Genomic DNA, 138,644 nt, shown 5'->3' with positions numbered 1-138,644 from the left:
GGGTTATTTAACGAACAGAGGGAAGTCAGTCATCTTCTGATCACAAAAGAAGTCAGTCTTCTTCTGGAGATAAATACTGGTGGAATAATCATCTCCAATGAACTACGTAGAACTTCAGAACGGGTTAATTAATTAACAAGATTTCCGGCTGATTTGACGAGCAAGTCAAGTGGTGGTGCTGCTCGCATGATGCTGACGGAATGGTTTGGCGTCGTCGTATTGCCCGGGCGCCCAACCTCCCGACAAACGCAGGCTGGCGGCCGACCTGGGCAAATCTCAATGAACATCTGGCCGGAAACCGGCGGTGACTTCCGCGCTCGATTCAAGAACCAAATTTGGCTTCGTTTTGTCTGGTTTTGCCTTTGACTTCCCACGAGTTACTACTACTGCTACTACCACCCCGTATCCACTTGCGAAATTTCAGCTCTGATCACAGAAATACAGAGAGAAAGAGAGAGGGACATGTTAGGCCAGGGCACACCATCGGTGCGAAATTCCAGCTCTGATTGATTGGGAGATGAGATTGGTGTGTTCTCTGCTTCTTTCCCTCTCTCATGCTCAAAGATTTTTTTGGTATCAAGCGCTTAAAGTTTGATCGTACGGTCCAATAACTCCGACGAAGCTTGGTGCGGATCGGCAAAGATACAGATAAACAAGGCTTCTCCACGTACATCGTCCTGCGGATAGAACGGGCAGGAAATAAATGCCGTTATAGCAGGGACGAACCTGCGGCAAGATTAATTCCTTCTTGGCTTTCTTTTACGGTTCCGGCCCATGCATTCTTCGGCGTCCAACACGAAGCACATGGCGCCCAGACGCCCAGCCACTACCCCCCGTGCAGCGCTCGTGAGGTCCCGAAAAATAACGAACTAGTTAATGGTTTCAGAAGGTTCAGACAGAACCTACAGTAACCTGTGGAGTAGTAATTCTCCTCCTTTTTATCAGGGGTCTGCGAGTGATGTCGCTCTATGTTTTCATTGACATACCACTCGCCGACTGACAGGGATGTCCCACTGACCGGCTGAGTTTAGGTGGGACCCCGTTGTCGGTGATAACTGCCACGTGTAGAATCCCGCCCTCGAGCGCTTCAGTCAGAAACAAGGAGGACCTGGGGATCGAACTCCGAGACGTGTAATCAACGCCAAATCCAGGGGGGACGTTTACGTTAATCTTCTCGTTAAGCTACGGTGTTCTTCGTGAAACACGCGCGTTGGCGAGGTGGCCCTCTTTTGACCCACGGCCATGGGAGACGGGACGCAGCAGGAAAATGTGCGCGCTTCCCCACGAGCCGTGCGGGCGAGAAGCCGAGAGAGAACCCACGTGAGGCCCCCGCTCCCTGCGCCGAGAGCGCGTAGATCCCGACTGTCGAGCGAACGGAGTTCCTTCCCGCCATTTTGTACCGGCCCTTATTTGGCTACCAACTAAACGGGATTAGACGCTTAGTAGTCCAATCAAAGGCATTGGCCTGGTTTACTATTCTTTGTACCGGAACACGTCCTGTCGATCTTACTACCAAGCCTTGGTACATGTACTGGACTACTGGCACGTCACGCATTACTTGTAAGTCCTACAGAGCTTGTCCCAATGCATTTATATTCTCTGCAGGCTAGTCCTCAAGGGGTGTCACCCCTGCTTGCAAGTAACTGTGCGCCGTAGGTTTGGAGTATAGCCAACTTGTTCCGTATGATCAATTACGAGTCTTCGAGATAAAGAAGAAGCTCGATCTAATCTTCTAGCTTAACCCTGGCCTGACAAAAATAAGCAGCGTGTTGGAGAATACAATGCAAGCTTCTAGAATGTTCTCAATATTATAAGAAAGAAGACATTACTATGGAATACTCTAGAATATAAAATAAATAAAAGAGGAAACCTTCTAGTGTTTAGATATGCATGAAGAATTATGTAGAAGCTTTGGAATACTCTAAAATAGGAGTTTAAAATAAATAAATAGGAAACCTTCTAATGCCTAGATATTTATGTAGAAGTGTGCGGAAGACTTTAGATATTTTGTATCAATGGCTAAGATTTTGACACATGTCAAAGATCCAATGCCCATGTAGTCCTATAAATAGAGGCCCTTACCTCACACCTTGTGTAGTAGAGAATAAGGAAGTGAAGAAGGTGGAGAACAAGGTGTGAGCAAGTGTAAGGTGTGTATGCTCTCTCTTGTACTAATATTCCTAAAGCAATATAGTACTACTTTGTTCATATAAGTCTCCCGGTTAGGCCTTGTTATTTCTAAGTACTTAGTGCATATAAGTTGTGATTTAACGTGAGCGGATTCGCCCGGAATCACAACGGTCTTGTTTCAACGTGAGTGGCATAGCCGCCCGGATTCAAGACTTGCTTTAACGTGAGTGGCTCTGCCGCCCGAAAGCTTGCACTAAGTAAGTAGAAATAAAAAGGGACTAATCAACTACACCAAAGTAGTTGGTATAGGTGAATAGGCCCTCTCGTAGTGTGTTAGGTCCACCTCGAATTCTCTACAGTTGGTATCAGAGCAGGCGGTCCGGGATCGTCATTTGGAGGAAGAGTTGTAAGCACGGGGTGCTTGCTTTGTTCGGTGCAACAAGAAGGCGCTGAGGGGAGACTCTGCTGGTGCACAGTCTGGGACTGTGAAGCTGGTCCGGGACCAAAGCTTACTTGACGCTGGGCGCAAGTCACCATGGCGGATCTTGCTAGCTCAAGCAGCGGGATCAGGAAGCTTAATAGCCAAAACTATGGCTATTGGCAGACCTGCATGGAGTCCTACCTACAAGGTCAGGACCTATGGGAGGTCGTTGCGGGCACCGAAGCATTTCCTCCAGAGAATGCTGATGCCTTGCGGAAATGGAAGATCAAGTCAGGGAAGGCCATGTTTGTATTGAAGACGACCATCGAAGAGGACCTATTGGAGCACATCCGTGATGAGAAGACACCTAAGGAGGCATGGGAGACTTTGGCGAAGCTATTTTCAAGGAAAAATGAAGCACGGCTCCAGCTCTTGGAAAATGAGCTCGCAGGTATCTCACAAGGCAATCTATCCATCAGTCAATATTTTTCGAAGGTGAAGTTTATTTGCCGTGAGATATCCCAACTTACCCCGGATGAGAAGGTGAGCGAGGCTCGGATGAAGAGAATCATCATCCACGGTCTTAGACCCGAATACAATGGGTTTATGGCTGCGGTGATGGGATGGCCTACTCCACCTTCAGTAGTGGAGTTGGAGAATTTATTGGTAAATCAAGAGGAGTTAGCTAAGAAGATGGGGAGCATAACCATAAAGGAAGAAGAGGAGGCACTTTTCACTAAGAAGAAGAGCCCACACCAAAAACAATGGAAGCCCAAGCCTAAGTGGACAGAAGGTGGGAAAGAACATCCAAAGGAGAGAAGCAACTCTTCAGGGGGAGACCAACGAGAAAGACAAGGACCAAAATGGTACGAGAAGAATGCAAGGAGACCAAGTGATGGATGCTTCAATTGTGGCAAGGCAGGTCACTTTGCTCGAGAATGCCGATTTCCAAGGAGGTCAAATGATGGATGCTCCAATTGTGGTAAGAAAGGTCACCTTACTCGAGAATGTCGATATCCAAGAAGGCGTTATGAAGGGAATGTGGCCACCACAAAGGAGAAAGAGGAGATCACTCTAGAAGCATCCATGAGCGAAGAAGAATGGGACGCCGAAGCTGGATACTCTCAAGAGGTTGACATAGAAGACTTGGAGGAAGACATGGAGGTGCCAACCCTTGCAATGGATGAAGAAGAGTTGGAGGAAGACATGGAGCCACCAGTCTTTGCAACGGATGAAGAAGAGTTGGAGGAGGACATGGAGGCGCCAGCCCTTGCAGCAATCAAGGATCCAAAAATCAACTATAAAGATGATTGGATCGTTGATTCTGGGTGCTCCAACCATATGACTAATGATGACAACAAGCTGCAAGATATGACCGAGTACAAGGGAGGAAAAATGGTGCTGACAGCCAACAACTCCAAGCTATCGATTTCCCATGTTGGAAAGACAGCCGTTCCAAGGTATGGTCCTCAACAACTCCAACTTGAGAGAGTCTATCACGTTCCAGGCTTGAAGAAGAATCTGTTGTCAGTACCTCAACTGACAGCAGAAGGGAAGTATGTTCTGTTTGATCCACAAGAAGTAGCAATCTTCAGAAGGCTCAAGGTGATCGGCACACCCATCATGGAAGGAAAAAAGAGAGATTCACTCTTTGTGCTCTCTGCTGAGTCAGCATACGTAGACAAGACTCGAAAGAATGAGACGGCTGATCTTTGGCATGCGCGGCTTGGACACGTCAGCTACCACAAGTTGAAGGAGATGATGGAGAAGCACGTAGTGAAGGGGCTTCCTGATCTTGATATCCGTACAGACATGGTCTGTGCTGGATGTCAGTATGGCAAGGCCCACCAATTGCCATACAAGGAGTCGCAGCATCAGTCAAAGGTACCTCTAGAGCTCATACACTCAGATGTCTTTGGCCCAGTCAAGCAAAATATCACTTGGAGGCATGAGATACATGGTGACCTTCATCGACGACTTCTCAAGGTACGTTTGGGTATACTTTATGAAGGAGAAGTCTGAGACCTTTATGAAATTTAAGGAATTTAAGGATATGATAGAAGGTGAACTCGAGTATAAGATACGGTGCCTACGCACTGACAATGAGAGAGAATATTTATCCAATGAGTTCACCATCTATCTCAAGAAAAATAAGATAAAAAGGCAGTTAACTTGCCCTAATACTCCACAACAAAATGGAGTAGCGGAGCGCAAGAATCGTCACCTTGCGGAAACTTGTCGGAGTATGTTGCACGCCAAAAATGTTCCTGGAAGATTCTGGGCCGAGTGTATGAGGACTGCAGCTCATGTGATTAATAAGCTACCACAAGTGAGGTTGGGGTTCAAATCACCACATGAGAAGTTTTGGAGGATGAAACCAGCCATCAGCCACCTCAAGGTATTTGGTTGCGTATGCTATATCTTTGTGCCAGATCACCTAAGAACCAAGTTTGAAAAGAAGGCGAAGAGGTGCATCTTCGTTGGTTACGATGATGCTCGAAAAGGATGGAGGTGTTGTGATCCAACCACAGGTAAATGTCACACCTCAAGGAACATTGTGTTCGATGAAGCTTCTTCATGGTGATCCCCTAAGAAAGAAGAGATTCCTGAATCACCTGACGTGGAGGAGGTTATAGAAGAAGAAAGAGATCAGAAGCTAGAAACCCCAAGTGAAGGAGAAAAGAGCTCACCAAGTAAGACCAAGAGTCCGTGGAAGACTGGCATACACCAACCTGAAGAGCCACAAACCGAGGAGCATGATCAAGAACTTCGAAGATCAACAAGACCCAGGAAGCCCAATCCAAGGTACGCTAATGCTGCTCTTGCCGATGAGTCTTTACCTATTGAGCCATCTTCCTATGAAGAAGCAGCACGAGGCCCTGAGTGGCAGAAGGCGATGGAAGAAGAGATTAAGGCACTAAAGGAAAACCAAACATGGGACTTAGTGCCAAAGCCAAAGGACGTGAAGCCAATATCCTGCAAATGGGTCTACAAAGTGAAAACCCGAACAGATGGCTCAATTGAAAGGTATAAAGCTCGACTTGTGGCACGAGGTTTCTCGCAGGAGTATGGACTGGATTACGAAGAAACATTCAGTCCGATGGCAAAAATCACAACAGTTCGAGTCTTGCTTGCATTGGCTGCCAGCAAGTCTTGGGAGTTGTGGCAGATGGATGTCAAGAATGCCTTTCTGCATGGAGAACTTGACAAGGAGATTTACATGGAGCAGCCAAAGGGGTTTGAGAGCAAGAAATACCCCGAGCATGTCTGCAAACTAAAGAAGGCACTCTACGGGCTAAAGCAAGCACCAAGAGCATGGTACGGAAAGATCGGTGAGTTCCTAGTACACAATGGCTTTAAAGTTGCTCCATCAGACTCTAGTTTATTTGTGATGGCCAAGGAAGGAAGACTAGCAATAGTTCTAGTCTATGTTGATGACTTGATCATCACGGGAGATTACTCCGAGGAGATAGAAAGGACAAGGGAAAATCTCTCCGTGAGATTTCAAATGAAGGAACTTGGTGAGTTAAGACACTTCCTTGGACTTGAGGTGGAGCACACTAAGAATGGGATATTCTTAGGCCAACAAAAGTATGCGAAGGACCTTCTTAAGAGGTATGGGATGCTTGACTGCAAACCTATTTCCACTCCTATGGATCCTAACGCAAGACTTCAAGAAGACAAAGGAAAGAACTTGGAGGATGCAACCATGTATCGGCAACTGGTCGGGAGTCTTATCTATCTGACACTTAGTCGGCCAGATATTTCCTATGCCGTTGGAGTGGCAAGCCGATACATGAGCACACCAAAGAAGTCTCACCTTGATGCAATAAGGCGAATACTCAGGTATGTCAAAAGCACCTTAAATTATGGCATCCTATATAAGAAAACAAAAGAATGCCAGGTTATTGGTTACTGCGACGCCGACTATGCCGGAGATTGTGATACACGGAGATCAACCACTGGATATTTCTTCAGTCTTGGATCGAGAGCCATAACATGGTGCAGCAAAAGGCAACCTACAGTGGCATTGTCAAGTACTGAAGCAGAATATCGATCAGCGGCAGCGGCAGCACAAGAAAGCACCTGGCTTAAACAATTGATGGAAGACCTTCATCAAACTCCAAAAGATCAGGTATGAATTTTCTGTGATAACTTATCCACCATAAGGCTAGTAGAAAATCTTGTCTTCCATGCAAGGACAAAGCACATAGAGGTGCACTACCACTACATCAGAGAAAAGGTCCTTAAGGGGGAAATTGAGATGGTGCCAACAAAGACAGAAGACCAGATTGCAGATATCCTCACCAAGAGTCTCAACAAATCAAAGTTCGGGAAGTTTCGAGAAGCTCTTGGCATGGTCACCAAAGAAGCTTTGCATTGAGGGGGAGTGTTGGAGAATACAATGCAAGCTTCTAGAATGTTCTCAATATTACAAGAAAGAAGACATTACTATGGAATACTCTAGAATATAAAATAAATAAAAGAGGGAACCTTCTAGTGTTTAGATATGCATGAAGAATTATGTAGAAGCTTTGGAATACTCTAGAATAGGAGTTTAAAATAAATAAATAGGAAACTTTCTAGTGCCTAGATATTTATGTAGAAGTGTGCGGAAGACTTTAGATATTTTGTATCAATGGCTAAGATTTTGACACATGTCAAAGATCCAATACCCATGTAGTCCTATAAATAGAGGTCCTTACCTCACACCTTGTGTAGTAGAGAATAAGGAAGTGAAGAAGGTGGAGAACAAGGTGTGAGCAAGTGTAAGGTGTGTATGCTCTCTCTTGTACTAATATTCCTAAAGCAATATAGTACTACTTTGTTCATATAAGTCTCCCGGTTAGGCCTTATTATTTCTAAGTACTTAGTGCATATAAGTTGTGATTTAACGTGAGCGGATTCGCCCGGAATCACAACGGTCTTGTTTCAACGTGAGTGGCATAGCCGCCCGGATTCAAGACTTGCTTTAACGTGAGTGGCTCTGCCGCCCGAAAGCTTGCACTAAGTAAGTAGAAATAAAAAGAGACTAATCAACTACACCAAAGTAGTTGGTATAGGTGAATAGGCCCTCTCGTAGTGTGTTAGGTCCACCTCGAATTCTCTACACAGCGCTGCCGAAGTCTGGAAGTCGCTAATAGTAGAAGTGTCAACGAGAGCAGCGTGCATCCGTCCAGTAGTTAATCTGACGCCCAAAACGCAGGTCTCCAGCTTAATTTCGTGCTCAAGAACTTCACCGGACAGGTCTTGCGGTCCCTGTAGTAAAACTGCAAGGAACTGCTCTACATATTCATGACGCCGGGACTCGAGAGAACCTTAATTGCGACCTCAAGACCATAGATAAACGAGATTGAATACACTATCATTACGACTCGAGGAACTGGTTTACCGCGACAAGTTAAAAAAAAACACGGAATGCTACTGTACATACGGTGCGTGCGAGCAATCCTAGATGCTCCTATAAACGGCAGCTCATTCCGTGTCACTGCAAGCACTCCGTTCCAACAGCAAAATTAATCCTACCACATTGGGTAATTAATCATCCACTACTTCAACGAGCACACAGTAACCACACGTTACCTCTGCTCCTGTAGTCCTAGTATATACTCCTGGACTGGATTACTGCAGTATTATATATACTGTCAATACTGACAATCTCTAAATGTCAAGCTGAGAAAGTGCAGGCAACAGGCTGTGACAGCCGTGGTTTTGGGGCGTCGAGCGTCGATGCCGTAATTAGCTGTATGTAATTAAGCAATGGTACTACTCCGTACGTAGTTTAACGTAACCGATGAAGCATTTAACCATCGTCCAACAGCCAAAGAAGAGCGTGCGTGCGCGCTTAGTTTTACATAACCAACGAGGGAAGCATTTAATCATCTTGACCAACTTAACAAAGAAAATCAAGTGAAGAGTGACTGCTGTTCTGCAAGCAACCATGTCAACACGCCAGAATGGCTTGAAATTTCAGTTTGGTGGTCCATGCAGTTAAGAAGAGTCTGAACGCTCAAGTTGGCCGCTTGAAAAGCCACCGTTGCGTTTTGCAGCAAACTCGTAGTAGTACGTGGTACCATCGGTATGGTGCAGCTTAGGGTCCTCCGGACCTTCCAAAGTTGCAGCGATGGGTTTGTGGCTTTTACGTGTCTGCTCTGCTCAGCTGTTCTTGTATGCTTCGGTCAACAGCAAGATGGCCCCAAGGCCCCCAACGCAATACAACAGACGGCAGAGCCAGACCCCGGGTCGTCCGTATTGGGCAGATTTTATCAGAGGCATCATAGTATTAGTACAGTGGAACCAAACCTTTTGATGAAAGATTTCGGGCACGTCGCAGGAGAACGGGTTGATGAAGCAGATTTAAACAGAGGCACAAGCAGCAAGTCCCAAAAAACGAAAGTTAAGGAAATGCACTAGGAGCAGGAATACAGGGCTGAAAAACAGTGCCAGAATGCAGAGCATGAACAGGTAGCCTGGTAGAAAGTAGTCCAAATCTTCAGTTGGAGTTGCAGCTAATTCAGGAATCAGGAGAGCTTACTGTCAACGATGTTCAGGTCCTTTAAATGATTTCACTGCTACAATGGCAGACAGCGAAGCAACACTTGCTTGAAAAAAGCTGCCTTATGATCTCTGATCCGCGGAGGAGTAGAACTACGCCAATACCTTTTCCGAAAGTCCCAGTCATGTGATTTCTGCTATACGGTCCATTGAGGCCAGCCAGTTTCTGGAATTCTGGCCAAGCCTTTTTGACTTCTGGGCTGAAAATTATAAGTCCACTTTCAGCACAAAAGCTTGTTGGCCAGGAGCTTTATTGACTCTTTCACCGTAATTTCATACTCTGGTTCGGCTTCTCGAGCAGAGACACACGTTGAAGCCATTACCGAGCGTACAGTGTCACTGTCAGTGAAGAATCATAAACATGTACACGGTGAACTGGCGGGGGAACGTGAAACGGTGAAAAGGTTTTCTTACTGCTGACCACACTGTTACCTGTAACCATGGAGCATCCGAGCATCCTCCTCCCAATCTTTATCGCATGCCTCCTCGTGGGTCTAGTGTCGTGTTGGTGTCACGGTAGACTTGGGGCCAATGGACGAAGGAGGAACCGAAGGAGGGAGGACGTGAAGAAGAACACGCACGATTTACACAAGAATACACAGATTTATCCAGGTTCGGAGCCCTCTTGTCGAGGTAAGATTCCTACTCCTGTTTTGCTGTATTAGCCGAGAGAAGCAAGTTCTACAATGGCGCTCCTTGAGCTGTATTCTTGAGGAGGAAGAAGAAGAAGAAGGAGGAGAAATCCTAAAATGTCTAAGTGCTCGATCTCCTCTCCAGGGAGGTGTAGTGCTCTATTTATGGGCCAGACATGTCACATTGACATGCGGGCCGAGTCTAACGTCACCTTTTTTGGGCCCCGCCAGGCTCGCGGCTCGGTTCCCTCCAGGCAGTACCGCAGGGGACAAAACAACTTACTTTTCCCTGCCAGCCTGCAACGGGTACAGCTATCATTTGCCGGCTTCCGTCATAGATTTCCTTTCGGTGCTTCTCTAGCGTGGTCATCTGACACCGGTACACAGGCGTTGACTGCTTTTCTGAGATGACGATGGTGCTGCTTTACTTTGCACCGCGTGGTCAGGATAAGACCGTTGAAGGATCTCGGCACCGCCGAGGTCAAGGGGCCCGTCCTTATCCTGCAAACTTACAAGATAAAAAAACTATGCCGGCATACGTTCGGAATGCCGGTTTATCGTTAGTTTAACTTTATGATGCCGGCATACGTTGCAATGCCGACTTTGCCTCCGTTATCTCGGTTAGAGTTGTGTCGCCATGATCCTACCCGGGGTCATCCCCCGACACCCAGTCCACTCTTCAATTTTACTACATCATGCATGAGTTTTCATGTTTCACTTATCCAGGTCCATGCCGGACAATGGCCTCCGAGTCGTTCGTATTATAGTTTTTTCGGAACACCCAGGTCGGCAGGCGAGCCTCCGTGGCTGGCTGCTTGGCTCGAGATCTACAAAGAGTCAAAGAGACGGCCCGTTATGCAAAGGCCTGCCATGGTCTGGAATGGAATGCCTTCACTGTTTATGGGCTTCTTTTCCGAGGCATATTTTTCTTCCCTTTTCTTCCTCAATTTGTTAGAAAGTCCACAATGGTTGTTTATCTTTTCTATACTTTTCACAGCCCAGCCGTCAAAGTCGAACAATTGTGGTCTCTCCTCTGCAATGTAAATGTAACAATGTCGATGTGGCACGGTTTTTGCCCAAGACTTTCCACGTCATCTAGGCAGTGGGGAGGAACATGTTCAGCGAGGAAGTATCCTGCGTGCACATTGTGTCGCGCACAAATGTACTCAGCCTCACCGAAACCACGATGTCTTATTTACAAGTGCATAATCAACTAAACGAAAATTCAATTAGGTCTCCAAGTTATTGCAGAAGTTTTTGTTTTGCTTCTCAACTGATTTCTACTGATAATTCTTGACTACACAAGTGTCCAAATTTTCTAGCTTAGGTCTTATACTCTTATGCCTTTAGTAAAAGTAAAAGTGGTTGCAACACTCTTTGACATGTCTGGTGCTTGGATCTCTCCCCTAGACCTCCAAGCAAGCAAGTGAAATCGGTGCATCCTGAGGTTACTGGGTAGCGTGATGCCCTTCAACGGTGCTAGAGGTACCCGTCCCTTGCTTTGCGAGAGATTGTTTCTTTGCTGATACTTCTCTGGTTCGTACGACCAACATGATAGTTTCTCTTTGTCTACACTAGTTATTTCTCACCGATCTCGTATGTTCTGGTTTTTCAGTTTGCATAATAAAATATGGTGCCCACCGATTTGTGGTGTGGCTACCTCTTTGGACCATTAGATTGAAACACGTTGGGAAAAAGATAGCCACCAGTTCATGGCAGAATTATCATTTTATTTGTAAAATGACTATTTGCAAAAACTGGTTACGACTATAAAGTGATGACATAGCCGCACACGTGGCAGCGCAACCGATTAAGGAAGCAACTTTAAAAGAAGTTTAGAAATACCTCACCGTCAAGTCATTTTTGAAAGACCGTCTAGTCATTGTTATTCTTGGTTTCGTTGTGAAGTGGCGAAACCGTCCAGATTTCCCGGAGATTCCAAACAAGAGGCAAAGCTCCTCCATTTTCCGATACGAAAAAAGAGAGCTCTTCGAGAAGATACCCTGAAATCGATATGGGCCGTCCATTTTCCATAATCCTAGGGTGCAGATCGATGTATACTTTCCTTGACAAAATGAGCAGTATATGGACTTTTTTCCCGCACGGGCCGGCCCAAACCCCGTCGTCTCACCCCTTCGTGCCCGCTCCCTCCCTCGATCCAGTGCCGCCGCGCTCCTCTCCCCCATCCAACGCCGTCGCGCCCTCCCGTCCTGCGCCCTCCTCTCCCCGATCAAAGGCTGTCGCCGCGCCCTCTCGTCCCCAGCTCCGATGACACGCCGGGAAGCAGCCCACCACCTGTACCCATCGCCCCGGCGCCGATCGAGGCGCCCGTCGCCGCGCCTCCCGCCCCCGCTGGAAAGGCTCGAAGGACCAGCGGCTGCGCCGTCCAAGGCAACGGCGACTTGCGTTTGCACATGTTCCTTTGCTGAAGAAAGTTCCTGAAGCGACATGCTACTGAACCTGCTTTTTTCTGAAGAAAACAGAGTTGTTGCTTTGGTGTACAGGATTTTTCTTATGATGTTCTATAGCTTTGCTGTAAAGACCTGAATCAAGGCATAGATCCTTGCTGTTTTGATTTACCTGAATCAATTTGTTGTTTGCGTTGGTCTTCAAATTGATATACTTGAATAAATGTGAATTTACAAGGAAATCTTTGCTGTTCCATGCCATGATATAGCTTGGCATCTTGAAATTGCAGTTTGCTTGCAAATCTCCATGGATTTTAACCTGTTAAAAGTGAAGCATGGTGCATATATGCCATGAACTAGACAACAATCTTTCAAAACATTCATTGGATGTAGGCACAAAGGCCATTCTAAAAATTATGCAAAACATGAGCTTCACAGGTTGACATTTCTGAAGATGAACATTTTCTTTAGAGACATGCACTGAATGTAGGTACAAAAGGCACAAAGGCCATGCATTGAATGTAGGCACAAAAGGCACAAAGACCATGCACTGGATGTAGGCACAAAGGCCATCTAGAAATCATGCAACAATGAGCTTGAGCACCAGGCTGCCTTTTGAGGAATGCATCATAAGATTTCTGAACTCACAAGTATGATCAAGCATCAACAAAACCTGCAGTTCAAATTGACTTTATGGTTTGGATGATGCTTCTACTTTCTTGGTTGCCTACCATATATTGACTTCAGATTGCTGTTATGGAATTAATCTAACTGTTGGTATCATCTGACAGTAAGAATAGTTTTTCATCTTCATTGTTTACATGGGACTGCCCCCAGTCAATGGTTGCTGAATTACACGGAACAGAGTATTTTTAGAATGGTTTTGTGCCAGTATTTTGCTACAAGAGACAATATGTATACTCCGTACAACAATACCGAAACAGCAAAAGAGAAATATTTCCTCAACATTCACAATTATTCAAGAATTTTCTGTACATTTACAATGATTACATAGCTTGAGAATCGACAGATGACGGCCAGATTACATAGCTAGAGAATCGACAGATAACGGCCAGCACGATCTTAACTTCCAAATTCTAACAACAAAACCTTTCAATGTTTGTGTCCGGGCTTGCGCTCAAGATCTTCCTTCCTAACACCAAACCCTTTCAACAAAGCATATGCATTGTAGTACTTGTATCCTTCTTCCTCGCTTCTGAACGTTTGGTTGACCACCATGTAATATTCTTCAAGTTCCTCCAAAGAGACACCACCAGATTCCGTCGTGTACAACTGCAACTAATATATCTGAATGGTACCTTCATTTGCTCAGCAGCACTTGAACCAAATCCGAAACTTTGGGATTGCCAGTAGCATCGATCAACAAAATCTCTAACTGTAAATACAGGTCAAATATTATGTCACTTTTCTGCACTTGTGTGCTTATACGTAGTTGATGATTATAGAAGAACACATGACTGAGTGGATAAGGTTTTACCTTCAAATCCCTGAGATACACGACCCTACTGTGACAATAGTCAATTGCACTGATCAGTTGCTGAAAGTATTTATGTGCCCTCTTCTTTCAACCTTCCGTTAGTATACTGTATAACGTCAAACAGCAAATTGTATAAATCAAAATATGATCACGTAACATGAATCAATAGTAACATATGACAATATAACTTCAATACTTCTAGATAGATTGATGATATATTGGAACTTACAACGGTTTAAAGGGCTCTCCCCCAGTAATGTATATTCCACAACAATGAAAATCCTTGTTTTACTTCCCATCACCTGAGGTAGAAAGCAAATATGAGCTAAGAGGTGATGGGAAGTAAAGCAAGGACCGATGGCATTGAATTTTGTAGTCAATTCACACAGAGTTTAGACATCAACTGGAAACAGCACAAGATACCAGGAAAACATACTGAGTTGGCAGTATGACTTCAACTGGAAGATCACCATGCGGGTATATCACGATGTGATGCAAATATGCAGGCACAAAATCATTCTTAACTGAAGTTACACCTACCTATACTCCCATGCTGACACAGCAACATCCAAAGAAGCTAGAAATTGTAGACCCATTGATGAATTGCCTTCCAAAAGGCTATGCCACCAAGTGTAAATGAAGCTTGAGCATTTATGTTCTAAAGCTTGCAATTGGCAGAAGCACACACATGTTATACGTCTCAATTTCAGCGAAAGGAAAATTTCTGTATCAGTAAGTTACTATAACAGCTACCTGATTATTAACAACACAACTTCTCCTCACTGAATGGAAAAGATTAATGTGCTTGGAAGAGACAACCATGACTAAGCAGAGAAGCAGAAATACAATGAAAAATACTCCATTCTCAATATCTCCGAGAGGAAGATTACAGGAACGATGCGGCGTTGCTCTTGGGACATCGGGAGACGCGCGATTTGGCTCGTCCAATTCTCAGGCAGACGCGACACGCTTTTACATCTCTCCATCTGATTCTCTTGAGCCTGGCGGGCGTCGGCGCGGGGTTAAGGTTAGGGGAGCGCCGGCCGCCGGAGCAAGGAGCCTGGGACGGACGAGGGCTACGAGCGGCAGTGCCGGCGAGGTCGACGACCGGGGGCGCGTGGGGCGGTCGGGACTGGGCGACGAAATTGCCGAGCGCAAGGGCGAGATAGACGATCGGCGGCGTGTAGGGCGGTCGGGCGCGTGGCTTGCTGGCGAGGTCAAAATCACCCAGCACTAGATGGAATAGAGAGAAATGGGCTTCGGCCGCGCTTCGGCCCGTTAGTCAAAATAATCCTTAACGAATAGACGGTGAAGATTTGTGTACTGCATCTTTGCCCTTAGCAGTATAGGGTTACCGTAAAACAGGTCAAAAAACAGGCTTTGACGTCTGATTGTCTGAGCACGGGTACACGCTAAACTGATTCATATGTTGCATCTCTATGCTAGCGATGGTACCCGTGTAGATCATGATCTGCATCACATTTTCGCAGACTTGTAGATTTATAAACACATTTGTACACTAATACACCATATTGATTGCATCCACTTGGCAACTCTTTTAGCACAAGATCTAAAATCTTAAGCACTGCAGGGTTCAGTAAGTTTGCTGCGACTTAGGCTAAGCTACAATTTTCAGCAACAGCTAAATACTAGTCAGCTATACCAGAACAGAAAGGCAAATTAGAACCAGAAGAATCACGGCAGTCGTGCATCCAACAGTCAACCTCACAGTTCAGATCTAGTTCGTCGCCGACGGCGACAATGGCGGTGGCGGCTGATCAAGAGAGTCGAACATGTCCGGCGGGAGGTCGTCGAAGAAGTCATCCCGAGTCTCAATCTTGACAGCATCGCGCCCACACTCCATCCCGAAGAACGGCAGCATCATCGGAGTCGGAGCCGGCTGCACAATTGGGAGCAGCTCCTGGTACGCGAGATCATCCATAGCGCTTGCTCCGACGAACCCAGGGCCGATGTTGCATCTCTCCGACAAGCCTGGGAAGTCGAGCAGATGGTACGGGGGCTGATCAAACGGCAGCTCTGGCGCAAACAGGGCTGCATTCGATGAGCTCGCCTCGCCGTCAGAAAGAGGTAGCTGTGGTACCGCCTGAAGCGGCAATGGACCCTCGAAGCTGAAGAATGCAGAGCTTTCCTGGTCATGTGGGATCCCTGCGGCGACTTGGTATTCCATGAGCGGTGCAGACGCCCAGCAATGGCCACTGGAAGAGGTGCCCAGGAATGAGACATGATCATGGCAAGAGCCCTGATGACACTGCAGATTTTCCGTCTAAGAAATTCAGAGTTTCAGTCTTTCAGACATAAAAAACGACCCCACAAAGAACGACTGTATACTGAAGCTCAGTGAATGTATTACTGTATATGATGGACATTTGGGTGGAGAGTGGATCGCAAGTGCTTACCACGGAGGGATCCAAAGAGGACGCGGGCGCTTTGGCGTTGCTGCTCCTGCTGGATCGACCGCGGAGGGGCGCGCGCAGGAGCCTGGCGAGCCGCTTCTGTCTAGTGCTCCAGAAGTTCTTGACGTCGTTGTCCGTCCTGCCCGGCAGGTAGGTGGCGATCCTCGCCCACTTATTCCCGAACTGCGCCTGCAGCTCGATCACCACTCGCTCTTCCTCCGCAGAAAACTTGCATCCACTTCAGCAACAGGAAAAATGTTCGGTCACATTGCCACTGTGACTTTTGAGCCAAGATAACATAAATTGCAGAGGATTTTTTTTTGAGGCCAATTGCAGAGGATATCAATCCAGTAACTCGCACAATCATTTTCTCATCTAGCCTTTTAAGGTATTACAAATTTTTAGCAAGTACTACTACTAGCATTTTTACACAATCACTGGTCAAAGAGGAATACGAAATGGATGAAACCCATGATCGAATATCCAGAGTAAAATATATTATTTGAGTGAATAAACTTCTATGGATTCTTCGCAGTAGATACAAACACAAAAGAGTTCAACCCCCACGTACGGAGTAAAATACCTATTCAGTACGTAGAATAAAAGAACAGACAAGTTTGTGTGGCTAAGTAGGAAGAGGCGAGCACTTAATCACGAAATACAATTTCTTACTATTTTGTCACTGTGTTTTCCTGTGGCCAGAGAGTGCAACTTTTGTTTGAACTTGAATCCAGTGTAGCTAACACAATCGGTGTCATCTAACCTTTTCACAGTTGTTAATAAGTGGCATTTTCTATAACCACTCGTGTTAAAAGGGGAAATATGAAATGGATGAAAGCCCAAATCGAATGTGGAGAGTAAAATACTCCCTCCAGCCGGAATTACTTGTCGAAATATTACATGTATCTAAACGACTTTTACACATAGATACATCCGTATTTGGGCAATTTTGAGACAAGTAATACCAGTCGGAGGGAGTAGCTTAATTCGGGAGAAGAACAAACAAGTTTATTTGGCTTAGTTGGAACAGGCGAGCACTTGAATAATTTCTTACTACTTGCTCTGTCTATTCCTCTAGTCAAACAAGTACCACGCTGAACTCCTCCTGGTCACTGTTAATCAGCGATGATACCTAGTGTAGCTTCGATTATACTACTGCCAAATGCAGCATCCGAGCGAAAGGGAGTGGACGATTGAACTGCGGCGGAAGACCGGAAGAAAACACGAAGACTACAGATGAAGATAGATGGATAGAGAGAGGATTTGCGCTTACGACTTGAGGTTCGGCCGGAGCTTGTTGACCCAGCGGAGGCGGCAGGACTTGCCGGTGCGCGGCAGGATGCCTTTGGATCGAATGGAGCTCCAGTCGCACGGCCCGTGCGTGCGCACGTGCTCCAGCAGCGCCTCGTCCTCCTCCGCCATCCACGGCCCCTTCCGCACCGCCTCGCCGCCGCCCGCCGCGTCCCTCCTCCCGCTCCTCCGGCGACCGCCGCCGCCGCCGGGTGCTCGCGCCATCGCCTCGGCTAAGCCTCGATCGAGAGACGCCAAACTCCAAAGGCAGACGCAATGCATGCAATTGCGAGTTTGCGAGAGTAGTGTCTGCGGAAGAGACGCGGCCTCTTTCTTTAACTGCCGGGTTTTTGGTTTGGACACGGGGAACCGGAGTGGGGCGCGTGGCGCCATGGGGAGCCGTTGGGTCGGGATCGGACGAACCGGGCTGTGTTCGACAAGGGGGACGTAGCGGGCGCACGAACTCGCTGCCAACCGCCCCTCGCAACCCCCCACGAACGCCGATTTCTACGGGCCGGGCCTGCATGTTCTGTAGTACAGTACTTCCGTGTCTTCGCGCACAAGGATTTTTTTTTCTTTCTTTTTTTTCGAAATGTGCAGAAGGATCTTTCGTTGCGAGCATAAAAGGAAATAGCCTCGCTGCCGTCAGAACATGAATTGCGCCGATGACTTCGCAATTTGCATGAATTTAAACAAAAAATTCAAACAAGCTGTTTGCTGAGTTCCCAATTGGGGGATAAGTGGAGTGGTTCCCAGGGTGGTTCCACGAAAGACAGGATCGAATTTGATTAAACAAGCTTTCGCTACAAAGTTACAGAGTACAGATGTGCCTTATTACCTTGCACTGCATCTCGCAAATGTGATCGTGGGAAGCAATCTACTCTAGTTTCCTAGACCAGATCAATGGAACTACTCGCTTCCCTCCACACGGCGAGGAGGAACTCTGCTCCACCTCCGGATTCTCGCGCCCAAGTCCTTCATCTCCTCCACCTGCAGAGACAGAGAACAACGACACGCACCACATCGGTGAAAAATCAGCCAGATTGCAGAGGATTCGTCGCACCTCGCACGGGCGCAAGTGTTTTTGCATCCAGGGCTTACCGATCCCACGCCAGCCGCGGACACTCCCGCGGTGACGGCGGTTGCGCCGGCGCCGACGAAGAGGGTGGCGATGGCGAACGCCTTGAACGGCATCGCCATGTCCCCGCCGCTCTTGCCTCGCCGGAACCAGACCAGCCCGGTGGTCAGCTGTGCCGCAGTCGCTCCCGCCCACCAAGGCCACGCCTGGGTCTTCTTCCCGGCGCCGCCCCGCTCATCCATGGCCGCCGCCGCCGCCACTAGGCTAGGGTATTTGGGGGACACCAGAGCTCTGTGGGAGTCGCAAACTATGCGAACGCAGATAGCTCACCGACAGATGGGGTCCACTTTGGCAGTGACATTTCGCCCACTGACATGTGGGACGGCTCTCCAGTTCAGCACTACACAACCTATGTAGGCTCGCCCTGATCACCGGTACCGTTCCACAATCGACCTCGACCCCAGCTTCCATGGGTCGGGGCAGCGCGCTGCTTCTCCTAGGGTTCCTGCTGCTACGGTTGAATTGGGGCTTGGTGAGTGTCGATTCGATTCGGTTCAATTCTTCACAGCTCTGATTTGTCTGCGTTATCGTTGATGGATCGCGGCGGTTGGGGATTTTAATCAGGCTGTGGGTGGCGGAGGGGCGGAGGAAGAGGGCGGCGTGTTTCCTGTGGTGGTGAGCACCTGGCCGTTCCTGGACGCGGTTAGGGCGGCGTGGGAGGTGGTCGCGGCCGGTGGCGCAGGGGGATCGGCTGTGGATGCTGTCGTCGCTGGTTGCTCCGCCTGCGAGGTGCTCCGCTGTGATGGCACAGGTCAGTAGTTACTTGCTGATGGCGTTCTCTATATAAATCATTCACGCGAGAGGGCTTGCCTGTGATGTGCTCGTTGGTGGATGCCGATCAGCTGTGGCTATTGGCATGGCCATGATTTTAGGCTTTTAGCGAGTCACTGAGCTCAAGTGGGAACACTGGTGAACTATTGATGAACTGATGATTGAACTATACTGCTATGCTAGTGAAATTAGCTCGAAAACGCTGCTTAAATTGATCCCGTAACGAAATTACAAAATCATTTCATCCTCAAGAGTTTGGTTGACAAGACATTTTGGTTGGAATTCATTAGTGGGTTACAAAATATTTTAGTTGGAATCCAGGTTTCAGTTAGAGAAATCAATGTTTACTGACGTAGATCTCTGATGAACAAGTAGCAGGTACCAGACAGGAATACCACATCGATATGACATCACGAACTATATAGAAAAAAACTCTGTAACTAACAGAATAGTCTCCTGATATATTTGGTGCAGAATATCTCTGATAAGTTGATGATCTTATTTTAGTTCCCCAAGCTGACTGTTGCAAAATGTGCACGCAAACAGAACATTGTTCACTCTTTTGATAATTGATAGACACAGGTCACACAATAGCTGCTGAGCTAAAGAAGGATCTTGTTCAGTTCTTAAGGCCCTTTCTATGTGTGAAACGTAAGCCTTCCCACTGCATTCTGCAAGCCTCCTTTCTGAGCTCAAATAGCAGAAGCTTGATACCTTAAAAATTGTCCATACTATCTATATTCAAAAGTGCTATTTTGCACCATTTGTAAAACGAGTCTACTCTTCATTGATGCAGCACTCTGAAGAGCAGTACTTCTTGGAGATTAATTTAACTTTGAGAAAGTATCTAAAGCCAAGTAATGATGGATAACAGAAGTTTTGATAATCAAAAAGATTGAAAACATGGTCATGTTAGCTCCACTGCATTTTGATAATCAAATGATTGATAACATTGACTCATGTTTTTTCCCTGGGTAACATCATGAAGGCAACATGAGCGCAGTTGCCATTATGTTGCAGATAAATATTAGGAACAAAATGCTACTGTGTTCAGAAAGTACTCCAGTTGTGCCTACTGTCTAGATCCATTAATATATTATACGTAGTAAAGATCTAGCAGAACCCTATGATTATTTTTTTAGAACCGCAAGATTGTGTGCATGCAACCCTTTTTAATTTTGCAACTTGCCTATTTTTTGTTGGTATCCTGAATAAATGATAGTACTGATCGTAGCTGTTCGCTTTACGCAGTTGGTCCAGGTGGAAGTCCTGATGAGAATGGCGAAACTACATTAGATGCTCTTATCATGAATGGGGTAAAAGCTGCTTTATATACTCAAACTACACCGCATGCCGCTGTTTATGCTCCAGCATTCACGTGATGTAATAGTGCACTCGTTTTGATTAAGGAAACTGGCAGACAACAATGGAAATTGGAGCTGTGGCTGCCATGAGATATGTGAAGGATGGAATAAAGGCAGCAAAGTTGGTCATGGAGTACACTGATCATACTCTTCTTGTTGGAGAGAAGGCAACAGCCTTCGCAATTTCAATGGGTCTTGCAGGACCAACTAACCTGAGCTCACCAGAGTCCATTGAGAAATGGACAAATTGGAGGCTGAACCATTGCCAGCCTAACTTTTGGAAAAATGTTGTTCCTGCTGGCATCTGTGGTCCATATCATCCTGTGAATATACCACCATTTGGGTTCAAGGACCCTGTTAAAGGTACTGTAGAGGAGACTCAAGGTGCAACCTGCCAGGGATGGCTCCAAAGTGATAATGTACTGGAACCGACAAACTCCCATTTCAAGTCTGTTAATCGCCACAACCATGACACAATTTCTATGGCTGTGATTGACAAGGTACCTAGCACATTTAGAAGTAAACTACTCTTTCTATTACTGTGAAACTAAGTAGTCTGTTTTTGTTAAGATGGGTCATATAGCAGTCGGCACTTCTACCAACGGTGCTACATTCAAAATTCCCGGAAGGTAAGCATTCTGCCTGCTGTTGGGGGATTTCACATTACAATTTACCACGACACCTGTTTTAGGCTAAACCACTAGTATTTATTGGCATAATATGCTCAGTAAACAAAATTGCTGTCATTTGATCTTCTAATTCGAGTTCAGAATGTTCTGTTTATTTTTTCCCTTTTCGCTGTTGTGGAACAGCTATTTACCTCTTGATAGGTAATACTGAGTTACTGACTGATGATTTCATTTCAGGGTTGGTGATGGACCGATACCAGGATCTTCTGCATATGGTGATGATGAAGTTGGGGCATGTGGAGCTACTGGTGATGGTGATATCATGATGCGCTTTCTTCCATGGTACTCCCTCTGTTTCACAATTCTTGTCGAAATATTACATGTATCTAGACACTTTTTAGGAATAGATATATCCATTTTTTTCACAAATTTGAGACAAGAATTATGGAACGGAGGGAGTAATTAGGAAATGAGTTTGTTCAGAATTTGTTTTGCTTTTTCCATAGAACAATAAATATTTGTGTTCTGATCCCTGGTTTCTCATTTTGAACCTCAATGACCACTAATGGAGTAGCAATCTGCAATTTTTTCTTCAAAAAGTTGACGTGATAGTCTGTAATCTTCTGATACTCATGTACCTTTCCCCTGTCTGGTGTTAAATTGGAAGTTGCTATCCTAGGACATGATAATATTCAACTGCCCATATTTTCAATCCAGATTTCAGATTGGCCCTTGCAATACGTATTTAAGCTGGTTTCATGAACTGCAATATTGTTGCAGTTATCAAGTAGTAGAGAGTATGCGACAAGGAATGGAACCTCGAGATGCTGCCATGGATGCTATATCAAGAATTGCTCGTAAGTATCCAGATTTTATTGGTGCTGTATTTGCAATGAACAAGAAAGGAGTGCATGCTGGGGCGTGCCATGGATGGACATTTCAGTATTCTGTCAGGAATTTTAGTATGCAGGATGTGGAGGTCATCACAGTAACACCTTACATGGCTAGACCACAGAAATAAAAAGGTGCTTTATGAATAATCTCGGTGTTAAACTATCTTCATTCATTCTTGGGCGTGGTAATGCAACAATATCATGTGGGACTGCAATTTCTATTGAAACTGCTATTTATATATGAAGACAGCAGATTCATTGAATGTGCTATAATCAATTTTAAACTGCCAGTTTTTTGAAGTCTTCTCTATAAAAAAGTTTGATTTGCACGCAGTCAACTTTTCTCTTGGAACTGCCAGTTTAATGTACTAGCTTGGTGTACTTTTAAGTCATCTTAAGAGTTTGAAAGTCTTCTTTAGAGAACTTGCTCCTTTGTTATTGTTTGTGCACTGCATTTTGCACATTCGATTCTTCATCAGTTGAGATTTGTTTGAGTATAAAGTTGACGTCCACTTGTTGAAGTATGAATATATGTTGTTTATTAATCAATCATTGTATTCTCTTACATATCTAATGGGATAATGCATGCTTGGCGCTAGTGTTGGGAGAGCGAGAAAGCCAATTGGGTATCTTGGTGATGGTCGTATTAGGACGCAAAAAATATTCGTTTGGCAAATTTTGGTTGTCAACGACGGCATGCCCTTGGTTTCCGCTTGAAGACACGTTATAGTCATGCTTGCACGAAATGAATATGTACGACACACCGGACAGAAAAGTACTGCACACAATATTTAAACTCATAAATTTCTCTCAAAATACAATAGTTAAACTCATAAATAAAAGAGCACAGGTTTTGTTTTTGACATAAAACTAACCTGGTTATTTGCGCAAGAAACCTATTTATATCTTTATTTTTTGGAACATATTGTTAGGATATTTGCGAGAACACCGGTTTATTTGTTTGACTGGGGCCACTACCTGCAATCAAAATGTGGTCCTCCAAGTAGATTGATTGATCGCTTGACATGTGTTTGAACATGATATTACAGCGGAAACATAATTAATAAAATCCACTGCACCTACTAGTTCAAAAGTACTCTCTCCGTTTCATAATTCTTGTCTCAAATTTGATCAAAAATGGATGTATCTATTTCTAAAAAGTGTTTAGATACATGTAATATTTTGACAAGAATTATGACTAACATAATGTTATTTAGATATAATTTTAATTTGGTATGTGAAATTAATTTGTGTAACCTAAGTTAATCGGACAGTCGATATCTGTACCTAAAAGGGTTGGTTACTTTAGATGTATTAGACCCGTTTAAATTACTACCAGATGTATTTGTAAATGATAGTAGATCCTTGCACCAATTAGACCTTTTGTTGGAAGCAAAATAATTGATTTTGGTATTAATTTTATGTTTTGTACTCAAGACTCAAGCAGCAATGGTATGTATAAATTATTAGATTGTACACTTCGTAGTTTAGCACGTCGCTTTTCCCTATACGTCCTAGTGTAGACATTTGGCATACGCATCTTGACACGCAAGTCTGTTTAGAAACAAATTATATCAAGTAATTTTGAGATTTACTTTTCACGTCAGTTCATGTTCAACACAAACTCAATCAACAGATCTAAGATAGCACATGACACCTGGCTCGTTACCCTGCCCCTTGAATTCTCGAAGGGCCATCGTCAACTCGCGCCCTGCAGATTATTTCAATTTTCCATTATTCTCCGAAGAGAGGGACCTAAAAAAATACTGGAATTACTTGTCGAAATATTGCATGTATCTAGATACTTTTTACACATAAATACATTCGTATTTGATCAAATTTGAGACAAGTAATACCGGTCGGAGGGAGTACTTTTTTAAAAATAAATAAAAAAATGGTAGCACTACTTGATATACTCGATAGCTTATCCGAATAGGGGGTCCCCATCGATGTGCATGATTGTACACATGGGTCAAACAGGGCAGACACATACACAAAAAGAATATCATATGCCATCCGACCAAAAGAAGGAGGTGACTGTAGTCGTTCATTTTTTTTTAAAGCGTTGCCATCAAAGGCATCATGCAAGTGGACTTTGAAAATAACTCTGATATTGTCTATTGATAATTTGTGTGATTTTTTTCAAATCACAATCATTTCTAACCTTTTGATTACTGTAACATATAATCATGTCCGTATCTAAGTCACTCCATGTAATCTACAAAGCAAAAATTGCCTTGAGAGGAGCATAATTTTAGGCTTAAGTGTGCAATTTCAAGTTATTGAGATTTTAAAAAATTATGACAATTAAGAATTAACAAAAGTGAAAGAAGTCAAGAACTCTTCGAAACAATAGTGTCCCCACGCCCTTCTTCTCCAGTTTTTAAAAAAATCTGCACGTAGCCCCATTGTCTTTTTGTGTGTGTGTGTGTGACAGGACCTACCCCGTTGTCTAAGATGGACTCACACCAATAAGTTCAACAAAAAAAATGAATACAAGGACTGACAACAATCATTAGAGGGGATAGTAAACTAAGAGGCGCCATATGCCAATTAGCATCTTAGGTCCAGATAAGTGAGTGCTTGTTTTTTCAAGAGGAAGGTTATATATGCAAGCAACCCCTCAACCACGACTCTACAAGGCAAAGCAAACACTTACCAAAGGGAGCAAGAAAGCTGCCCTGTGGAGGAGGAAAGCCACAGCAAGTCAGCAACTCAGTTGCCCAGTGGAGCAGGAGAGAGCCAAAGCCACATCAGCTGAGAAATCTGATATAGAGGGATCAACCAAAGCAACAAAGCGTCAAGGCAGCCATGTTGATACTGGAGCTCGGGGCCTGCATCATCCCGATGACGCTCGTCTTCGTTCCGGTCCGGCGACTGGTCCTCCTGGTCGCCAAGCTGCAGGAGCTGGAGCAATGCATCATGCGGCCGAGGGCGCCGCTGTCCCCGGGGATGTCTTCTTCACACTCGCACATGTCCCCGGAGATGTGGAGCCGCATGTCGAGCCTACACACGATTGGGGCTGGCGTCATGGTGTGAAGATTCAGGCCTGGGCCGGGCGCGCGCCCTCTGGCCTGCTGCTGGATCGAGGCGATTCCTGCGCTGGAGGTGCGCGAAGGGGGCAGCAGACAACTTCTGCTTCGTAAGGTTGGGGCTTTCTTGAGGAGGATTACTGATTCCCGTATTTCTGCAAGGATCAGCGAAACCCAGCTACAGATAGTTGTACCTAGGTGCTAGACCGTCTGTGGCTCTGTCTGTTAATACCTCTGCCCATTCTCATATTTGCCTTTGTCGATTGTCGTTGTTTCTTCAGACATCTTGTTTTAAAAACAAGCAAATATGCAAAGTGATTTAATCAGGCTTTTAACAGTCTTTCTCGCATGTGCTTCGAAGCGCAATAGCTTCTTTTCCCCCTGCAGCGACAAAGTTCACATATCCGGGAAAAAAATCAATATTCTGTGCCAAACAATATGTGGTGAACTAAATTTTTGTCGCTGTTTTAGTGCAAATTTAAACTAAAACAACAACAAAAATTTAGGAACGGAGGAAACACACATGTAGATGACTAGATGATCGAGTTATCGTCAACTCGAACCGTGGACGTCCATAGAACTTGAGTTGTGTGTTGGCTGTTTCGCAAGGGGTTTCGGAAAGGCTCAAATTTGATATCTGGCTTAGAAATTAAGTCCGACTTAATACTATTAGTATTTGTGCTTGGTACAGCTATGGCTTCTTGTGACCATAAACCAGTCCAGGCGGCACAGCATGGCAGTAGCAATCCACCTCAGACTCACGGGGAAGCCATCGATTCCTCAAGGTTAGTTTTCTTTCTTTTTTTGAGAAATCCTCAAGATTAGTGTGGCTACACGGTTTCCGTCAAAAAAAGAAGTGTGGCTACATGGGCCGTGGCATCAGGTCTCCGTTTCTTTTCCCAATGGGCTTTCACCTCCAGGAAGGACAGAGATTTCTGGATGCGTGCGTGTTGGGCTTTTTAAAGCTCTATATGTACAAGCCTGGCCAAGACAAGGGTGATTCTCAACAAAAAAAAAAAAAAAGACAAGAGTCCGCCATGAAGTCCGATCTACTCACCACGGTCTATCGAGAGAAGTGTCCATCTGGCATCGGATTCCCCGGCCTCATACTACCACCAGGTCCACCACCACCGCAGAAGTCCGCAACACGCTCATGGGCTCACGTAATGCTAGCCAGCTCGCCAGGCGTTTCTTCCATCCCCCATGGGCCAGCTTGTGTAACGTAGCCCAAACTTCCGTTGAATTCAACACGAACATGATGGCTCCGTCGGCACTCGGCAGGCAGGCTAGAGCAGCATCATGGCAATGAAACCTCTGCGCCTTTGAAACGATCGACTCAGGAGGTGACTGAACCCCAGTCCAGTCCAGTGCACTAGTGTAGGTGCAGGGCAGTCCGTGAGAACTGAGAACCCGGCTGTAGTACAGTATGCAACACGGGGGTGGTCAACGGATTTCCTCGCCATTGGCTCGGCAATGATTCGAGCCACGCGATGATGAGGAAGCACACATGATGGCAGGCGCGGGCGGGCAGCAGCGCCAGTGGCTGGCTGATCGATATAGGCACACATGTCAGGTCAGGCCGATATGGCGAAGGCCAACCAACCTCTTTGCATGCATATCCTCCCGTTCAAGATCATTGTCGTTGATTATCTCACTTATGGCAAACACAAGTGCTGGCGACTTCGTCCTGTCCCTTGCAAAGCAAGCTACCCTGCTCACTTTTCGATGTAATGGGTCTTGGCGAAAGCTGAAGGCTTCTTCAGGCTTGGAAGTGATCATATATAGACCACACCTCTTTGCTGTCTACTTCTTCAGTTCAGACTTGAGGGCATTCTTTGAGTACAGAATTTATTGCGCTAGCCACTAAGGGAAGTGTCTAGTCCGTTGTCTCAGGCAGTCGAGCTCATGTACACATATAAGTAACCCATCCGGTTTTAATTATCTGGATTCGAATGAACGGCTAGTAGTAGATCATGCATGATTCTGACAGTTAAAGGGGAATATGATCCCCGCAGACTTTTTAACACGGTTTGGTGCTAGCCAGTAAGGACTCTCGGCCGGTAGAACACTCTCCTGGTTTCGTCACCTGGCCTCTGTACATACTTGCAGTTGCAGAGCAGCAGTACATCATCCGCGAAATCCTTGTACTGATCGTGCTATCCTTCTTCTTCGCTTCTACGGCACTGAATATAATGTGCGACCGGCCGGCAGTCCGCAGTTACTACTATCCGCAGACACGGCGCATTTACCTTTGTCTCGTCACGCGGTGAAAGTGAATGCCTCTGGTGTGGTAACTTTTTTCAATTTTTCAGGCCTGCAACATTCCCTGCCCAGGTTTGGTCGGCCGGGTGCGTCGTAACTGTAGTCAACCTGCCCCATCAGACTCACTCAGATCGACGATGCCATTCCCTTGTTTTTCAACGGGAGAACTGCTCTGAAAAGAAAAGAAAATATACGTCCCACTCAGGAATAAACTTTGCTTCTCCTTTTCTGCCCTGTGAAACCACGTCTTTTTCTGAACTTCCTCCAAAGCTACAACAAACCAATCGAGAGAAGATGTGACCGAAAGATGTGATAAATGGACAAAGTCCAACCTTTTAGATCCGCGCGCATATTTATCCACAATCACGAACCTCCGTCCACTCTTAGTTCGGAACAAGTTAAAGCCTTGGGGAGTGCTAAATAAGACACGTGCCATGATGAGCCATCGACAAGCTTGAAGCTCCTATATATGTATGCAGGGCCTTGCAGGCACATGACGCAGTGGCTGGAATAATCGCTAGCTGGGTTACATTACATGGATATGGTGATATCTCTCTCCAGGCCGCGCGAAGGCAGGGTCGACTGGCGACAATGATTGGCGGCGGTGGATGTCGAAGACGACAGGAGTCCAAGAGGACGGCACGCGCGCCTGAGAGCGAGAGGCGGGGCGCCAGTGGTGGGCGCGGGCCTGGGGGTTTCTTCGGCTTTTCCGCTTTGGCACGCACAAGCCACAAGGTCCTACGGAGCCCAGAGGAACAACGTAGGACGGGCATGGGGGTGTTTAGATAGAGAGGAGGACCCCTCTTCGCCCACGTGCCGGCCCGCGCCGCATGTCGGTCCGGGCCAGGCCACCGGCCACGTGATGGGATCCCGGCGTTCGTTGGTTATTCTCGCCGAGCGTCGGCGTCTGGCTCTCCTACGAGGTTCGCTTGGTTCCCCCACCACCGGGCGCGTACTAACGCGCGTCGTCGTCGCGGGTCTCGCTGGCTCCCGCGCGCGCCATGCCATGCCGATGCCATGCTGCGCGCGTCGTCGATGGAGCCTTTTCTTTGCCCTGTGCGCGCGGCCTAGCTGTGCCGGCCCGGCAGCCATGCCCGTGGCCATGATTGGGACAGTGGTCGAGGCAGGGCTGCGTGCGGGAGGATCTCGATCGCTCGTCGGGAGACGGATTGTCGGGTGGAACCGTACCTTCTCTTGCAGAAGCCTTAGTTAATTCATGTTTTTCTTTTGAATAAAAGAAAGAAAGGTCAATATTATTGGGTCTTAATTATTTTTTCCTGTTTTGCTAATCCTCGTCCCAACTTACAGTATGGTACGTTACATGTTTCTTTACTCATATAAAAGACTCAATTGGTGACGACGATCCGTCACCATTGGACCGCGTCACTTGATTTTTTTTTTCATTACTTTTAATTTGGCACAGACTAGCTCCACCGCCAGGGACACGACCAAAAGTCTGCTTGTGCCTCCAGGACAGGGCCAGGGCCGGCCGCCGCCGCCTCCAAGGGTGTGCCGCGACCCGTGGTCAGACCGCCTTGCCAACGGCCACCGAGCGAACCAAGGAACAGGGCCTCGCCGCCGCCTTGCCCGACGGTGCGCTCCGGTGGCGGCAATCTAGGTTATAGAGGGAGTTTCGGGAGAGAGAGGAGGACCATGTAAAAATATAGATATAACAATATTTAACAAGTCTGACCGCACAAATACGTGCGGGTCACTTTGCCAGTTCAAATGTAAGAAGGAGGACACCGAATACCGGTTTCAACGCACAAGTTTGTGACACGATATACTGCAATCTCAAGGGGGCACCCAAGGTATATGCTTGCCACATGAAGTCACTACGATATACTATCCGAGAAAAAGGGGCACCAATGAACCGATAGATGAACATCTTGCCGATTCCCTACCTCTAATTCCGCCGACGAGCACCGATGTATACCCATCGAGGAAACCTCCGTCAGCATACACAAACCACGGAAAGCTAAACCAACAAAACACACACACGCAGCGGCATGCCCCTGGAATTGGAATTCACGAACCACGTATACTAGTCTAGTACAAGCCGCTTCAAAAATCAAAACCCATGTGTACACTAAGAGTAGCCTAGCTAGGCAGCTTAGCCCTGCCTTGTCGAAAGGTCGGATGGGCGGGCGGCAGGCAATGATGGGATGATGATGGGTGGGAGATGAGCCGAGCGGAGGAGAACAAGTGCGTGCCGGCACAAAGCGGGACACGATGATTTGGGCCTGGGGGGAAAGGCCATGCGCTCGCATGAATGGATACTTGAACTGGCCTTTTTTTCTTCCCCTACCAATGCGGGGTTGCGAGCACGCCCTCTGCAATCATGCCGTCCATCCTCCTCGATCGAGCATTATGGTTGGTACCAACTCGAAAAGCCAATCATTTCTCCATGCACTGCTCCTACGTGCCGCGATCATTGCCCGTTTAGACCCAAAGCTCGCATGCATGCCAAACCTCGATCTAGTACTCTGTCGTCTGCTTAGTTTTTTGTTTTGTTTTGTTTTTGTTTCTTGAAAACTGGCTAACGATCAACTCTAAGACAGAAGAAGTTCTTTTTACTGTCCAACGAAGGGCCGGTGAAACAGTCGATTCGGGCTAGTGAAAATGGTGGTCAGCTTGGCTTAATTTCTTCTTCTTTTTGTCAAGTGCAGGACGATTTCCATTTTCTTTCGTTTGCCATTGAGGTCTGCGCACACATCATGTAGCATTTCCATATGGAGCGCATTTGCACACATACCACTATCCTTTTCGGCTTATTGGCATAGCGCTGAATAGATCTTGATCCTTTCGAAAGAAGGACTACTTGATAATTGTCCAGCCTAGTACTCCGGCACTTGACCTTTTTCCCACTTTTGATCTTAAGGCCTCTTCGATTCGCAAGGTTACTAAAAACACATGAATAAGAAAAACGCACGATTGGAATGTCACGCACTCTTAAATCCTAAAGGATTTTAATACTAAATGAATTTGCATTATTGACTAGTTGACACGCTACCGTAAGAACAAATAATTTTAAAATGATGAAAATGCAGCAGCGCTGCTTTTCATTAATTAAGACGAAGCGAAAAAAGTTATTTACAGAGCCAAGAAGAAGAACAAGGAGCGAATAAACACAAGCGGACAAACTGAAGGAGGCGAATTTCGGGAGGACGAACCCTATGAAACCAACAAATCTCAATCATCTAGAAGGAAACGACTGCCTTGCATCTTGCATGCTTCCAGGACATGAGCTCATTGAAGGCAAGATCACAAAACTTGGCCACGGAGAGGTGCTTGGAGTGAAAGACCCTCTGATTGCGCTCTGACCAGAGGTGCCACCACCCCAGCATGACAACGGCCGCAAGCCTCTCTTTAAGCACGACGAAGGAGCATCGCCGAGCCTCATCGAACCACCACTCAGAGAGAGACTTATCAGAGAGGTGAGACATGGAAAGAACCTGAACATTGACCTAGCACAGGAGACAAACCCAGAAACGAGAAGTGAAGGAACATGTGGCAAACAGATGGGTGGCAGTTCCGACAAAGTCCAGCATAGCTGGTAGATAGGATTAGCAGGAATACCCTTTAAAGTCAGCCAATCCGCAGTGAGGCATCTTTGAAGAGCGACAGTGCAAGAGAAGAACTTCACTTTGGCGGGAATTTGAATTTTCCAAATAAGCGCAGCCTTCATAGAATAGGCTCTTCCAATGAATTGAAGATGGTAAGAAGAAGCAGCCGTGTACCTGCCCGATGTCTCTAGCTTCCATGAGATTGAGTCCAGCACGTCGGAGAGGGAGACACTTTAAATAATATTCCACAAATTGATGAATTGGAGCAGCACCTCATGAGTAGGCTGACACTTGATGTTGCGGATCCAGCAATGCTCATTGAGCGCCGCCTTGACACATTTGCCGCGAGCCCGAGAGTGATTGTAAAGGGCAAGAAAGCGCTCTACAAGCAGTTGGCCAAGGATCCAAGGATCAGAGGTTTTGTAGCAAGAGGTTTGAGTTTTTTCGAAAAGGAGGAACACACAACAGTTTAGTCGGATTATTTTTTGTGATGATTAACCCCAATAGAGATACCATGCAAAGATCTTGATTTTAGAGGTATAAGCATTTTTTTGAAAATGGAAGTTAGTAATTGACCAATGTCACGTACATGCATGGATGTCATCGAAATTTGCCCAGAGTTGTGCAAGGTCAAGCAAAAGTTAAAGCGTCCGACTAGTGATTGAGAGTGACCAAGGTTAGCATGAGGATAAATTCATGCTAGGCTACCAAACAAGAGGTTTGAGTGGATGGAAAATTTTCTTCCAAAGTGGAGTGCAAAAGGAATCCTTACAAAAAAATTGCTCAGGATTCAATCATGCATGCAAATCAACCGGCCAATATAGGATAAATTCCTAAGAACTCAAATCCTTCAAGAATCCTAATCCAAAATGGGCCCTTAGTCTTTTCAAATGAGTTCATTTCTCGTTTCTAGGAGGAACACATAACCGCCCTCCTCCTTAGCCGCAGTCAAGTCACCACTGTTTTTTGGAAAGACTCCATGATACTATTGTATCCCACTTTCTTCTCAACGAAGTCGCACCCCCTCAAGATAGAGTGGAGGAAGGGGAGGGGGAAGTGTAGATCTCATTTATATAGATATTGCTCAACATGTAGTAAATTGATAGTCTATTTTGGATACTTCTTTTCTTCTTATTTTCTAGCATGCTGAACATAAATAAATATATATCACTTAAGCTCCACAGTTGTTGGTTCGCACTAACAATATATGCCCATTTCAAAATTGAAAACATGTATACATGTGAGTTTTTTTATCAACGGTGCACCGAGGTGCACAAAGGAAACTATATATGAGAGAAAATTCCTTTTTTTCTCTTCTATGGTGTATGTAGGACACTGATCTAGCTAGTGAGGTAGTTGAAAGAAATTATGTGCAATTACTCTCTATGTTTTAGAATATTATAGACGATGTTTTTTTTTTACTTTGCATTGTCTTGATCGATCCACTATGCAACTTTGACGGTTACCTTCTGTATATGTAAATGATTAAAGATAATATTGTGAAGCTATTTTTATGATGAACTATAGAGTAAAATTTCTATATTACCAATTCGAGTTATTCTTATTAATTAGTCAAATATAGAAAAGTTTGAGTACGTGCACACTTCCTAGAAAATCATATATTTAATTTTCAAACTATTTTGCACCATGTATACACATATGCTGTTGCCCACAGACCATAAGTCAAAAGGTGTTTGTTTGCTAGATTTATACTCCACTTCATTTGGTGGAATATATTATAAAACATATGTGAAAGCCAAAATGCCCAGCCTTTTTTTCTAAAAGAAATCCTAGTTTGAGTGGAGAATAGCTGAAGTTAGCTAACCTAGCAATTTTAAGCCTTTAAGGTGAAGGAGGTGGGGAAGTTATGATTGCACCAATTAAGGAGCTCGCCCCACAAGTTAATCATTGCTGTCCCAGAAACTAAGTGAGAGATCCAACATTCCTCTCCGTCTCTTTAAAACCCTCACTCTCCCCCACTTCTTTATCACTTCCAAGTCCCAACTCCAACTGCAAACTCCTCACGCATACACACGCTCACACAGAGGTTGGTATAGAGAGAGGGGGGGTCCGGCGAACAAGGGCGAGGAGAGGCCACGGAGATGATGGAGAGGGCCGAGGACTTGGGGCTCAGTCTCAGTCTCAGCTCATCACTTGCTCCTCGCACTCACCATGTCTCCAAGCTGTTCCATGCGCCAGGTAAATGTTACTACTGCTTGCTGATTAACCATATAGCAGTACTACGCAGTCTACGGCTCCTAGCCGGTATTAAGTTAGATTTCTAGCTAGAGTAGATAGTAATACTATGCTTATTATGCTATGTGTGCAAATCTTGATCAGAGAGGAGATTCATGGAGATGCCGTTGCTCCCCGCAAAGAGGAGTAGCGAGGCTGCTGGCGACGATTCAAGCCTACTTGGCGGCAGCGACGAGGAGGACGGTGGCTGCGGTGTAGACGGCTCCCGCAAGAAGCTCCGGTTGTCCAAAGACCAGTCCGCCGTGCTGGAGGACAGCTTCCGGGAGCACCCGACTCTAAACCCGGTAAATTAGCCAGCCCCTTCTTAGTTGCCAAGTATATATGCATGTTCTTAATTTGGTTGTTAGTAGTTAGTCCAGTATGTGATGTCCCTGATCTAGCCTGCCGATCTCTAAAGTCTAATCCCTGCGTACTATACGTGCAGAGGCAGAAGGCAGCGTTGGCGCAGCAGCTCGGGCTGCGGTCGCGGCAGGTTGAGGTGTGGTTCCAGAATAGACGCGCCAGGTACGTAGCCAGCCACATGCAATAGTATCCTGTAGTATTCAATCATGGAATTTCATTTAAGCTCGATGATCATCAGAATATATCAGATCGAGTTCTGACTTGTGAATCTGTGGGGTTTTCTGTGCTATAATCCAGGACGAAGCTGAAGCAGACGGAGGTGGACTGCGAGTTCCTGAAGCGCTGCTGCGAGACGCTGACCGAGGAGAACCGGCGGCTGCAGAAGGAGGTGCAGGAGCTCCGGGCGCTCAAGCTCGTCTCCCCGCGCCACTACATGCACATGTCCCCGCCCACCACGCTCACCATGTGCCCCTCCTGCGAGCGCGTCTCCAACAAGAACAACAACAACAATAACAACAACAGCTCCGCTGCCGCCGACCGCCGCGGCGACGTCGCAATCTGCCACCGCCCGATCGCCGTCCGGCCGCAGCAGTCATGATCAACCTCGACAACCCATAGCTTGATCTAGTTCTAGTCTACTAGACAGTAGGCATGTCAAAGCCACAACAGTTTGCGCATTTATTCATTCGCGCAAACCTGTTGCAGTGTACTAGTCGATCGTCGTTCTTAATTTTTCTTTCTGGGGAGGACGAGTATCAATAAATGTTTGTAGAACAGCAGCGGCAGCTAGCTAGCTTGCGGCTGAGGTGTTCCCGGGCGCGCGGGAGCTCAGCTGGGCGTAGGGAATATTTAGAGGAAGCTGGATATGGTGGGATACGGGTGTAGGGGAGGTGGGGTGCAAGGGGATGGCACGGCGGTTTGTTCTGTCTCGGCTGATGATGACGGCGATGATGAGAGGTCCATCAGTCAGCTTCGTCTGGTGGACAGCCGTGTCTCTCAAGCTTAATTCCAGCGATTAATCAACACGGATAGGCATGTGTGCATCCACCTGGTCTACTCACCTTAATTTAGGTGATTACTGATTAGTGTCTTCAGAAAGCATGCACATATACTATGCAGAGCTTTCTTAAGTTAGTTCTTTTTGCCGATCGATCCGTCATGTATACCTAATTAAAAGAGGTTCGGTTATCCACTCATCATTTGGATTTGGATGATAAACAATTAAACACGGACGGTTGTTCGCTTCTGTGAACGGCCACCGACTCGTTTTGTTTGTGGACTGGACAATCAAACTGCCCTGCCACACACGGACGTAGCAGCTGATTGGGGACCAAATACGCTACTGTACTACTATTCATAGACGCCTGGATGGCATGTCAGTTCAGATCCATACTGACGGAACGATACTTTTACTTATTCCAGGTGTTTGTTTCCCGTTGCTCTCAGGAGGATGAATCCTAGGCCATAAATCTTCAGAAAGAACTGCTAGGAAGATACAGAAAGCCGAAATTGCTGCTTTGCATTGGTAGGAAGATACAGAAAGCATATATGTTCTATAGCATTTGCATGACACCTCGATCGCATGATGTGATTTCGTTGGGATCATACTGACTCCACCATCTTCTAGTCAGGGACCTGTGTTCTCTTCCTTGGGGTAATTTTCGCCGCTTTATTCCCCATCTGTCCAGGTCGATCGCAAGTGCCGACAGAACCACTCGAACAGAGCAGACTTGTCCCCCCCAAAACGAATGAATATTCTGCACATGCGTAAAACAATGTAGTTTCTCCTTTTCATGATCGGCATCGTCAGCGTCCACTTGAGCTGCTGCCTTGATATAGATAGAGCCTGAGGCTTCCAGGTTCCATCCAGGTTAATTTGCACCTGCGGGATTCATGAACCGAGTCCTGCAGCCTTTGGAGCTCACGCGGCCGCCCACCGGAACTTGTGGAGCAAAAGCTGGGGCCGGCCTCTCCGTGTCGTTGCACGTATATGAATTCATGCCGTGTGTTGCTGCCACTCATTGGGCTCCCGCCCGCCTTTTACGAGATTGGCTAGCACAATGATTCGCGTGTGAGAATGTCCTTGCATGGTTTGGTCGTCCTGTATCTGCTGGAACGACCCCCGGAAAATAATCACCCAGTAATCAAACACCAGTGCTGCTGCTGTATGCACCACAAGAGATGGTTTATGGTACTAAACGGGGGAAGCTATATGAACTCTTATGTCGTCGTTTTGGCAAAACAAAACAATGTGTGTTACGCCTGAGAGTAGGTCTTTTTTTTTCTGGGACTATAAAAAAACGCACAAGTGCACATACACAACACTAGGAGAAAATATCATGTCCTACCCCACTTTGGATGATACCGTGCTACCAACGTACGATACGGTAGCTCCGTTAAAAAGTTTTTCATTTAGAAAACATTGACCGACTTCGTAAGTCGTGTGTCAACGGTCTACAATTTCAAATCAAAATTCATTATGCATAGAGAAACAAAAAAGGCAAATCCAAACACATATATTATGAACTAATTTTTTTTGAAAACCTTTTAGGCGTACTACTGTGCACTCGTAGCACGGTAGCACCCAAACCTTTGGTTATTTCTCTCACAACACCACATGAACGCACCGACGAGAATGTCTCCTCCAATCACATGCTAGAACGGCAGAAACAGGTGATAAATCCGTAAATATCATCGGCGGAACATAAATGATCATGTATCCTCACATTTTACCATTCTTGAGTTGGTAATATTAGGAGGAGAATGCACCTTTAGTCTATCAACTCAGCATGTATGTGCATATTGGTCATCATACATAAAAACTGCTAAATACAATGTTATAGTTTGGCACGTTTGAGCACCCGTGGTAAAAATACGAATCCGTATGTTCTGGTGTCCACATGGCGTGCCAAAGTGAATAAGCGGGTTACCAATATGTGAGTGTTAAGGTGCTCATGTTCTAATTTGATATTTGTTTAAGGAAATGGCCGCTTGACCATCTTTCCTTTCGATGAAATGGATGCAGCGATTTATTTATTGCTAAAAAGAGGGTCAAAGTGGCCAAGAGACAACACGTACAAATAAGAAAACACTAGAAAGCTACTACTCCCTCCGTTTCATAAAGATTGGCATGATTTTGAACTAGAGCTAGTTCAAAGCCATGCCAATCTTTATGAAACAGAGGGAGTATATCCCAACTGTCCCTGGAGAAGTGTAGGGAGTGTCTGAGTTTTTTTTTTAAGGAGACCTGGCTGAGTTTTAGTCTCACAATATAGTTGCAACATGTATCACTATGCTAATTCACCTTTTTTTTTCAATGTGTATTATTAATTTATTAGTTAGATCTCTTCCAATCCACTACTCCAGCTTACTAACTACTAATGTGACCACCTTCCAAAAGAAAAATGTCAGACGCTAACATTAGGCTTGAAAACATGTTTGAATTATTCACGTTCTTCGTATGGTTGTGGTCTTGTGGATCCAAATACTCAGGGGCCTTTAAAAAACCCAAAAGGCACTATGATCCTTTTGGAATGCAGGAAACGTGGGCCTTGATGTTCTTATAGAGAAGAAAGCGTTGAAAAGCCCAAAACTGTTGTAGTAAGTTAGTTCTTGGGCCATAACCAGGTGCTTTTACTTGCAAGCATTGTGTAAATTCTTCGTAACCGTCAAATAGCATCTCCCAAGACCTCGATTCTCTTTTGTGCCCGCGCACCATCTCGTCCTACGCAGTGCGCATGCGCGTGCGTCGTCGGATGGGATCGGGCGGCTGGCCTCTTCCCCGACCATGCCCTCCTTCGTAAACCTTATCCACAGTCTCTTCCTCCACCTATTCCCCTCTGGCCCTCTCTCCCTTGCCCTCTTCCTCTCCTCCCCTGACGCACGCACCCACCCTCGGCCCTCCTTCCTCCTCTCTCCTCCTCAGCCCCCCCACAGGAATCTGGAGCATCGCCGGGCCGCCGCGTCTTGATGGAGATGGACGGCATCTTCCTCCTGCTACTCGATGCCTGCGTCGTTCTCCACTTCCAAATCCATGGCGGCCTGTCCCTGAAACATACCTGCGATGCTGCAGACTTCGAGGTGCTGCGGTGGGCGGCGCCGTCGTGGAAGGAGATGGGCGCCAGGTCACCACCGGTCTGATCTCGTCCGACCCGCCGACTGTCCTCGTCCCCACCTCCATCCCTCGCGCCGAACTCTGCTGGCCTCCGCCTCTCTCCTTCTCCTGTGCCCCGATGTCCTCCCCTGCCAACAGCAGCCACCCCTTCCCTCCACGCATCGACGCCGGCCGGAACGGGCGGGATCTGTCTCTCTCAGGAGATTTGCCGTTCCCGCGTCCTCCTCGCACTTTGTCCCCATCTCTCTCCCCACCCCTGTCGCTCTCTCCTTCCGCTCGCTTTCCGCCGTCGCTCGTCCATGCCCATGGCCACTGCGGCGACGGCGGCATTTCGTCCCGCTTTGAGTCGCTCCGCTCCAAGTGTCGCGTCGTTGACGGCCGTGCCCTCCGCTTTCGTCCACGCCGGCCTCTGCCCAGCTTCCGCCTGGGCTGCTCCAAACCCTCGACACCGGGTTCATCGAGCTCGTCGAATGCCTCGAGCCGATAGACATCGGAGGCGAGCGCGTTCCCATGGCCATGTGTGTTTGCTTGGTCCAACCTAAGTTGATTATGTACGGTTCTTGTGTGGTCATATGCAGGATGTTGTACAAAGGGCTCCAGGCACCTAATGGAAGAAGGCCAGTGCTATCCTCAGATCACCTTGTTATTTATGTGATAATGAGATTACATTCCCTTCTACCTGAGATGGAGAGGGGCCATGAAGGTACATATGATTTTTCATGTTCTTGGTGACAGATTTTGGTACAAGGATAGGTTTTTATACGAAGGAATCATTTTATTTTACAGATGTAAATTCTGAGTTCAAAATTACTTTACGTTTCTGTTGAATGTAATTTAAATTTATGGCAGTTACTTTTAGGATTTAAGTAGATGTAGTTTTAATCTTAAAGTTACTTTCTGTTTTCTTTAGATGGGATTATAATCTTAAGATTTACGTTCTACTTTGATTAGATGTAATTGTAATGATCATAGTTACTTTCCAGTCTTATGCTTCTGGTTTCCTTACATAGCTAACACTAACTTATGTAGTAAATAATTGAGGGCTCATATATAGCTTGAGGGGGTTCTGGAGCACTTAGATAGTTTTAAATGTTGACCATTTATTTAGTTAGATGTCACATTTTCTTCAAGCAGATGTAATTTTGCAACTTAGACGGTTTGATCATGTAACTATCCATTTATGGTCATAAGGGAAGTTCAGGTCAAAACTAGGAGTGGTTCTGATCTTGTCCATGATTTGCAAAGTCAAGGAAATTTAGATTAAAATTGCATCACACTCTGCCAGCATGTAGAGAACCCTGAAAGTGATATACATTCTTTTATCTACATTTGGAAGTACAAGTAATTATCAATTACAAGTAATTTTTCTTCCATGCTACCATCCATCCTAATCCTTTTTTTTCTACTTCCTGCAGGAGTTGTTGCTTTTAACAGAAGATTTTGTTGCTGCAGGGAGGTGTTTTCTATCTGAAACTGTTTGTCATGTACATACGGTAGATGTCATCAAGTTTGAATTGATGTTGGGTGAGGTCTGTCTGAAAGTGATTCATGATGCAGGTTTAAAATCAAGTTGGAAAGTACTACATGAACATTCTTTTCTCTGTCTGCTGTGATTCCAACTTGGTGCATGTAAATAACAACTTGATTTCAGCTTGGTTGGAATTATCCTGTGATCTTAGCAAGCTTTTGGTCCAAAGTTATAGCATTAAGAGCACCATAGAATTATTTTCCTCACGGTTTTAAGCAGAGAGAGCTGCAGGTACCTGAAGATGATCTTAATTTTGCAGCGCAGATCCTAGTTTTGATTGCAGGCTTCGGATCTTGCTGTTTGCCTTTGATCACATTATTTTTGTGTTGGATGTAATTTCTGGCTTTATTCCTGACGAAGATCTGTGCTACATGGCCGTTGGAGATATCACATGGTGGCTCTAGGAAGAAAAAGATCCTAGGAAAGGAGGGTTAGGATGTAAAAAGGCTAGAAAAAGTATCGCACAGTGGAGCCGTGGGGGTTTAATTGCCGCTTTGGCGCTTTGCGTCCGACGCATTTAATACGGAAATTCATTTAAATGCGGGACCTATTGGATGTCTACTTTCTTGCATGCAACGGCTACGGAGGACTCGGAGCTGGTCGGGACGCACTCCCTATGTCCGATGGTGCGCGCGCACCCCCTAGCGTTCCCCCTCCCAAGAATGTCCTCTTCTCAGCTAAGAAAAAAAAATTCCTCTAAAAAAGAGTTAAGAAAAAAAGAATGCCATCTTGTTTAGGCCAGATCCCGATCATGAAAGCTTAAAAGCGTAGTTTTATCAACCTGAGTATCTTGGATTTTCTCTTCCCTTCCAGAAAGAAGTAAACTGGAAGAACGAAACGCAATGGGAAACGCGCGCCGCGGTGGTGGCAAAGGATAACTGCTTAAAGGACAGGCCCATCGCGGGAAAGCCTGAAGCTATCTTCCCCTGACGTCTACGCCCGACTTCAGAAAGTAAGCGTAGTCCTCATAAAAGAAGAATCACGGCGACAAATGAAATCAGCAAACTCATCGTCTTACCTGTTTGCCTTTTGGCAGTCTTGGTTAACACGGTTCATTGCTTCAATTCGATCCACCTAGCTTGAGCCTTGTTTTTTCTTTTTCTTTTAGCGTAGCTTTGAGCCTTGCTTTGACATATATAACACAAGGAACTAAAGTGCTAGACACGTAAAAACACATCTCACTGCAAGAGTGTAACGTTCGACTTGCTGTTCCATTACCCTCCCTATCTTTCTCTCGAGCTTCCTTGGAACTTGTTGCTACTGTTTGAAGCGGACTTCTCTGTCGTTCTAGCACCGTATGGACTCTCGTAAAGCCCAAATCCGAGCTCATCAGCAAACAGGCCCAGAACTCGAGCCTAGAACCGTCTACATGACGAGACCTGGAAATTTCTTCCGAACAAAACAAAGAACGAGGTAGGAGGGCCATGGGCGGCAACGCAATGGCGTTAGTATGCAAAGTGCCAAGCGCTTGTGCCGCACAGCAATCGGCTCCTCCGTCGGCGGTTCCAGAGCCTTAGATGCACACAAGTCGTTTTCGCCGAATAAATTTATAATCCAGCACATTCCTGCCGTTTCCATCAGCACTTAATTGCTCTCACGGGGATTAAAAATCGTTTACATTAACGTCTCCCTTCCACAAATTATGCGTTGCGTTGCTCCCACTCCGATCAAATTCTTCTTCTTTGCCTCCGCTCCCTCTTGCTTCCCGACCAAGTCTCGAGCTTCAATTCCTTCCTTTCCTAGCCCAAAAGCAAAGGATTCTAACTCCAACGCAGCGCGAGCCGATCGAGTCACCCAACAAACCCAGCCGCAGCCTCTCTCTCTCCGTAATCCTCGAAACGAACAAAGGCCCGAGCTCGCAATGGCGGACACGGCGGCTCCAGCGCAAGCCCGATTCTGCGGCATCGACGTTCCCGCGAGATTGCAGCAGGCTCTCGCGCTCCTGTTCCCTTCCAACCTCGCCGCGAAGGCGGTGCTCTTCGCCGTCGTGTTGGCGCTGCTGCCGACGGGCGAGGCGGCCCCCAGGATATGGGAGCTGCCCCACATCCTCCTGCTCGGCCTCGTCATCTCCTACGGCGTCTTCGGCCAGAGGAACGCCGACGACGCCGATGCCGACATCCCCGCGGCCAAGATCGTGGAAGACGAAGACGACCACGAGGACGAGTCGCTCGAGTCCTACGTCTCCCAGCTGATGCAGGGCCCGCTGGTCTTCGAGCCGAACGGCGGCGACGGAGAAAGCAGCAGCAATGGCGCCGCCGCCAAGGACGGCGTTGACCAAGCGTGGAGCTCGCAGTACTACCCCGACGACCCCCTGGTCGTCGTGGCCGACAAGCGCGACGGGACCGACAAGCCGCTTCTGCTGCCGGTGAGGAAGCTGAAGCCGGCGGCGGCCGAAGAACCATCCGCAACGGGAGGTAATCTAAGCGACGACGGCATTGATGATGAAACAGAGTTCCTTGTCCCCAAGGAAGAAGGATATTTGCGCGCGCGTGAGCGTGCCATGCCTTCGCCGTCCTCCGTCCTTGACGCGGGCATGACACTCTCGCCAAGCTCGCCTCCGCCGCCGCCGCCTCCGGCAAAGTTTATTGCCGGTGGACGAGGAGGACTTGGGAAGGCCAAAGCGAGAAGCTTCAACGAGTATGGAGCCGGAGACCTGAGCATGAGTTGGAGAGCGGGCTCACGAAGCGGCAACGGCGGCGGCGGCGGCGACAAGTACAGGTTCCGGTCAAACTCTGCGAGCCAAGCAACGAGGAGGAGCGCTTTCGCCGCTTACGATTACGATCCTGTGGCTCCATTCGAAGATCAAGTTCCCGCGGATGATGATGAGTTGGATGAGGTGGCCGCGGCGTCAGACAGCTCGTTCGGCAGCGACGGCATGGCCACCGACGGCGACGATGGACTCGACAAAGAGGAAGACAATTACGAAGAAGAGGAAGTGGAGGCCAGCTCTTGCGACGAAGAGCTGTTCGATTTGGCGACGAGGCCGGGGCCGGAGGAGGAGGAGGACGAGGTGGACAGGAAGGCTGACGAGTTCATAGCCAAGTTCAGGGAGCAGATTAGGATGCAGCGTGCTGAGCAGGGCAGGAGCTGAGATCGAGTTCCTGTGTCCGATCGACGGACGTGTTAGGATTTCCTCGTGTGTATTTTTCATGTTTGTTCTCCTTTTGATTGTTCTGATGTAAATGACCAAATGGTGCGAACGAGGGTAAAACCGAGGATGTGCACGGCACATTTGGGAGTTGCCACGGCGCATTAAACCTTAAAGCTCACCTTTTTTTTTAAAAAAAAAAGAACAACCATCTGGCGGCTTTATTTATTTCAACGAAAAGAGTAGAACTGATCAAAAAAACTGAAATGACAACAAAGATTTTGGATAAACCAAAAGTTACATAAAAAAAGAAATTTTGAAGCGAACTCTTCTAGCTGCGCCATTCGCATTTTGATATTTCTTAAAATCTTTGGTGACGAAACAGTAGAAGACCAAACCTGCACAAGCTGTACTAACCTTGTATGTTTTTACTGAGCCGCGTGAGCCGCACACCTCAGCGGCTGATAACTTGAGAGCGTTGAACGCGTGGTAGTTGTGGACACACCCCTTGCAAGACATTTTGTCAAACCGTTGAATCATCGTTGAACTGATGAGAAAGATGAGCAAAATCACAAAATTACGAGCCGTGAGATTCAGAAACTCCATGGAGTAGATCACGAGCAATTCCAAAGCGGGGATGGAGTCGGAAATAGGGCTGCAAAACTTCAAATTCATTTGAGATTTGCTAGTTCAGAAAGTTGACTCAAAATTTGAACTAAAATCGAAAGACAATGGACGGAAATGCCCAATAGACCATGGGAAGCCAGGTGAACGGACGAAGATGGAAGCAGTGATTTTTCCTCCGGCGGCTAGGGTTTCATGCTTTGTACAGTACATGAAGTGTTCCTTAAAGCTCACCCGAACACGACGAACCAGAGGCCGACGAAAGGCGGCCCAAAAGGGCAAGATTGCATTCACCGATCCACCGGGCAAACCCAACTGCCAAACAACAGCAGGCCCCGTGGGCACGTCCCGTCGGTCGGCACGGACCCATGCGCGGCCACGCACGCCGCGCCGCGCACGGCACCAGTGAACCCGCACCCGCTGCGCCGGCGTGTCACCACTTCACCACGCGCACAGGCACAGCGCCCTGCATCTCACGCCGGGAAGCGTGAACCCCCACGTACACGGCCACACACGGGCTGTCGGGCTGCACGTACTTCTGCTGCCGGCCTGCCTGCCCTTGTAACCGAGTATGCGTCGCCGTCGGTTCAGCTCCGCCCGCTGCTCCAGACAGTTCGACGTACTGCTCGTACAACGCCCTTGCGGACCGTGTAACCGACGTCGGTCGGCGGAGGGCACCGGTCGCCGTCGGTGTCAAGAGCCCGGCCCCAAAAGACCGTGGTACTAGTGCTACGGGGGAGTACAGTATTTGGCGATGGGAGGAGCAGCGAATGCCACCGACTACGTGCTGCCGCCCGCCCGAGTCAAATCAAAACGACCGTATGTTTGTCGCGCCTGCCTGCGTGCGTACATACTTGCTGGCCGTTGCACCGTACGCATCGGAGCTGCTCGAACGCTCACATATATCGGCAAGAATAATACGGAGTATTCGTTAGTTGTACACACGCGCTGACGCGCACGCTTTCGCTTCGCGTCGATACATTTGCGCGCAACTGCCTCTGATCAGCACACCAACAGCAAAATCAAAATCTTCTCAACTGAACGCAACAGAAAAATCAAATAGGTCGTCCCTCTCACCGTCTCACAACAACAGCAGATTTCTCTTCCCGAGTGCCATCACACGAAGCCGAATGCCATTGTTTGCATTTCCAATAATCACGCTTTTCTGCACTTGTTTCTGTCGTCCCAATCTTTTGATGGTCGGGGTCTGCGCGGGCAGCGGGACTGGTTGGGTCACCGGGTGGCAGATGCAAGGCCCACATCATCTGATGCTTTCACAAGCTCTAATCGTCCACAATGCACAAGTAAGCCTCCTCTTCTTTTACAATTTGCAAAAGAAAATATGCCGAAGAAGTGGTCATCTTACTTCACTTAAAGAGAATACGAGTGTTTGGACAAGACGTCAACGCGAGAAACTATAGAAGGTTGGTAACAAGTACTTGTATGAGTACTAACACCATTGGAGTATATATATACATCACGGCCCATGACGTGGACGAGCAAATCCCACACGAGTTCCAAATATCCGGATAACTACGGGCAATGTTCACGTCCCAACTAACCTTGCACGCCTAAAATCAAAGCAAACACCAATCCACCATTGTATAAGGGTGCACGGTGCAGCCTAAACTTTTTACACTAACATGTCCCGGGACGTTTACATCAGTTCAATCTAAATTACACTTTGATCTTGTGATCAGCCACTGGAAATGACGGTACAACATATATAGAAGGTTACAGTGACAAGTTCTGGGCAACCGGTCGATTTCACCGGTTCGTTCAAAATTTACAAATATCGGTATCCGCATATGGACCAGTGGTAAAAAAAGGGGTCATCCAGTAACTTCTCATCCCCTTCCAAAAAAAAAAGTAACTTCTCATCCCGTACCGAAAATCGTGATAACGCACGCAGTTATGAAGTTAGGGGACCAAACGCCCTAGCAAATTTATAGACCTGCTGCCCACATTATTAATGGGGAAAGTACATTGCCGTATAGAGCGCACTTCTTGTGTTAAACCAAAGTCCAAGCAAGAAGACGAGACCCATCCCTCTCACGCATACTTTCCTCTCAAAATGAGAAGAATCTCAAGCTAACCTCCGCTCCAGTGTACCATTAGCTCGGCCTCAGACTGTTTACTCAGACTGTCACGCGGACAGAACAAGAGGAGTCAGCCAGGCCGGAGATCTCACCCAAGGGAAAGAATACCAAAAGGGCAGGGGAAGGAAAGGAAGAGCGCCCAAGCACAAACCTTTCGCCACAGGCCACCAAAGTGACCGAACCCTACCAATCTACCATATATTCCCAAGGAATTCCTCCCGGTTGTTCCCCGGAAGCAAGCGCGCCGCTGCCTCTCTTCCTCACAGGCCAGCCAACCCAAGAACGCGGCAATGCGCGGGACAATCGTCAATGCCATCCTCTTCCCGGTCCTCGCCGTCATAGTGTTGCTGTCCCTCTGCTACTGCATCCGATGCTACCGCCGCCGGCGCCGCCGTCACGGCGTGCTGCCCTCGCACGGGGCGCGGGCCGACCGTTTCCAGGCGGCTGGGTCCAGCGCTTACGGCACCGGTGCGGGGGAGGAGCTGCTGGTGAGGTTCCCCGGCGGCGAGGGGCTCACGGTGGCCGCGATCCTGGAGGCGCCCGGGGAGGTGGTCGCCAAGTCGGCGCACAGCACGCTGTACCGCGCCGGGCTGAGCGCCGGCGAGGCGGTGGCGCTGCTCCGGTTCCTCCGGCCGGTCTGCTCCGCGGCCGCCGAGGAGGCGGCGGCGGCTGCGCGGATCCTCGGCGCAGTGCAGCACCCGAATCTCGTGCCGATCCGCGCGCTCTACGTCGGCCCGCGAGGGGAGAAGCTGCTCGTGCACCCCTTCTACGCCGCCGGCTCGCTCCGGCGGTTCTTGCAAGGTTCGCCCGTGTGTGCTCGCGTAGTTTCTTTACTTGCTTTTGCTCGAACGCGTGAGGCGCGTGGTTCCTTTCCTTGCTTTGCTTTTAAGTGAAGTTAGCTTTGAGCATGACTAATCATGTCTAATTATTATTAGACTTCACCGAGATTTGCTAATTTATGTGTCATGTCACCCCATTTACCATGAAAAGAACTGAAATTTAGCTCTAGTTGTTTGATCAAATACTTTACCCATTTGATTTAGTGTCAAAAGCGTTGAAGCCAATAATGCCGCAAAGATTGATAAATAGTTGGGGTGGGTGCTATGTAACAGCCTTGCAGAGTACATTTTGTTACTTTTAGCCATGTGTCTTCACTGCTACACTTTGTGCTCTTGTCGTCAAGTTAACCAGACCAAGGGACAGCTTGATAGTTCATAAAGTTCTTTGTGAACTTTTACTGGTTGGGTTGTTAGCTTGGACACTTTGCAGAGCATGATCTTCAGCTAACCAAATCTTCCATTATAATGACATAAATATAGGATCATCTGTAGCAACCTCACTCATTTTTCTGTGTTTATCTGTGTATGTCAGTTATATCGGATCAATGCTTCCGGGGAAGACTTCTTTCCAAACATAGTTAGTAATATTTCTTACTTCCTTCGATCCATAATACAACTTTGTGTTAAGTTAGCACAAAATCCGAGACACTTATTATGGATCGGAGGAAGTAAAGAGAAATACATGTTCTGTGAAGTGTTTTTAAGACTATTTTCTGGCATTTATGTGGCCTGAACTGTTTGTGTTCCCTGCATCTTTCAGCTCTCATTTTCAGGGGGTTGAGTCGTATGCTCTTATTGAGCATGATTTATATCTTGATCCATCAATTGCTCACATTGAGAAAGGCTTGGGAAGATGATAGTTTACACAAATCAGTTTGTGCAGTTTAACATTTTTGTTGCCAACAACTTTTGGGCTGTCTGTACTTTATCGGAGTCTGAAAAAGACGGTTCCGAAATGGCCCTCTTGGTTACCGTTTCTTGTATGATTGCAAGCTAGCTTCCTACCCACAATTTTTTTTTTGGGTCTGAATCTAGTTACAACTAACTTGCTAATTACTGTCAGATTCACCATAGCATCTAATAATGAACTGTATGCATTTTTTGCTGACTGTTACCTTTATTTTAACCTGCAGAGGGCATCAATGATTCACAGAGATGGGAGATAATCTGCAAGCTATCTATGGGCATTGTCAAGGGACTGGACCACCTTCACACAAGATCGCAGAGACCGATCATTCATGGCAACCTCAAGGCAAACAATATTATGCTTGATGCCGATTTCCAGCCCAGGATATCAGACTTTGGCCTCTACCTTCTGCTGAATCCTTCTGCTTCACAAGATATGCTTGAGACCTCGGCAGTGCAAGGATACAAGGCTCCTGAGCTGATCAAGATGAAGGAAGTCACAAGGGAGAGCGATATCTACAGTCTGGGCGTGATTCTGCTCGAGATGCTTGCTCAAAAGGAGGCAGCAAATGACAGCCAGCCAAACCCCCGTGACATCCATCTGCCCGCCTCTTTCAAAGATTTGGTTCTCGAGAGGAAGATATCAGATGCATTCAGTTCCGAGCTGATCAAACAAAGTAAGAACTCGGGGAAGGAAAGGAATCTCAATGCGTTCTTTGAACTTGCAACGGCTTGCTGTAACCCTTCGCCATCCTTGAGACCAGATACCAACCGTATCCTCAAAAGGCTTGAAGAGATCGCAAGATGACTGCAGTGAGTTGAGTCACCCGCTTGCTAATTAGAAGGTGTCGTGTTATACCAGCAGGATAGTAATTATTATTTATAAGTGTACTTTTACCAGTTTGTCGTTTCTTTTGCTGAAGCGTAGAGAGTTTGAAAATGGGGAATCGGAGAATGATGTACACTTTAGGTGGTAAAAAAATATGTATAGTTTCCGTGCACTCGAAGACTCGACAGATGGTGCGTTCAATGAATGAGGCTTCCGTATTGCTAGCTGTATCTTGTAGGTCTTGCTTAAAATGACAGTGTTGGCTAATGGAATTAGGCACAATGTTATGATCTCTGAAAGTACTGGATAGAAGGTGTATGGTGAGGATTGTCATGCCACCGGTTGAGTGTGTTTGCTCCTTTTCGGTGCACTGGGCAGTGACATCTTGTCAAGGTCTATGCTGGCCTGGCCTCAAATGTTCTTTTTGCGCACCAAGTCCTTCCAAAGTTCAAACGCTGCATACCCGGTGTTGAGCCCGATAAAACCAAACTTGTGAGCATTGATATTCCCCGGAAGTTTGACCCAGTACTTGGGACCAAATCTGGGTTCAGAGCTCAGTATGTGAAAGAGACATGTCACGAAGAGCTAGATCAGGCGGGTCCTGACACCACCATGTGGCCCTTGGGTCATGTTAGCATCATCCGATAGACTTCTTTGGCCGTGAGACTGTCAGAACTCGATTCGGCGTGATCGATATAGTGGTGTAAACAATTCCGCGATCTTCGCAGTCGGAACAAAAAGTACATAATGGCAACTGGATTTACTGGGAACATAAACAAAACACCTACGGAGCTTCAGATTCTCCATGTGCTTCTGTTCCTGTGGCACGTGCTTTTGGTTCACATATCCCTGAAGTCACTGCAGTACAGCCAGCCAATTTGACATCATGACAGCACACAGGTTTGAACATACACCGTAGACGCCCAACAAGGCACGTGATGTTTACATGTCGGTGTTTTAAATATAGTAACATTTCGATAAGGTATGCACATCAAAATTTCTGTTAATCCAAAGCATTCATCCTGTGTTCTCCAGCTTACATTACATATTCGAAGTAGCTAACACCAGGAGCTGTGTAGGATTTCGATTCGTAGCAATGATTCTAGGGGCGTCACAGGTACTGCCTGAGGCTCTCACCACTGAGGGTTTCGATCTCTTTCAATATCTCCTGGGACAGAGTCTTAACAGGGAGCTCGACATCCTCTAGTAATTCGCCTAGGAAAGGGATGGTCTCCGGGACTAGAACAACGTACTCCTCCTTCAGATGTTGGACCATGTACCTCACAACCTTCAGGCCAAGCATTTTAGGCCGAACTTTCTCACTCCTTGTCTGCATCAGCACCTGCAGTTTAATGAGAAAATTGAGGCAGTTAGAACAAACTACAGCCCTGAACTCTGGTTCAAATATATGAGATATATTATTACAAATCTCCGAATCAGCAACAATAATTCGTGAACTACTGGTATATTGCTTAGTTCGTACCTCATGATTAAGAGGCTTCCACAGCACATCTGACCGTGCAGTCACTGCCATTTGCCCCAAGCACAAAACAAGATTTTCATCCACTTCATCAACTGATGGAGCATCTGGAACTAATTCTAGAGATTCAGGCGGTTCCACAACAAACTGAGAAACGATGGGTTTGAGAAGAGTCTGCAAACAACCAACAAGCACAGAAAACATGTTAAAACGAAAAGATTTACCAGAAGCAGGCAAAAAACATAAGAAACTTTTCCTGGTTATCGCATTGAAACAAGACATATTGCCATGCACATTTCTTTTTGTGGCAGGAAAAAGTATGCTCAATATGAAAGCAAATAGGCAAGAGCATGTAAACCTTATATAATATGATGAAACTAACCTGGAAATTAGAGGCATCTAGGATCTTTTGATCATTGTCATAAAGAAAGCACTTGTGTAAGGATTTCAATATCAGAGCTCTTGAAATCCACAGTTTTTGTCTGGATAAACTATCCCTCTGTTTGACTTTATCATCTCCAAGTTTAGCCTTCTTCTTTTGCTTGGAACTGCTCAAAGCGCCATCTTCTGATAGATATTGTACAGATCCCTCAAGTATGTACTTGAAGTATGGTGTAAACAACGACCTTTGCAAGCAAATGATATGAATAAGAAAAAAGCACAGAATACACAACGATGCAGTTGATAAAAGCATGCTTTAGTGGCAAGTACTACATCCATTCCTAAATATAAGATGTTTTAGTTTTGTCCTATGTCAAACTTTAAGAAATTTGACTTAGGACAAAGTTGGAACATCTTATATTTAGGAACGGAGGGAGTAGCCTTTAGGAATACAGAAAATTAACAGAGGACAAAGTTGAATGCACAAATAGCCAGCAAGCATAACCATGAAAAGGGCTTCAAAATTTCCATGTTAATAAACAAGGTTATAAAGCCCATTTATGGACACTGCCTACCCATCCCCCGATCAAGTTTTATCCTGGGAAGGAACAAGCCACAGACTAGATTTTTACTTGTTGATGTCGAAGAACAACAGGTCCCCGAATTGGCTTTTTCAGAAACGATGGCCAGAACCAATCTATACTTTCTGTATATTGCTTCTCATCAGCCTGTGTTTCCTTACAAATATATATTCATTAGAGTTGGGATTCACAGTTAAGGGATCACTGAGTAGGTATGGTGATTAGCAGGGCATACATTGTGCACAGGCACATGCTGTACCAATTTTTAAACAAGCCTAGTTATGACAATGAGAAATGGAGGTGGGGGAAGCAAACCTAGGAAGAAGTTCTATGAGCAGTTGATGAGTTTTATTTACAATACACGATCAACTACAGATACCTGTGTTGTTCCGCAAGCTTGTTGATCAATTTGTAGAAAACAATTGCACGGTCCATACTTTTCGCAGATGTGGACTGGTCAACTACAGACTCTGCCCATTCAAGAGTACGGAGGAAAAGAGGCCTAAAAGTGGACTCAGTAAGCTTCATGGTGAGAGTGATAATGGTATGGATAATACTTTGCTCCACTAAATTTATATCCTTCAAAGAGTCCAGATGTTGATGACGGAGATCAAGAGCTACCAAACAGTGTTCATAAATTTTTGTATGGTAAGTTCCTACAGCCAGTCGATCCATTGTACTGACTAGACTTGCAAGCATTTGGAATGCCAATGACAGGCTTGCTTCTCCACATTTGGTAGCACTGGAGTGCAAATCCAGTAAAGGTGAAAGAATAAGCCGAACCTGCAATACCAATAATTTCATTAGATACAATGTGCAAAGCACAATAGCTGTCTGTCATATCACCGAGAAAACAATACTCCCTCTGTTCCATAAATTAAGGCATATATTGTTTCCTTTGAAAGACGGTTTGACCAAGAATTACTCCATCAATCTGTGACTTATGTGATATAAATCATAATCACAAACAAGTACTTTCGAATACCAATCCAATGATATCAATTTTATTTCACAAAAAATATATATATTATAGACTAAATCTTGGTCAAAGGCTCGGTAAAAAAAAAATATACGCCCTAATTTAAGGTACGGAGGGAGTGCAAGATAACATACCGGAACTCTCTCAGTCAGTAGCCTCCGAACATCTGCTGCTTTTGCATCCAATTTTCCATCTATTTGAGCAGCACATTCAGGATGCAATATCACTAGATCCAGTATTTCTCCCAAATATGGGCTAACAAATTCCCCCAGTTTTTGGACAATTACCTCAATAGTTGTAAGTACAGACAGCAAAATATTTGTAGATTGGTTAGAAAATCCGGCAACAGTCCTAGTGAAACTGTCAGCATATTTTCCACTAGGGCAACAGGACACCTGATGTGACCTTTGCAGCATATTTTTCATGATAAGTGGGAGTTGAGGTAATGCTTTTGATCCTAGCACATTAATCAGAGAGCCTGCAGCATTTATCAACCCAGAAGAAGTGACCGCATCACCAGAGCTGATATGATTAATGATTGTTGCAAGGCACTTGGTATATGCAGGATTTTCAGAGGGATATTCTTTCGCCAGTGTTTCAAGTGAAGAAATAGCAGCAATTTTCACAGATGTGTCTGACTCAGTCCCTCTGTCAATCAACTCTAGAATCTTATAGCACAACTCACTAAAAAAAGGGCCAGAGCTCTCATCCACTGGGAGGACAGTAGACCTAGAGTTGTGCTTCAATTTTCTTGCTTTCCTTTGCTTGTTCTGGACCAAGCTATTCGCCCTTGCAGTTTCGCACAATATTCCAAGTGTCTGTTTTGAAGAAGTACAAATCAATTGCAATCCTATGGGGCAAAAACTGGCTTCGAGGAAACATAGTAATCATAAAATTAAAAAACATGACAAATAGAATAAGGAAGCTTAACCAAATATTACCTTTCTTTTCACAAGACTTTCTGGGTATTCTAATAACTGAGTAATTCCTTTGAAATATGTTGAAGCTTGCATCAATCCCGTTATTATTTTCAGAACAGTAGTTGCACAGTTTCTGACTTCCTTTAGAATATCACCAGAAATGTCCCCTTTCTTGTCTTTGACAGAGACAGTGCACAAGACAACTTCCTCCATAAGTTGTCCAAGAGAACTCTACAACAACCAAATGAATAAAGAAGATATGTAAATCAAGCATACAATATTTTGAAGAGCAACACAAAACTATCTTATGACGGAGAGCACCCCCAGAACTAAAAGGGAGAACAATAAGAACATCAGACACAATTTTGAGCAAACGAAATACCTGGATAAAATTAGAAGCTTCCTCGGCTTCAACCTCATAACTCAACTCTGTATCTTGCAGCTTAGATAGAATAAACTGCATTGCCAAATGTAGCATAGGAAGAAAATTTTGTTTCTGATGTCCTCTGATTTCTTCTAGTAGCTTACACAGACAAGGAAACCATAATTTGTAGGAATATTGGCCTGTCATATTGACTGCCAAACCATATTCCCACTCCTGTGACATGGCACTCAAAGACAGGGCAGAATGACTCTTCTGGTGTTTCGGAAGAGAATGTGAACCCCGCACAACCAATGTGTACAACAGATACATGATCACGGTACTCAAATTATTTTCTTCACCTAAGGTCCTCAGAAGATACGTCATGAGGGTCAGGCGCCTATGTTCGGCAACATCAGTCAAAGCTTTAATGAATATCTACAGCAACATTAATACGCATAGTCCATTAGCAATTGTTATGTTGAATGGAAAACAGAAAGCAACAAGAACGAAGAAAAATCAGAACCTCGAGAAGCTTTTCTATACTTGCAGTCCTTGTTAACCAGCATGGGACCACAACAGATAATAAATCCTCCATAACACGTTGTGAATGGTTATCCTCCTTCAAAATTGAAAGACAGAAAAGAGGTTAAAATTGAGAATAAACTAAATGAGAGCCAAACAGAACTTGCAATTTTTTTAAAAGTATTCAGAACAATGAACCTAGGCCCAAAAAAATAGTATGGAGTATTGTATTATGATTTGGTTAGAGAAATACGAAATAGAAATGCATATGCACATGCACCTGTACACGCATGAGTTATCGCTGCCACCCATTACTATAGTTGCACTGAGATTCGGGAAATTTGTGTCCCAGGAAAATCAGCTTGGCTCATTTTCAGCCGTTTCCTGAGAAACGTTGTCGATGTGACCGGGGACATGCACATGTTTGACTAACCACGCACGTCCAGCCTACCGTTCTCGTTAATTAATACTACGTGGACCCTACCAACAAGTAGCAACTTATCTCACCGACTCTCATCCTTGAGCCTTATCATTTCTCGTTCCTCTTCCTTGGCCTTGAAAGAGATTGACTGAGGCAGAGAGAGAGCAGTGCTCAGTGGAGGAGCCTCCGTTGCTAGAGCCTCCATCGAGTGCAACCCAGCCGCAGTACTCTCGAACGCTACCACATCCCTCCACGAGATCCAGCAAGCGGGAGGTGCACTGGGAGTCCGTGCTGCCAGGAACCCGCAAACCACCACTTGTTTGCCGGGAGGCCGCCATTGCGGGAGGCCACCATCGTCCTCCTTGTCTCCTCACTACCATGTCCACATGCAGATTGAGGACAGCCATGCAGATCTCGCCGATCGATGCCCATCAAGCCCCTCGCTAGGCAACTTCTTCCATGGCATGTTGAGGGGGAGAAACTCCTGACGTAATCCCTATTACAAGACTCCTACACAGCCCATGGCATGGGAAGCTGCACTCTGCAGTCTATGACTAGCGAGATATGATGCTATGACTAGCTTAAACATTGACAAGGCTCATGTGTGTACTTGTGCATATATAAAAATCGACTCATATTAAATATAGGTAAAAGAAGTAAAAAGGTACAAAAATTCTTTGAAAAGGATATAAATATTCTGAATGAAGATCCATGGATAGCAAACTAAACAAACCTGTTTCACCGCATCCCCAATAGCAACAAACAAATCAACAATACTTTCTGATATCAATTGCGGGAAAGCCTTTGCTAAAGATGCAATCAACGAAAATCCATGATTACGAGTTCCTACATCCTCCGTGGACCTTATGCAGCTGATAAGAAGATTTACATTTCCACTGTTGAGCAGTTTATCCTGCAGAAACATGTAAGTGATGAAAAAGGAAAAAAAAGAAAAGAACAAAGCAGTACATGTTTTATAGAAGATAACTGGAGTAAGGGGTTAAAAGTAGTGTAGTGGATTACTTGGTGACCCAACAGCTTTGCATCAATAATATCTTTCAGTACCAGCAGTACCAACTGCTGGGCTTCTTTCACAAAACTGGGTATGTCAAGAATTTCAGAAGAGGCATCATGCCCTTTGTTATACTGACAAACTATTCCTGAAACCCATTGATCAGAAAGAAGTTTTGATAGAATCTGGCAAAGAGGTTGAAGTAAACATAGCCTACATGGAAAGTGACAACATATCAGACATTTACAACATATTTTAATTAAAAAGGCTTTTTGGTTTTGTATCAGACCTTTGTTCCACATCCTTCTTCAGAAAAAGAATATCCAGAAGAGAAACAAGAATTGAAACCACAGCTTTTTCGCCAAAATAATCTTCAAAATGGATATCAATATCATGATTAAGACCCTCCGTTCTCTTTATTCTTTTTGTATTTCCTTTGCTATCACCTTGTGCTACAATCAATTTAATAAATTTCACAACAGTGAAGGCATGAACCTGTCATGAGTAGAAACAGAAATCAGCTAAGCATGGAGTACATTAGTACACGTGCACATACTTGGCTATTTGGGAGAGTGGTGTTTCTTGGTAAAATTTGGTTATTTAGTTCAAATTACTCTCACTACTGGGCAATATCCCTATCGCAAACAGGCCCTTGGGGAAATTATTCTCAACTAAGAGTAACCCTGAAAAGAATTGATTCAGCTCTAGTTCATAATCAAGAACTTAATGATTGTATTAAAAAATGACTAGGAAGTTCGGTACTGGAAGAATGACAACTGTGGTTGGAGTCACCAGATTTAAATAAATGCCAAATAAATCAATACAAGAACATAAATCTAGAAAATGGTACGAGGGGGGAAATAATCAGAAGAAAATGTCAGCCATAGAATCTATAAATGGTTCAAATAAATGAGATTCGCAAAAAAGGGGGTCCAATGCATAGAACGTAAATTGTTGGTACATAAGTTGGAGAAAAGAGTATATGATCCATTGATCCTTGAACTACAAACCCCAACTTTGGGAATGTTTTTGACTCTTGAGGTGTTTTTGACTCTTCCTAGTTCTTTTCATACATTTAAAGTTGTGCTATGAACATTAGCAAGCGCTCATTTTACTTAGTGTAAAATTGAAATAAGTATAATATAGAATAAGAGATAGGATACAAACATTAATTCGCAGTAGAGCATCTCGTGTGGCATTTCGAACTTCGAAGTTCTCAGCTCGGTACATAGAAATAAGGAGCCCGAATACTTTTTCCTGCAGAAGCATGAGACCAATCCAAATTATAATGTCTTCAAATTCAGTAAGCGATGAATATGGCAGAGAAAATGTCTGAGCACATAGGAATTTAGACCAATCACAAGCCAGAGAAATGCCAAAAAGAAAAAAAAGAGTAGCCGCAGCTAGTTAGATAAGAATGCTACAGTACATGGTAGCAGGCAAAACAAAAACTTGTTTAGTGAGGACAAGAGGACATGGGATAACTGATTGTAGAGAGTTTGCATCCAACATTGATAATCTATTCGCTGTTGCATTCTGCACAAATTCAGTAAAAGATATGATTGGATATCAAAGCATCAGTACACTGATATTCTATAAGCTAATCATAACATCTCTGCAATCTAGCCCTGATTAGGCAGAGTGGAAGATCACGAATTGCTGCTAGCAATACCACCTTTTTGTGGAACTCTAATGTATATTACATGCTGCCTATGTGTGAGTACTAAAGTTTAAAGGACAGAAGTTCCATACATACTCCCCATAAAAATTACTACTCCCTCCGACCCATATTAGTTGTCTCAAATTTGCACAAATATTGATGCATCTATGTTTAAAAAGCGTCTAGATACAAGTAATATTTCGAAAAGTAATATGGGTCAGAGGGAGTACTAGAACTACATCACTCAATATTATCACGTATATCAACTTGATTGAACAAATATAACTGAAAATATCACCAAACCAACAGTTCTTGAATGAAGCAGCCAATATTGCGTAAGGATTATAATGCAAATATGAACCTTAGTATCAGTCTTCAAATTTTCAAAGAATACAGGCTGAAGATTTTGTAGCGCGGATAGACATGGCATCATAACAACAGGATCTTCTGGAGACAAACCATCAATCTGAAAAGACAAAATTTGTATAATGTCAGAGTTAAATCTCAGTAGATAAATCTGGAGTCTGTAAAGAATTAAAGCATTGCTCGCCTTTAAAGCTTTCGATAGAGCATCAGACATATCAAAAACAAAACTTGTTTGATCTGCCACTGAGAAGAAAACCTGCAGAACAACAGTAATTAAAACACCACCCACAAATAAATATATATGGGCAGATATATAAGACCATTCAACAGATATACACATGATGATGTATTTACCTTCAGGAGCAAGCACAAGATTTGCATTTCATGGATAGATAAGATCTGCTTAGAATCGTGTGCACTCTGATGCGGACTATGGCGGTCCAGAAGATACACGAACAAAGACCTAACCTCTTCTGCCTCAAATAAGATGCTTCCTACTCCTTTCAGGGCTGACAGAACCATCAGCTGCAACAATTTTAAAATATCAACTGCCATCCAAACCAAACACCAAGGATTGTGCATATTTATTAATTTTCATTTTTTTGTGTGTAGTGGCTGACACGTGAGTGGATTTTGTGGGGTGGGGGTCTGCAGCTTACTGATAGGTGGGTCATATCAAGCTGGACAGATTTGAGTCAACCGTGCAGAATAACTGACCTTTCCATAAGGAGAGAGCTTCATAGCAGAGCGCAGGATGAAACTAAGGATAGTATCTTTTGTTGGCTGATCAAATCTGAAAAATAGGCGCTAATAAGCTTATACGTTCCCATTAACATAACAAGCGAAAGACATGATATGATGCGAACTGGGAATTCGTTCATTAAATAGCATGTGGAGTAGGAATGTAATGTGAAACGAAACATTCAATATCATGTGAAGTATTTCCAGAACAAAGGGACCAGACAACCTTTCGTGAAGACTTTCAGGAACCATAAGATCTTGACTTGGGCTAAGCATTGATGAAATATATGCAGGTAGAAATCTTGCATCTGAGGATATCATGGCCTTTTGGTTAGCCAATGACTCGAGGAAAACACCAAAGGTTGGAGAAGACATGCATCTAGGCAATTTGCCATTGTTTCCTGTAGATTGTAATTACAGATAAATTAGATCAAAATAAAATTCCTCAAGTTAAGAATGAATACGAGAAGAAGGCTAGCAGACCGTTTCTTGATGTAGAAGTGCACAGGCGCTGCCACACCAATGATAGCCCCTCAATACATTTCATAGCGGAGGACCTTATATCCTAAAATATATTAAAAAAACGAATTTGCTCAATACACTAAGCAAGAGACAGCAGTCAGCACATGGAGGAACTAGTTCACAGATTGCCACTGCAATAAAATTTGTGACAGAGCAGTTACCTTATTTTCGTGGGAAAGTGGTATAATAAGAGATGGGAACCCAAGTAAAAGCTGCATACATAAGCTCTCATCCAAAGTACTACTTTCAGATAAAGCACAAGTAGAACAAACAGTCGCAAGCACGAGAAGACTTTCGGATTGAATTGCAGCAGATAAACCTACATCCGAATTAAGGTAAAAAAACATCATAAACAATGTCCAGAAAGAGACTGCAGTTTGTAGAACAAAGAAAAATGAGGTGTACATATAAACCAGCAGAACAATTTAGCCAATAACTAGCAACTAATGAAATATAAATAAGAAAAACAGGATTGTGAATAAAATACAGCAAGGATGACTATGAAAATGGCACAGGCATTTGGGCTAGGCACATAAATACAAGGGAGGCAAAAGGAAATATGTATATAATATCAGAAGAGAATCTCTTAAGTTTCTCATCTATGGCTATCATATGTTGGCTCATGTATAGTTACAGGTGAATCCGGCTAAAGTTAAAAAGGTAATTATAGAGACCTTCATCCAGAAAGTACTTCGAGATAAATTGGAAAGGTGTTCCTGTGCAGTTAACCATGAGATGCTGCACGTGCTTCTGGAAGATATTTTTGCCAGATGATGTGACGAAAAATAAAAACAGATCACCAAGCGTTGAACTTCCACCAGTACCAATCTGTACATACCAGAAACTGAGCATGAGATACTCTCAGAAGTCAAATGTCAGAAAAAAGATAGATGAAGATTTTAGTGGATGGCAGTAACACACCATAGAATTCTGCTTAATATAGGAAGCCTGCACCTTTAGAAGACCCCAAAATATGCAGACAAGAATTCTAGCATTCAATGCCTCTGTGTCACTATTGAAAATATGTTTCACCAATTCAGTGCTGCACTTATCAAGGTTGTCAATGCTGATCTGCATAACATAAAACAGAAGGAATGTCACCTAAACATCAGGGAAACCATCCCAACTGTGCAACATAAATTAGTAGGGTAAATGGGAAATACCTCGTCACCAATAAAATCACCTTTTGGCTGTATGTGATACCATTCATCCTTCAGAACTGGCAAGCAAACTTGGCACAGATTCACTTGCTTGTCCAAAGCTGGAAACAGAGCAAAAAGAAGATCTCATGTCAAGAGAAGAGCAAAGAGGAGAATATAAATTATATTCTGTGTGGTTATCTTAGCACACATCTCCAGATAGAAGAAATTCAATAGAAGGCATCAAATTTAATTTCATAAAAAAGTTAAAATGCTTCTAATTCGTCCTACAGAAGAATGCTAATAAGTATCTGAATAAGCAAGACATCATATCAGAGTAAGACATTTTCCAAATGTCACAATAATACTCCAATATTTTGTTAAAGAGTAAGAGATTTCCTACCAGAAATGATAGAGCAAGAGGTAAGTATACCTTCAGTAGGATTAAGCAGAGCTTGCAATACTATGAGTAGAAATGGAGTTCTTGCAAATCTGCTTCTGTTTCCAGAGTCAGCCAACCACTCCACATGTTTACTTGGGTTTGCTAGTAAAGTTTTGGCAAAAGCTTGGATGTTCTTCATGTTAATGGAAGCTATGAATTCTGAACTCATGTTCTGCAATGACATAATAAAGTATCCAGCTATATAAAATAAATAAATAGCAAAAACAGAAACAGTATGTCCTGATATCAATACATATCAAAACAAGAGACATTTGATGTTTCATTCATAGAAAGTCCACCTTTCACGTATCTAACCATATGTAAAGGGCCTCAAGATGTGGATATGGATACAAAGAAAAAGAAGCACTGATCTGCCAATTGAACTACTTATGTATGTTTGATAAGCCTACATTAGAAAGATCCCAGTAAAAAAATCACCTTTACTTTATCTGCAGACACCTCGTACACAAGAGAACTACTTTCGTAGAATTCCCATTGTATTTTCTTAGCTAGCTCCAAGGCCTTCAAGTTTACCCTGAAGGTCTGCATCCATTTTAACATTCAAAGTGAGAATGCGGCAAAATAAAAGATGAAAGCAGATGGTAGTAGAATATGACTAGTTAACCTTCGGGTGAACAATAAGGAGACTGAGTACTGATGTAGCAATGTCCTTGGCATATTCGACATGACGCAACTGATATTCCATAACCATCTTTTCCAAGCATGAAACAGCAACATCACAAGCCTTTGATGATTTTGGACCGCCTACAGTAGCATAGAACAAAACAGTCTTGTCACTTAGTGACTAGTAAAGCCGGTTCCGCTATATGTTCTGGTTTTATTCTCCGCTATTTTTTAATCTTACTGACAACCTCGTGTGCACATAACAATGCTAGCAGCTAAGCCATTTGAGAAAAATTCTGTAGATTACGTTCACCATTGAATAATAACAAGAACTCACCAAGAGGCTAACAAATGAACAACTGGACATACAATTGAACAAAACACACCTTTGCATATGATGTCAGTGCATTTGGCAAGCACATCATTGTACGCTTTTAGAAGGCCACCAGGGCTAGCAACAGCAGCTAGCCCTTCTATTGATAACGCAGCTTGAACAACACTTAGATCATCATCATGCAGATTGCGTATGATTGCATCTTGCATATTGATAAATTTCTGCAGTAACCCAGAAATAACACAAGCCAAGAGATCACCACTTGAGGGAGGAAAATACTTCAAATACAACAAGGATCATACACCGCACCAAACACATGTGCAAAGCAAGGATGCAAAAGTTACCTGTGGATTTTGAATATTATTCTTAAAAATGCCGGAAGTTGCAATGCTTAAAAGAGCAGATTGACGGACCACTGCCTGCATCATGAATAAATTTTTTGCAGGGTAAAGTGGACAACAAAATGTAACGAGACAAACTAATTGCGAAAAAAATGGGTACTAATTCGGCATCCATCAAATATGACAGAAACAAGGACAAAATTTACATCAAATTAACTCCATATTAGACCATACCTTTGGGTGGTCCAGACTGAACCAAACATTAGAATCAGATATTTCAGCTGGTATACTCTTGCCTTCGTCAAACACTAAGCCGAGCAACTTGGAAGTGGAATCCCCTCCAGTTGAGTTAATTTCAGAGTCCTAAGTTTTGAATCGATCAATATTGAAAGAAAGAAAAAATGTAATGGGTAGAACAAGACATAAAAATAAAATCTAGAGTGCTAAACAAGTAACAGATTTGCCATCTTGTACCTCAAGAAATTTACGGATAGCATCACGTAGCTCGAGTGCATGTTTTTTTCCAATTGCACTCAAGATCTTCTTTGCCCATATGCCTGAGGATTATAAAAACAGTGGTTAATGCGAAGATGATCGTTCATTTCAAAATACTACTGATAGTAAAATACTAAAATACACCTAATACATGTTAAGCACCAACCATCACCGTATGAATAATTTATCAGTTTACGAGTGAATTGATGCGAGTATAGTAACTACCTGTGTGGTTTATGTCTGGGTTTTTTGTCACCCTTGATGCCTTGATACAGTTGCCAAGAACCTTACACACAATCCTTTCGACAAACTTCTTTATATGTAGAGTCTCAACAGTTTCAATCAGGTGTGCGTGGCAGGAATCATCAGAAATACTGTTCACATGTTTTCACAGTCACACAATGCCAGGATGGAAGCAATATACTAAAAAGAACTACTATTGTTCCGTAAGCAAATTACCTGTGGTCAACCAATGATTCAACATAAAGCCTAATAAAATTATCAATGTTGAACTCGCTGGATAATGCAGAAAGAACGCCAGAAAAATCCCTGGAAAAGAAATCGCCATCAAGTAAAAAACACTAACAAAAGGGGGCAAAAAATGTATAGTGCATCTGGTGAAACAAAACCATAAGTAAACCTTGCCTGATGTCCTTCAAGATCATCAATGGCTTCTTACGGAAGTCATGGACAGACTGTGACTGCAATATTAACAGACGAATTCAAACTTTATAGCATTTCTAACTTGGTTCAGTGCTTATATAGCAGAACATTTTACAGGTAAATCTGAGAAGCAAGGTACGATGACCTAACCTGAACTAGACTTATAATGGCCATCACTGTAACACGAAGCCACGGTAAATCCATTGACTTCAATGCATCATATTGCGCCGCCCTGGCAACAAAGACGATCAAGTCTTGAACGAGTTTTGGAGCTAGTGTTGCTCGTGTTGCCAGTACTCCTACAATCATCAGCGCGCCAGCCTGATCATAAAAGAATGTGTCACAATTGTTTAGCTTAGAGAGAATAAGAGTGATTAAATGGATTTCAGACAAGATAAAAGTTTAATATGCAATATATAGTGAGGTGTGAGCAACAGACACCCATTTACTGTTCTAAGTGTAATGAACAAATAAAAGCATATTAAGATTATTTTTTTTTGCCAAAATGGATGCCATAAGACCTTTCAAGCAAACCTTATAATCTTGGTCTGCCGTAATTTTAGGATTAAGCGAGTCAAACACAAATCCCAAAACCCTCTGCACTATATCCGTGTCAAGCTTTGGAATAGCTCCTAAGCACTCCACAATCACTGCAGTGCAAAAGCAGACGACTGTCCTTGAGTGAAGGAAATCTGCAGTCGGTGTAGCCTGGAAATGAACAAAAACATCAAGCGTGAAGCTTCACAAGCAAGGATAATCCTACAATAAAAGATAGCACCCCAGCTTACGTAGTTGGAAAGGGTCTCCAGCAAAGAATTATCACGGATGCACTGCTGTACTAGAACACTCCTGGGAGGTGGTGCACCCGAGGATTTCACGCCATCAAGGAATGTCCACTTACTATTCCTAAGCACACCTCAGAGCAAGCATCGAGTGAAAAAAACAGATGAAGGGGCAAATAAGTATAAACCAGGAGGTCTGAGCCAATTGACACTCACCCTAAGTTGACCAATTGCACAATCCGAACAAACGCATGTGTATCGTGGTATGGCAGTGCACACAGCAGCAAGTCATCCAAGTTGTATGCATGCACCCTGCATGAACATTTACACCAGACAGAAGAATAAGCTAGAGCTCGCAATGAGATACTAACAAGCAGCTAAGATTGATCCATACAGGTAGCGGCGGATAAGGTATTCAAGCGTCTTGAGGGCAGCTGGAAGCTGCAGGTAGCCAGCTAAGAGGCGAAGGTAGGAGGAGATGGACTTGTTTAGCTTGTCGTTCTCCTTGGGAGTTTGCTGCTCACGGTTGACCTCAAGGCTAGTCTGGCTGAACAGCGTGTTGCCATACCTCGCAAATCTCTCATCCACACCAGTAAGATGCTCCAACCCTATAAATTCGAATCAATTAATGCAAGGGAAGACAGGCATTCGATGCAAGTGTCTCATTGCAAAACTAGCGTAGCTTGATGTGAGAAGTTAGATAAGTTCCAGAGGAATAACTTAGTATTTTCTATAAAGAGGAATAGCTTAGCTGCATACACAATGGAGTATACTAGAATCAACTGACAACTTGCAGCCAAAGTCATGGGGAAACTGGGAGTGAAATGGTTGGAATAATCTAGGAGCTACAAAAAAAAGAGAGAGCCTACCGACCAGATGAAAAACAAAAACGAAAGATATTGATGTGGTTGAACTAGCGAAAATGCTACTCGGAGGGAGTATCAAGTACAGCTGCTCAAGTGAATGAATGGATAGGGGACTAAGCAAATAAAATAAAACACAAAACAGAGTATGAAAACAAAGGAACAGTATGCTTGGATCGATGAGGCCGGTCGTTAGGTCAGGGGTCGGCACCAGAAAGGGCGATGGGGAGGATAGCGCGGAGGTCGATGTCGGCGGCCTCCTTGGCGTCGAAGAGCACGGACGGCCGGGTGATGGGACGGCGAGCGGGCTCCTGCGCGGAGCCAAGAGCCGACTTGATGGCCTGCAGCTGCGACGCGATCGAAGCCATCGCCTGGTGCTGTGGGGATGGTGTCGCCGCCGCTAAACCCTAAAACCCTGCGCGGCGGTAGGGAGGCGGCGCCGAGTAGCTCGGGGAGAAGGATACGCTGGAGGCAGGAAGGAAGTGTTCGGTTTTGTGGTTGTCGAAAACATAAGAAAAGTTATGGGCTGGATCGTGGATGAAGCCCATTGCAGAGGCGTTCACGAGGCCCATAGCCGTTCCTCGACGAAAAGTCCATCCTGTGAGGTGCCGAACGGTTGACTTTTTGACCAGGGGAGCGCCATCAACCGAGGACACGCCACACAGCTCGCCTGCCTAGTAAGATACAACTACCATAGCCGCATGATAATTCGGCTTCTCAGCGATCCACGTCAGCGTTTTGTACTGACGCGGATGTTTTTCTGGTTTTGCCAGGGTGGCGGGTGCTGTGTTAGTTTTCTCGCTGACGGTGGGGCCCCTAGGGTCGTGTTTGTTGAGTATCTCTTGCATCTCTTTAAAAAAAATTATTTGGTTTTGCTTCGTGGTATTTTTTATTTCGGCGTACCAAGATACATCTCTTATCTCCCTTGTTTTTTAGTTTATTTTGTATTGTGTTTTGCTAGGTGTTACTTTTTTTGGGTTGCCGTGCGTTGATGGACGTGTTCGCTACCGGCTGTCCTGGCCGACGTGAGGCCAGACGTGGTGGTTTGGACCTGCATGCAGATGTCCCTTCCAGTAGTCGTGGGCGTCGTGTGAGGGGGAGATCTGTTGGTGGTGCTTCCTTGGATGAGCCGTCTGGACGGCGCTGTCGCCTTGGAGGTGGCCGGGTGTCCTCGGTTGCTGGTGGGCGTTGTGATGGTGCGTCCGCGGATGGGCTGCGTGGTGGCTTGGATCTGCATGCGGATGTGCCATCCGGTAGTCGTGGGCATCGTGTGAGAGGGAGATCTGCTGGTGATGATTTCGCGGATGAGCCGTCTGGGCGGCGGCGGCGTCATGGAGGTGGTCGTGTGTCCTCGATTGTTGGGGAGCATTGTGAGGGTGTGTCTGCGGATGGGTTGCCTCGGGGATGCGGTCGTAGTGGAAGGCGACGAGGATCGTCCGTTGTTGGGGGCCGTGGTGTTGATGCTGCTGTGGATGGGTCGTCCGGAACGCGTGGTCGTCGCGGGAGGGGGCGTGGTTTGTTGGCTACTCGAGCTGTTCATTCTCTAAGTGCGTGTGTTCTTCCTTTAGTTATTTGTATTTTTTGGGGCGTGTGTCTCTGTCTTATGATCTGGTGTTTTATATTAGGTGCTGCTGTGTCTCGTGTTGTCGATTCGGTAGCCGCTTCTTCTTCTGCGGGGCCCGTCGTTGACTTGCCTCCCGTGGTGCCAGTTGTTCGTGGTTATTTCAGTGGTATTGTCTTGCTTTTGGTTCTCCTTTTGTTTCTTTTTCAATTGTTTCGTGTGTTCGCTCCTTCTCACGTGCTATTTGATTGGGGCGTAGGCAACCTTATATTGCCGCATCTTAGTGCGTCGGAGGCTAGACCCAAAAGAAAGAGAAGGTGTGTGCAACAGCGGTCTGGATTGTTTGGTAAAAGACGAGTTTATTTTTGTTTTTTTTTCTTCTGTATTTTGTATGCTATTTATACGTTGTATGATGTGTGTTTTGTTTGGTGGGTAGAAACGTTGGCGTGCTGGGTGTCTGCTGGCGAAGGGTATACTCTGTCCAAAGAGTTTGTGGCTTTTTTGAAAGGTTTGATTTGGTGTTTGGAGTGACTCTCGACTTAAAATTTCTTCCTCTTTACTTTTACTTTCTGTATAAATGTGGTTTGTAACTTCTTCTTTTTTTCTTTTTTCTTTTTTGCTTTTTTTCCTTCTCCTTTTTTCAGTTGATTATTATGGAAGGTCGTACCATGGTGGGATGGATTATGTGTGCCTATTTTGTGGTGCATTGTTTTGGTTTTCTGAGAGGGTGGTGTCGAGCAGTATTGAAGGGAATGCGGTTTATAATTTGTGTTGCCGGGGTGGCCGTATATGTCTGCCTAAGTATAGAGAGTGGCCTTCGCCTTTGCGGGAGCTGGCTTCTTTTTGTGGTGGGAGGCGGTCTAGGAATTTCATGCATTTGATTCGCTCTTATAATTCTCTCTTTGTGTTTACTTCACTTGGGGTTAACATGGATAAGAGCATTAACACAGGAAGTGGTCCATACGTGTTTCGTGTACACGGCAAGGTGCATCATCGGATTGGTTCTTTGGTGCCTGTGGATGGTAACGCCCCTCAGTTTGCACAGCTTTATGTGTACGAATGAGCTCGCCAATCGGTTAGGCATGTTTGGATGCGATGGTGATACTCGTGGTGCTTCCGATCCGGAAATAGTGGCATCGTTGATTGCCATGTTGAATGAGCATAATGTGTTGGTGCGGAGTTTTTGGATTGCTTCCGAACGGCTTCATTCTCCTACGTGTCCGAATTTGGCGATTAGGATCGTGGGTTCTGATTCTTCTGACCCCAATGTCTATAGTCCACCTATGGCCCCTGAACTTGCTGCCCTTGTGGTGGGAGATTTCAGCGCGGACAGGTGCAAGTTTGACATTGTTGTTGATTGTCGGGAGGCCCTCTCGAACGTATTTCTGAGCTTCACCCTGCTGTCATGGCTTTACAGTATCCCTTGTTGTTTCCCTATGGTGAGTATCCCTTGTTGTTTCCCTATGGTGAGAAGGGGTTCTACGTGGGGATGAAATATGTTCGGGTGGGCGATGAAGTTGGTAGCGGTGGTAGGGATGAGGTCACCATGCTTGAATACTACTGTTATCGTTGTCATTATAGACAGAATCAGCCCGATCCCTATCTTTGCTATGGTCGTTTGTCGGATCAGACAAAGGTTGACACGTTTTCTTGCATAGAATGTGATCGTCTTTCTTTTATTGTGGATAATCAAAAGAAGTTGAGGGCCGAGTCCTTGCAAGGATTGACCGATGCAATTGGTCAAGGTGCATCGACTGGTGGTAATGTCGGTGTGAAGGTGTTGTTGCCTGCGAGTTTCATTGGGTCTCGAAGGTATATGGCTCAGAATTATCAAGATGCTATGGCTATTTGTAGAACCTTTGGTGCTCCAGATCTATTTGTTACATTTACTTTAATTCAAAATGGGAGGAGATATATGATGCACTTCGATTGGAGCCCGGTCAGTCTTCCTCTGATAGGGCCGATATTGTTTCAGGGTTTTTAAGATGAAGCTTAACGAGTTATATCGGGATGTTAGACATGGAAAGGCATTTGGTCCAACTCATGCTGGTGAGTTCATTGTTTTTCTTATTTTTTTTCTCACATTTCGGTTTGTCTATTCTTGTTTGTTTTGTTTTTTGATTAGAGATGAAATGTTATGCAGTTCTATATACAATTGAGTTTCAAAAAAGGGGCCTTCCGCATGCGCATATGCTGATTTGGTTGGATACGAGGGAGCGCACGGTGACAGACGTTGGTACCGATCTGAATGTATCTTTTGTTGATAGGCTAATTTCGGCAGAGTTGCCCGACGTGTCTGTTGACGCGTTAGGGTACGCGTTGGTGGACGAGTTCATGGTTCATGGGCCTTGTGGGCGGATGAACGAGGGCTGTGTCTATACGAAGAAAGGAGCTTGTTCCAAGAGATATCCTAAGAAATTCAGTGAGCATACTTGGATCGACAAGGATGGTTTTGTATCGTACAGGCGGCGTCATACGGGAAGGTTTGTTCGCAAGGGTGTGCACCGTTTAGACAATCGTAGGGTGGTTCCTTACAATCTTGCTCTTCTGAAGAAGTACCAAGCACATATAAATGTGGAGTGGTGTAATAAAACTCATCTCGTCAAATATCTCTTCAAGTACGTGCTTAAAGGGAATGATCGTGCGAGGATAAGGGTGCATGATGCCTCGGCCCGGCAGGAAGATTCTATGGTTGGTCCTTCTGCAAATAATTTTGGTTCGGGTGTTGACGCAAGCGTTTCGTTAGACCATGGTATCGATGAAGTTGAACAGTATGCTAGCTGCCGATATTTGTCTTCATGTGAAGCTATGTGGAGGATGTTTTCATTTGATGTACATGTTAGGAATCCTTCCGTAGAGCGGCTTGAGATACATCTTCCTGGTATGAACAGAGTTACATATTCGAAGCAGGACACTATTGTGAGTGTGGTTAATCGGGAGAAGTCTCGAAAGAGCTCACTGACAGAGTGGGTTTCTATGAATCAGAGGCATGTGCACTGTCGTGACCTCACGTATTGTGAATTTACCTCTAGATTCACCTGGTATAGTGAGGATAGGGAATGGTCGCCGCGTGGTGGTGGCACTAAGATTGGTAGAATCCGTTATGTTCAACCTACTACAGGGTGAGTTACTTTTGTACTTTTTGCGCTGATTGTATTGTTTTTATCACGATTTGTCTACATGGGATGCATCTGCTTTTATCGTTCTGTTTCTGAACTCTGTTCATTGTATCTATGCTCTGTACTTCTTGCATGTGGCAGCCTGTGCTTTGTCCCTTATTCATATCAGATGAGCTTATATAATAGTATATCCTATAGATCCCGTACTATGATTGATTACCTTCGTACTCGCCGGCTCGGATTTCACGACTATTATTAGTATAATTTATTGCTGATGCTATCCCTTTGATGCTAGAAGATGTATAAAAGGAACATGCTTTATTTAATCGATGGCATGGTTTAGTAGTAGTATTCTTGTTTAGTTAGATTTAACAGATTTGAATAAGAACAGTTGTTTGGTATTATATTCTTCGGCTGCATAATCAGAACTAGGTAATCGTTTTTTACTACAGAATGTTTTATTGTCGTTTTTTATTTATTCCTGAATCAGAACAGACGATTGCCAATACTAATTGTTTTACTCAGATCAACTCGATGTCAGTTACGCCTTAGTTTTGGTTTATTTACTGTAGCCTATGCGATTATGGTTGCTGGAGCCTCAATTTCATTAAATGAACTCAAAGAAGTAGTACTAACGTATTTTACTTTTGTCAGCCTTTTAGTTATCAAATTCCTTTTGTAGGCAATGAATTCTTTCTTTTCTTGTTCTTCTGTTCAGAAGTAAAAGACAATGTATCAATACGTTCCCTCCTATTCATCCAGCCACACGCCTTCATTTTTACTTTTGTCTCTTGGTGTCTTAATGTGTTTTGCTGTCTTTGTATTCTATATGTTGTTTAGAAATTCTGTAAACTATGTGCATAGCAGTTCAATATACTGAGTTTTCTTGCTTTACATTGTTTTTACTTCAAACGTATTGTAAAGGTAGAATATCAGCCTAAAATAAATCTTGTTCCGTTACTGTTTTAGATGTATTGCATTATGTGTCTATGCCAATATATAGCACCTTAGATAAGATTTCTATTTAACAAGAATAAGCGTTTAAAGTATAAACTATATGCACAGCATCTCAGTCTTATTCATGTCATTACATTGGTACATTTATGCAGGTTCTGTAATACTAGGTACTGCGGTACCTCAGTAATATCTCTGTCCTCATTACAAATGCCTGTGCTAATATATAGTTGTAATTGCAGACGACAAGCGAGATCTATATGCCAAGACAGATTATGCTGAAACAAGTATGTCTAATGACGCGACTGATAATCAAATCTGTGAAAACAGTGGAAGAAGACTCTGGTAGCTTCAGAGGTCGTATAGAAATGACTGTACCATCGCAGGCTTGGAACGGATGGCCAGAAACAAAGGTCTTTTTGGGCGAGCTTTCGCCTAGCAGATACACTGCTACGGACAGCGCTGCCGGAGAAGCCCTTAAATACATGGAAGCCAACAAGTCCATCAAGATTAATGATTTCAACTATGCAGGGAGAATCGACGCTGAGAAGAAGTTGGCAGCATCAGAATCATACAACGAGACTTACCAAGGTATGATCAACGGGCTGATACAAGACATTCAGCATCAGAAGAGAACGACGAGGACACTCGTATGACGTATCGACCTGCTGTGGACAAGGTATGATCAAGTGATGGACAAAATCTCCTACATATGCAGCAAGTCAGCTGGTTTTCTTCCGATACGCACGAGGACTGTCATACGCCCTGTGTATTGGGGGCCACACCCGCCATCGACCAGGCCGCAGAAGTTGGCCTCTGCTCTCACTAGGCTGCTTCGCCTCCAGGGAGAAACAGAGGAGATGTACGCCAGCTTGGTACGATATTAGTATACATTTATCTCATTATATATTATAGACAATCTGTATTTGCTGTCTCCAACTCACTTTTCTTTTTATCTCAAGGTTGAGCACTACCGTACTCCAACGGGTACAGAAGCATGTCAGCGGCGTAACATGCAGCATGCGAGCATGTCAGCGGCGTAACATGCAGCATGCGAGCATGTCAGCGGCGTAACATGCAGCGTGCGGGAAGCCACTAGATAGTCTACCAGAATCTTTTGGAACAAGCATACGTGTTGGGCAGTCCATTTTGGTGCGAGCCTGTACAACACATGGATGGGGACCCCATAGATGTATGTGTGGAAAATGGTCCTAGCCGAGTAGAACATAGGAAAGACAGTGGAGCTTTTGTATTTTGGTAGTACGTAGCAACTACGCGAACACAAACCGTCGCCTGTTAGTTGGCCAACGCATAACCGTGTTAACAACGGTCTGTTGGCAAACCAACTGGTATGTAAGGCTACGACAATGTAACAAGAAGAACCACGACTAGAACATAGTTCGTTTCCGAAATCGACGTCTATACTTGTGTTAATCACGTAGATATGGAACAACGATAGTGAAAATGTATATATGATTGCCTTATTATAGGTTACCGAACCGTATCCCACACTGACAAAACAATATAAAATGGAATATTTACATCAAAGACATAAGCGAAAAATATGCGACCTTAATACGGATGGCACTCCCAGGAGTCTCAGTGATCAATACCTGTTGTTGGTTATTGTGTATAAAAAGATGTCTCAAAAGCACGACAATACTAAAACCATTAGACTCAATTTAATTATAAAAATCTAAAACGATTTAAAAGATAAGTAACTTTTCTGCGACTATCTATAGTTGCAAGTACTATTTTGTTGAGTTTAGGTGAAAAAGAAATGGAAATCTAATACTCTTAAGCCTCACTTCGCATTTGTCATCTGAGTTTATAATCCTGGAACTCACTGATTTTCATAAACGAAATTCTTTGGTACATGGAATAGTTCCCAATGATTTGACCTTAAATTACATGAATTCCATTATAGCTAACTCGAATTTCTTTCAAAAATCCATTATTTAACTAGAATTGTCTGTCACTACATAAGTAAATGTACCAAAAAAAATGACATTTAGATGAGGAATTCAGATTCAATAAAGTTGCATCCTATTAAAATATGTATTTCTTTTCTTTTCTACTTAAAAAAATACTGTTGGAGAAAGAATTCAAATAAATGGAAATCCAATACTTTTACATCTTAATTCGCATACATCATCTAGGTTTATAATCCTGGAATTTACTGATTTTAAAAAACTAAATTCTTTAGTACATGGAATAGCTCCCAACGATTTGGCCTTACATTACAACAATTCCATTATAACTAACTCAGAATTTCTTTTCCAGAATCCATTTTTTAACAAGAATTGTCTCTCACTGCACAAATTAATGTACCCCAAAAAATAAAACATTTAAATGAGGAATTCAAATTTAATAAAATTACATCCTACTGAAATATGTATTTTTTTCATTTCTACTGCAAAAAAAAAACACCATTGGAGAAAGAACTCAAATCTAACCAGGCAAAGAATCACTCAGAATATGTATTTCCTTTAATTTCTACGAAGTAAAATAAAATAATATTTGCTAAGCAAGTTGTAATCTCTTCTTTCGGTGATCTTTTTTTTTTACAGAATAGATAAAATTCATGTGCGTGCTTTCCATACATGCCACAAATAAAGACACGCATATATCAAAATGTTTGAAAACCCACGTTATTATAACACAAGCGTGGTTTGGGGTATAAACATTTAATAACCAAAAGATGAGTCATGTAAAGATTTGTTTAAATTAAGGGAGATTATACCTTTTACATAAAACCATAAAATACAACAAAGGAAAGTACGATAAGACTATGCATGACATCTTTTACCTGGCGTTTGTCTGTCTTACTTTAGACAAGGTAATTTTCGGCTCTGCGAAAGGAAAACAAAACCTTGCGAAAAGAGAACCAAACTCTGTCCCAATTTCATACTACATATTTTGGACGGCTTCTCTCAATATGCTGTAGCTTCAACGATGTGCTTCCCTTTTCAGAAAGTTCGCCAGTCTTTAATGGTATCACCATTCCGCAAGGATTGCTCACTTATGAAGGGAAAACACCACCCACTACAAGTCCTGAAGAGTTGGCTGAAGAGATGCTGCGTCTTCTTTTCGACTATGGAGAAACTGAACAAGATCACTAGGTAAGCAAATCCGTGTTTTGATCTCCAACAGTTTCCCATACTCCTTCAGGAAAAATAAATCTGATCATATGGCAAAATGTAAGTCACACGAGATATAGGAAGTGCATGATGGTTCTACAGGCATCACCAGCATACAAATATATCCCACGGTAAAATGCGCTTTTCGCCGCCTATTTGGAAGAACATCCAGAAGCACTCGCAGCAAATACCCAACTCTGGGGCTTTTCACTACGTGACGCAACCGAAAGCACAGACGATACGTATGTAGAAGTACACCACGGAAAAGACAAAGGACACAGCAGCGTGTTCTCTCATTTTGGTAGACCAAGATGAAAAGAGAACAGCAGGGCTTTCTATTTTGGTAAATAGTAGACAAGTAGTTGTTGTCACACGACAACAAACCGCATACGAAACTGTCCAAATACGTATAGATGTAGAGAACATAGCTAACGCGATCCGCGATCCACACGAATGGGCCAACGAATTACTATCTAAAACCACAAAAAAAAAGCAAAACATATCTACATCTATGCGTACGAGTTCCAAATGATTGAACCCTTGCTCTTGTATTACCTGGTACTCTCATCCGTATCCAAGCTATAAACAAGGCTTAAATATCAGATAAAATGCAATTAATAATGCACATTTCGTCTTAAAAATAAGAGAAAGTAAGAAAGAAATTAGTTTTTTTTCATACGCCCTTTTAAACAGGAAAAAAAAACTCTTTTCCCTTTAATTTTGTCCTCTCATGATTTGTCGAATCAAATAGCTATAAACAATCGACTATATCAACTGAAAGATATAACAACGATGATATCACTCGACCTTTTCACCGACCACTCATAGTTTAAAAAAAATGATATGCAAGATTTAACTCCCAGAAATACGCTGATTTATAAATAACCAGTAATCCACGTCATTCTATCTATCAGGACCCCAATCATAAGACCATTCGGACAGCCATGAGAACTATAATTGATAAGCACATCGATAGAACAGAAAAGACCAAGTTAACGGAGAAAAAGCACCCCTTCGTGACGCTATCCCCGCAAGACGAAAAAAACTTGTGATTCTCGACAAGTTTCAATGCGCTCAGCAGAACAAAATTTGAGGTCATTAAAAGAAACAATCAGATATTCACGGACCTCCATCAATACTCGGATACTCTATCAGTATACATCTACATTGTCATACTATTAACAAAACTCTGTTCATGGTTACACAGTTATTATAAAACAAACCAGCAATCGTTACACACTCAAATCGATTAAATCACTCTGTCAGTATACATTTTCAAATCGTTAACAAAACTCCGTTCATAATTACGCAGTTATTATAAGACAAACCAGCAATCATCACATGATCAAACCGAATAGATCACGGTGATATGAGATTGCGTGTCAAACAAAGTACGAGATCCAAACCACGTTTTTTTTTGTTATTACCGGTAAGATTTGTAGATTAGAAAGATACCATCAGTGAATAGACGTCTTCTGCGATACCTCACTTTGTGATTATAAAAGAATTGAAAACACGTAGCTACGGTTCTCCATATCGGACGAGGTACAATTAATTTTACATGTCTCTTCACAAAAGGAAAAATAACAGGAAAGAAATACGCCCAATTATAAAAACTGTACAACACATTTGCTTTCCCACGGATTCTCAAAAATAGGAAAACAAAACTGTCTACTCCTTAATCTTGTCCTTTTACAATTCACCGAACTAAATAACAGCTATAAAGAACCGACTAATCTACGTACAACCTACCTAAATCTTTTAAATAGAATCCATATAAATTAATAAATCGTGCAATCAACAGCATAAAACAAAGTCTTAATCGAGAAACCACAATAAACAAAACATAACAACGACGAGGAAACGACGAGGAACCGACACGATCGAAGCTCCATCTGTACGCATAACAACGATCGATCAAAATATATCCAAAAGAACAGCAAGAAATAAAAAGGAGTGTAGAATCGAACTAACTGCGATTAAACGGAACCATCTTCCGTGCCAACCAAAAATTCAGTCGGAACAAAACAAAGAAAACAGAAAGTCTTTTCTTCCCAAATTAACCGAGCTACTACGATGCTGGCAGTGCCTTATAAAGCAATCAAACCGACTTACTGTGAGGCGACGTGTCCATCTCACCACAGCAACCACACATGCAGCAAGACACGTTACCCTTCTTCTAGAAGAAAACGCCACGTCTCAGGCGCAGCACCGACCACACGCCACGCAATCACAGCGACTCGATTGCAGAATAACCACTCCCAAATACACAACCGCGCGGCGAAGCGCGCGTCCGCAGCTAGTAGTATCACACAGCTCGCCGCTAGATCTTACTCCGGACCTTCCTAGCGACGCGGCGAAGCCATGGCGGAAATGATCGCGATATCCCTCTCGGCGAAGGTTGCCGCAGCGCTGTCCCGCAAAGCGGCCATCGACCTCTCCTCTCTCGTCGCCATCCGCTCGGGCATCGCCGCCGCGGCGCGGGACCTCGAGCTCCTCCGCGCGTTCCTCCGGTTCGCCGACTCCCGCCGCGTCACCGACGCGCTCGCCTCTGCCTGGGTGGACCAGGTCCGAGACGTCGGCTTCGAGCTGGAGGACGTCGCCGACGAGTACGTCTTCCTCTCCGGGAGTGGCTTCATCCGCGCCTGCGCTAACATCGGCGCATGGTTTGCTCTGGCTCGACGACTAAGGAAGGCGCGGGAGAGGCTCCGCGACCTATCGGGCGCGAAGGAGCGGTACGGCATCCGTCCGGCCCAGGCTTCTGCGTCAAGCTCCGCTCCCGACGGCGGCACCGTGCCTGCCATCGGCCGTAAGTTAGCGGAAGCGGCGCACTTCGTGGAGGACGAGGAAATCGTCGGCTTTGTGGCGCACAGAAGGTCACTGATGGAATGGCTTACAGAGGACACCCACTCCCGGCGGACGCTGGTCTCTGTCTGTGGGATGGGCGGCGTTGGCAAGACTACTCTAGTCACAAATGTGTACAATGAGATCGCCGCAAGCCGCCACTTCGACTGTGCTGCGTGGGTGGCCGTCTCCAAAAAATTTACGCCAGAAGATCTACTGAGGAAAATTGCCAAAGAACTGCACCGGGGCGTCAGTGCCGGCATGCCGTGGGACATTAACGAAATGGACTACCTGTCGCTGGTGGAAGCTTTGCGTGGGCATCTCGCCAGAAAGAGGTACTTGTTGTTGCTGGATGATGTCTGGGATGCTCATGCATGGTATGAAATCCGCAGTGCATTTGTCGATGATGGAACCGGGAGCCGGATAATTATCACGACACGCAGTCAAGATGTCGCATCTTTGGCAGCATCCAATAGGATCATCATGTTGGAACCACTCCCTGAAAAGGAAGCGTGGTCGTTGTTTTGTAACACTACATTCAGGGAAGATGCCAACCGGGAGTGCCCATATCATCTGCAGAATTGGGCTTTCAAGATACTGGACAGATGTTGTGGTCTACCGTTGGCAATTGTATCAGTTGGTAACCTCCTTGCATTGAAGCAGAAAACCGAATTTGCTTGGAAGAATGTCCACGACAGCCTTGAATGGAATGAAAGTAGTGATCGTGGGATTGAGCAAGTGTCGAGCATACTGAACCTGAGTATCGATGATCTGCCATATCACCTGAAGAGATGTTTCCTGCATTGCAGTATATACCCTGAGGATTTCTCGATCAAAAGGAAAATTCTGACCAGGTTATGGATTGCAGAAGGCTATATTGAGGAAAAGGGGCAGAGAACTATGGAGGAGATTGCGGATGATTACCTGAGCCAGCTAGTGCACCGTAGCCTGTTGCGGGTCACCTTAAAGAATGAGTTTGGACGAGCGAAGCGGTGCTGCATTCATGACCTGATCAGAGAGTTGATCGTGCAGAGGTCAACAAAGGAAGGATTCTTTGTATTCTCGGGGTGCACGGCGACAATGGTGTCAAACAAAAAAATTCGTCATCTTATACTTGATCGGTGCAGAAGTGACCATTTACCAGCTTCAAAGATGACCTTGCTTCGCACCTTCACTGCATTTATGGCAGATGTGGATGTTGCACTCTTGTCTGGTTTTAGGTTATTAACCGTCTTGAACTTATGGTTTGTTCCGATAGCTGAACTGCCTACTTCAGTGACAAATCTTCGTAATCTGCGGTATCTCGGCATCCGTTCAACTTTCATTGAAGAGCTTCCACAGGATTTGGGACAGTTACATAACTTGCAAACTTTAGACACCAAGTGGTCCATGGTCCAGAGATTACCACCTAGCATAAGAAATCTCAAGAGCCTGCGCCACCTGATAGTGTTTAGACGCCGGTCTGCAGATTTTAGGTATGCAGGCCCTGGTACAGCAATTGAATTTCCAGACGGACTACAATATCTTACCTGCCTGCAGACTCTTAAACACATTGAAGCTGATGAGAAGATGGTCAAGTCCTTAGGAAGCTTAAAACATATGAAAAGCTTAGAGCTATGTGGTGTGCATGAGAGTAATCTTGTTCACTTGCCCTCGTCCATCTCCACAATGAGCGGCCTTCTGAGTTTGGGGATTGTCAGTCGGGATGCTAATGTAACCCTGGACCTGGAGCCATTTTATCCACCACCCCTAAAGCTACAGAAACTTTCGTTGACAGGGATGCTAGCAAGAGGTAAGTTGCCTTCATGGTTTGGCAACCTTGATAACCTCATGCAGTTGCGGCTGTGTTCATCTGCGCTCAAGGGAGATTCAATTGAGTTGCTTTCGTTGCTTCCAAGGTTGCTACACCTTAACTTGAACAACGCATACAATGACAAGAGCTTGACCTTTGCAGAAGGTTGTTTTCCAGTTCTTAAGAAACTGAGCTTACATGGCTTGCCTAACCTTTCTCACATAGAGTTTCAGAAGGGTAGTCTTGTACATCTAAATGTGTTAATCCTTGGCTGTTGCGCTGAGCTAACTGAGATACCCCAAGGCATGGAAAACCTCATACAGCTTGACAACCTGGAGCTTTTTGAAATGCCAAGTGAGATAGTACAAAAGATGCAAGATGGGGAAGTTTTAGGGGAGAATCATGAAGATGCTCGGCGTACTACAACTGTTAAGAATACCCGCTGGCATAACGGGCAATTGTTGGAAAAAACAATTTATACCAACCTATTTGATGTTCAGAAGTAGGGCACTAAAAAAGGATGCAGCCATATGAAGTCTCCTCAATGTGAGGTTTTTCATGATCGATTATGAACCATGCCCAGCAACTGGAATTCTCAGAGGTGAAATATCTGTGCTAGTTGATGAACTGTATAAATGTATTGCCTATCACATTCCATTAGATCGGTCTTTTGGGCGTTGGCTAGCGTAGCGAGTTCGAGTCCTGGTTTTCGCAATTTATCCTGAAAATTGATGTTGCTCGCTCCGTCCACGTATTGGTCTCTTGAGTCGTACCTCTGAGTTGACTTGTGATTATCTAGTGATTTTCATCAGATAGGTCTTTTGGTTGTGTTGGCTAGCATATAAAAGCTCGACAATGATCACCTTTATTCGATTACAATTTTTATACTCCCTTCGTCCCATATTAAGTGACGAAATATTACATGTATCTAGACACTTTTTGGGTATAGATACATCCATGTTTGGGCTGGAGGAGGGCGGATTCGTCGCGCTGGGTGGAGGGCCACTGCGGCGTGCTGAGGAGGGCTTAATCGCACCAAGCAAACAGCTCTTTCCACCGCAAATCGCAGCAAGCGAATCGTTCGTTTAGGAGGAGCAGAGGAGGAGATGGTGAAGGGAGAGGGGCCTGCGACCAGGATCGACCTGGGGACGACCTACTCCTGCGTCGGGATGTGGCAGCATGACCGGGTCGAGATCATCGCCAACGACCAGGGCAACCGGACCACGCCGTCCTACGTCGCCTTCACCGACACTGAGCGCCTCATCGGCGATGCCAAGGACCAGGTCGCCATGAACCTCACCAACAGTCTTTGATACGTGCCTAGTCCTCCATCCGCTTCACTCTTCATGCATGATTACGATTTGCAACAATAGCTAGTTGATCGTTAGGTCTTAGAGGAAAATCGTTCGTATTCGCGTTTTGCCTTAGGTACGCGACATGAATTTCCGTGGGTTCTATGCCAGTGTGCTGCAGCTTCGATGGCGTGTTGTGGTGTGCGCAGTTGTTCTCCTTTAGTTTACAGGACATGAATCTTGTATTGGATGGATCTATTGAGAAACTTGCTTTGTAAGAGCTGTGGTGCTATCTGTCCTATAGGATTTATTATTAGTTAAGATCAGCATTGCTAGTTTTGTTCGTCCAATTGAGAAAATGTTTAGAATATACTAGTCTGTCTGTTCTAATCTTGAGATTGGTTGGTTCTGATGTTAGTTGTGGCATGTTCGATTAGATTGGTTCTGTGGTATTCTGAAATTAGGTGGTTCTCTATTCTGCCGTATGATTCTAAAATTAGACAGCATTGCTAGAAATTATGTCCCTAGTATTCTGAAACTAGGTGGTGATTTTATTCTGAAACTAGGTGAAGATTTGTTCTGCCGTATATGATTCTCAAATTAGACAGCATGTCTCGAATTATGCTTATGACTGAAATTTAGTTTTTTTTTTGTGTCGAGACTGGACTCAAATTCAATATGTCTGGAATTCTGAAACTAGCTGGTAATTAGTTCTGCCGTACTATTGTTAAACTAGCAACACAACTTTGATCTCATACGTTTTGTAATCTTTTTTTAACTAATCTATCATTGTCCATCGCCTTCCTAAATTCCTCTTAATACAATTCAGTTAAAAGTCACATGTTCTTACATGTTCATATTTTTCCAATTCTGCATGTTGGTGTATTGAATAATTTGCTTTGGGTACATGTTTTCTACTCCAGCCTGTGTGTTTCTCAATTCTGCTCCATTTTCCTTTTCTCATCTGATGCCTGTGCAATATCGTCTGCTTTCTATACTTGTAATTTTCTTGTATATTTAGAGCTAATGCAGAAAACCATGTTAATTAGCATTTTACTAGCTGTGTCAAAGTTACGGCCAAGTCTTATGGATCAAATTAGCTCATAGTAATCCTGACCTGGATGTCCTTTTGTCAGGTACAATGCAATGCAGAGATGGCATGCCATGCTTGAGTGGTGTCAACAAAGAGATGGCTACCCATGGAGGGAAGATAGCTAGAATGGAAAAGAAGCTTTGAAAAGACTTGAAAGAAGAAACAGAGGCCACTTGAAAAGACTTGAAAGAAGAAACAGAGGCCAATTGGGTCATGCCTGACATAGAGGTATACTTGGGCCATATGGGAATACATGGGTAGCATTCATGTGAAATTGATGGAAAACGTGGATAATGGTATTATGTCATTAGACTGATATTTTTTAAAGGAAATGTACTTGCATTTGTTTCCAGTTATCCTCTTTTGATCTATGGATATATACTACTCTCTCCGTTTCATAATTCTTGTCGAAATATTACATGTATCTAGACGTGTTTTAGAAATATTACATGGATCTAGACGCCTTTTAGGAATAGATACATCCATTTTTGGGCAAATTTTTGACAAGAATTATGGAACAGATGGAGTAATCACTTGTGTCTCAGTTCACCCTGTTTTTGCAGGAGCTAAAGGACTTCAGTTTCTGTGCCTCGAAATACTAAAAGGAATCCGATTTTCTTGGGTTGAAAATATGGAATATGTAAATGATCTTCACATTTGGATTTTTGCATCTTCAGATACTTCCCAACACCACATATTGTACCCCTGAACCTGAACAAATATGTCCACCTTGCCAGCAGTATCCTTCCAAATCTCATCGTCCTCATCTTCATTGCCAATACTACTACTCTTTCTAGACGAACCCTTGTAACTGGGTTCAGAGCATATCGGACATCTCTGGAGACCCTGGGTGTTTGTTCAGATGCATATTGCTCAGTGCTCACTAGGTTGGCTTAGACAGGTTCCACGAGCATAATATGTAAACTATGGTTCAAATGCGGAGAGCCAGCATAATTGATATAAAGCCAAAACTAGGTGTTTGTACAGAATCAGACACTTTCTATTGGTTTGGCGGTTCACTGCTAACTCGAGAGATCCCATGCGAGCAATTTTTTTGCAGAGAATGGATGTTATCTCAATGGCACCGGCACACACACAATTCATAATAAAGGCTATATGAGGCTACATGACCATCCAAAGCCCGAACACTTTCCATCCAGTACATGACCATCGAATAATAAATCTTCAGTTTCTGATCATTCGCTTTCATTAACACACTTCCCACTAATACCCAAGCAACTTTAGCATTTGACATACAGTTTCACCCGTTACTCCTAGACAGCACTAGGCAAGCATCATTTGCGATGCAGGTTCCATCAGCATTAATTAACATATTACAGATTAGAAAACGAACATGAAAATTGGAACATTAATTAACATATTTCAGGCAGCAAATTGGCAGGTTATAGATTGCAAAACGAGAATAAATGAGAGGAACATATTCTCACAAATGCATATATCTCGAGCACAGGAACGTATACGTTTCTCAAATATATCTGTAACCTGATAATCTGGAACATATACACCGATACATTTCTATCAGTTTCATGTGGTGTAAACTAAGGCACCATATGCACTAGCATTTCTCAGTCACTGATGATTACATATTACAAAAATAGCATAATCAGATTACGAAATGAGCATCTGCACTAGCTGCATGATTTTACAGACCAAATAAAGGCTTCTACTTGCACTATAATGTCTCATGAAAATTGAGAAGAATAAGGAACTGCATGAGTTTGCAGACCCAAAATCACTTCCTATTGCAAGATAATATTTCTTCTAGCCATTGTTGACAAAGATGAGAATCTGCCAATGATGTTGGCCGTCGGATCTGGTATAATGTATAAGACAACATACAAGTATAGTCATTTAATGTATAAGCAGGATCCACCTAGTAGATTGGTTGCGGATGAAAGATTCACATGAAAAATTATGACTCTACACAAGTATTTATTTTCAGAATTTGTACAGCTAAAAATTATACCTGAATTGAGAAGATGATGACCATGCACAATTGTATTGCTCTGAGAAGAGCAAGCAGACAACCAGAAAAGAAAAGGAAAGAAAACTAACTAGGACATGAAAGCATAATTATTGTGTGAAGACACAAAACACACCCAAAGTGCGACAAATCAATCATTTTCATGTAACAAAACCACAAGTGACGCGGATTACCATAAAACCACAATTGAGGGTCGTCATGTACTGGAACACAGACTATCCCAGTATGATCAAATACCATGCTCCTTTGAAACATTACATTTATTAACTTTTAAATTGCACAAGTTGACACACCATCTATTTGTAAATACTCCCTCCGTTCCATAATTCTTGTCTCTGATTTGCCAAAAAAATGGATGTATCTATTCCTAAAGTGCGTCTAGATACATGTAATATTTCGACAAGAATTATGAAACGGAGAGAGTAATAAGTACTACTCGGTAATTGTTGCACAAAACCACCATAAATCAAAATGAAACAATCTGCTCCTACACAAGCAGTTGAAGAACATATGAACACATACAAGAAAATACCAGAAAGCACCAAAGCGGAAATGGAATGCTGGTTTCTGAATTCCAAATGGCAGCTAGGATATAGCCGATTTGATCATACTGGGACGTGAAGAGCAGAAAGGGGATATGACTGGGTGGAGGGCGGCGGCACGCTATGAGGAGGTAAGAATGCGGCGGCAGGCTGTGAGGTCGGCGACGCGGGCCTGGGTGCAGCGCGGCAGCGACACGCTGGAGGAGAGCGAGGACGACGCTGTCACGGAGGGAGGCGGTTGCGCGCTGGAGGAGGGCTGCGGCGGCGCGGCCTGGGTGGAGGGCGGCGGTGGCGTGCTGGAGGAGGTCGAGGACGGCCTGGCGCGGAGTGCGACGCTGGCGCGCTGGATGAGGGCGCCGGAGGTGATGAGGGAGGAAAGCAGGAAAGGGTTCGGGTGGGATGGGACCGAGGGAGACAAACCGATCTTAAGTTGTCCAAATATTACATGCATCTACATGCCTTTTAAGAATGATAAATTCATATTTGACCAAATTTGAGACAAGAATTTAAGATCGGAGGGAGTACTTTTTCATAATAGTGTAAAAATGTGAAAAGTAATGCATGCCCTTCCCTAATACTCCGTTGAGGCTGGGTGGAGCTTTTATATTTAAGAACGAAGGGAGTATGTGGTAGTACTTTGTTACAAGCATATATGTGTTTTTTAAGCGGTAGACGAGTTTGGTTCGGGTTTTAAGCACTATCAGGCACTGAGATTCGCTTAAACTGAGCCTACCTCAGGTGGTCTGGTTTCACAATGGCAACAGGACGGGTCGACCAAATCCATATCCATATCCATATCCATCATCAGACCAACTATCCATCCACGAGAATATCCGTGGATGCAACACAATATCAACATCCATATCCACCGGGTATGCGTGGATTATCCATATCCATGCAATATACTCCCTCCGTCCAATATTAAGTGACTCAAATTTTTGGTGGACCTAGGATAAATTTTAAGGTGTTGCGGAGTTTACACGGCAAAATCATATGCATAACTATACGAAAGCTCATTGGATTAATATATATATATATATATATATATATAACTTTGTGTTCAACAAAAATAATAATAATCCAAAAATAAGATTTTGCTGCTCAAAATATCTCAATAGATGAAACTTACGTCGATGACCGAACACCGATTTATAGTCTATATTAACCAAAAGACCATATAAACTTACGAAGTACTCCCTCCGCCCCGAAATAAGTAACGAGAATTTGTATAAGAATATATCGAATAGTGGATCCACATGTTAGTAATTTATTTATATTAATAACTACCGGGTATCCATGGACATCCATGGATCAAATATGATATTCGTGCCCGCTCCACGAGTTGGCGGGTATCCATGCGTGGATATCCATGGATCGAAAACCCGATCCATGAGCTGGATATCCATGTATATCCACATTTTGACTATCCATTGCCATCTTGAGTCGGGTTCCTCTGGATTCTGGTAGAACCAGCCCACCCAGGATTTTTCTAGATTATTCCAGGATTTAACCGGTGCTATTCTTCAGTGGTAGGTGGCGTACCCCTCAACAGCGAGGTGTCTGCGGTGACTTCGTCAATCTCTCAAGATCTGCCGGCCCAGTCTTTCGGAGGTGCTCATAGTGGTAGGGTGTGCGTGTGTGCGCGTGTTGTGAGCGTCTGCGTTTGTACCGTGTTTATAAAAAAACATGATGACATAGCAACATAACTCAAACACATAATGCAACAACTTAGTAGAGAACAAAGAGTTACGAAGTGTCCTCTTCGTCGGACGATTCTTACATGTGTATGCAGCAAAACTCAGCAAAAAAGAATCAATATAATCAGCGCTCATCTATACTTCCGTATGACAGAAATGCTACATGTCGATAAAATTGATACGACGGTTTTGTACGACAAGACCTGTGTTAGCACTCAGTCCGTAGGTGGGGCCATGGACTCACATCATTGGGAAATGTGCCTGAGTCTGATCGTACACATATCATCGTACGCAAGGCATTTCCGCTGGAGAAATACAACTGTCACATGCAGCTGGGAAACCAAATGCTGGGATAATTCAGAGAAGATCTTTCGCGAGCTTTGGTGGCCCATTTACAGGATGAAGGTCAACGCTTGCTGCTGGCAGCAGGTGTTGGTCTAGCTCGTCCTCATCACTGTCCCCAATAACTGATGAAGATGTTGAATCAATATCGTCGTCTACGGGTATAGTTCGAGACAGATAAAGAGAGAAAATGAAAAACAACTTAATGTTAGTAGCATTCCTCACAACGATAAATAGAGAATGTCAATATCGTCGTCTACGGGTATAGTTCAAGACAGACAAAGAGAGAAAATGAAAAACAACTTAATGTTAGTAGCATTCCTCACAACGATAAATAGAAAATGTTTGCCACTTGTTCTATTTGCTAGGTACTGACATTCTCTATTTATCGTTGAGGAATGCTACTAACATTTAACTCAAACAATGCAACTTCATGACATGGACCAAACTATGTAATACTACCATTTTTCATGGGAAAAAATGGTTAGCAAGGTCAATATGTATACACTTATGAGTTATGATCAGTATTCCATACAGAATAATCTGTCACCTAAGCGCCAAGGATTTTTTTTTTAGAGGAAACATGAGGGAAGGCCCCTATGTTAACTAACTCACTAGTCACTAACCGTCAGGGATGCCAAAGCCAAAAGGAGAAAACAAGCTGTGTTGGTGTATAATACACAGCCAATCAGTTTTACCTTGACTATGAAAATATTGCACACAACAAAATGTCCTCCTATTATTTTGAGTAAAATATTTTGGAGGCATAGATCATTCAAAACATAAACCAAACAATAACATTTAAACGGTTGTTTATCATTTTGAAGTATACAGGTCATCTAGAATGTGAATACTACACAACAAGCTGTAGCTAAGAACTGCATACAGTTTAGAGTAAATTCCAGTTTTTACCCATTTTGAAAATTTTGACAGCAATTACTCCATTTAGCGGAAATTTTAATAACCAGCTAGCTAAACATCATAAGTAAATGTAGTTGCTGGACACAAACTCACCTGATAATGCAGGATGGGTCGGAACGTGACCAACAGCAGAGACTTGAATGCTTTTTGGTAGGAGACGGTTGAAAAAGAAACCTAAGAATTTAACCAAACTTGTTACCTTTGGTTTCGAACAAGTCCAGAAAAGAATACATAAAACTGGTGATACTTACCTACTCTTGCTAGTCGGTTTACCCATCCAGGGGTTGGCTTTCTGGTTATGTCCCTACAGACATCATCTGTAAAATGGTTGCAGTTCTTTGAAATCAAATGATATGTATTGCCATTGTACTTTCCTGCGAGAGTTTCAATGAACAAGCGGAATTCTGCCCTAGACATCTCAGTTGTGCCCATCCATACAGACCTTCTATAAATATAGCCAGGGCAGCGTTTTGGTTCAACTTCAAAAACCCCACTTGTCGGGAGATCATGTGCTCCAAAACCATATTCAATGCCATGCACTGTTCATTTTGGTTAACAACAAAATAATGGGGTCAAGTTCATAGCTCTAGCATAGTACTGCAAGCCACAAAATACAGTTCCAGAAAAGAAAAGAAAAGAAAAACTGATTTCATTTACAGTAAATATTTTGGCATTGCGAACAACCTCGATCAATAAAATGTAGATCACATAGGACTAGGACTCTACTGTTTTCATTAGCCGCAAACAATTAGTTATGCTAGTTCAATGTCAACCTGTTACTTTTAGTTTGCTCTATATCACAAGACAAATGTGCCAATATCACGCCAATCAACACTTCTTCTGAGTTCTGACAAGAGCAGCACTGCAGCCTCGCACACATGAATTCTATTAAAGGATTTGACAAAAAACACTTCCCAATAGATACATCCATCCATCATCATCATAATTCACTATTGTTCTGCTCTTAGTATTTCCCGACATCAAATTCCGAAGACAACTGAAAACAACTTTGCTCTGGCAGCTTCATCATCTACATATATAACCATCTATGGAAAACTAAAACGGAAAGAAGAAGAAAACTGAACTCGGAGTAGCACATTCCGTGGTTCTCTTTTCTTGTTTACCGATCATCACAAATTCATACCATGACCAGTCGATCACCCCTCAAATCTGTAACCAACAACCACCCAAAATTTCTCCTTCCTTTCAATCCCTAAAAAAACATGTACAGTACTCCAGTACTTATCTCAACAGAACCCTTGCAAGCTCGTCTAACCAACCACCTGTTGTACATGATTACCCAACTGCTGTACAACATGAACATCCCTATACGAATTTTAAGAACCAAATCATTCCAGCAAGGCAGCAAGTACGAAGAGAGAGCGCGAAGGATCAAAACCTTCGATTCCGGAGTGGAAGATGCCAAGGCCGAACCAGTAGAGGTAGTTGTTTATGGGCGTCAAGTCGTACACGTTGAGCACCACCGGCGCGCCGCCGCCTCCTCCGCTGCCGTTTGGGGCCTCCATGCCCGCCGCCGGTAAAGCCCACGGGCCGGGCGCTACAGATCTCGACAGCGGCAAAGCATTAGCGCCCAGAGTAGTGCTTGGGGAAATCCACACGAAGCCGAGAGGAGAGGGATTTTGTCCTTGTTTGGTTTGGGTTCGGAGAGAGAGGAAAGGAAAGCTTAGCGTCGTTTTAGTTCAGAATCATCTGCACGCATCTCTCGAGTCTTGACGCCTTTTGCTACGCGCTAGAGGTGCTACCACTGATTGCTAAAATCATTGGCACGTGGGACAAATAAGCCCCCGTTTGTCATTGATATTTGAGGGCTATACAATTGGTGGAGAAAACTTTGTTTCTGTTTGGTGATGGAGAAAGTAGTCCGATTTTAGTGGGCAGTCACAACTCACAGCTCATACAGGCGCGCTCAGGTGTGTGTACGGGGACTTGGTGGGCCCGGGTCAGCAGAAACGTTGACTTTGACTTTTCTAGTGTTGGAAAGCTAGCCGACACCGTTACCGGCAGGCAAGCCGATTCCTCCTCAGAATTTCCGGTATCTTCTCGTGATCCGCGCAGATTTAAATTTATTTCTAATTCTTTCGTTCATTTCACAAAAAATGACACGCAAGTATTTCAAAATTTTATTTTGACCAACAATTAGACTAATGATTTGAGATTTATGTGTTACAAAAATTATATCATTAGATTCGTATTTTAAAAACTTTTCCAACGATATAAAATTTATAACATATAATCTACGTACAATTGATCTAATCATTGGTCAAAATTCGACCTCGGAAAACGTGGGCGCTATTTTTTGTGAAATGGAGGAAGTACGGTATATTCCATCGAAACCAACTTAGTTCCAAGTGTTGAATCAGGACGGAGTGAATAATCAGATATGTGCAAACCTCAATCCGATCCCCTAGGCTTTCGTCGGGAGGTCAACTTGTTAGTCAGCCTCGATGGCTTTCTTGTTGAAGCGAAGTTTACATTGTTGTTTTCTTCGAAAGTGTTGGGCTAACTTTCAGTTTTTCCGATTGTTGGCAACTTTGCCACGCATCCTTTCCGTGTGCTACTGCAACCGTCCGTCAAATTGCTTCATTGATGAATATTACACGACATGACAGAGCTAACCCGCCTTGCCTTTATCTAAAGAAGATTGTCAGCTTCTACGCATATATACACAGAGGCCAATTCAGTTGCTCTAATGCATTTCTTGTCCCCTCGGTTCCATTGCCTGCCGCTGCTGCACGCTGAAACTTCGCGCTGCACAGCAAAAGTGAAAGAGGCAGGCGACCCGTCGTCAAGCGGCGCTGCAGTTCACATCCTCGGGTTCGTCTACGTTGTAGTACAAGGTGGACGCCCTGCCGTCGAACTTGGAGACGACGTCGTGCGCCGTGAGGCCGCAGTAGCACTTCCTCAGCCGCTGGATGCAGATGTCCATGATCTTCTGGAACATGTGGTCCTCTTGGATGAACGGCTGCTTCACGAACTCCTCCAGCGGCATCCACTGCAAATTACAAGGCCAAACGCAGAACAACAGATGCTTCAGTAAGCAGGGTACGCTGAATATATTACTCCACTAGTACTGTAGTTGTTATCGTGTGATCCAGGTGTAGATCGTTTAATAAAGGATGGTGTACCTTCGCAGCCTGAATCTCTGTCTCGTCGATGATCTTGATCTGGCTTGATACGGGTCTCAGCATGCAGATGAAGAACAGGTCGGACTTCTGAAATGCCACGTTGTGCGCATGCCTGTCATGGTAAATCACAAGGTTGGTGAGACAAAATTCAGACTGATTGACCTAATTTGATCCGCTTATAAAATTACTGTGTTGAGGCGAGTTATTAATTAATTTACCTGAAAGCAACCACGTCCACAAATTCAGTGTCAACCTGCACAGAGCATCATGACAAGCACAGTGTGTTCAGAACTAATCCTCACAATAATGGTTGCATAGAATGAGCACCAAAAAGACTGATTTCTTACCCCCGTCTCCTCCTTGACTTCTCTGATAGCTCCTGTAAATATTTCCTCTGACTGCAAGAAAAAAAATGTTGCTTTAGTAACAGCGACACTCGTCATCTGCGGGTATGTACTTCCTCCGTTCCAGAAAGATTGGCACGGATCTAACTAGCTCTAGTTTATCCGTGCCAATCTTTGTCGAACGGAAGGAATATATCTTTGGACTTTGATGATCTTCAGTACGTTATTACCGCGAGAATGAAACCCGTGGGTAGTTTCCAAACACCGTCCATGGGCGAACCGCGATACTTCTCTTGCACCACTAGGACCTGCCCAATGAATTGTTCGCGGACAAACGCCATCAGACACACGACACTTGCACGGTAAACCGTTCCCTGTCAAAACAATTAGCACGGTGCACGTGAGGCTTACCTCCATTTGATCGTTGATCACGAAGCCCCCAACGCCAACCTGGTGAGAAGCATTTGCTGGGAGTAGAGACGGCTCGTCGGGGATCCAGTATGTCAGCATCAAGTACGACTCCTCCGCGTGGTGGTACTTGAATCCTTCCTGCAGAGAGTTTCAAGAAAATATCTCATCAGTGAAGTGAACTACTGCAGTACTGCTGAATTTCGCGTACAGTACTAGTTTCGGGAGCTGGTGCAGAAGTGAAGAACAATCGTACCTTCACTGCTATGGGGACAAATTCAGAGCGATCCACCGGTAGCTTCAGCCACACCCCTTTCTTACCCTGCAACATAAGACACCCAACGCGCGTGAACTACTGAAGCTAGCTAATTGATGAGGTATCCGGTGCTGCAGTGGTACACTTCCCACGATCCGGATAACATTTTTCTCGATGTGTGAGTACGAATACGTACCACGGATTTCCAGTAGGAGAGCGAAGCGGCGAGTGAACCGGCGAAGGCGGCCTGGTCGGACGGCAGCCTGTCGGCGTCAACGACGACCCCGCCGTACTCGTCCTCTGAAGCCTCCAGCACGAAGTTGTTCTCCAGAGTCGTCCACCAATGGTGGCCGGCGGCGCCGCTGGTGTCCGACCAGTCCAAGCCCAGCCAGTCGGGTTCGCTCCTGAACAGCTTCCTCCGCGCCGCCGACTTCGCCCCGCTCAGCATCCGGCCGATGGAGCAGGACGCGCTCACTCCGTGCTCTGGAAGAAAGAACACACAGCGAGCAAAACGCACGGCGATCTCACGTGTCAGACTCTCAGACAGGACAAAAGGCACGGTGAGTGGTGTCGAAGTGATATGAGTCAAGTTCGAACCTTTGGAGGAGCTCGAGCAGTTCAAGAACCTGGTGCCGCTCCGGGCACGGCGGCGCCCGCCTGCCGTCGAGCAGAGAGTGGCCGTGGCCGTGTCGACCAAGCTGCAGCTCTCCATCGTTGATGCAAAGTGCTATCTATCTTAACTGATGAGATTAAGGAAGAAGCGCTATCCAACTGCCCAAGTGCGGGAACAGAAACAGCAGTTTGCCGTTGTTTGCGCTGGCTGCGTCGGAAGTGAACTCGGCTGCTAGGAACTGATACGGTGGGGGTGCCTTGCGATGTCCGAGGGCGAATGGCTGAGCTCCACAGGGCGCTGGAAGGAGCTTATAAAAATATCGGCCGGGGCCAGGGGCCGTGTCCACGTCACTGTCACGAGGATAAGGGGCCACGCCGAACGCATGGGGATATTCGCGCGCCGGAGTGGACAAAGATCCCGGACAACGGCTCAGAATTCCCGCCGTGGATACGACACGACACGCCGGAGCGCGCGGCTACTAATCCGGTACACTGGTAGCTACTCGGAAGTGAGCACTGAGAAGAAACACGAGCACTGTGGAGTTATCGACAGCCGCGCGCAGGAGATAAAAAATGAACGCTTGGCAGCGTGCAAGACAGCAAGCAGAGCGTCATCACTGGTTTAGGACTTTGGAGCACTAAACGAGGGGCTGGATTTATCCTAGACGCCATGCAGGACTGATCCAGACGCATGTGGGTACCAACAATGCTGTCTCGCCGATGGTTGTGGTCGACAACGACAAGGAGGACCCCGGCAGTGCGGGACGCATCAACTAACATAAGCAGGGCGCGTGACCACTGATTAGTTGATTACACACTAGCTCGTCAGGCAGGGCCGGGGCCACCTGCCTGCATCTGCGTGTCAGCTTTATCGAGTGGTTTTTTTTTAGATGATTATCGAGTGGGTTTTTGGTGGGTCGCAATTAGGTCACGGTGGCACGTCTGTCCCTGCTTTTTGTGTTTGCCGTGTGACTGTGATCCGCGTCGGAGAGGCTTTGGAGCATCAGATCATAGCTTTCGTTTATTCAAGCCTCGATATATGGAACTAATATTTCCTCGTCTGTCCACACCTTGGCTCGCAGCACAAACGTATCGGTCGCGTCAGTGTCGTTTTGCTTTTTCTTGCGGCGGTAGCGCCTTGCTTTACGACGTTTTTTTATCACGATTCGAGTTTTAATCTGCTCTGCTTCACAGAATCAAACGACCCAACTCGTGATAATTACGTGCGGCGTTGCTTGGTAACTCTGGGATCGGAAGATCGGTGGTACTGGACTAGAAGATTTTTCACACGCGATCGAGAAAAGGAACTATAGAAGAAGATTTTTCATGCCGTGTCGCACGTGACGGACAGCGCCGTGCTCCGCGCGTACGGCGGGGAATTCGTGCCCGATTGGGTTGTGTGGCCCGGCCGGATTACGTGGAAACGGATGGTGCCGCGGAGGAGAGCACGCGAAAGGTACGGCCTGGACGTGTGTCTAGAAGGAGAACGTCGATGTGCTGAGATGTGACGCGAGCGTGCCGACGCGGCAACACGTGGGGACGTCCTGAGCTGCTCCGGGAACGGAGGAACGGCGAACCGCTGGACGCGTAGCTCACAGGGCACGGGCGTGTTCCCGGCCGTGCGCCCCATGCATGTGAGACGTGCCGAGGGATAGCCGGTCGGGTTCAGCTCGGTTTCTGTCTGCCGACTCTGCAGCAGATGATGTTCTGTTAATTTCGAGTTCCGACCTCCGTGTCTGTCTCTGCCACCGTGTGCGTGCGTGCGTGCTCCACATGGATCACGAGCGTTCGCGAGAGTTTCCAGGACGGCTTCCCTTTCCTCAGGTTCTAGTACTCCGTACTAGTTGTTCAACGGGGCAACACGGTAACGCCTCCTTTGATTCAAAAGATTTCCATAACACTGCGTTATTCGGAATTGGAATTGTCATCCCTCCAGTTCCGACGTTTGGATGGTCGTAGAATTCGTCCCTGGAAACAGCAGCGAATTCCAAGCGGTATCCACAAGACCTGCGCACACCATCAACCAATTCGGAGCCCTCGGCCTCTGTATTGCGCGGAATTCAGTCCGCTCCTCTCCCCCGCTAGTCACTTACCGGTTCAGGCACACCCGAACAAGAAAAAGAACATCTTGACCACGAACTCCTCCTCTGGCCCTTGTCTCTGCACACGAACCACGAACTCCACCTCCGCCTGAGCCTCTTGGCCAGATCCCGCCGCCGAGCAGAGACCCACAGCGGGCCGTGCCCCTCGCCTGAGCAGCTCCCGCCGGATCCCACCGCCAGCCGAGCTCCCGTGCGCCTCGCCCACACCTCGGCCGGCCGCCGCCGCCTGCGAAATCTCTGATGCAGCGCCCTGGCATGCAGCTCCGCTGGTTCCGGCCGACCGCAGCCACTTGAGATCCCATAGCCCACAAGTTCATCCTCTTCCAGCCCCTTTTATGGATGATTTTGTGATTGTCGTATAGTTGTATGTTTGCTATAACCATTCCAATACATACAAAATGTTGTGCACATTTCATTTTGAAACATATACAGCAAGTCAAAGCTTCATATTCCTATAAATGTTCAATTCCTAGGTTTGTCCATCCAAACGGGATTCGGAATTGGTGTTTTTATTGAATTCCATTAGCCAAAACAATGAACAACCAAACAGCAGAATTGGAATTTAGACTGGATTCAGTTTCCTTGTGAATTGGAATTCAAGCCCAATTCAATTCCTTGCCCCCCAATACCAACATCCAAACGAAACATAAGATTTTTTTTTTGTTTTTTTAGAGGAACAACTCACAGACATGTGATTCTGGGCTAGACATGTCCTGATAATAGTCAGGGCCTAACAAGCTGGACGAGAATGTTTTCTCGTGATAATAGTTAGGGCCCAAAATGCTTAGATGGGCCTTTTAAAGGTTTGTTTCTGTTGTACAAAAGCAAAATTCAGGGAAGACGGTACAATATTTTTGTGAGTGGACATTGCTGATCATTTGTGGGCTTTATTCCCCTAAAAAAACTTGTGGGCTTTCTTTTTTTTTTTCTCTTAATAGGCGCGCCTTCTTAAAATTCGCCAAAATATGGTTGCATGCTCCCTACTGACAACGAGTCGGCTTGCCGTAGTGACGAGAGCTAACGCTGATTTCCTGTTATTTCTACAACTTAGGCCTGGCTCAAAATTTTAAAAATCTATTAATTCGAGATAAAATAGTTAGGGTTGGAGGCTTTTCATTTTGAGAAAAGTATTTCTTTCGTCCCTCAACTTGTCAGAAAGTTCGTTTTTCGTTCCTCAAAAAAATTTCGTACGTTTTTGGTCCCTCAATTTTCAAAACCGGACACTTTTAGTCCCTCGGTCCATCCAAAGTGATTTTCCTAGCGATGTGTCTAGTTTTCGCATAGTTTTTTCACTTATTTTTTTTTTCAATCAAGATATAGATGATGCAGATGGAGGAGAAGTACAACCAGTGCCTGGACGAGATCCAGAGCACGACGACGGCCAATTTCAACAGCCTCGGCAGTCACGGGATTAAGTGCAAACCGGACACGTGGCTAGACAAACCACTTCGGATAGCCTTAAGGACTAAAATTGTTCGATTTTGAAAGTTGAGCGATGGAAAAAATACGAATTGTTTTTGAGAGACGAGAAATGAACTTTCGGAACAAAAAAAATTACTTTTCTCTTTCATTTTTCATTGGACCCGTCGCATGCATGCCTGTAGAGCTAGCCGTCCGGTCCAGGACGACGATCGAACACCATGTCAAGCGTCAACCCGATTAGCATCGCGGTGCACGTTTTTCAGAAACAAGCAAGCAGATCACGCGCACACCGTTTTCTTCGAATTTAAAAGCTCAAGCTTCAGGTTGCTGAATTTGGCAAAAGTCAGGCCCATGCCATGCCAGCCGCAGAAAGCCAGTCATGTCGGACGTAGGCCGGGCTCATACCGCCACACACGCCGTCGCCGGTTTTGTTTTGCGGCGTGACATACCAAATCATGGTCGACGGCGGGGAGCATGCATGGATGGATGGAGTTGGGTACCTGGGTTTGCACTTTGCAGGAAGCGCGCGTGCGCAGCTAGCTGCCAAAGGCGTCGCGGTTTGCCGCTCTGAACGTTTGAAGGCGTCCGAGAGAAACGATCCGGACGCGACGAGCCGACGATCAGCTAGCTCCGCGTAAGAAGAAAAATGTCAACTGTTGGACTGCTCGTGATGCTGCCGCTGAATCGCACACCACCATGGATTATATGCGGTTTAGTAGTTTTATTAATGGTCTCGATGGCAGTGTTCTTTGGCTCGTGCCAATCGTAGACAGAGTCTGCATCAGTAACGACTTCCGAAGTAACAGAGCTTGGCCTTGACTTTCAAGATCTTTTGACTTGCGGATGCAATCGGCCAATGAATGCATGCCTATGAGGCTAGGCATAGCCCACAAATAAATCTCTAAACAAATAAGTTCAGATTATAGGCTAGACTGTTTTGGGTTAGTCTAACTCTTACTACTATGATCGGTTGCGAAGTTAGTTCTAATTTTTGGATACCAAGTGGACCTTTAGAGTTGATGCTTTTACTGTAGTAAGACGTAGCTGCTGTCGCCTCGCTCTGCACGATTGCTAGTTAATTTTTAGCCATATGATTTTATTTTTGAAGAAACACAATACAAACGTAGACGCTCATGAACACTCACGCACACATCCTGTGAAGGTATTATATGTAACTATTTTGCCTCAGCAGCCGGTCTTTCTCTTGAAATGAAAGGCTTCTTGCATGTATTAATTTCCTGATGAAGCGTAGCTTCGTAGACTACACAAATACATCACGGCCTACGAGGACCTGGCAATACTGGTCAATCCGCCGATCCAAATTGCGCTAAGCTGGGAATAGATCAGAGTATCAGACCCAACGTCTCTCTACCGCGCGCAAGTCTGGCCGGTATTACTTCTCGTTCTCAGAACCCTTGGCTCGACCATTCAAGATGCCAACAATGGAAGTAATTTAAATTGTCAAACTCGGGCAGTACTCAGCCGTACAACGTAGGAGTAGTCACTGATCCCAGGCCGTTTGAGCACAGTAAAACCGGCCGTGCAGGTCTGACTCGATAACCTCGTCACTGAACCGACACCGCACACAGCTTAACGTTCTTGGCTCTCAGTTGATGGTTTACTCTTGTTATTTTTTCTGCACAGGAAGGTACTACTCCCTCCATCCGGAGGGAGTATATATGAAATTTGGTTGGCCCCGTCTCTAAGTGATTCAAATTTGTCTAAAGAACTAGTTAGTGGACCGTGCGTTGCTACGGAACAATATAAATGTTTAAATGCATTGGCCAACGGTAGTTACATTTCATAAGCAATCATGATGAGAGACCATAATCTAGGTTTTATGTTTACGTGTAGACAGAACATCAAATATTATAACTGAAAGGATCAACTATATAACTAATGGGTGATACAATTTGTCATGTATTGCTTAGCATACAAATTATAACAAAAAGAAAAAATATTTTATGAGCAACTTTTAGAACTGATCCTTAGAGCACCATCAAAAGATCTCCTTAATAAATGATGCATCACTATTTGTCTCAAAATGCACACTTTGTTTCCACCAAATCTATAGCTCACCTAGGTTCATCAAAGAACACTTCTCCATTCCTGAGATGGTCTAACAGAAATGATACAACAATGTAAACATTAGTTATTTTAATCTATAGCCATGTGTTTTCCTGTGCTCAACAATGGAAGAAATAAGATTAGGATTATAGATGTCACTCGGCACAAAAAAACTGGAACTGCGTGACGCCATTCGGCACACAACTAACATAACTGGATACATAAATATTTCAGAGCATAACGAGTAACAAAGTGATCGTGACAGAGAGAAAAAATTATATCCAAGGGGAGTTTGAAGCTCCAGTTATATCTTGTTCGCAGCTAATCCAAAATGCGTAAAAGAGGACCACATACATGATCTTTAAAAGTGTGTTCATGAATAAACTAACCATTAGGAACAATTGTTCCTAACCGGTAATTAACTATCAAAGGCACATTATAATAGCAAACTATCTCCCCTTTTTGCACGCCCGTCACCCTTTTTTTATAAAAGTAGCTCATGCAATTCTAGGAAAAAGCCCAAGATCCCGCCAAAGTATTTCGTTTGCTTTAACCTGTCGTACCAAAAGAAAACGGAGCATTAAAAGATTCAGAGAACGTTATGAACCAATTGAAACTAAATCAAGATCCTTCCCTATTTTGCTCATAAACCTTTTCAGCGATAAAACAATAGCTGCTTTATAAATAACAATAAAAGAGGCATATTTTCAAGGGGAAAAAACCGGCTGGATGTTCTTGGTCTATAGCACAGTATATACAAGGAGACTTGAGCAGTTCACAATGTGCAGTCCCAATATCTCCGTGTTTTCGCATGCTGCAACTCCAACTCTAATTTCAAACAATGAATGGAAAAATACCTCTTTACATATATATCAAGGATCCAAATCAATTGTTAGTGGAAGACTTCCGTGTGTACTTGTTATAACCATGTGTTTTCCTGTGGTCAACAATGGAAGAAATTAGATTTTTATTTCCAATACATTGAGTTCTCCACACCATTATTGGCAGAATCATCATCCTGCCTCATCGAGGATGATATCCAACTACAACAATAATAGAATGTTCACAAACTGAACCAGAAGCTCGTACGTCATGGTATTAGACCATTAGTATTGGCAACAAATTAATAGCAAGGAATCTAGTAACATGGATCGATACACCAATTCACTAATGATATGGTTACATGTTAAACGTTGTTGTCTATTAATCCAACAGATCAAGTAGCTGTACCAGGTTAGGAAAAAAACAATAAATCCTTCAGAAAGAGCAGGTAGCTTTGGATACTTTTGAGCCATGTAGAAGGCACTGCAAATGAGGTTGTAAAAAGAAAATTATGATTGGCCCAGCAGAATGAGCATATATTAGAGATCACCCTAACGATCGAAGCAACCAGTGCAGATGTATAAGGTCCATTTTGCATAAGCAAATAAGGATAAAACACTGTAAGAGACAAGCACAATTGATTTTCAAAAGAATAAACAAAAAAGAGGGAAAGTGAATAGCCGACATCACCAACCTGAAAAATAACAGTACAAATCCTCAGTGTATATCAACTTTATATGAAAAATGATGAGCTCGTTACCAGTTTAAAATGGGATCCTCGTCTCAGGCTACGATGCAACAACACTGCAATAATTTTAAATTAAGAAAAAACAACTTAGACATCAACAACATGAATGATTTAACATGGGTATGGATTCTCTTCTTGGAATTGTAAATATCACCTATTTGAGGCTGACCAAGACAAATGTCACCTTTATTGCCATGAGAAATTAAAGGCAAAGTGTAAACTGCCATTTTGCTCGCCTAAACTCTCAAGAAATCAACCATAAGATATCATGTTTGTAGACCAAATTCTGCAATAGACATGTTCTGGCATGATGCATATACATGATCATTTTTTTTTCTATTCCAGGGTGCGAAAATACATTTCAAATATAGGGTGCAAAAACAACAGGGCGGACCAAATCTACATTGGAGGCTATAAAAGAAATATCAAAGCATATATTGATAGTTTCATGATGTTGAGAAAAGAATCGAAAATTAATACCACTGTTATTTTATTTGATCAACTGCCCGATCCATTAATACCTCAATGAGTTGCTTGTTCAAGTGCCGCTGAAATCATCAGCTTGTGGCACAAAAATTAACCAAATGGCAGGAACAACCATTTACCTGCAAATAATCCAGAATTAGGTGTCAGACAGCAACACACCTCCCCAATAATAAAATGACATCCTGAAAGTAAGATCCATGGTAAAATTCACAGTTTAGTCTTGTTGGATTTGATTCAGAAAATAATAATCAGATCACATAATGTTGACAAATTAAGAAATTAGCTCACACGGCTAATAATAAGTAATAACAAGAGACAATAGTTAGATATCTGTGCTATTTTATCTGACAACCTGCACTCTGTCAATGTTCAAAAGTAGATTTGCACTGTTTGCTTGTTGTGTTTTACCAGCTTCCAAAATTTTATCGTATCATTTCTATGGAACCAAAAGGAATATGAATAAACATTTCGACAGATGATCCAGTACCTTAGTTGTTGGGTGGAGCAAATGGGATGGAGCGGCGCCGGATCTGGGGGGCTGTGGGCTCTAGAGTAGGAGGTGGGGCGGCGCCAGAGCAACGGAGATGGCGATGGCTAGTGGAGAGGGGATTGGGATGGGGAGGGGAATACCTGCTGCTCCTTCCTGTTGCTCCTCCCTGACCACTTCCTTTCCCTTTGTTTTCTTAATGTTTTTGTGTCGTTCGGAGTGATCGGTGCTGCAGGCCTAGAGGCTTGGGGGGAAGATGGATTCGCTGGAAAAAGATAACGGTGAAGCTGGGTGGCGATGGGAGCGGAACGGTCTACGGCGGCACCGTCTTGGCGGCCCCGCGTGCAGCAAGGCGGAGGGGGAGGGCTGCAGGCTGCAGGCTGCCAGGGAGTTGGCGTTGCCGGAGGTGTGCCCGGCGACAGCGAGGGCGCAGGACCGAGGGGGGCGGCGGGCGACGGCAGACCCAGTGCGGCACGCCCGCATCGCGGCGGCGGCGGTTTAGAAGTTTTTTTTCTGGGTGCGTGCGAGACGTGGGCCGTGGGTCGGGTCTTCCGGAGATGTGAAGGACATACGATGGACTAACGCAACTGAAAATTAAGTAATAATAAAGATACGGAGGGAGTATATATGAGCAGAATGCAGATCGATCGATTGATCTTGATAACAAGGACCCGTCGATCTTAATACTACAAAGGTACTACTCTTACAGTACTACTGCATTTCATACGGTCTCTCTAGATTCTACCAGCAGCGAAGAAACGCAACACATGGTCCAGCAAAACGAAACAGACAGGAAGGAACAATACTGTATTTCAAAAGCATATCATGGTCGGGAGGCCCAAGAATATTCAATTCTCTCGCTAGCTAGCTGTGGATTTCCAGATTACTTAGTACTCCTGCCGAGACATAAAGGATAGCTTGATGGTGCAGTGACCTGCCGCGAGCTAGCGTTGAGTGTTGACCTGGATGCTCGCATCGACGGTGCATAACTGCAAGCTGAAGCACCACGTTAACGTTCTGTTACATTCTTCCCTGCAGAAAGGGGAGAAAAGTAGAATCTGACGTGTTCTAACGTACGTGTTATACATATAGTCATGTTTTTCAACCCTACAAAGTGAGTTGTACATTTCTGTAGGATGTCTTATCGTCAGACAAACAATGCACGCAATTCTATAATCGATCTGCCATCATTTTTGTTCTGGAAAAAAAAAAGTCCTACCATCCTTTCAACTTTTTTGGGTGAGAAATACCATACTTTCAACTACAATGGTGACTCAAAACATCTATTAAGTACTAGTAGAAGATATAAAAACTGATAGTTTTTGTTGAATCTTTTTTTAGGTAGCTAACCACAAATGCCAGGAGATGTTTCTGTTTTTTCTTCTTCGAAAAATAAGACAAAACAACCATATATTTTTGTTAAGAAGATGCCACACGTCAAGACTGAACACATCTGATTACAAAAAATTAAAAATTTCGAAGGCCATCCTTTTTAGTTTGGTCTCATGACACCCATCTTTTGTGTCACCTACCAGAGCCCAATTGACGGGGACTAAAATCCACCAGTAAAAACAACATGAGATCAACACATAGCACCATATTCCGAGAGACCGAGACAACGTCTTTAAGAAGGGACTGGAAAGCGTTGCATCCTCAGTCCTATGGTGTGGGCCTGCGGTCTGTCACGGCTAGGGTGTTGATCTTCGTGCTGTTTGGGTGCAGCAAGATGAACGGCCCGGTCATTGCGATCCCAAGGGGGGTCGGTTGTCTTGGATGTCGGGGTGGCGGCCCCGGGTTCGGTGCGGCGGCCGAGGTCTGCGAGCGGTTGCCTTGCGTGGCTAGGGCTATGGAGAGCCCGTCTCGTGCGGCGTTGCAACTCCTGTGTGAGCGGTGGATGTCAGGGTGGCGGTCCTGGAAGGTGGGGAAGGTGGTTTGCGCAGGGCGCATTTGGGCGGTTGGACGCCGAGGCGGCGGCCCCGGATGTCTGTTTTGTTGCGCGGGCGTTGTTGTTCTTGTGTTGTGTGGGCAACGGGGCAGTAGTGTTTTCTGATGTGTTGGGCTCTCTGGGCCTAGTTGAGGTAGGCAGGATGAGTTTTTTTTAATGATTTTCAGTCTAGTTTTTCTTATAAATCGGGCCATTCAGCTCTTCTTAAATGAATTACGCGAGCTCTCCGCACTCCGACGAGATTCGTAAAAAAGAAGAAGGGACCGGTGGAGCCACGAGCAAAGAGGGAAGAGAATATAGGCTGAGTAGAGTAGGCTAGATGTGCCAAATTGGTGTGCCAGACAAACTGATCAGGTCCAAAACCAGGCGACGTCGACTCTAATACTGCTTCGGGTGAGCAAATGTACCAAATCCGTGCAGCTCGTACGTTTTTTGTTTTCATTTATCTAGTTTGAAATTAATGGACTAAATCCATGCTTTTCGACAAGTCGAGAGACCGTATCTTGCGAAATATTGACATTCTAGTACTATTTTCGTAGCCTCTTAAATAAAATGAGAGGCCGCAAAAGTTAAATGTACGGCCTATATTTAAAAATAGAGGATGGGGCTCTGCCAAAACAGATGCGTATAACTTTTAATTTTTGTGTTGATTCATGTGAAAAATGTATTGATAATACAGATCAAGCGCAATGAACTTTATTAATGCATCAGTAAGATTCTGCAGGCCGGCACCAGCTAGCTCAAGAAATCAACAATATCGATCTCTGATACATGGTCATGGTCTTCTTCGTCCATGTACGTACAAGCTAACAAATTTTACGTCTCCCGTCGATTCAGTTATTGACTCGTGACGTTATCTGTTCCGTGCTTGACATGTCCGGCCGGCCGGCTAGCTTTAACCAGTCCACAGTCATATGACTCGAGCTTACTTTAATCGCTTTCGAACCAGATCAACGGTAATCATCTGCGCTCATTATTTTAGCTCGCGATCTCTGGGAAATCGCCACGTACATACAATGATTAGTTGACTGACCTATGGATCACCGTTGTTTTCATTGTTCATTAGTTTTCTTTCTTTTGAAAAGAAGGTTGAACTCCAGTTTAATGCTTGCAAAAAATTGGTAAAAATATGCATTGGGCATGAACCAAACGCAATGAGAAATGAGGAGACAAAAAAAAACGTGGATCAAAAGTTCAAAGGTAAAAGGATCCATGCTAACATGCACGGTGTTGAAAGTTTCTACGTGCATGTGCGTTTTTGGAGATCATATATAACCCGAATCACGGAATCAGAACTCTCGAAGTCGAAGGTACCCAGAAGCAGTGAAAATGGATAAGATCAAACGAATAAACAAAATGCTAATTAAATCTGGGCTGGGGTCAACATTACACACACAGGTAATGTGAGATATACGGTAAATCAATTTTGTCTATGCCTGTCCAGGCGTGTTTCCTTATAGAGTACTTACTTTGTTTCCGGATGTCCGTGTTCATTGCACATTTGCACACTTCAGGGAATTATTCGCCGCCTATGCTAGTGAAATGCAATCCCGCGCTTGCTGTAGTAAAAAGGAGGTGTCAGTTTTGGTTGCGATCGTCCCAAACGCCAACAATGGAAAACACAGAAAGAGTGGAGTATATACAGAAATACTACCACGCGAGTGTAAAAGGCACACAGAGAAATGTTTTTTTTTTCAAAACGTAATCTGGCCTACACATTTTTCATCCTAGCCGTACTGTTTTTTAAAGATGTACTAACCTGGTAAAAAACTCGAATTAGAATGTCATGATCGATGCTTCCGATATATGAGCCCAGGACAAGATCGGAGACCGGCTTAAGATCCGATCACATGGCTGCAAAAGATGAGGCAGAGAAAAACAACAAACTCACAGGCACAATAAACCTCACTGCACAAATTGAACTCCAATAAATTTACAGTAACATAAACAAACGAGCTGCCCCATCCGTTGCTTATTCTTTACAAGCATCGATCGATCTATATCCATGTTTCCTTGCAACCACGCACGCATAGGTCTATGAAGCTCTAAACAAGTGTCCCGGACACATAGGTCTATGAAGCTCTAACCTGCTTATTGGTTACGGATTGGTGAACCCCACCACCTCGATCAACCACACTAACCGGCGATTCTCATTCTGAATTAACTAACGGTGAGCTGCGGGAAGCCCAAGGCCGGGTGCGGCGACAGCGGCGAGAGCAGCGGCATGCCACCGAGCAGCGCCTCCCAGTACTGCTCCCACCCCGAGCTCGACGGCGTCAGGGGAGGAAAACCCCCCTCTGACGTGGCCGCCGACGTCACCGTCGAGCACGCCGTCCCCGTCGACATCTCCCGCGACACGGACGAGGGCGTGTCCGCTGACGGCGACGGCGCCGCCTCGGTCTTCACGGCCTTGTTTGCCGCCTCCACTTCGGGGTAGCAGTACTCCTCCTGATCCTGCGATCTCTTCCGTTTGTTCGTCGTCCCGGTTGCAGCTTGCGATGTCGGGGCCGGAGGCGGCGGGGGAGCCCAGAGCTCGGCGCCGCGGGTGCCGACCTCGTTGGGGAAGTTGAGGATCGCCTTGGCGCCGCGCATCCGGAACGCGGCGCGGTCGTAGGCCCGGGCGGCTTCCACGGAGGTGTCGTAAGTCCCGAGCCACACGCGCGAGCCCCGCCGCTTCGGGTCGCGGATCTCCGCCGCGAACTTGCCCCACGGGCGCTGCCTCACGCCGCGGTACTTGCGAAAGTCCTGGCAGTCCGGTGCTGCCGCTGCTCCTGCCGCGGCAGCAGCAGCCTGCTGAGCCCGCGGCGGCCACCCGAACGAGCCACCGCTGCTTCGGGGCAGGGAGATGGTCAGCGAAGACGGCGGCGCCCTCGCGGTCGTAGCCACGGGAGACGGCTCGCCGCCGAACTGTATCATCACTGGCTCCGGCGCCCGGAACGTGACCACCTCGCCCATGTCGGCCCCCGCAGGGGAGGAGTTCACGTACTCCTGCGTTAGGTCCGTGTAAGCGTAAGGACGGCCTTGCAGCTGCTCCTCCTGCGGGAAGAACGACATGGCGGGCTGTAGGTACGCCGGTTCAGGCGCCGCGGAAGGTGGCTGCGGCACGGGGAAGGTGACGCCACCATCGGGGAATTCATGGTTATTATCAGCAGCAGTCGCCGGGACGACGGCAGTAGTAGTACTGCCGTCGCCGCCGAGGAGGTGCTCCCGGATGATCTCCAGGGCGAAGTCGTCCATTTCGCCGGCGAAGTCCATGTTGCTTACGGTTCTCGCCGCTTGCGCCACGTTGTGGGTGTCGTCGAACACTCGAGGTCGATGGTGCGTGTGATTTGTTTGTAGGTGTGCTCTGTTGTGAGTTTGTTGAGGACAAAAGAAGGGTGCTGGAGTGCGTATTTATAGGGCCGGCCGGGGAGAAACTTAGGACGGACGATAAAGGACGAGGATTTCAGCCTCTCCGCTGCCCGGCCATTTCATTTGACCGAGCTTGATTATGTGGATCGGACCCACGCTGGGTCTTTGCGGTCGTAAGTTCGTTATAACCTCGACGTAGAATAGTTTCATGCTGCTGTACTGTCAAGCACAAGGAACCTAGGAGACTAGGACTGGGCACCTGAATGTACAATTGATTCGTGTGTCACTCAAATTCATTTTATTTTTATTTTTATTTTGCGAAGTCACTCAAATTCATGTGCCTTTTTTCTTTATAACTTCTCGTATTATTTCAAAGTGGCCGCGCTCTAGTACTTAATAGTACTGTATTTGGGAAAATTTCAAAGACAAACTTGGGACCTACGTACGTACATTCCTGATTTATGACATGGTTCATTTTTCTGTAGTACTACTCTGATCCGAAGAAAAGGCAGGCCATTTCTCACGACATGTCGCATGGATTTAAAGATAAAAAAGGACTTGCGTACATTTCCTGATTTATGACATGACTTTTTTAAAGACATTGGCACGCATGCATCCATATATGGCAAGAGAATCGACCATACCGGTTTACCAGAAAATCAACACGACAGAGAAAAGCTATGGGCTGCCCATACCAGTTTGCCATGAATCATTGCGTGTGTTTTCTTCTTCTCTTTCTCCTGTGTTTTGACAAAAAAAAGAGAGGATATTTTATACCATTTATTCGTATACCCACAAGGTCCTTAAAATTCATCTTTTGATGATCAGTTCAATTGGTTGGTTACTAATGAGCATTTCCCTGGTGGCAACACGTGTTCAGGGGGTGGATGCACAGCACAGCACATAAGGTGGCGAACCAAACTCGTTGCCATGCAGCTAGTCATGCATATCAATCGATGCAGTGGACACGGTCCAGTGGTACTGGCGTGCTCATCCGTAGCGTTAAATGAACAGTCCTACATCGCCATTACAGATTTACATGCATATGGACCCGTTCTACTTAACCGGGCTCCTTTTTTGTAGGAGTACGTAATATCTATGTCGACAATTCCTACTTCTTTGATGAACGGCCGCGCTTGAAGATATGTACAGCAAATGCATGCGAGCATGCATGATACCCTATATACAGCAGTTGATTATATTATACTCAGTACATACTTATACATATTCATACACTTGTCCGACCCTTTCGTTTGTGACTATTTCCCGAAGCTGTTAATGACCGAGTCCAGCGCGCTAAATAGTAAACGGAACGGAACCTGTGAGCCAGATTTGACCTTAAGCCGCTAAACGACTGTGCATGTGCATGTGCTCGAAGTGAGAATGGTACCGATCCTAATTATACACGCAAACAGTAGCATGTGACTTCATACTACTAATACGGTCTTCGTGGACGAAGGATGATTATCCAAATGATCACTTCAGATTCATGGTTGACAATATACATTAATTAGCAGATAAACGACGATCTGCAAGAGTCAGTAGTCAAAGTGGACACGTATATAGCATCGGTAAGCATGCATGCAGGTCCCACGAAGCCACCTTTAACTGGGTCGAAGTGTAGGCGGGCAGTCTGTTTTAGCTGGGGCTAGATTCGGTCGGAAAGTCTATGGACTGCAGTGATGGCTTCGTTGAAGATATAGCTAGCTAACTTGATTAGCTATGTCACTATATTGTGCTAGTACGCAGAAAAGTAGAGGAGTCGGCCGGATTCCAGCGGGCTTTCTGTTGGACTGTTCCTCCTGCGTACGTGTGCATCATCGTTCGTTCGTCGTCTATCTATCCATCCATAGACCCATGGCTGCCCGCGCGATTTTTCTCACTATACATGAATTAAACATCACATTTCAGCATGACGGTGTATATGTATGTATTTCCCAGCAGTTGCCAAACTGCTAGTTGTAGTACTGTGCAAGACTGCTGAACTGGGGGACGGTCTGACGACGGAAAATCGGCTCAAAAACCTTGCACGGGCCGCACCCTGTTCATGCAGCAGAGCTAGTACTAGCTAGCCCGTGTCCGTGTGGTTTTTGCAAAACAAACAGACGCAACACCCTTGTCGAAAGCTTGCCATCTTTGTTACGGTCCAAGACACCCCTACCGTAGGAAGGATAGCTCTAAAGCCGAGTCAGTCAACACGACCCCCAACCCAAACGGCCAAGTTGACCTTGACCCCTGCACACGCGCCCGCCGCTTCCTCGGACGGTCCGGAGTGCTCCGATCGAACACCGCTAGCCGCTAAGCTACACACACGCTGGCTGCAGCGCCATACGTGCCATTTTTGGCAGCAACCGATCGAGCCCGAACCAACGCTCATGCTTCCGCGAAAGAAAGAAAGAAAGAAAGAAAGAAAGAAAGAAAGAAAGAAAGAGTACGAGCTAGGGAAGCCTCGGCCAGGGCAACGGAAGCATGAGGCAATGCATCGTCGGCCCAGCGGCCAGAGGAGGAGCACTGCATCTGCAATTCAACCTGACGTGAGACACGTCCCCTACACGGTGCGGTTGCGATTAATGTGCGTGCAAGTGCAAGCCCACCCGGCCCGACGTACGTACGTGTGCAAGAGCGTCCCTTGATCGGTGCTTTCGACTTTTGCTCCGGAGCAAAAATGTCGTGTATATACGTAGTCGCATACTGGCCGGGGTTGAGCTGGCCGGTCGATTCAAGCGTTTCCTCTTCGCTAGCGACACACGTCCTTCGCCTGAAGCGTGTGATGCATGCAGCCTAGCTAGAGAGTTTCTGCACGATTCGTCGTCCGAATTAACTAGTCTCTTTGATAGTTGCTGGTTAGTTACCAGATTGATGATAGCAACTTTAACTTTCACTGTCTTCTCTCTTCCTGGTAAAAGATTACTGCCGCAGCCTTTTCAGTAATAACCTTACTATATATAAGTGAGCTCAAGTCTCTTTCGGCATCAAGCTATCCCTGTCTGTGGGTGTGAAAGCTAAATAACCTAACTATATAAGCTGATATCCACTAAGCACGTATGAACATGACCCGTGCGCCGAATTGTCAGGGAAAAGATTGATAAAGAAACAACGGGTAGTTAGTAGTTACAGCGTAAGAAATTAACGAACAATGATACGGGGTCGCGATCGGCGATTCAACGAAAGATGCAGTGACCTGTACCGTGCATCTTTTTAGGATAAACCCCCGTTTGTCTAACTCTGTTCTTGGGTAGTAACGACGAGTGACGGCCTGACGGGCTAAAATAACTCGCCCTGCATCTCAGCATCACCGGCCAGTACCAATCCTCCGAGATTCTCTGACATTAAAATCCCAGGCCAAAATTAAACTACCCCGATGTTACACTTGCAGGAATATAAAACAGCACCATAGCTTTGAATCGAACGCATTGCACGTACGTACACAACATGGATAAACCTTTGCATCCCCCATCCTCTGCTGGTCTTATTCAAACTGATCGAGAAGGACGAGGACAGCAATGCCAGTTCGATCCATTCCATTGTGAGAACGCCATCGAGTACGTGTACACCTGCACCGAAGTTATCCAGGAAACTTACTGATCCGTGTCAGTTAGCTGGGACGAATTGAACGAACATCAACCTCATCGGTGCCATCGTTGGGATCGAAACGAAAGCGACCGGTAACCGGTCTTAGCGTAACGAACTCTGACTCGAAGGCGACCGCGCGATTCACTTCTTCAGAGACCCCATTTCCCCATGTATATTATGTACACATAGTCAAAGGAATCGAACGTATAGTGGCAGTACTTGTTTGATTTGTTCCTGCGGTTTACCGGGATATATCGATCTCGTTCTGTGCTCCAGTCGGAACTCTCCAAAACCAGCACCGCGCCTTGCTGTACGTGGTCTACTGTGTGAGGAGTGATCTAAACGGACGCAAGCAGCAGATTACTCGATGGGATTTGGATCCTGCCGTCCGTTACCGCTAATGGTGCCACGTTTATAAGGTCTTCGTCGAAATACTCTTCGATGCATCCTGTATATGCATCTCACCCTCCTTGGCAAAAATACGTTTGAAATGCAGTACAGCCCTGACGCTAGAGTGTGCCATCTATTCGTTGGGGAAAAAAATTACGTGTCATCTAGCCGAGAAAACTTCGAGCAAGTGGAGGCTGCAAAATTGTAGCATTCGTTAGATATTTTGCCGGACAACCAGCAACTCGCGTACAGAGAAGTCCGAGGGATGGACCCGGGATCAATACATTAAGTCCGCTGGTATGAGACGGATTCTGAAAGGAGGAGATACAATCGCATCCGTGAAGTCACTGCAGGGGCCAGTTTGAGGTCAGCACCAGTAGAGTCCGTCGCTTGCTTCCAACACCTCGACGTGCGTCAGGATGTTTACCTCCGTGCTCTAGCGGTAGCGGTTTGTATTGTTGAACCTTTCAGATACATACAGCTGGTGCGTCTGGCTTCTCTCTACAGACCCCCGATTAGGCTTCTACTACTGGTGTCTTTACGGTTACTCCACCGTGGGTATGTCTGATTGCATGCACTGTGAACTTATAGAGATAGGCGATTTGCCATGTTCTGATAAAGAGGAGAAAATTAAGTGGCTCTGGAGGAGCGGGTTCTTACCTCGACGACGGTTTGGAGCCCAGTGTGTAGCAAATCTATGATTCCGGCACGCAGGATTTGTGAAAAGCGTCGTGGCAAGCTGGACCTCGGACAATGGCATGTTTTATTTTGGGGAGGACCACGGCCCTGAGGGCTGAGGCCCTCGGCATGTGGGATAATGGGCTGGCTTGGTCGTGGGGAGCGCTGAGCTGGGTCGGGATGTGACCACCTAAAACGAAGCTTGTTGGGCTGTGCAGTTTGTTGTTCAGTTACAACTCGCAAAACGGGCCCTCCGAATGTAGTTCATCAGCCCAACTACACCAGTTCTACAGCTCAACGATGCACTGAGATCCTTTGCAAAACAAAACCTGCATCTTCCAACAAAAACAAAACCTGCATCTTAATCTTAACTTCTTAAGTTCCACCTCTAAAAAATATATTTCTTAAGTTCCATTCTCAAGAAAATATAAAAAATATTAAGTGCCATTCTAAAAAAAGAACCTTCTTAAGTTCCCATCAATATCACCCGTGACCATGGAAACGAATCTTCCCATGAAACCACAAACCAGGCTTACTTCAGAGAATAACAATTATAGCATGCATAATGCTGGCACGGAAACGAGGGGACTGTGCTGGGACAAGTTGAAGTAAACTTATCTCTCAGAACTATTGCTGGCACAAAATGATGGTGCAGTACTTGTACATTGGCCTGTGCACCGCCGCCGGCTCTGCAAGCTGATGCTGCTTAATCGGACAAAGTGAGGGAAGGCCGGAAGCAGGCGAGGGGGTCCTACACAAAAAAGAAAAAGGTCAAGTGTTTTCGTTGAAAATGTCAAAGACCTTACATGTCGGCCCATATTATTAGTTTTCCTGACAAATTGCTTAATCGGATAGGTTTTTCGGTAAAATGAAAAAACGATATTCCTAGCTAGAGTAGTAGTTTTGTGTTGGAAGCCCTAATAATTGTGCCAAAATGGAACTCTAGCCCGAAAAATAGTGGTTTTGTGAGATTTCTTTATGAAACGTCAAATCAAGACAATCTAATATCCATAAAGCCTTTTGTCTGCTGTCAATGTGCAAATACACAACAGTATGGGAAGGAATACCAACCCATGATTTTTTTTTGACCAAACCCATGATATGATGTACATGGTGCTTTTACGCGAGAAAGGGTTCTCCCCGAGTACGTTGTTAGTGGAGGTGCGTGAGGATTTTGCGTGCAAGTGGAAAATGGAATATTTGATACTTTCCGCATTCCCATTCGATACCCGCTTAATCATGGGGAGCGCATGATTGACTTCGGTTAAACATTTGATAGTTCAGCGCCCCGGTCTGCGTCAGGCCAGTTCGGTCGTACCCGCTCCATCGCTCATTGCGAAGTTTTTTTTTCTTTCGAAACGGACTCATTGCGAAGTTAGAGAAGTACGGGAAGAACAAAATGCTGTCACGTCTATTCATTACAAGGATACAAACACAACAGAACAAACTTCATTAATGTCTGATCGAGCTCTCTGAACTTAAAAAGGCACTAGAAAAGCTTCCCGTTGCCATTTCCCCATTTGGTTGGCTTGAGTTCCCTCTACCGCAGCTAAAGGCCTACACGTCCACTGTTTGAAAGCTGAAAGCACCATGAACCTTTGTTTGAAACTGCCAAAGCTTGTGATTTTCCAACTTCGAATCTTGGAATACTCTGTTCGTGCGTGATAAGATAATCAGCTTCCACCGAGGCTTGATAGGTCACGGCAAAAAGGAAATGCGAAGACTCAAGTCAACAGTAGACATTGGGACTTGGGAGACCGAGTCAACATAGAGTTCGGAATGGCCTACACAAACTAAACTTGCTCTGTTCCTGATCGCGCTTGTGCTTCCTCTCAGTCGGTCCTGAGCGTAGTCACGTTTCAGCCTTCCAGACCTTCATGATCCATTATCCATCCTGTGACAATTATATCAAGCGCCATATTTCTCATTCCATACGAGAACTAATGCCCCAAATCACAGAATGCACGACACTAAAAACTGGTGTTTAAATATTTAAACACGATGGAGGCAAGTGTCAATCCTTAACATGTCAGTGTCTTAGGCCCAGCTCCACACACTCGTGTTATGTTCAGACGTTCATGCCATCCGGCACAACCATATAAGCAAAGAGCCATTCTCATCCCAAAAGATCGGACTGATGAGAGAGTGGCTACTCTCCCTTATATGCTGGTCGTAGCCCCCTCTCACTAGCGAGGTGGGATTAAAATCACTGGCAACATTTGGTACCTAAAATCCCATTCCCCTACGAAGCCCCCCGGCAGGCATGGCAGTGTCAACGTCACAGGCCCAGCTCCACACACTCGTGTTATGTTCAGACGTTCATGCGCATCCGGCACAGCCATACAAGCAAAGAGCCATTCTCATTTCAAAAGGCCGGACTGATGAGAGGGTGGCTACTCTCTCTTATATGCGGTCATAGCCACCTCTCCCTAACGAGGTGTGACTAAAATCACTAGCAACGCTTGTTACCTAACATATATGTGCATCCTCTTGATTTTTAGAGACGGCAGCCGCAGGCATTAACTGACCATGAAGAGCTACAGCAGAAATTAATCAAACGATGCCACTGCTAGCGGCTCGGCATGTTCTCGATACTTGGAAGTTGGAACTTGGATGTTCTGGATGAAAGGAAAGACCCAAGGAAGGTGCTGGAGACGTGGACTTTGAAAGTATCTTGCACGCAACCCAAGGCAGAGACTTTTCTTCCGGCTCCACTGCGTCCGCATGACCGTGACCCCATCCATTGCACGGTGCGGGTCCCACAACCTTTGCCGGTCCACGGTCAATGTCTGGCTTGACCTTTGACTAGTCCAACTCCGTGATCTCAACCCGCATAACGTTGTGTTGGGATAAACAGATGTGCTCTCGGTTCAGTGGTTGTGGAACGGGTTGCAGGCTTGCAGCTTACAGGTTTGATCGTACGTCTCTGCTTAGTCCGAAAGGTTTCAGGGTATGGACGCGACACATTATACTGTAGCAGGCTAGCAGCACATTGCAAATGTGAAATGTATCTCGACATGGATTGCCGATTGGTTCATTACTTGACCGTGGAAATGCACACGAACGGTCTAGCTGAATAAACAAGATAGATTATGCCCATGGGTCCACATACTAGTAGTTTGTATACTGCCAAAATGATCCGGACGCTTTTTTTTTCATAACCAACGTAAACGTACTGCTAGCTACCGTATTATTTACATATGAGAAAATATTTTTTTTATCTCTTCTTAATTGGTAGTGAAATCCAAAAATGGTCATTGGACTCTAAATTGTACGACTCCGTAAACATTTGGTCGCACAGCTAGTAAAACTAAATACTTTTGGTTCCTTCACGCTTCATGGGCATCACGCTTTTCCCCAAGACTTTTTACGGCGGATGCCACCGATAGCATCAGGTTTCCTCTTAAAATTAATGGTCTATGAACTTAGAAACCATATACATTTGGTTCCTCAACAGTTCATCACATGCTCCAACGTGAAAAAAATTTAAGGAAAAAATACGGACCACATGGAGTCAAAACCAAGCAAAACCTTCAAATCTATTTGATTTTATCAATTGATAGACGAAATGTATACGGATTGGTGAAAAAGAAAATCTTTTCTCTTATCTTTATATGTTTGGATGGAGTTATCATTCTTTAATGCCATTACTTTTGGAACGTGTACCCTCAATATTTTAGAACCATTTCCAATTTTCCATACGATCTACTGTACCATTATAATGTGCAAACTTCAGTACTACTACGTAGGTCCCACGGGAAATTAAGATTCCATACTTTGTCGTACCTTATCTAATTCTTGTCAATGCACAGACGAAAGAAAAGTTGATGGTGGAAACTATTCCGTGTGGTGACATGCGCGACTAACCTCTCCTGACATGACCCCGTCCACAACTAGTAGAAATGCACCTTTGAAAACTCAATTCTCGTGATCTTATCAAAGACAGTACTTGGTCATCCTAACTGAAAAGGACAGGCGTGTCGCCGTCGGACGCTACCAAACTGTTTCTCGATTCACTTTGATGACTTCCACCAAGCTACTTCGTTCGTTCATCCTCCGTAGTCAAGATCGGAAGAAACCCACGTGCACAGATAATTTATTTTAGCTCGTGAGATACCAGTGGAATTCACACAAACAAACTTTCAGAGCGTGACGCCGCTCTGAGCCGGTGAATGTTAAAGTTTAAACCGAGTTCAGTGTTTAGTCGGCCCTGCGCGAAACATTGAACCCACGAAAGGTGATGTGGTAGCGACGCAAATTAACTTGGAGGAAAAGTAGAAAAATGATACTCTTGGCACTAAAAATACACGGGAGTAAATTTCAGAGCGATGCTTTCCCACGGGTTTGGGCCCCCACAAAACGGTCCTTATCGTCATGTGCGCCAGCACGAGCGCAGACGGTCCAGAAGCAATGCACCGCATGACTTCTACGCTATTTCTTCCTCTGATGGCAAACCTGTGAGGGCCAACTTGCATTCAATATCGACCTATTGTTTTTGTCCGGCACGAGGCCGTCATTCTTTCCTTGTTTTCTCCATCCAGGAGAACCTGTCAATGGTGGGGGAAATCTGAAATTATCCAAACGAGCGCAGAACAGATATACATCAAGTTCATCACTAAAAATTTAGCACGCTGAGTGTAAGCATTCTTCGCATTGCAAGGTTCACTTGCCAACTCGTTTTAAGGCGGCGGGGAGTATCCAAACGAACGTAAAACAGATACAGTATTTCAGCTTCATCACCAACAAAGCAAGCTCAGTGCATCCGTGTTACTCAGTAGTCTACGGATAGCGACTTAGCGAGGTTCAGTCGGCAACACAGGGGAGAGGCTAAGCGATTTCTAGAAGAATCATAGTACAAGAGGGAGGTAAATGGACAGAGCTTGAGCGAAACAAAGACATGATAAAAATGCCCAAAGTACGAATCGTTTGGCCTGGCCAGATGCCCAGACCATCTAGAAGGCTTCACCTTCAAGTATCGCAAGGTCCCCATGCTAAGCTACAGAATCAACGAGCGGCCAGGCGGGCCACACACCCGCGAGCTGACGACCTCATCACTGACGTCACCCCCACCTGCACGAGACAACCCAGCAAAAGATCACAGGAGAGGATAGCAGACTAGTACTCCGTAAAATACTCCATTACTCCTGCCGCTTTATCTTAGGTAAACCCATCCCGTCACCAATCTGGCCCTCTGCTTCTTTCGGTTTATTTTACTCGAGAAAAGCCAGAAACCCATTCCATCACGTGGATCCATCCAGCCCCGGGAAAGTTCAACGAACCGCGACGGAGAGCCGTAAGCAGCCGTCTCCACTATATAAACCGCGACCCCGGGCTCGGTCACACCATTCGACTCTCTTTCCCTTGAGTTCACACACAGTGATCAGCTATTCAGCGAGCGAGCAAAGCAGAGCAGAGCAGAGGAGCTCAGGAGCAGGCAGGCAAGGATTGAAGGATGCTGCTGAACCCGGCAGCGTCGGAGGCGTTGGTGCTGGATAGCATCAGGCAGCACCTCATGGAGGAGACCCATGGCGCGGCGGCGCCGTCTCAGGGCCAGAAGGGCGGGGCGATGACGAGGCCGGCGTACCTCCGGAGCGCGAGCTTCGGGAGCCTGGTGGCGGACCAGTGGAGCTCGTCGCTTCCGTTCCGCGCCGACGACTCGGACGACATGGTCGTCTACGGCGCGCTCCGCGACGCCTTCTCCTGCGGCTGGCTCCCCGACGGCTCCTTCGCCGCCGTCAAGCCCGAGCCCCTGCCTTCCTCCCCGGACTCCTACGCTATCGCCGACGCTTCTTCTTCTTCTTGCTTCGCTTTCCTGGACCCGGACACTCCGAGCGAGGAGGCCATGCCGGCGCCCACCAGGAGCGAGGAGGCCTCGGCGAGGGGGAAGCAACACTACAGGGGGGTGAGGATGCGGCCGTGGGGCAAGTTCGCGGCGGAGATCCGCGACCCGGCCAAGAACGGCGCGCGGGTGTGGCTCGGCACCTACGACGCCGCCGAGGACGCCGCCCTGGCCTACGACCGCGCCGCCTACCGCATGCGCGGATCCCGCGCGCTCCTCAACTTCCCGCTCCGCATCACCTCCGAGATCGCCGCGGCCGCCGCCGCCGGCCTCAAGCGCCCGGCCGCGCTCGAGCCGGCCACCTCGAACTCGTCATCCTCGTCGTCGTCATCTTCGGGGTCGCCGAAGAGAAGGAAGAGAGGCGAGGCCGCGGCCGCGTCCATGGCCATGCCGCTGGTGCCGCCGCCTTCTTCCCAGGCGTGGTTCGCGCCGGTCGAACAGGTGGTGGGCATGGCGCCACGCCTGGAGCAGCTCGTCAGCTAGCTACAGGACCCGCTTGCCTCGTATGATAATGAGACAATGCGCTAAGGCGTGCAACGGATTTGACCTTGCAAGTGCATTGACGCGACAGGAACCTGCCCCCTTGCCTTGCAAAGTTGCACCTTGCAAGATGATGGCAAGGAATTAGATATCGGGATGGCGAGGCGAGCGAGCAATCAAGCAAGCAACCGAAGCGACAGCTACATTGGGATATTTGGATGGAGCGTGATAAAGATCGTAGCAATTGGGCCTGGGTGAGCCTAGATAGTTCTACTGCTTGCTGCAACTCGCCCAAGTGGATCAAACGGAAACTGTACTATCGATTGGCCGACTTCCCGTCATCGTAAGGTCACGTGCGTCAGTGTCAGAGTGAGTGCGGTGAAAGTGAAACCACCCTGTGATCTGGGTGGAAGTGAAATGTGAAAGTGTTACATCTAGGCAGAAATGAGAGAATCCCTCCTCTGTTTCTTGATCTACCTAATTAAGAGCTGGAATTCCGTTCAAGCAACAGACAAATGAATCGCTGCAGTTCTTTTAATGATTGTATTGTACGTGAGAATGTGAGACACGCACGTCTTTGTTCGAAACTATGCATCATCAGCGAGCTGAAACATAGTTAAACAGACCTCGTTTCAAAAGGAAACATAGTTCGACAAAACAGTGCCAAAACGAGAAGACGAGATGGAAACAAAGTCTCCGTAATCCCAAAGCATTAGACAGACAGAAGACTTCCCAGGCGGAGGAGCGGGAAGATTTTTTATTTATAAAAAACAATCAAGGGCCCTTAATTCCATGGGGAAAGTCACGGTGGGTCTATTCTGGTTGGAGCAAGTTGGCAAGGCGAGCCGCGAAGGGTCGCCATCTGCTTTTGCAACTAGTACGCCCGGAAACGATCGAGAGGCATGAGCAAAGAAGCAATCCTCGTCGATCTCCAACTGACCACAATAAAAATCTTAAACTCGTTCTTATCCAGGACGTAAACAGCGATGATCATGATGCTGATGACCATTGATCGCACAGTGCGGAACTGCCCTGCTCGGCTGCTCCCGGGCAAATTGCCAAATTGTATCCAGTAGTGTGCGTTTGATACAAAAGATCCAGCGTGGAGTGCTGTGTTGGCTATAACAGCTGGGCTTGGGAAGGGGGCCTTCTATCGAAAGGGTACTCACTAATTTGCGCAGTTGTAGAAACATGATTGATGAATCCAGCGCATGCATGAAAGTGCGTACCAGTAGACGGGCTGGTTTATGAATATTTCGTCACTAGGATAAGGGGTGGTGTGCTGTGCAGCCAGTTCAAAAGAAGAGGACAGGACAAATGTGGGTTTATGATTCGGGCATTCGGTGTGAAGAGTTGTTGCCACGATCGAGGCCCCGTCTGGGTGGTCGCGGAGTAAAAGGCGAATTTGAGTGCTTACATTTCAGGTCGAAATCTTGCTGACCAACGATGTATAGCCGTCCAGGGTGAAGTAAACGCGAGATCAATAATGGAGCATCGCCAGAACGGTGGATTCGCCCTTGATTTGTCCTCTCGATTTCTTAGCTAAACATCGCTCTCAGACCGCTGGCAACGGATGGAACGTCCTTCGAATATACGTACTCCCTTCGGCCACAAACAGGTGTATATTTAGGTTTTGGTCTAAATCAAACTTTTCTATATTTCACCGACTTTGTTGAAAAAATTACTTCTTCCGACCTATATTAGTTGTCTCAAATTTGACCAATTATGGATGTATCTATGTTTAAAAATCGTCTAGATACATGTAATATTTCGATAAGTAATATGGATTGGAGAGAGTAATTTCAAATCGGTATATTATGACACTAAATTTCAAAACGGATCTAATGGTACTAATTTAGTGTCATAAATGTTTGTTACTTTTTTCAATAAAACAAGTCAAACTTTAATGTCTTTTGACTTAGAACAAAACCTAGAAGTACACGGAGAAAGTATGCAACAAAGAATCGGTAAATAGACGGCTTGCAAGGAAACACTCCACGTGCATCTGATGGAAATTGGTCTCATATTTCCAGAAAACCAATCCCGTGAATTATGATTTGTTTCCGATCAATAGACCTTGCAACATCTTTAATTTTTATTTTATTTTATTTTTACCATGGGAACATATTCTTTAGTGTGGAAACACGTCCATGTTTTTTTTCCTTTCACTCGTAGTAGCATAACAGAGTTAAAGTTCCACAAGTTCAAGTGCTACTATTTTTTATGGGAAAATATGTACTTTCCGATCCATAAAAAGCATGGAAGATTTAGTATAAAGTCAGTACAACTTTGTTCTCCGGTTTATTTTTTAGAAGAGCTTCTCCAGTTTTTTTTTTTTTGAGGGGAGCTTCTCCAGTATTTGTGCAGGCTTAGTTTGAGCGTGAAGCCCAAGTGGTGAGCCCGGTAACAGCTTGGCCTATTGAATTCTCTTGCCGCGAGACTTGGCCCGTTGAGCTGAGTTGAAAATACATATTGGGCCCCGTCATGCGTGCGCCGCCGAGTAAGCCCGGGAGGATACGGCCCAACGAGACCCTTGGACCGGCGGCGGCAAACCGAACGAACGGCCACAAGTAACCTCGTACGTATCGCCGGGGCAAGGGAGAGCGCGGCCAAGACCCAAGACAGCGCGCGCCACAGCAGCACAGGTGTCGCCGCACCGCCGACACGCGCGCTCGCATGCGTCCCACGCGGCAAGCTCCAGGTAAGCCCCGCCCCCCACGTATCTCCACGCACCGCCGCTCTCCTCTCCTCTATAACCCCCAGCGCCCCTCACCCCGCTCTCTTCACTCTCACTCACACTCTCAACTCCCAGGGAGCTAGCCAGCAGTCGATTCAGTGCCGTAGACATGGCTGATCACCACAGGGACAGGGGCAGCGGCGTCCTGGGCGGCGTAGGCTTCGGCGAGCGCGGCGGCGGCTACGGCGACCACCAGGGCCACCAGGACAACAGCAGCAACAAGCAGCCGGCGCTGATGACGGCGCTGAAGGCGGCGACGGCGGCGACGGCTGGCGGGTCGATGCTGGTGCTCTCCGGGCTGATCCTGGCCGGCACCGTGGTCGCGCTGACCGTGGCCACGCCCGTGCTCGTCATCTTCAGCCCCGTGCTGGTGCCCGCGGCCGTGGCGCTCGCGCTCATGGCGGCCGGGTTCGTGACGTCCGGCGGGCTGGGCGTGGCCGCGCTCTCCGTCTTCTCCTGGATGTACAAGTACCTCACCGGCAAGCACCCGCCCGGCGCCGACCAGCTGGACCACGCCAAGGCGAGGATCGCCTCCAAGGCCCGCGACATCAAGGATGCCGCGCAGCACCGCGTCGACCAGGCCCAGCGGGATTAGAGGGAGGAGCTCGTCTCCTTGGGCCGGGGCTTGGGCGCGTTCGAATGCAAGATACCGCTCTACGGTTGCTGTGGCCGCGGCAGCTAAGCTTTGCTGGCTAGTCGTGTCGGCGTTTAAGTTCTACCTGTCGTGTTTTCCGATCGATCGAGTGCGTGTGTTTAGGCTTTGGGTTTGCGTACGTAGTACTGGTACTACTACTATGTTCCTTTTTAAGTATAGCAAGTTCCCGTGGTCTGAAGCTGCGTGCGAGAGAGTCTGCGAGTTGGATGATGTATGGTGTTTATGATGTGGAATAAAGTGGCAAAGAGTTTGGTTACCCCCTTGTGTGAAATGCTGTATACTGTTCCAGCTGAAGTGCAACTGCTAGCTTGATCTGTGTGATTTGCTTTGAACGGGTGGCGAATGTGACAAGTTGCATGCATGCTCGTGATAATCTTCATTGCTCCCGTAGAACGAACTCTTGAGGAGTGAGGGTCGTCGGTCGGTTCACAAGTGTACGTCTCGGGTGGCCACACAAGGGAACGAGACAACAAGTTCCAAAGGCTTTCTCGGAACTAGCGTACAAGCCCCATACGGACCATACCGCAGATTCGCGTTCAGGTAGTCATGAGATGAACGACAAAGGGAGTGCGGTGCTCTGCACAGCACTGGAGTCTGCCCAACACTTTTTTATTTTTTGAGAGAGTCTGCCCAACACCTTTTTTTTTTTTGAGAATAGTCTGCCCAACACTTTGGTCTGCCCATTCCATAGCACGGGCGTGTAACCAGTGTCCACCAAATTTGGTCCACGGAATGGGCATCAGGCTCGTGGGTATGTTAGACTTCCATCCTACGGCCCAAAGGACAAGACAGGCCCAGTGGCCCAAGAAAATCATACCCCAGCAAGAATTAATGACATAATAATCATATTCCGAAAGTCCATAGGATTATAGCGAGATTTCTCTTATTACACTGTTCTTCCTCTGAAACCCTAATCCCCAAATCACGAAATCGAACCCAGCTCGGCTGCGCGGAATCCACCCTTCCATCCCCCAGCATGGCGATCGCTCGCACCGGCGTGTACGTGGATGACTACTTGGAGTGTGAGTTTGCTGGCTTTCGATTTTGTTTTCTCCTCGTTCGAGATGTTCTTAGACTATTTGCTCTTACTGTCTTCGTTTCGTGTCTCAGATTCGAGCACCCTGGCTGGCGATCTGCAGAGAATTCTCTCCACCATGCACGAGCTTGACGAGAGGGCGGATGGTGATGATGTTACTCTTTTTTCTTTGGAAAATCCATTTCGATTAGTGAGTTTTGCACTTATTCCATTTGCGTAGTATCTAGTCAATTTTCAATCGTTAATACTGAGATATACTCCCTCCGATCCATAATAATTGTCGCTGATTTAGTACAACTTTAGTACAATTTTATACTAAAGCAGCAACACTTATTATGGATCGGAGGGAGTAATATTGATGGTGATGATTTTGTTACTCTTTTTTCTTCGGAAAATCCATTTCGATGATGAATTCTGCATTTCTTCATTTTCCTTAGTATCTAGCCAATTTTTAATAGTTAATACTGAGATATAATACCACGAGTGGTAGGATTAGTCTCCACCGGAAGACTAGCTATATTCTATATGATGGTGTCTGGTGCTTTTCAAGTTCACGTTATAATTCTATATCTATCTTTTTGTGATTCAGGCATTATGGGTCAGACAAAAGAACAGATCAAGCATCTCCTGGGAGTTCCATCCCATGGGTTTGACAGGCCAAACATGTTGGGTGATGATGAGGCTGCCTCGGAGAGGATGAAGAGGGATATTGAAAGTAGCCAGGACAATGCGCTGAGTCTCTCCACCGAAAAAGTTTTGCTCGCACGCCAAGCTTATGACCTGGTTCGGCTTCCTTCCCGTTTTCTTCTAAGTAGTCATGTACCTTAAGGAATTATAGTGATGAGCTCTCTTTTTCCCATTAAATACTGCGTCTGTACATTAAAGTCCCCGTTTGGTAGGTTTCTTTGCTACTATAGGATTGATATCACCCAATTGACTTCGTCATTTTGTTCGAGTCCAAACTTAGTACAACGGTATGCCTGTGACCTGGTTCTGTTTCATTCCTTCTGTTTCTTGTAGTTCTGTAACTTACATGGCTCATTGGTATGTACTAGTTCTCCCCACTGACCGAAAGTGTTTCACTAGTGCCTCGATACAATTTTGTTTGGTAGTTATATTATTGTACTCTCTGGTTGCTTCTCCCCGGTTGACTTGATTATTTTGTTCTCATGTTCAAACTTAGTACAACAGTATCCACTTTGTAGAAATCAAACTAGACTACAGTATCAAGTATTTAGTGCCGGACAAACAGGTAAAGATATGTACTTTTGTTCGTCAACACGATCTCTCCTCTTAGAATTCAAAGTTGTTCAAAAAGAATACTGAGTGGTAACTGATACAAATTAACCAGCACCATGAAATTAGATCTATGTATTTGATGAGCAGCTTAGACTATGAAGATCCTTACGCTATTCATATGATGTACCATTACCACCCGGTCGGTACATTGAAACACTGAATGTGCAACAGAAAAAGGCGTAACATTTGATCCAAGAAAATCAAATTCTAAAATCACAATTACAATGTCAACATCACTTCCATATAGGGATATAGAAATTTTGGGAACCCTAGCCAATCTAGAAATAAATTCACATTTTAGTACTTCTATGATATGTTCGGTATTAAATTTTAACTATAATTATCATGTGCATTGTTGTGCAGATAGAGAGCCATATCAAACGCCTTGATGAAGACCTAGGCCAGTTTGCAGAAGATTTAAAGCAAGGTATAACTGGTGCATGGTAGCTGTATCCCATCGTCAAATCTTCATCAAACAGAATATCAAATGCCTTGATCCTTTGCCAAATATAATATTGATTATCTTCTCTGTTCTCTGACTTGTAGAAGGAAAAATACCTCCAGATGAACCACATATCCTTCCTCCAATGCCAGTTGGTGGAAGGGATGACAAACGAAGGCATGGTCTCAGTACTCCCCAAGCAACAAAGAAGTTCAGAGAGAGGGAATGGGAAAGGGTTATGGACTTTGACTTAATGCCACCTCCAGGCAGCAACAAGAAAACAGTTACATCGGATGCCGATCAAATGATTGATCCGAATGAACCAACATATTGTGTATGCCACCAAGTAAGCTTGAACTTAATATATTCCCGAAACTTGCATTGCATCAATGTCCATGTTTGCTTCAGGATATTCCTAATTCTTATTGATATTTCAGGTTTCATATGGTGATATGATTGCTTGTGACAACGAGAATGTAAGTTATCTTAATTCGGAGGAGCTTAGCTCCTGTGGTTTTCTAGTTTTTACCTTTGCCAGGCCTAAGAAAAGCCTTAGAACTTTTCCAACTTATTCTGTTTCTTTTCGAACGATGGATGTATGCTCTGTAATGTTGTGGCTGGACTGTTGCTTGGTATCTTACGACTTCTTATCATCGAGAATAACAATTATGTGCTCACTGCTTTCCTCTTGTTAGTTGTTACTAGGAGCTCTATTATAGAATTATGAATATGCTTGCTTGCTTGCACATTCTAGAACTCATCGCAATTTTCAAATGTTCTACAACCTGGAAATTACAAGTTTTTTGCTATAGTGGTTATACATGCAAAGGGGGTGATTTTGGTTGGCCCTTATGCTGCTCCACTTGCTCCACTCGAAATTGTAGGGTTAAGCGATGAACTACTCCTGTAGTTAGGGTTATAGATGATCCCTTAGGTTCCCAGGTTCGGCCCTAGCCTGCTACTACTTCTCGTGTTGCTTGCCCTTTTTTTTGTAACTGTGTGTGCTTCTTGGCTAATTGACCGCTGATGCCTCGCTGTTGGAGACCAACAGCTTCTGCTCGTACATATGTGATTCGAGGAGGCATGCAGTGCGACCGTAGTATCTCACACTGCAGTTTTTCAAATTATCGATGATATAAATTTTGAGGTTGTCATATCGGAGTAGAAGTCATCTGTCTCTGCTGAGTGCTAACTTTTTAATCTTTGCCCAACAGTGTGAAGGAGGTGAATGGTTCCACTATTCGTGTGTTGGTCTGACACCAGAAACGAGATTCAAAGGAAAATGGTTTTGCCCGACTTGCAGGAATCTTCAATGAGAGGTTCTCCTATGTTGGTAAGAGGCTACATACCAATTTTGCCTTTTTGCTTTGTAGATATCTGAGTTTACCTTATCAAATCAACCCCTAAAACCAGTTCATCTTCCTATATAAATGTAAATTTGTATAATCCTGTTCTTGTGAGTACTAACTCCATTAATTGGTCTCCACTCTCTGGTATTCCCTTTCGTAACAAATAAATGAATGATTACTTACTGCAGACTTTTGTCCTTTGAAAGACATGTTTTTCATGTTTTTTCATTGTGCATATAGTATGTGTTGAATATAGGAGCGCCAAAATGGGATGTCGTGTTTTACAGAAATATAAAGAAAAAGGGGGTCATTGAACAGAATCAGCCACCCCATGGTTTACGAATAGAGTCACTGCAGTCTATTGGTGTATCAAGTCACTTCTTCAGAGAAAAATTATAGCATGCATGGTATATTGGTGTACCAAGTCACTGTAGTCTGACATAAACCCCCCTACAATTACGGAACACCAGTTATCGAGAAAACATTTCATCCTTTTACCATGCCCATCTAAATGTAATAAAACAAACTGGAAGTCAATACATTAGTAATGAATCATCGCATGCCCATGTCTGAACCCTCTTGTTATGTCCATGACATAATTCTGTTATTGTTTTAAGAAAGTGTCTCTCCTAATTAGCTCATGTTTGCTCAACAGTGTTATGGGGACAATGGCTCCAATGATCACAAGGGAAGATGGTTCCCCCCGTCATGCAGGACTCTTCAACATGTATATACTGGGCAGAACATAACAGTTCCGCAAACGATTGAAACGCTTGTAGTTATGGCATGTTTTGTTATGTTTCTTCCTTGTCGCTGCATTTACTTGTTTGCTGACGCCTGTTGTGTCTGAATTTTATTGTATGTTGAGAACCCTGGCATCTATTTAGTTTGTTCATGATGTTAATCTCGTTGCTATTATACATTGTCGCAATGTTGCTCATATGATTCTACTGTTGAGCGCCATGCTCTCTGTTGAGCTGGAGGAGCAGTGCATTCCATTGAAGAACTGTAGTAACTCGGTTTGCAAACCAAATTATATCCCTGTTTCACATGTACTCCATTGAAGAACTGCAGTAGTATTTTCTTCCTGGCGACCAGTATCTCCAAATGCTGGACATATGGGTCATCGACTCATCATCTTTCAGCAGCCTATATATCTATAAGGTTTGTGTTGCGCATGAACTGGGCGCCATGCCATGTGCTTCCAGGGCCTAGCACCACGGGATCCAGCATCGCATGCCGGATGCACACGTATCCAAGTGTGCCATAATTTTTTTTAAAGGAAAGTGTACTACTCCGTAACATTTTTTTTTTTAGAATTTGGAAAGTCTAATAAGAACATCTCTAAGGACAATACCCATATTGGAGCGGATACCCAAAAACTGCCAAAATCGGTGGGATTCATCATTCATGTGGCACCAACTAGTAACATTTTTGGAAGTGCAGCACCAGCCGGCGGAGACGGACGTCGCAAATTGCAGCCACGTAAACACAAGAGTCCAATCTGCAGTTCTGCACCCAGCTGAGCATCTCGATCTGACGGAGGGTACCGGATGCTCCAGATAGTCTAACATACTGATCTCACATGAGCAATGGGTGAGTCATTACAAGAGCTTTACTCTTTCCAAAACACATGCATGGCGATGAAAGTGCTTCTCATTAACATTCGATAAGTTTCCATCTACTATAATAGGATGTGTCAACAAACAACTAAAAAAAGAAAATCCTCCGAGCAAACAGATGCAAATTAAACTAGCTTGACGAGGATGTGGTTCTATCATGATCATTTTCTGTCCCCAAAAATTCAGTTCATTGTGATACATCAACATATTGGACTAAACTTATGCTGCTGCAAATGGAATACATGAGAGTGGTGTAAATCAGTAAACCTTCTACCTGGACCCATATGTCACTATTTCTTTGAGAGAGCCATGACATTGAAGTTGATTGAATCAGGATACTCTGCAATCATGTTTTTTATGACTCTTGCAGCATCCTGCAGGTGCATACAAAGATGAGAATTGCATGGAATCTTCAACAGTGGTGATATCGCTAAGCAGCTAGTTATCTTACTGACAAAATAAGAACTGACTAAGCACCACATAAGTTGGTGAAATGAAGAGCTGCCGAATAACATCATGACCAAAATTCTTGTGTTTAATTATAAATATGCAATCTTCACCATAGGTAAGCTGTGTACAGAAAGTAAGATGTTAATAGCTGGACAATTTACCTGCAACAGACTATCAGGAGAAGAACGGCCATGATGTATTGGATGCATGTTTCCTACATCAAGTTCATAAAGTTCACCTGGATGGAAAACGGAAGGAAAAACAGAAAATGAACAACAGTCTGCCACATGGAAACGGGCAGCAAAGTTCAATTACGGCATTCTGATAAATGATAATGGTTGTACAGTACGTACCATCAACACAAGAAAAACAAACATAATGTTCAACTACCCCATCCTTGGCCTGCAAAACAAACATAGATCTGTCAGAATGCAACTGAAGATAAAAAGGATAATGTTGAATAAATATATATTCCAAATTATTATTGCCAGTTCTGTAATGACATGCTCCCAAGACAAATTGTGAATTAATGATAATGTCCAATACCTGCTCACAAACGACACATGGTCAAATAACATCCACCATAGATTGCAGCTATTCAAGCTGAGAAATAAGAACTGACATGATGGCAGAGAAGCAGCTGAACTGGCTAACAGTCAGGTTTGAAATTTCACCAAGATCCAGTAATCATGACAAGAATATTATAAACATGCTATTATTCGGTTATCTGCTGGAATATTAATATACCATGCATAACTAAAGAAAGCTATGACAGTGCTGACCTCTGTATCACCACCAGCAGCAGCAACGGAATGGGCGTCCTCCATTTCTTGGTCCTCCTCAAGAAAAGCAGCACGCTGATAATATCAAGCACTTTTAGTTAGTGCAACGCAGAAGTCAAAGTCAAGCCATAATAGTCTTTAACAAGGTCAAAAAGACGTGCACCTGAACTACTAACCTGGATAGGATCCATATCTGCAGTTTGTTTATAAAATCAATAAAAATAGGAGCCATCAACTGCAAAGAAGAACACTAATCAAAATTCGATACAAGTCAAAGATAGCAAGCATTAAAAGTCAGGGTACTAAAAATAACTTTTGTTGAAGTAGCGTTCGAACTAGAGGCAAATCAAATTCACTAGTCTGAAGATTTCATGTTTATGTGTGACCAAAAGTACACCTTTGCATCGCATCATATAGGTAAAAAAATGTATGCAAATCAAGTTCTTGGGAGCTAGACTTAATTGTGAACTATGGATTCTGGAATTACATTATATTCCCTCCGTTCCATAATTCTTGTTGAAATATTACATGTATTTAGATGCCTTTTAGACATAAATACATCCATTTTTTAGCAAATTTGAGACAAGAATTATGGAACGGAGGGAGTATGTGTGAAAGCATGTCGAGTATATATATTTTTTAGGACTATCCATTAGCAACTATTTTGTAAATTGTACTAGCTATGCATTTCCTTAAGACACGCAGTAGGGGATGGATGATTTTTTAAGGGATCATGGAAATGACCTTGGTGAATTATTGTGTGGCCATTCTGATAGGATTGCATGAAACGATGACTATGTGGGACTATCTAGATCAGATAGAAGTTCATAAATTAGAGAGTTTTCTTGACGTGTGTAGGAATTTATGTTATGCAGATCAACAGGAGGTACAGAGCTTAAAATTGCTGCAAATACCTAGCTTGACTTTGGACGCAGCATTTCCAATTGCATGAATGATACCAATTGTTCCGCACGCATTGCCAACAGTCTGTTTTGTAAAATATACTAACTTGTTGGGCTCCTGCATGATGAAGCATTAGGATTAAAAGGAAATAAACATACAGAAATTGGCATAGGATCAGCAACAATGTTTGCAACAAACTATATTGCACCATACCTCTAGCTGTAAGTATATAAGTATATAACCCACGACACTATGCATATGGAGGAAAGAATATCTACCTGATAAGCTGGTAACTATTACGTGAACAATTTATTGCGTTATACTGAATTGAGCCGCCGGTAGGAATGAATTTTGGGGAAACAAGTTTGAGATACCGAGTGAGCAGTACAAAAATAAGGATTCAACAGTAGAGAAATGCTCAATAATGAAAGTGGATTTTTTACTTGTTTAAAGGTATATCCAGTTAATAAATTTTATCTTCTGTTCTTTAGTTCCTAGCTTTATTTTTAGTTTTACAGACATTTTGCTGTGATCTTCTTCCATGTATCTTCTGTTCGTTACTTCCTAACTTTAGTTTTAGTTTTACACACATATTGCTCCCTAGTTGTGGCTGTCATCAGATAACTAATGTAGGCCAAGTGTATTGCAATTGATGTTCTTTTCAGAAAGGAAAAGTTCCTGTTGGTGACAAACTTCGTTGAGTTTAAAGTTGTGTAGTGCAATTCCAAACGTGCTCTGTAGCTCATGGCTTAGCAGCTCATGGAGCTCGTATGGTTCTCGGTGTGTATTGGCATTGTGATGTACCAGACCTTGTAAACTCTCCGGTGGTCAGCGATTTTGCTGCACCAGGTATGTAATAAGCCCACCTGTTTCCTGACAAAAAAAAGGTAAACAAAAAGAACGCCCATATCTCAGAGTGAAAGTCTGTGGAGCTTGCTTGACCAGACTCCAAATATGTCACTCTTCAGCATCTTTCTACGATGCAGTCTATAGCACACTTAACACCAGAACATGAAGAAGAAATCAAGCAGGCAAACCCACATCTATCTAATTTTGGTCAGTTCGGATGAGATAAATTTGTAACAGTGGTGAGACAAACGGCAGTGTACCGAACAACAACAACGAACTGACCCAACAACAACACTATGCAAACAATAGCTCCGCCTGCTGGCACAACTCTAAAAGAACTCAAAGTCAAGGTACTTCCCGCCAGACTTCATGTCGGCCCCAACCACCCTCTTGTTGCTCGGGATCGCCTCCGACACCCCATACTTCACAGGAAGCTCCGCCTCGACAGGCCTCGGAACCTCAGGAGGCGTGCTGCACCGGATCAGGGCCCAGTTCACGCCCTCAAAGAATGGATGCTGCTTTATCTCCGTCGCGCCCCTCTTCACGCCAAGGCGCTGCTGCGGTTCCTTGGCCAGGAGGCCCCTGATGAGGTCCCTGCTAGCGTAGCTTGTGGACGGTGACTCCGGGAATCTGAGCTGCTGACCAACCACGTTGAACAGTGTGGCACGGTTGCCTGACCCCTTGAATGGTGTCTTGCCATATAGAAGCTCATGCAAGAAAATACCAAAGGTCCACCAGTCGACGGCACTTCCATGCCCTTCGCCTTTGATGATTTCTGGGGCCAGGTACTCATGAGTCCCAACAAACGACATTGATCGAGCCGAGGTTGGCTCTGCAAGGAGCTCAGGCAGGTTAGTAGCACTCTGCCCCAGCTCAGACCTAGTTTTTCTAGTCTTTTTCTTGCTCTTCTGACCAAACAACTTGGGCATGAAACATGCTGGCTGAATACAGGCTGAAGTAGGTTCCATACAAGTCGGTTGCACACAAAATGAACCACCCGCTCTTTTGGGATCAGAATCAAAAGCTGATGTTCTGATTAGTGTAGGTGAGACTGCACATCTCAAGGAGAGATCAAAATCTGAAAGCATTATGTGGCCATCATCGCGCACCAGAACATTTTCTGGCTTCAGATCCCTGTAAACGACTCCCAGCATGTGTAGATACTCAATAGCTAGAAGAACTTCTGCAGCATAGAACCTGCTCAGAATCAGAGAACACAATGTCAGTGATTTTAGTCACAACTAAGTATCTTTAAGTTGTGGCATGGACCATCCTGTCTAAATTTAATTCTATGAAATGCCCCACCATTTATGGGTACACCTCCTGGGTACATTTGGAAATATCTCTTTACCAGATTTTTTGCCAAGTAACTGGGTAACATTAGCTTCTCATTGTAGCCCAAAAAGACCCAAAAATGAAGGCTTTCTACAAAACTTTCTAATTATACACAGTTCTTGCGATACCATTTTTAACTCGCAATTCCTCAATTATGCTTCAGGCTCAATTGCTTTTATATAATACTCCATATTAGAAAGCAGAACTAATAGTGTTTTTTTTTATAATTGGAGTTACTGATTGTTTTTGTCACATTGAGCCGATACAACCACACAAGAGTTTAAACACCAGGCTTCTACATAAGAAATAGTAGTGGTAACACTAAGCTAATGAAATAGATAGGAAACATAGTGCTGATGGAAATAACTATACTTCAACAAATTTATATTTCTCTCAAGATCTGATTCATGATTTTACCTTGCTGCATACTCGGAGAAATGTTTTCCTGGCTGTTTCTGTCGCAGAGTGTGCAGATCGCCGCCTGGACAAAATTCCATGACCAAACACGAGAATCTGTCGGTCTCAAAATGTGTATACAGAGTTGGCAGGAAAGGATGATCCAGAAGCTGGAGAATCTCCCTCTCAGTTTGAGCCCTGTTCAACTTCTTCCTACTGGCCAAGCATGCCTTGTCCATTACTTTCATTGCAAAGTAGCATCTAGTCCCACTTAACTCTGAAAGGTAAACACTGCCAATATCACCACAGCCTAGACGCTTCAGCAGTCTAAAATGGCTCATCCCAAGCGCGCCATCTCGAACACGGACAGCATGAATTGCCTTCCCTCTAGGATCATTCCCCTTATGAGGCTTGCTGGCACCTCCGGTGATATGGCTCCAGCTGCTATCATCGCTGACACCACTGCTGTCGCTTGCTCGGCTCATGCTCGTTTTTGCACTTTCTAGAGAGTTGCCTCTAACACTACCCTTTACACTTCCATAATTCCTTTCCACAGTAAACATGGTTTCACTAGCTATGGCTTCACTTTTATATGTATTACTACAACTGCTCACGATGCTCATGGCAGCGACTACACCCATACTGTCAATGCTACTGTGTGGACTGACATTTCCGCTGGGAGGGAGTGAGGCATCCCAGACACATTCCTTCTCCTCTGAATCCGGAGGCAGGGACACAGTTTCCGTAGCCTGTGATGAGCGCGCCGTGGCCAGTGATGCCACTGCAGCACCAGACATCTTCCTCTCTTCTGCCAAGCCTTCAGCACTGCCTGCGCAAACCACTGCATTCGCCTTCATGCCTGTAACACGGATTGAAAGGTCGTCTATGAACGGCGCTTTCACTGATAGTCCTCGCACCAGACACACTGGTGGCTCAGGCTTCTCTTCATCAATTGCAACATAGACCGTCTTCATAAGATCCATATCAATTGGTTCTAGAGGGTGACTGGCCCCAGAGAAAGAATTCCGGCCACCCTCATCTGAGGAATCCATGCTCCGGAAGCTCTCCTCGCCGTCATCTGGCAAATCCTTCTCATCTTGCTGCTGGGAGCTCTTGCCTTTCCATGATGCCTTTATTGGTATCACCGGCAGCTCCAAGTTCTGCACCTTTCGAGCAGTGACCACCAAAGGGTCTTTGGGCTCCGCGATCTTATCTACTATCTCCATTCAAACCTTAGCATAACAAGTACACACTGCACAACCACCAACCAGGATTCCACCGCTGCTACACAGTTGATCGAAACAAGGCAAATCACAAGCAATTCTCTCCAGCAGAAATGCCCCTAACGGCCCAACGACAGGATTCTTGGCACCAGGCAAGCAAATCTCAGCACAGATAGCACTTCGCCTGCAACAAGCACGCAGAGGTTAGGGAGCTGTAGGAAAACCAAGTTTTCTCTTCGACCCAACGGGTTACAACTTACAAGAAACCAACCTGCTCCTGCGCAAATGATCGGTACCCAGCGAAAGCAACTCCCAGGAGTAGAAGCAGCTCTTCCACCCTGCAGAAACACAAAGGGTGTTGTTCAATCCACCAAATTAGACATTAGTACTTTCGTAGGAAAACAACAACCTACCAATCACGCCTGATTTTCTAGAAATCCCGATATTCCAAAACCGAAGCAAAATCCCAGTGACCGAGCCCGCAAATCCCCAGCCCGGTAGTCAAAATGCACCCACTCTCATTTAGATCTTTTCCCCACACAAACACGCCAAGCAGCGGGGAAGAGCAGAAACCGGCGCTTCTTCCCCATGCAAACAAACGGAAACAAGAAACTAATAGAAAAGAAAAGGAAACTTGAAATACTCACCTCGAACGGGGGAAAGTGGAGATCCTCAGAGATGCTCCGTGTTCTTGGTTCCTCCTCTCCACCCCCACCGCTCGCCAGTGTTGCTACTGCACACAAACAAACGCGGACCACTCTCTCTCCGCTTGTGAGTTGTGAGGGTCTGAGGGAGGAGGTGACGAGATGGAGGAACAAAAGCAAAAGCGAAAGGCAAGAGTGGGGGATTGGGGGCAAATTTGTTCCGTTTTGTTTTAAGAAAGAAATAAAATAAAAAAGGAAGGCAGCGCAAAGGTTGCGCGTGGGCTGCTGCTGCTGGACAGCCGAGAGTCCTAAACAGCGTTTTCCCGCTGCTAATCAATCTCCAACTTTATCCGCTTTCCCTAATCAGACAACTTTGCCCACTCTGGTCCTTCCCTTTTATTCTCCTTACCGATCCAACCCGCCTGGGGCCTACCATGGCGAGCAAACGCTGCTGCTATTTATTTTGTTTCTATTTAAACGAGATTGGGAGATTGGGAGTATTTCTAAGAGTATTTCTAAATGAGGATAAGAATTGCTTGATTTTATGATTTCGCTTAACTATTACCGAACGGGAATTTATTGCAGAACTGTGCCGTATCTTTTTCTTCAAAGCCGAATTAATTGTTGTGTTGATATGGTCATATGGGTCGGAGCTTTCAGACACGCCTAGGCCCACAAGTGGGACCAAGCTGTAGCTCCTTTGGACTACAAAGGGACCACCTGTCACCATCACTTCCGGACTGATGTGGCCCAAATGAAGACGCATACGCGACTCGCTCAATGATGCAGTTTACGACGCCTGCACCTGTTCACTCCTTCAAAGAGACTCATACGTACATGATCTACAGATGGGATTTTCGTTATCCAAACCTTTCGCAATGGACTGCAATATACTCTCTGCGATCCTAAATAGTTGTCGAAATATTACATGTATCTAGACGTTTTTTAAGAATACATATATTCAAATTTGAACAAATTTGAGTCAATAATTTAGGATGAGAGAAAGTATTAAGTAACACATTTTAATAGCATAACTGAGACTGGCTCAATAAATTCTTTTTATTTTTACATAAACACGCTCACTGTAAGCAGAAAGAGCAGGCAGGCAGAGCAAGGAGGGGAAATGACATCCCTAATATGAACGGTGTGGTGTCTCTTTTTGGTCCGTGTCGTGCCAAGTGCGCATAGCAATACCACCTCTCATTGTCTTTCAGGTGGTGGTGTAATGGTGCTAGTGAGAGCTATCATCAGCTAACTAATCAAAGTGATCTAGTACTAGACTAGGTGGATTTTGGATGCGATAAGGTGCGTGATTGCCCGTGGCGCACAATTAATGCGGTGGGCTGTTGTCAGGACAAGCAGACAATTCGTCAAGTCGACCTACAAAAGGATGTCCTCTCTTGCTATCCTTTGTTCCCTCTAATCCCTGGTGACCATATGGCCATCGTCCTGCATGTCGTGCTTTCTAGACTAGCTACCGTAGTTTTGTCTATTGACCTGAACAATTGGTTTTCCTGAAGACTACTTTTGGATCCACCACCTTGTGTCGCAGTACGGTTCAGTATAATGTACTCGTGAATACTGAATACCTTGAGAGGGTACTGATAGCTAAGAAACGTGAAGTTAAAAGAAAGAATAGTGAAGTTAAGTTACCTGATTGTAGCAATTGAACTCACGAAAAAAGTAAACCTGGTACGCGATGTTTCCCCAGGCAAGCCACAGTTGCTTCGTTGTTAATTCATTTATCAGGCTGCCTCACCTCTCTCCGTGTAGCAGCAGAGAGGTCCGTGCCCAGACAAGCTGTGATAAGAGAAAAAGGTAATTGCATGCTTGAATTCTCACAAAATATGATTTTGTTCTTGAGGACCTACGAAAACGGCACAACGCCAAATAGTTCGTCCATATTGGCAAGAAATAAACCCACGGGCGCATCGACTACCACATGAAAAGAGATACAAAACGAAGTTCTTTTCTTCTTTTCAAACAACAAAATAATAAGATGCGAAACCGAAGTGACCTGACTCTGAAAGATATCTGACATATTGCCAAATGGGACATGTCGAGTGCAGGACAGGCAGCAGGAACGAGAAGGAAGAAAATTCCAAGATGGCCTGGAACGGATCACGGACCTGGACAGGACAATGATCCATTCTATGCGCATACAATTAGCATTTAGCAGCTATCATAGGATTCTCATGCTTGTGCACTGCCCAATTCTGCAGACATATTCCCAGTTGCAGCTTCCATGCACCGCCTGCACACCTGCACCTCCAGTTTCATGGTCAGATGCATGGTATGAATGATACTCACGGGGGTCATGGGTCTCATGTGACCATGAAAAATAGACGAGGCAAAAAGGCAAGTGTCATCAATTAGCCAAGCCTCTCTCAAGTTAATACTGTCAGGCTACAAAATGTCATGGCCATTATTCCAAAAAAAAGTCATGGCTTTGGTTTTAATAATCAGTGGTGGAGTACAACAGTTTAGTTTCATAATTCATCTTAGTCTCCCGTCATGATTTTTTTGCACTAACTTTCTCTATAGACTATGTGCTTTCTGCTGTAGGTAATAACAGGATGCATGCGTGAACAGCGGGAAAGGAAAGGTGCTAATGACAAGGATGGATCATCATCAAAGAGGAGAGCATGATATATAATGATTAGCTTTAGATTCTTAATACCAGCTGGACCCAGTAGTTAAACTAGTACTGCGAGGTATTGGGATTACCCCCCATGGCTAATTGGCCCAATGCTTTTGGACAAAGTTCTGGGCAATTGGGAACGAGTGTGTCTAGTCAAGCAATTGGTTTCCTCCTTTTTATCGTTGTTCCCTTGCTCTTGCCGTCCATCCATCCGGGCACTGGAATCCAGGAGAGTTGCAAAGTCTAATTCTGGTCGTCTGGGGCAGTGGGGCATGCATCTGCGCTCCATCTCTCTCATGATGCCTAGCTGCTTTAGCCTGATAAAAAAGACAGAATGTGAGGTTGGGGCCTTGTGGGAGCCTTCGCCTTCGCCAAAACTACGAGTCAAGAGAAGCTTTGTCCTTGCCTCCTTTTCCCTCACAATTCATCATGGTTGCCTTGCACGGCAGGCACAGGTTGCTACCCCTGAATCTGGTGTGCAGGCTCACATTTTGGGATGCTGGGGAATACTTCCTCCATCCATCCCATATTAAGTGACTCAAATTTGTCCAATATGAATATATCTATGTCTAAAAAACGTTTAGATACAGATAATAAAAAGTCACTTAGGATGTGTTTGGTTCTGCTTTGCTTATGAAAAAAGCTGTTTTGTTTTTTCTGCTGTGAAAAAGCGGAAATCGTGTTTGGTTGGAACAGAATGCTTTTGCTTTTGTGATTACTTAATGACTTTTTCAGTCAAACAACAAGAAAGAAATTTGTGCACCGACTATTTTCCATTTCAATTTTTCAATCAAAGATCATGTTTTGCGCGTCCCATCTAAACTGAAATCTTAAACTTTTTACATTCATCTACGACTGCAGAGCAGGGGCAGGCCGGAGAGGAATTGAGGGCGGCAGCAGGTAAGAGAGGATGAGGAGGGGATATGGAGACATACATGAAGGGGGGCAGCGGCGGCGGCTCTGCTGTGCCTCCCTGTGGTCGCGCACCGGAGAGGAAGCGGGAGCTGGCCGGGCCGGCGTCAGGCATCGAAGGGAGCTCAGGATGGGGCTGAGGGCAGGTGGGAACAGGAGGCGTCGAGGCAGGTTGGGAAAGGGCGTGCAGAAGGGCTACGTCACCGGAGGGAGTTGGCAGCCAGAGGGGATCGCCGCCTGGAGGGCACCGCCGGGGACCGTCTCGATGCGGATGGACAAGGGTGCTCTGTCAGTTCGTGTTTTGGGCGGGGGGAAATAAAGAACGAATCCTTTTTCACTTAAGTGATGGCAGCGTGGGTAAAAATCTCCAACTTGGCAAAGCAAAAGCAACCGGAAGTACCTCTGGACCTACTTTGAGAATTGCATTGTGAAAAGCAATCTGTTTTTTTGCTTTTTGCTGTGAGAAATACCTGTTTGGTTAGCTTATTTTGCTTTTTGGAAGCAAAAGCAGAAAAATACCCCAACCAAATGCACCCTTAATATGAGACGGGGGAGTATAATTTTACACCCATAAGAAATAGAACAAACAGGTGGCATTTTGAGGATACCCGTACCAAAGTCGTGAATTTGAATAATGCAAGCAAATTAAAAAGAATTATAGTGAAACAGATAGGCTCCGGGGCAATAATTCTGGCACAAAAGGTAAATAAATGGATAGAGCACCAACCAATGCTTTGCTCTTGGAATGGTGTTGGAGGCCACCTATCACCCTTCAACGTCACTTAATAAACAAAACCAATATCTTAAAGATGGTGTGTGCAGAGCATGTTGTAAAATGTGTATTTACAACAAAATCAGCAGAACACAAGAATTCGATTGCAATTCTCAAGGCTGAATGAAAAGAAACATAGGATCATATGTAAATGGCATAAGCAGTCATTCTTGGCACTTGCAGCATACAGTAATTTCAATGCGAAATATAATTCTGAAACTATTTTTTTCATAAACACCAGCAGCTGTTCGAATGGTGGCGGACCACACAATAATTACGTCCATACAAGGCAACCATCAAAGGGTTTGTAAAAATAGTGAATAATATTGCCAGAACAGGAACAAATAAAGCAATATCATGTGCTTGGATTGCTCGAAAGTAGGCCTAGAATAGATTCTTGACAGGACTTCAATAAATCATGCACAACTAGATGGGATGACGCGCTTCGCTGCGCTGTTAAGGCTTACATACGCCTCCACCACGTGTAGTTTAAGCGCCGTTGAAGTAAACCAATCTCATTGTGTGTACGTGGCCCATGTCTATACTTGCGTGTTCAGCGATGCACATGACGAAATCTGAGTTCATAATGTCATTAGTGGTCACACAAATGTGAATCAAGGTTGCTCTTGTGTTGAATCCGGGTATCTGCATGCCACGTTCTTATCTCTCTCTCTTTCTTTTTTGATGCAGAAACAATCTGGACGCGTGTGTGCAATGCTCGCAACTTCTTTAGCGATTGGCAAGTAAACCGTGCATATTTTAGTTCATTTATTTGTTACTCTCTCCGTCCATGTCTCAACTTTGACTAAATTTGAATGTATCTATACACTAAGTCATGTCTAGATACATCCAAATTTTGACAAACTTGAGACATCTTTTGTTGGACGGAGAGAGTATTTTTGATACCTATAACCGTTAGATGTTCGGAAATTGACTTTAGCAATAAAAAAAGATCATTTCCTTAGGCACAGTTTTGGAAAGAAAGGATCAAACATAGCATAGGCATACCCCAAGATGAGGTTACCATCAGCGAAGCTTCTCATCGCCTGGCATAAGGTGTTCCATTTGTTTTTCAACACTATACTGATCAGTGACACCCGATTGTTTTTAAGGTGATCTCCCTATTATACTGAAAAATTAGCACCCTCAACTGACATTAATCCACAAGGACGTTGAAGGCTAACCTTTTCAAGATAGAGGATGTCAAAGGCTAATCTTTCCCAGGTACTTAGCAAGCAATAGCTGAACGTGATCTGCGCAAAGATAAAGTTCTCATCCTCCTTTTCATTAGATTCAACACAAAAGATACATCTATGGCCACAAAGAGTTCATTCCATGTTCTGAATGCACAGTAGTTGAGTTTGTGCTCCCGATGACCGACCATCATTGCTCACAGCTCCCAGTGGATGCTCCACGAATCAAGTAGCAATTTGGAGGAGCAGATATGCACAGGCATGCTGCAACTGAACCAGAGCCAAGGTACGTGTGCAATGTCAAATTGGACGTGCGGCTTCAGAGAAATATTCTCCAGGAACTCTTTACAGCTATGCATGCGCCATATGAACATCCATAAGAAGAGAGATGATTTATACCGTGTTGTTGTACCCTTTTTTTTGCGAGTGCGCGCCCTGGTTAAGCAGGTATGGAAGCTTAGTGATCGCCTATGATAACAGGCAGATAACATCAGTAATAATCATTAGAAGGGAACTTGGGTTCAGTCATGTGATCCAGCGGGAGGAACATCAAAATGGGATTATAAGTATGGGCAATCTATTTTATCAAATATGTTAGAGCATTTGCCTGCCATGAACCAGATAAGCAGCCTCTCTTAAGTAGAGCAAGAAAAGTAATGGTCTATCAGTTTGCAGTTTTTTTCAGGGGTTAATCTTTGGAACTACGGAGTTCACCAATATGAACTATCATAAGCATCATAGTAGTCTGAAAATAAAAAATCTGTTATAATGGAATATGCCTATGTACCAACAAAATTACATAAGACAAAGAAGTGCATAGCATGTTTACCGGAAATGCATATTTTACCAAGTTATGAATCATAGGTGATTTGATTTAGACCTGTTCAAATTCTCTCTACAACATCATGAATTTTGCACAAGCTAAGAAAAAAGACACCATTTTGCAAGTTGCAACGTATATCTTAAAAAAACAATTCTTTTTTTTCTGGTCACATCACTTCTTATCCACAGTTAATTTATGTTTATAAAGCTACGATAAAAGGACCAACCTAACATAAAAGGAGTTTGCAGATGTTGTCCTTAGATATACTCAAGCAGCATAGGGCATTCTACCAAATATGATAGTCATGAAAATTAACACCATCACTACAAAAGCCGCAACCCGTGCTTGCATATGTGCCGGACAATTGTGCCGGTTAACAATTAAGGGTGACCTCGATTCTTGAGCGGACAAATATACGCCGGGTATTGCGGGATTCTCGACCGCACGCCGCGCGGTAACCGAGCGCATGTCTTGATGAGCATAACTGCTCATATCATGGGCTGATCCCCCTAGCCACTCGGCGGATATCATGGGAAACGTGCCCCATTACTCCGCCTCGGCCATAAAAGGAGACACAGGAGTGAGGGGAGACCCCTTCGCGTTCTTTGCCATCTTCGCCCTTTCGTCTTCCTTGCGCCCCTAAGCTCTCTGCTCCCCGCGTGCTTCGCCGCTGCTACTCCGGGCAACCCTGCTGCCACGGCTCCTCACCTCCGAGCTCGCAGCCATCGCCGCATCGCCCGCAACCCCTTAGGCTTCCACCGCGGTTAGCTTGCTAGCTCCGGCCTCGCGCGAGCGCCTTTTTCTTCCGAAACCCTAGATCTGTTTCTTCCGTCCATGACGTCCTCTTCCCGTGCTCAAGCCGCCGGCTCTGCTGCTCATGCGGAGGAGAAAAACTCCGAACGAGCCGCGTGGGACGGCTCCGAGGTCACTTCGGCTGACCTCAAATGGCTTCACAACTCTCGCCGAATCCCGATGGGAGTCCAGTCCCGGCTTCCTGGCGACAAAGTCGTCACTGTGCCCGAGGAAGGTGAGCGTGTCGTCTTCCTATCTCATTTTGAGCGCGGATTCGCCCTTCCGGCTAGCGAATTCTTCCGTTCTTTCCTTGACTTCTTTGGTCTCCAACCTCACCATCTCCCGGCGAATGCCATCCTCACTCTTTCGGCCTTCGTCACTTGCTGCGAGGGTTATCTCGGCTCTGGCCATCCATTGCCCTGGGGTCTCGGTATTTTATGTTCCGGCCGCAGGTTATCCCGGACAAGGAGAATCCCGGCGCCCCGAAAATGATGACACAGTGCGGGGCTGCCACCATCGTTCCTCGCCGCAACTCCGAGTTCCCTAAAATCCAAGGCCTCGAGTCGTGCAATAAATGGCACCAGACCTACCTCTATGTCAAGAACGCCATTGCGACCGACTATATCAATCTTCCGGAGTTCGAGATCGGCCCCCCGGAGGAGAAAAGGAATTGGTCTGTCGACTCCAAGGACTCCCTCCCGCAGACTGACGAGATCCATGCCCGAATTCTTGAACTCAAGAAAGCCGGGATGTCGACCGACGACCTCCTAGCCACCTTCACATACCGGCGCCTGTGCCCACTTCAGCGCCGGGATCACAAGATGTGCCACTATGGCGGTCAATTTGATCCGGACAGGATCTCAACCGTCAAGCTTTCGCATGCGGAGGTACGGCGTCGAGTCAGAGCGATCGCCAAAACCAGTATGCCGGAAGACTGGTCGTGGGGTATGCCGGCATATGCCCGGAATCGTCGTGCTCCCAAGGTAAGTTCCATGTTTCTGCCGCTTTATATTCGTATCCGAAATACATTCATGCCGGCTTCTATCTAATATGTTCTTGTTTGGTTTAATCTGACTCCCTCATGTAGAGCTTTACCCTTCAACGCCAAGAGGACGGGAACTCCCCCGACAAACGCTTTGCGCCTCCGCACATAACGGCCGACAATGAGGACCCCGACTCGGAGGACTTCATGCCAATCTCGCTTGCGGTTCCACGTCGCCTTGAGCGTAAGTACTCTTACACTCTTTCGTGACTGCTGAACTTTTGTCAGTGAGGTGAGTTTGACTATCTTTTCCCGTATTCAGCCGAGTCAAACGAGCCCATCGCGGAGGCACCTACTCGGGAGAGGCGCGCCGTAGCGAAGAAAAGGTGTGCCTCCGAGACAGAACTTCTGCCAAAAGTAAAGCGGAAGAAGACAGCGGCTCGCGGGCCCAAACCCAAGCCCCTGATCGTCGGGTAAGGCCTAGCTGACCCCAATTACTTATGTCGGCCTTCTTCTTTTGTTATCCAGTAAACAACTTAACTTTCTTCTTTGCAGCGAAGCTTTGGACGCAACCCAGTCCCAGTCGTGCATCGCGTCCGAGATTCCGTCTTCTCAACCTCCCCGCACCGAATCCTCCGAGCCGGCTGCGGACGGGATTGAGACCGACGCGAATCCGACATCACAGGCCCGGGATATTGCTCCAAGTATTAACGCCCCCGTCGCCAACCAATCCGAGATTCCTACGGCCGGGGTCTCGGCCAATGAAAGTGTTGCCGAGCCAACGCCTTCCTTGGTCGCTACGGAAACCATCTCGGAGGCACCAGCCTCCGAGACTCCGCAAGAATCGGGAGCGGCTCTCCAGGACCCCCAAGTCTCGGAACCGACTCCAACTCAAACCCGGATACCAACTCCGCCGCCATCTCCAACGAGCCCGGAGCCGACTCCTGCTCCTGCCCGGATTCCTACTCCGTCATCATCTCCCAGGCAGTCAGAGGAGACCACCTTGGCTACCGTTGCGCCGTGCCGCCAAGGCTAAATGCCCTGCTGCCGCAGCGGGGCCGATCGTTTCGAAACCAGCTGGCTCGCGTC

The 138,644-nt window shown here is 45.1% G+C and overlaps 15 protein-coding genes, 3 long non-coding RNA genes and 1 pseudogene across 24 annotated transcripts; 9 read left to right on the top strand and 10 right to left on the bottom strand.

Moving 5' to 3' along the window:
• Positions 1-15,104: 15,104 nt before the first annotated feature.
• LOC100846784 (probable transcription factor MYB58) lies at positions 15,105-17,480 on the bottom strand. Its single transcript, XM_010241908.3, has 3 exons — positions 17,332-17,480; positions 16,062-16,296; positions 15,105-15,928 (listed from the first exon to the last, which is right to left on the bottom strand). The coding sequence occupies exons 1-3, from the start codon at positions 17,478-17,480 to the stop codon at positions 15,383-15,385; spliced, it is 930 nt and encodes a 309-aa protein (XP_010240210.3). The 3' UTR covers positions 15,105-15,382.
• Positions 17,481-18,019: 539 nt separating this feature from the next.
• On the bottom strand, positions 18,020-18,707 carry LOC100833959. Its single transcript, XM_003580229.4, has 2 exons — positions 18,450-18,707; positions 18,020-18,338 (listed from the first exon to the last, which is right to left on the bottom strand). The coding sequence occupies exons 1-2, from the start codon at positions 18,666-18,668 to the stop codon at positions 18,258-18,260; spliced, it is 300 nt and encodes a 99-aa protein (XP_003580277.1). The 5' UTR covers positions 18,669-18,707; the 3' UTR covers positions 18,020-18,257.
• Positions 18,708-18,821: 114 nt separating this feature from the next.
• On the top strand, positions 18,822-22,443 carry LOC100846480 (probable isoaspartyl peptidase/L-asparaginase 3). Of its 2 annotated transcripts, XM_003581448.4 has the most exons (7): positions 18,822-18,958; positions 19,051-19,237; positions 20,509-20,573; positions 20,678-21,121; positions 21,192-21,250; positions 21,488-21,592; positions 22,031-22,443. In XM_003581448.4, exons 1-7 carry the CDS (start codon positions 18,896-18,898, stop codon positions 22,269-22,271), a joined length of 1,164 nt encoding a protein of 387 aa, XP_003581496.1. In that variant the 5' UTR covers positions 18,822-18,895; the 3' UTR covers positions 22,272-22,443. The 2 variants fall into 2 exon arrangements, with proteins under 2 accessions (XP_003581496.1, XP_010240209.1); XM_010241907.3 differs by lacking the exon at positions 18,822-18,958 and having other exon boundaries at positions 19,160-19,237; positions 20,667-21,121.
• A 10,538-nt stretch (positions 22,444-32,981) lies between these two features.
• On the top strand, positions 32,982-34,797 carry LOC100846176 (homeobox-leucine zipper protein HOX17). The gene is made up of 4 exons (XM_003581447.4): positions 32,982-33,202; positions 33,344-33,543; positions 33,684-33,763; positions 33,899-34,797. The coding sequence occupies exons 1-4, from the start codon at positions 33,106-33,108 to the stop codon at positions 34,197-34,199; spliced, it is 678 nt and encodes a 225-aa protein (XP_003581495.1). The 5' UTR covers positions 32,982-33,105; the 3' UTR covers positions 34,200-34,797.
• A 2,622-nt stretch (positions 34,798-37,419) lies between these two features.
• Positions 37,420-39,411, top strand: LOC100833647. Its single transcript, XR_733193.3, has 2 exons — positions 37,420-38,418; positions 39,131-39,411. It is a non-coding gene; the product is annotated as an uncharacterized LOC100833647 (long non-coding RNA).
• Positions 39,412-40,669: 1,258 nt separating this feature from the next.
• On the top strand, positions 40,670-42,507 carry LOC100845564. Its single transcript, XM_003581445.4, has one exon. It carries the CDS (start codon positions 40,886-40,888, stop codon positions 42,332-42,334), a length of 1,449 nt encoding a protein of 482 aa, XP_003581493.2. The 5' UTR covers positions 40,670-40,885; the 3' UTR covers positions 42,335-42,507.
• A 2,270-nt stretch (positions 42,508-44,777) lies between these two features.
• LOC100833343 (putative kinase-like protein TMKL1) lies at positions 44,778-47,935 on the top strand. The gene is made up of 2 exons (XM_003580227.4): positions 44,778-45,855; positions 47,027-47,935. The coding sequence occupies exons 1-2, from the start codon at positions 45,345-45,347 to the stop codon at positions 47,605-47,607; spliced, it is 1,092 nt and encodes a 363-aa protein (XP_003580275.1). The 5' UTR covers positions 44,778-45,344; the 3' UTR covers positions 47,608-47,935.
• Positions 47,936-48,487: 552 nt separating this feature from the next.
• LOC100833028 (uncharacterized protein At3g06530) lies at positions 48,488-63,628 on the bottom strand. The gene is made up of 38 exons (XM_003580226.4): positions 63,472-63,628; positions 62,792-63,005; positions 62,614-62,709; positions 62,404-62,521; positions 62,150-62,323; positions 61,766-61,936; positions 61,598-61,653; positions 61,412-61,501; positions 61,178-61,326; positions 60,932-61,014; positions 60,692-60,820; positions 60,461-60,535; positions 60,169-60,337; positions 59,784-59,923; positions 59,597-59,701; positions 59,150-59,330; positions 58,741-58,838; positions 58,499-58,648; positions 58,252-58,405; positions 57,739-57,896; positions 57,539-57,620; positions 57,282-57,456; positions 57,032-57,107; positions 56,669-56,839; positions 56,499-56,570; positions 56,310-56,414; positions 55,456-55,545; positions 54,578-54,783; positions 54,300-54,501; positions 54,010-54,189; positions 52,857-52,952; positions 52,352-52,768; positions 51,991-52,200; positions 51,184-51,867; positions 50,450-50,853; positions 49,491-49,734; positions 49,112-49,282; positions 48,488-48,970 (listed from the first exon to the last, which is right to left on the bottom strand). The coding sequence occupies exons 1-38, from the start codon at positions 63,626-63,628 to the stop codon at positions 48,740-48,742; spliced, it is 6,483 nt and encodes a 2,160-aa protein (XP_003580274.2). The 3' UTR covers positions 48,488-48,739.
• A 5,545-nt stretch (positions 63,629-69,173) lies between these two features.
• Positions 69,174-69,755, bottom strand: LOC104585396. The gene is made up of 2 exons (XR_733191.2): positions 69,482-69,755; positions 69,174-69,370 (listed from the first exon to the last, which is right to left on the bottom strand). It is a non-coding gene; the product is annotated as an uncharacterized LOC104585396 (long non-coding RNA).
• Positions 69,756-73,436: 3,681 nt separating this feature from the next.
• Positions 73,437-74,107, bottom strand: LOC112269255. The gene is made up of 2 exons (XR_002960797.1): positions 74,009-74,107; positions 73,437-73,929 (listed from the first exon to the last, which is right to left on the bottom strand). It is a non-coding gene; the product is annotated as an uncharacterized LOC112269255 (long non-coding RNA).
• A 171-nt stretch (positions 74,108-74,278) lies between these two features.
• Positions 74,279-79,411, top strand: LOC100845263 (disease resistance protein RPM1). Of its 2 annotated transcripts, none has more exons than XM_014895617.2 (2): positions 74,279-77,271; positions 79,099-79,411. In XM_014895617.2, exon 1 carries the CDS (start codon positions 74,399-74,401, stop codon positions 77,174-77,176), a length of 2,778 nt encoding a protein of 925 aa, XP_014751103.1. In that variant the 5' UTR covers positions 74,279-74,398; the 3' UTR covers positions 77,177-77,271; positions 79,099-79,411. The 2 variants fall into 2 exon arrangements, with proteins under 2 accessions (XP_014751103.1, XP_024311288.1); XM_024455520.1 differs by having other exon boundaries at positions 74,279-77,953.
• A 1,126-nt stretch (positions 79,412-80,537) lies between these two features.
• On the bottom strand, positions 80,538-86,405 carry LOC100844954 (deSI-like protein At4g17486). Of its 4 annotated transcripts, none has more exons than XM_014896139.2 (4): positions 85,962-86,405; positions 84,814-85,101; positions 84,656-84,736; positions 80,538-80,889 (listed from the first exon to the last, which is right to left on the bottom strand). In XM_014896139.2, exons 1-4 carry the CDS (start codon positions 86,086-86,088, stop codon positions 80,816-80,818), a joined length of 570 nt encoding a protein of 189 aa, XP_014751625.1. In that variant the 5' UTR covers positions 86,089-86,405; the 3' UTR covers positions 80,538-80,815. The 4 variants fall into 4 exon arrangements, with proteins under 4 accessions (XP_014751625.1, XP_010240206.1, XP_010240205.1 ...); XM_010241904.3 differs by lacking the exon at positions 80,538-80,889 and adding an exon at positions 83,306-83,766 and having other exon boundaries at positions 85,962-86,397; XM_010241903.3 differs by lacking the exon at positions 80,538-80,889 and adding an exon at positions 83,306-83,796 and having other exon boundaries at positions 85,962-86,376.
• A 545-nt stretch (positions 86,406-86,950) lies between these two features.
• On the bottom strand, positions 86,951-89,629 carry LOC100832721 (nudix hydrolase 8). The gene is made up of 9 exons (XM_003580225.4): positions 89,314-89,629; positions 88,913-89,199; positions 88,717-88,782; positions 88,464-88,601; positions 88,283-88,360; positions 88,056-88,106; positions 87,927-87,961; positions 87,709-87,820; positions 86,951-87,575 (listed from the first exon to the last, which is right to left on the bottom strand). Exons 1-9 carry the CDS (start codon positions 89,426-89,428, stop codon positions 87,369-87,371), a joined length of 1,089 nt encoding a protein of 362 aa, XP_003580273.1. The 5' UTR covers positions 89,429-89,629; the 3' UTR covers positions 86,951-87,368.
• An 11,687-nt stretch (positions 89,630-101,316) lies between these two features.
• LOC100844648 (AP2/ERF and B3 domain-containing protein Os01g0693400) lies at positions 101,317-102,755 on the bottom strand. The gene has a single exon (XM_003581442.4). It carries the CDS (start codon positions 102,660-102,662, stop codon positions 101,568-101,570), a length of 1,095 nt encoding a protein of 364 aa, XP_003581490.1. The 5' UTR covers positions 102,663-102,755; the 3' UTR covers positions 101,317-101,567.
• Positions 102,756-112,553: 9,798 nt separating this feature from the next.
• Positions 112,554-114,226, top strand: LOC100832404 (ethylene-responsive transcription factor 2). The gene has a single exon (XM_003580224.4). It carries the CDS (start codon positions 112,852-112,854, stop codon positions 113,719-113,721), a length of 870 nt encoding a protein of 289 aa, XP_003580272.1. The 5' UTR covers positions 112,554-112,851; the 3' UTR covers positions 113,722-114,226.
• Positions 114,227-114,392: 166 nt separating this feature from the next.
• On the top strand, positions 114,393-117,359 carry LOC100832102 (oleosin 16 kDa). Its single transcript, XM_024456282.1, has one exon. The coding sequence runs from the start codon at positions 116,565-116,567 to the stop codon at positions 117,048-117,050; it is 486 nt and encodes a 161-aa protein (XP_024312050.1). The 5' UTR covers positions 114,393-116,564; the 3' UTR covers positions 117,051-117,359.
• Positions 117,360-117,958: 599 nt separating this feature from the next.
• LOC100831501 (PHD finger protein ING2) lies at positions 117,959-122,176 on the top strand. Of its 2 annotated transcripts, XM_003580221.4 has the most exons (8): positions 117,959-118,132; positions 118,221-118,292; positions 118,736-118,929; positions 119,809-119,872; positions 119,992-120,233; positions 120,325-120,363; positions 121,102-121,220; positions 121,892-122,176. In XM_003580221.4, exons 1-7 carry the CDS (start codon positions 118,087-118,089, stop codon positions 121,201-121,203), a joined length of 759 nt encoding a protein of 252 aa, XP_003580269.1. In that variant the 5' UTR covers positions 117,959-118,086; the 3' UTR covers positions 121,204-121,220; positions 121,892-122,176. The 2 variants fall into 2 exon arrangements, with proteins under 2 accessions (XP_003580269.1, XP_010240204.1); XM_010241902.3 differs by lacking the exon at positions 117,959-118,132 and having other exon boundaries at positions 118,234-118,336.
• An 801-nt stretch (positions 122,177-122,977) lies between these two features.
• LOC100844342 lies at positions 122,978-125,922 on the bottom strand (annotated as a pseudogene).
• Positions 125,923-126,005: 83 nt separating this feature from the next.
• On the bottom strand, positions 126,006-129,767 carry LOC100831802 (serine/threonine-protein kinase D6PKL1). The gene is made up of 4 exons (XM_010241901.3): positions 129,444-129,767; positions 129,068-129,134; positions 127,595-128,980; positions 126,006-127,039 (listed from the first exon to the last, which is right to left on the bottom strand). The coding sequence occupies exons 3-4, from the start codon at positions 128,797-128,799 to the stop codon at positions 126,172-126,174; spliced, it is 2,073 nt and encodes a 690-aa protein (XP_010240203.1). The 5' UTR covers positions 128,800-128,980; positions 129,068-129,134; positions 129,444-129,767; the 3' UTR covers positions 126,006-126,171.
• Positions 129,768-138,644: the final 8,877 nt, after the last annotated feature.

This window comes from Brachypodium distachyon, chromosome 5 (genome assembly GCF_000005505.3).
Source record: "Brachypodium distachyon strain Bd21 chromosome 5, Brachypodium_distachyon_v3.0, whole genome shotgun sequence".
NCBI classification, from domain to species: Eukaryota; Viridiplantae; Streptophyta; class Magnoliopsida; order Poales; family Poaceae; genus Brachypodium; species Brachypodium distachyon.
Note: the sequence above shows the minus strand (reverse complement) of the source record. Positions and strands in the feature narration are given on the sequence as shown.

Excerpts from the sequence above, each read along its gene's own strand:
- LOC100846784 (XM_010241908.3), bottom strand. The coding sequence starts at position 17,480 with ATGGCGGAGGAGGACGAGGCGCTGCTGGAGCACGTGCGCACGCACGGG. Across the intron at positions 16,297-17,331 it reads CTCCGGCCGAACCTCAAGTC|TGGATGCAAGTTTTCTGCGG; the intron begins GTAAGCGCAAAT and ends CTGTTGCTGAAG. Across the intron at positions 15,929-16,061 it reads CCTCTTTGGATCCCTCCGTG|ACGGAAAATCTGCAGTGTCA; the intron begins GTAAGCACTTGC and ends TGAATTTCTTAG.
- LOC100833959 (XM_003580229.4), bottom strand. The coding sequence starts at position 18,668 with ATGGATGAGCGGGGCGGCGCCGGGAAGAAGACCCAGGCGTGGCCTTGG. Across the intron at positions 18,339-18,449 it reads CCGCGGCTGGCGTGGGATCG|GTGGAGGAGATGAAGGACTT; the intron begins GTAAGCCCTGGA and ends CTGTCTCTGCAG.
- LOC100846480 (XM_003581448.4), top strand. The coding sequence starts at position 18,896 with ATGGGTCGGGGCAGCGCGCTGCTTCTCCTAGGGTTCCTGCTGCTACGG. Across the intron at positions 20,574-20,677 it reads ATGCTCTTATCATGAATGGG|ACAACAATGGAAATTGGAGC; the intron begins GTAAAAGCTGCT and ends GGAAACTGGCAG. Across the intron at positions 21,122-21,191 it reads CTATGGCTGTGATTGACAAG|ATGGGTCATATAGCAGTCGG; the intron begins GTACCTAGCACA and ends GTTTTTGTTAAG.
- LOC100846176 (XM_003581447.4), top strand. The coding sequence starts at position 33,106 with ATGATGGAGAGGGCCGAGGACTTGGGGCTCAGTCTCAGTCTCAGCTCA. Across the intron at positions 33,544-33,683 it reads AGCACCCGACTCTAAACCCG|AGGCAGAAGGCAGCGTTGGC; the intron begins GTAAATTAGCCA and ends CTATACGTGCAG. Across the intron at positions 33,764-33,898 it reads TTCCAGAATAGACGCGCCAG|GACGAAGCTGAAGCAGACGG; the intron begins GTACGTAGCCAG and ends GCTATAATCCAG.
- LOC100845564 (XM_003581445.4), top strand. The coding sequence starts at position 40,886 with ATGCGTTGCGTTGCTCCCACTCCGATCAAATTCTTCTTCTTTGCCTCC.
- LOC100833343 (XM_003580227.4), top strand. The coding sequence starts at position 45,345 with ATGCGCGGGACAATCGTCAATGCCATCCTCTTCCCGGTCCTCGCCGTC. Across the intron at positions 45,856-47,026 it reads GCTCCGGCGGTTCTTGCAAG|AGGGCATCAATGATTCACAG; the intron begins GTTCGCCCGTGT and ends TTTAACCTGCAG.
- LOC100833028 (XM_003580226.4), bottom strand. The coding sequence starts at position 63,628 with ATGGCTTCGATCGCGTCGCAGCTGCAGGCCATCAAGTCGGCTCTTGGC. Across the intron at positions 61,327-61,411 it reads GAATCATTGGTTGACCACAG|TATTTCTGATGATTCCTGCC; the intron begins GTAATTTGCTTA and ends ACATGTGAACAG. Across the intron at positions 51,868-51,990 it reads AAAGTCTTGTGAAAAGAAAG|ACACTTGGAATATTGTGCGA; the intron begins GTAATATTTGGT and ends TCTTCAAAACAG.
- LOC100845263 (XM_014895617.2), top strand. The coding sequence starts at position 74,399 with ATGGCGGAAATGATCGCGATATCCCTCTCGGCGAAGGTTGCCGCAGCG.
- LOC100844954 (XM_010241903.3), bottom strand. The coding sequence starts at position 86,088 with ATGGAGGCCCCAAACGGCAGCGGAGGAGGCGGCGGCGCGCCGGTGGTG. Across the intron at positions 84,737-84,813 it reads AAACCGACTAGCAAGAGTAG|GTTTCTTTTTCAACCGTCTC; the intron begins GTAAGTATCACC and ends TTAAATTCTTAG. Across the intron at positions 83,797-84,655 it reads GACCCATCCTGCATTATCAG|ACGACGATATTGATTCAACA; the intron begins GTGAGTTTGTGT and ends CTATACCCGTAG.
- LOC100832721 (XM_003580225.4), bottom strand. The coding sequence starts at position 89,428 with ATGGAGAGCTGCAGCTTGGTCGACACGGCCACGGCCACTCTCTGCTCG. Across the intron at positions 88,361-88,463 it reads TGATCAACGATCAAATGGAG|GTCCTAGTGGTGCAAGAGAA; the intron begins GTAAGCCTCACG and ends TTCATTGGGCAG. Across the intron at positions 87,576-87,708 it reads CAGAGATTCAGGCTGCGAAG|TGGATGCCGCTGGAGGAGTT; the intron begins GTACACCATCCT and ends TGTAATTTGCAG.
- LOC100844648 (XM_003581442.4), bottom strand. The coding sequence starts at position 102,662 with ATGGACTTCGCCGGCGAAATGGACGACTTCGCCCTGGAGATCATCCGG.
- LOC100832404 (XM_003580224.4), top strand. The coding sequence starts at position 112,852 with ATGCTGCTGAACCCGGCAGCGTCGGAGGCGTTGGTGCTGGATAGCATC.
- LOC100832102 (XM_024456282.1), top strand. The coding sequence starts at position 116,565 with ATGGCTGATCACCACAGGGACAGGGGCAGCGGCGTCCTGGGCGGCGTA.
- LOC100831501 (XM_003580221.4), top strand. The coding sequence starts at position 118,087 with ATGGCGATCGCTCGCACCGGCGTGTACGTGGATGACTACTTGGAGT. Across the intron at positions 120,234-120,324 it reads CATATTGTGTATGCCACCAA|GTTTCATATGGTGATATGAT; the intron begins GTAAGCTTGAAC and ends TTGATATTTCAG. Across the intron at positions 120,364-121,101 it reads TTGCTTGTGACAACGAGAAT|TGTGAAGGAGGTGAATGGTT; the intron begins GTAAGTTATCTT and ends TTTGCCCAACAG.
- LOC100831802 (XM_010241901.3), bottom strand. The coding sequence starts at position 128,799 with ATGGAGATAGTAGATAAGATCGCGGAGCCCAAAGACCCTTTGGTGGTC. Across the intron at positions 127,040-127,594 it reads TTCTCCGAGTATGCAGCAAG|GTTCTATGCTGCAGAAGTTC; the intron begins GTAAAATCATGA and ends GATTCTGAGCAG.